General features: G+C 38.5%; 3 protein-coding genes and 1 pseudogene across 6 annotated transcripts; all 4 read left to right on the top strand.

Moving 5' to 3' along the window:
* Positions 1–6433: 6433 nt before the first annotated feature.
* gpsm1b (G protein signaling modulator 1b) lies at positions 6434–32563 on the top strand. 2 transcript variants are annotated; one of them, XM_006788990.2, is made up of 14 exons: positions 6434–6659; positions 16739–16960; positions 18433–18568; positions 18680–18822; positions 19987–20110; positions 22124–22239; positions 22465–22620; positions 22709–22817; positions 22909–23023; positions 24886–24956; positions 25050–25220; positions 29960–30122; positions 30293–30498; positions 30622–32563. In XM_006788990.2, the coding sequence occupies exons 1-14, from the start codon at positions 6598–6600 to the stop codon at positions 30820–30822; spliced, it is 1995 nt and encodes a 664-aa protein (XP_006789053.2). In that variant the 5' UTR covers positions 6434–6597; the 3' UTR covers positions 30823–32563. The 2 variants fall into 2 exon arrangements, with proteins under 2 accessions (XP_006789053.2, XP_006789052.2); XM_006788989.3 differs by lacking the exon at positions 6434–6659 and adding an exon at positions 15266–15576.
* A 637-nt stretch (positions 32564–33200) lies between these two features.
* ak1 (adenylate kinase 1) lies at positions 33201–39970 on the top strand. Of its 2 annotated transcripts, XM_006788988.3 has the most exons (7): positions 33201–33336; positions 37538–37572; positions 38192–38227; positions 38336–38499; positions 38689–38805; positions 38891–39082; positions 39183–39970. In XM_006788988.3, the coding sequence occupies exons 2-7, from the start codon at positions 37566–37568 to the stop codon at positions 39246–39248; spliced, it is 582 nt and encodes a 193-aa protein (XP_006789051.1). In that variant the 5' UTR covers positions 33201–33336; positions 37538–37565; the 3' UTR covers positions 39249–39970. The 2 variants fall into 2 exon arrangements, with proteins under 2 accessions (XP_006789051.1, XP_006789050.1); XM_006788987.3 differs by lacking the exons at positions 33201–33336; positions 37538–37572 and adding an exon at positions 37976–38090.
* A 7736-nt stretch (positions 39971–47706) lies between these two features.
* eng (endoglin) lies at positions 47707–89977 on the top strand. 2 transcript variants are annotated; one of them, XM_006788986.3, is made up of 14 exons: positions 47707–47816; positions 48823–48974; positions 64765–64907; positions 72247–72360; positions 77260–77449; positions 79633–79801; positions 79882–79987; positions 80150–80351; positions 80753–80904; positions 81204–81434; positions 81584–81650; positions 86392–86499; positions 86596–86643; positions 86719–89977. In XM_006788986.3, the coding sequence occupies exons 2-14, from the start codon at positions 48914–48916 to the stop codon at positions 86838–86840; spliced, it is 1713 nt and encodes a 570-aa protein (XP_006789049.1). In that variant the 5' UTR covers positions 47707–47816; positions 48823–48913; the 3' UTR covers positions 86841–89977. The 2 variants fall into 2 exon arrangements, with proteins under 2 accessions (XP_006789049.1, XP_006789048.1); XM_006788985.3 differs by having other exon boundaries at positions 47720–47816; positions 48801–48974.
* A 15381-nt stretch (positions 89978–105358) lies between these two features.
* On the top strand, positions 105359–114045 carry LOC148102201 (uncharacterized; annotated as a pseudogene).
* Positions 114046–121896: the final 7851 nt, after the last annotated feature.

The following is a 121896-nucleotide window of genomic DNA, read 5'->3' as shown; positions in this document are numbered from 1 at the left end:
ACCGATGGAGACTTATGCACAAAAGCCTGATTATTGTTTTAACATATCATGACCACAGTTTAATGTGGCTTGCAGTTTCTACCATAATAACTGAGTAAACTCAGACCTGAGAGGAATGAACAACGCTGCCACCCCTTGGCTCTTTGGAGTAAATTTACTCAGATGTGTTCGAAATCTAAGCAGTGGTATTGGCCGTGTGTGCATGCCTTATACCAGTTGACCATATGCTGCGACTTCAAATAAAGCAAATGAGTAAATATCAAAATATGTAAATAGCAGTTGCCGCCCTTCATGCATACATTATCTATAAACTGTATTGTCAAGATACAGTTGATGATTTCATGATTTTATAGAAATCATGTATGAAATAAGAGAGACTTACCGGTGTATTCTTCAATATCAGGCTCGGTGGAGACTAAAGCATTGTCTTGGTGTTCAAAGAGGTTTAAGAATGGAGCTAAGAGACAAGACGAGCTTGATTTTGAGTATTATTTAAAGGCTTATCCATCACTTTTCCCATTTCTTACATCCTTCCCCCCTCCTTTACTTCATCTTCTTTAAGTTCCCAGGCTGATTTCAAGAGATTATGTCAGATTTTCCCATTATGTAAATTGTTTTATCCTTCTCACTTATCCTTCCTCACACAGTTTTATTAAAATAATGCTTTATCACTAGAACCAAACTTAGTAGAAAATAGGCAATTTACTGTAATGTACTAAGCGAATGCATTGTGTTTGGGCAAGACACTAACTCCAAGTTGCACCTGCATTGGATGGCACTGAAAATTTGCCCACTTTTCTTTCCATCATGGTAGCTGAGATGGCTCACAGAAATGCAGACAACCTAGAATAAGTATCTGTATTAGTGAATATGAACAGAAGCTCCTTCTTGGTGGCAGCATTTTTTGCCCCTTGAAGGGAGGGATTACATAATCATTTCTGTTTGTTTGTTTGTCTGTCTGTCTGTTTGTTAGCAGTTTAGAATCCACAGTTGTGAAGATATTATTTTTTAAATTTTGTGTGATGGTAGATGCCAATAACAGCTGTTAATTTCAGTGAAAATTGAGTCAAGGTCAAGGTTACACTAAATGTTTTTAAAAAACCCTCAATTATGGACAGTCTTAAAACCTCACAACTATTTAGTATGCCTTGCGGGACACGAGTACCTAGGTTGGCTAAGCATTTGACCTTGACAATCATTGTTAGCACCCAAGATCAAAGGTGACCTTGAACAAAATTTCAAGAAACCATATTGAGTAAAGTATCATATGAAAGGGTACAGGGAGAGCTGTATATCACACTTTTTTTTCTCGATATGACACACAGCACAAAATCACACACTGCATGAATATATCTTCAAATCTCACATTTTTACATCTTGTTCTTTCTTGTTTATCCAGAGCCCTACTACTGTGAGCAATGGCATGCTCCCTGCATATTCCTGTGACAGCACTGCTCCTATGTCTGGACCACTAGCATGTGTACCTATAGGGACTTGTATCTAGCATTTGTATCTGTTAGAGGGTGATATTAAATTCTAGACCACTTACTTTTCTCCTTTAATTGATGGACGGATGAAAAAAGCTTTTCACAATGGCTATCCCACCAAAGGTACCTCATTCTGGATCTTTGGCACTGCCATAAAGTGACTCAAAGGATGAACCAATGCTGTGTCTACACATAAAATACAGCAAACTAATTTTAAATTGTATTGTTACACAAAAAACATGTCATTTGCTGCCATTTCTTCAGTAGAATCTATGAAAAAATGTAAAAGATAACATAGTGTGACAGGCATGAAATAGCATTTTTGCACAAACAAGACCATTCCCAAAGAGCTATTAGTGGAAAACTTGGCATTTCTCTGTATTGTGTGCAGTGGGAAATGAACACGTACATGACAAAAGATAACAAGGAAGAAGTAGCAGACCTAAAAAAAATATCTATAGCTGAGCTGAAAATATGAAAGCGGTATCTGAAAATCATGCCCCCAAAAGAAATAGGAAAACATCCAGCAAAAATCAGGTGATTCATCTACTGTTCCCTGGAGCCTCATCAGGAATGGTCTCAGTGAAAAGATGGCTGTCAAGAAGCCATTCTTAAGCAGGGAAAACAGGGAGGAAAAGGTTGAGGTGTGCCCAAATTACACAACATCTGGACTAATAGCAGGTCCAATACTGTGTAAATTTTGGTTTGGTTATTTGGTTCAAATAGTCATCGATATGCATGGAGGTCAGGAGAGAGATACAACAGTGAGAGTCTAAAGTCATCTGCAAAACACAGTAGAGCCAGTGATGTTCAGGATCTTGTTAAAATTGACAGAATTATGAACACAGAACACATGAAACATCAGATTTTGATCCACCATGCAATATCATCTGGAAATCATAGCAACTTCATGTCCCTTTGGTACAGATTCACAACCTGATCCTGCAACAATGGAAAAGGAGCAGTACAGAGATAACCTAATATGTACAGGCATACGGTTTGGTTTGTTATTTGTTTGGCTGCCTTACTAAAGAGAAACAAATTTAAGTTGCTCCCTTTAAATCTAAAAATCAGCTTACCTCAATCTCATTGTGATTCTGTTGCTCCTTTTTGTCTGTAATGAGCTATTGCATGGGTGGCCCATGGATGAGATCCAACTGAGGATTAAAGCAAAAACACACCAAAAATGTAAAACAAGTGAGAACAGAAGAAAACATGTTTTTTGAGTGGTGAGAAAATGGAAATTAAAATAGCTGCCTTGGGGAGCTTATTATTATCTGAACATTCAAATGGCAATTCATTAAAATAAGTGGTTCCCACCGCCATAATATCAAACACAAACATATAAAGCACACTCTGAAGATTAGTGGCTTTTCCTTTGTTCCCCAGAATGATTTTATCGCTCTTAGTTTGGCAAAGCAGAAATTTAGAATAATAAAATATTTTGATCTAAAACTGAGATGACACTGGGCAAAATGTGTGAATTTATTCATAGAAAGTCATAATATTAATTGTATGATGACACCGCATCACCATATGATCCCAAAAAAAGTATTAAAACAATTTTCATCAAACGAGTAAAATGAAATAAAACAGAAATAATCAAATAGCAGATTAATCATTTAAAACAATATAATATAGTTTATATAAAAAAATGTAGGATTTGTCAGTGTATTCTTTATTTTTTTTACACTTGCTTTATAGATTCAACAAAAAATCTGTAATCTCTGATGACTGAAATTATTTAAGATATCTGACATCTTAATATTTATTCTGGTTGTCACGGCTGGCGGGGTGAGCCGTGTGGTGTGGAGGAAAAGGAGGACCCAAAATGCAGACAGCGACTGGTGATTCGAGTGAGGTTTATTTACAAGTGGTGGAGTGGCAAAAACAGGCAGTGAGGGAAGAGAATTTACAGAACAAAACCAAAACTGGGATAGCTAAATAACAAACCGGAGATCATACGAATGGGGTGGGAGGCAGAGAGACGCAGACGAGGAACAGGACACCATGAAACACAGACGAGCCGACAACGAACACAGACCGACACCCACTATATATACACACACACGGTAATCGGGTAATGGCAGACAGGCGGGGACACAGCTGGAACCAATGGACATAACGAGACACAACCCTACAAAGTAAAACAGGAAACACACAGACTGTTTACATAACAACACGGGGACATGAACAAAGCACCGAGGACAGACACAGGTAGGGCTGAATATACACCAAACTCCAGGAAACACAAAACGCTGGGTCAAAATGACCCAGGATCATGACACTGGTGGTCAGAAATGCTTTTCTTTTCATGATGGATGAAGAGGACTGGATGTGCACGGATGTCTACACTCTGTATGCTGCTGTTATTTTCACATAGAGTTTCTAAATCTTCCTATAATTAGTTTAATATTGAAAAAAAAAAAAAACCCCACATCACAGACTGACTGCTGAATATCCGTCTGTGTTATTGTGCCAGCAGTATATTTATTATATAGAGTAACTGTCTAACTATGCTGAAATATCTTCAGCCACGTTAAAGATCATTGTTTTTTTGTTGTTGTTTAATTGCATGCATTCTTAGTTTTCCTTGGGATATAAATCCAGCTTTATTCCTGCTTGTCTTTCACCAGTACAATGCTGCCCTCCTATGGTAAGGTTTAGGGTTTTGCAGGGATCTTTGAATATTTGATACGAATCAAATTCATAACAAAAGCTTGCAGTGTTGAGGGATTTGTTTTAAAAATTCAAAATACATTAGACAAGACTAAACTAATATTTTACTGTTCTAAGCTGCTTAACACAACACCTTATGCAACACCAGTGTACAAGTGTATTATTAGCACTTTAAAGATTGGCAAGAAAACCATACGACGCTTACCTGCACAGTCACATATAAAAAGAGAAAAACAATCATATTTTATATCTGTGACATTGACAGCAAAGTAATTTAACAGATGTATGTACGCTGCTATTGTTAGTTCCCATCAAGCACAGAAAAACAACCTCCCGGTCTTCTGCACGAGTATTGTGTGGATCAGTTTAATTTAATCGAATACCTTTTGTTTCCTGTAAAAAAGGACTTTCCCCCCCCCATATTCAAAACACATATTTTGTGGAACATGAGGGTATTTGCAGAATTAGCAGGTATTATTTGCGTTGTATTTATTATTCTGTGTTTTCTGAAAAAAAGGGCATCATACCAGCAATACATTTAATGGTTTCCTCAGTCATATTTAGTGATACAGATGAAGGAGAACAAAATACATCCAGTCATCCATCCACTCTTCCACCCACTTTCTTATCCTGGTATCAGTAGTGGGTTCAGGGATGAACTCGCTGGCCATTGTCCTCAGGTTTCCCAAGATGCTCTAAGTCTCCTGCTCCATTTTTCACCCAGTCATGAACAACACTCCAAATTACTGAAAACCCTCCATGTGATGTGGCACCTCATCCATAACATAGTGTGGGCACTCCACCCTTTTCAGGCTAAAATCTGTGGATTCAGATATGGAGGAACTAATTCTCATCCCATTTGCTTTTATTTTTACTACAAAGATCACAGGGTGGGCTGTAGATCATGGCTTGTGGATCCCCACAGGATAAAAAAAATCACTGGAAATGGACACCCTCTGGCCCTTTGTTACACATAAATTGTGCTCATAAAAGTTGTGGTAGTGTCCACAGGAAACAAGTCTGACTTGTGGAACAATCCTTGAACGGGTAAAGATCCTCCTAGTTGAAACCTCCTGGCTTTAATGATATTTTTAACTGAAAATCAACTGTTTTAAACAAGTGCAAGACACCACTAAATTCCTGCTTAAAAAAATCTCGAAAGTATAGTTGGTGACAGAAAAACAACAGTGTGTCAAAACTTTACTTACAGTTTGGAGCACTTTCCACAACCATTGCCATTGGTGATTTTCTTCAAATTGCTGGGATTCTGGGATACCTAGCTGTTCCAGGTTTATACACACCAATTCAACTGACTGTGACACTGCATCAGTCCATTATCTGGGATTAAATTGTCTTGACTTGCTGTGTGCAAGGTAACAAATGAGATGTTTGGGTCTGTTAATGAGATGCAGTGACAGTTAAAATATTTCATGATGCGCTGCAGCACAGGAACCATGAAATCAAATAGTAAAAATAATCAAAATTGTTTTTGAATGAAATTAATTTATACTTTATTAAGTAAATGGTACGTGTACCTATTTAATTACGTATTTTGTAAATTATTAATTATTTATTTCCTACTGTAATTAAATGAGGACACATGTTAGTTTTATTTAATGATACATTGGCACTTTTGGCGTTTAATACGTTTGTTAGGCGACTTCTGCCTTTCTCACTGCAAAGACTGATTTAAAGCAAAGAGCAACACAAACATTGTGAGCCGGCTGACACTGCCCCCTGCTGACAGTACACATTTAAAACACGTAGACGCCGATCTGCAAATCTCTGGGAGACATTAGGACACGCCCATATTTACGCGTCATCCCCAAGACACCGCTTGACCGCGATGAACTGTGCATGCATGCCTGCTTTCAGGGTACTTGGAAAAACGTATAACTGTATAAAAGGGATGACTACTCATCCGTGGTGGGCATATGTGTCTGCGAACTTGAGAGTGTGCGGCTTATTTTTGTACTTACATTCTTTTTTTTGTAATTAACTGTCGTACAGGAATTGAGGAAAGACTATTTACTTTCCGCTGCCCTAACAGCCTAGAGAAGATTTGGTACATTTAGGTCTTTTTATGGGTGGGGAAATAATTTAACAAAAGTACTGTTAATATAATATTTATCATTTAATTATTTATTTTTTTAAATGTGAAATTAGCACTTTGTCCTTTCTCACCGGCGACACCACGAGCAGCTACGTGACGTCATTTCGGGGGCGGGGCTTGGATTTTTTTCTGGTGTATTTGCAGAATACCTCACTTCCTCGGCTGCAGCCATTATTGTGGTGAATGAGGAAAGAAGAGTGGGAGATACGGGGACAGTGGGGGAAGAACGAGAGGGAGGGTGGTCTCAAGAAACAAGAGCTAGCTGCCTCTGGAGCATACAGGGAAGGGCCCTCATAACGGGCGCGAGCAAGCCAGGTTATGGCTCATTCGGCTACTAACGGTGTGGACCAGGATCTGGCCAGCAAGAGGCTGCACTCAAGGTAGGAAGCCTTATATCATAAGGGGGGTCAGCTCCGTAGCACGTCCTTGAATGCCGAAAAAGAGACAAGTAAGACGATTGAGAGAGAGAATAGCAAGGGCTGCCAGCTCACAGCTTTGCTTACTAAGGAGGAACTGGGCAGGGGGAGCTTGACCAGCCAGCTTTCACAGATTTAAAGAGCTCAAGACCCAGCCACAGCTGCAGCCAGAGCCCAGCTCCAAGCCTCATTCCTGGCTCGGGTCACTGAGCGGCTGTGGCTGGAATGTACAGACTGAGAGGAGCCTCATAAGATGCAGACGCGGTGTAACAAGGGGAGTCTGGCTAAAGGGTGGACAAGCTGACAGTGCGCATGGTTTTTAAGGTGCGATGTGGGTGCTGAACTTCACCTTGAAGGGTGATGGACCTAAACCCAAATGCACATAGACTGGCTCTCAGAGCGTTACTAGTTAAAACCCAGTGTTTACATACAAATATCACAGGCTCGTTCAGTTTCATTTGTAGTTTCTTTTAATCATCTTTGATGATCATCAGAAATATGTATACTTGCACCATTTGCCTCTTAATTAGCACAACATTTGACTGTGTCCTCCATGGCCAGGCAGTGAGAGTATTTATTAGTTTTTTGCATTATGAAGAACTCAATAATGACAGTGTTACCGAACTTTAGTTAATTTTGACAAAACTTGAGCATATGTTATGTTGTTTGTGATTTATGATTAATCATCTCTATTTCATCTCAGATGATCCATTTGCTTATGAGAAATGGGATGTCTCATCATCCGGTCAGCTAGCTGACGGTGTGATTCAGCACCACTTATCACATAATTTTGACATTTTGTCCAGTGTCATGCATTGGACAAAACTATCATTAATCACTGTGAATATCAGAAGAATCCTGCATTAAACACATTTATGGTAACATTTCCCAGAGAGCTGGGGTGAGGGAGCAGGCATGTTTATATATAAAGTCAAATCATGCTTGTATGCTTTAAGTTGATACCTTATTCCATTGGCTTTAAGGGATATGTAATATATATCTTAAGTGATTATGTTAGATACTTTAAGAAAACAACAATTAAACTTACTTACTATTGTCAAGCTGCGTGAGTGACATTCACAAACCCTGCAAGGTTATCATATGCTCTGCCAACATAAACACAAGATTCATAGACACACACATGGGGTGGGTAGGACTGCTATTAGAGCTGTGATAGGTTTTCCTCTATTTAACTCAACACATGACCTTTGTACATGACGGTTTGGTGTGTGTGTGTGTGTGTGTGTGTGTGTATTATCTTTAAACTCCAAAAAGCATAGGCAAGCACAAAGGGGGCGTTATGTTTAGGATTTATTTGTCAACTGACCTATCCTGTAAAATCCTTTTGTTTTCTTCCTAAAATGAGAATGTGTCCGGCTATGGAGATTAGTATTTTAAAGCCCATTTGTCCACCTGTGTTTGTGTGTGTGTGATGATTGAGGAGAACAAAACAATCTTTATTTCTTTTAAAAAAAAAAAGAAGAAAGAAACAACAACAAAAAAAGCCACAAAACATAATTAGTATTAATTCAATAAATAAATCTAAAAAAAAAAATAAGACAAGACTTACACAAGCTCTTTTTATTAGTACCAAAGCACTTTGAATTAAACCCTCAAAAACAACTCTTTGCTGCGATTTTGTAAGCTTTGGAAATAACTGAATAGTACTGTTGTTTTTCCATAAACTTCATGTAATGGTATTTTCCCTGAACCTATACTAGATTTTTGCGACTGAAAACTGAAACGTTTACTAATACTTAAATTACAAATGTCTGACTCAGCACCTGTTGCCGTGTAACAAATGATTTGACTATAAAATTGTGACTTTGTGTCATAAAAAAGCAAGCTAGAGAAAGGGATTTACTCTGAAATCTTTAAATCTAGCCTGTCTTTCTGTCAGTAATGACAGTAGTTACTAACTGAAGTTCATCTTAGATTGACTAACATCATTGCCGTGTTCATTGCTTTGTTTTCATGGCCCCTGCAGCACTTGGTTCCGTGTGTGTGTGTGTGTGTGTGTGTGTGTGTGTGTGTGTGTGTGTGTGTGTGTGTGTGTGTGTGTGTGTGTGTGTGTGTGTGTGTGTGTGTGTGTGTGTGTGTGTGTGTGTGTGTGTGTGTGTGTGTGTGTGTGTGTGTGTGTGTGTGTGTGTGTGTGTGTGTGTGTGTGTCACTATTCAACCTGGCTCTAGAAAACAGAACATGCAGAGAGTAAAAATGCAGCTTCACAAGAGACTTAGACAAAGGAGAGGAGGAGAGAGCCTAGCTTTAACTGAAAGTGACATGCACTGAGGAAGGAAAGCATTCCTAGAGAGTTTCTCTTTGGTTTCCCTGACAACTAGCCATGGCACTCTGTAATTATGGCTGGATTACTGAGTGCACAGTTTCTTAGCTTAACCAAGATTCACAGTGTTGGAAGTATAGGCCTTTAAAAATGAAATAAGAATCAATGAATTGAATTAAATCAGCTAAAACAAAAGTATAACTGATTTTAATGATGAAATAAAATCCAAGTTACAAAGCTACTCCGAAGCTGATGAAGTCAGACACAGCTTGGAGGTGGGCATGCTTTGAATGTACAGAAGTGAATCAGCTGCGCTATCAGCTGTGAGCAGACACTGAGGTCAGCTGATCTGCTGAGGGATTACCTGAAGTAACATTACACTCGATTTGCCCACTGAGGTTTTTTTTTTTATGTGGTCATGAAACAGTGGTGTCTGAAAGTGAGGGTGACCTTGTTGGATTTAGAGCTAGTAGTAAATGTTCAACGCCTGCTTTTACTGAATATTGTGCAACGAGGAAAAGGAAGAAGATGTCAGAACCAGGCGAGTCTATGCAAAGGTTGGTAGAGCTTATTTGCAGCATAACAGCTATTGTGAATGCAAGCTAGGTACAATCACAGTCTGCTATGTATTACATTTTGTTGCACAGAGGCGGTATCTTTGCACAAATCAATATGCTCTGTTTAAATTGTAAATTCCAAATGGACCAGTAATAGTTGTTACAGTACTGTGATAGTTGTGTATACTTACATTTCCGAGGGAGCTGCACATAAAGCTACAGCTCAGGCTATGGCGTAAGGCGTGCTGCTCCAGTGCACCTACAGTGTACATTTAGTCTAGACTTACAACTCAAGCTAAACATCTGAGCTACTGCGCATTGTCCCCGTCTTTGTAGGCATTGTGTAGCCATGGCCAGTTTATGTGTTGAAGGTCACCTTGCCATAAACTTCCACCGAAGTAAACATTTGGATGTCTCATCTTTACTCCCCGTCTTTGTCTTCTGAACTTTTTTAAACTTGCATTTACACTTTAGCCTTACTATAATGATGAAGCATTATTTTACATTTATATAGGTTATAATTAATTATTTGACAAATATTTATTATTGGCATTATACTGTTTTCCACTGACATTGTTGCACTCTAACCTCACTTCTGCCTCTCTTACTTACTCTTGAAACCTGCCCAGTGTGCTACATGTACTCCTTGATGCCATGGTAACAGCGCTGGGAGTTTGTCTCTGTTAGACCACAAGCAGGCTATTATGAGATGAGTGTCTCCCAAACAGAACAATTAGAGGGGGTAATAAGAGGAGAGAATGGCCGACTGTTCGGCACAAATTCTTCTTACTCCGACCGCAACGATGGCAAGAATGAATGTCACTTTGTGGAAATCCTGCCATGAAATTTTGCTCTTTGTTTGCTTCAACTTTTCCCCCCTCTATTCTTTCTTTTTTGTGTGTGAGTCAGCCCGCAAGCTGCCTCTTGAAGTTTAGTTTGCAGACTTTGATTAAAGTGAGTGAGGATGTGTTGACTTCCAACTTTACAACAGTTTGGATTTTTCTCAAGCTTTTAAAAATATTGCGAGGCATTATTAAGGCAACACCCTTTTCCACAGCCACAGTTTTACAATGCAAGCCTTTATTGTTCGGCTGTGTTTTAACAAACTGAGGCCCCCGTCACCGTCTCTGACCAGATTGCTGTCTTTTTGTTTTTCTTCTCATATTCTTGCACATCTGTGACTTCCAGCCATAAATTGAATTCTCATCCAACCACAATAGCACTGACGATTGGGTAGATCAACATTTTGGCTGGTACCTCCCACCTACTCTTAGCATTATTTACAAACACTCTGTATGCACAAATCCCTGCATAAGCAGTCCATTCAAACATTTAATGCACAAATCTGTGCTACATCAATATCTTCTTACATGAATTTGTCAACACTCTGTGATTAAATGTTCACATATTTGTCTCATTACAAAGTTATTAACAAATGTTCACCAGAACTTCCTCAGACCATGCACACCAGTAGAGCAGGGCAATATGGCCAAAAAAATTTATCGCGATATATATTTAAAAATTTGCGATAATGATATAACTGAGATATAATTGACTCGAGACCATAACTCCGCAACTTTATTAGTGCAAAAAACCCTCAATGTATTTTCACTGAAGCAAGCAGCTGTTTTTTAATGCAAATTCCTTGCTGACAGTTTAACCAAAATACATTTCTAGTGGAAATAGGCTGAGATATCCTGAGCATAACATGTATAATATCCACAAAACTTAAAAAGAGGTTATACACACACAATACGGTAATATTATGTTGAAGCACAGTACATATCACTGTAGCCGTAATGCTCCGACAATCCATCAAGTGGTACTCCTTCGTAGCTTGTCAAAGTCGTACTAAAACATCTTTTGACAGATTTTCGAGCGCCGTGTACCACATAAAATCGGTTTAAGGTCAGTAAGCACAACCAGAATTTATACACAAGGCACACCGGATTATAAGGGGCACTGTCGATTTTTCAGAAAATAAAAAGATTGATTTTAAGTGTGCCTTATTTTCTGAAAAACACGGTAATAGCGACGGCCCGCTCCCATGCTTTACCAAAAATTGTGCTTTTGTGTGTATCTGACAGACGAAAGCCAAACTAGTTCCACACCACTGAAGTTGCAGCATTTTTACGAACCAATTCTGGTTCATCTGTTTCATTCAACGATCCGCTTTCGCCCTTGTCATTGTCCGTTGCCGCCGTGCTTTTTCCACAATGTCCATATAAAAACAAAGGCACTGCGCATGCGCGTTTTACCCATATTCTATCACGATATTTCATTTTCTTATCATTGCCTAACAGTATACCAGTATTACCGTGAATGGTGTGATATGGCGCAGCCCTACTTTCACCTGTATTTTCATTATCTCTACAGATCCTATCTACTATAGAAATGTTGACGGGAGGGTGGGTGTTCACAGTGAGTCAAAGTGAGTTTGACATGCCGCTAATATAACTGATCAGCTTTAAATAAATTGCCTCTGTATTCTTTTGTATATGCACCAACCTTATGCCTATCATCCCTCTGGCTATGGCTGTTAGGCTCTGCTAAACCTTCCTGTTTGCACTGAAGGGTAGCCTTGGCACATTCTGATGCCGGTCTGTCTTTAACCCTTTAAGACCTACCATAGAACCAAGTCCGCCATATTATATTTCTACATGCTGTGGAGCCATTTTTGGGAGCATTTCAAGTTGCTATACATCAATACAACCATTACAGCCTAGATTTTAATAATATGTATGAATTAAGTGCATAGTGATTTCATAAATTGCAAAAAAGTGCAATAAACTACAAAAAAAAATTGAAAATCGTTTTTGTTTTTTAAACATATATTTCTAGTTAGAGAAATTTAAGAGGCTTATCCCTCAAAACTGTAAATACAAAAAAGTTGCACAAAATAGTTTCCCACCACAGGAAATTTATTTTGAGTGCCTTCATAGTTTTATTTTTGAAATACACCAGTTTTTATATACTGCAGGAAAAACGAAAATAAATATTATAGTGCAAATTTGCAAAAAAGCAGCATATGCATCAAAATAAACTATTTCCAGCAGTGCAATATGAGTCCTAAGCATCCCAGAAACGACACAGAAAGTCATAAAGTCAAAGATAACTTTTAAAAACACCAGTATAGGCTCATTGAGGCCGGGACGATAAAAAACTACATTTCCGCGAAAATGACGTCACTTCCGGTTTCGGGCAGGTCATGGCGGACATGCGATAGTTCGCGCTGACGTCTATTCCAATGTAGGAAGTGTTATGAACAGCTGATCGGATCGGCAAAGCGTGTTTCTGGAATATTATGTTTTTGTTGCTGCAAGCGCTTTTTATGCAGTTTTTGCAAAGCTATATGTGGAAGGAAACGGTGACCGAGGACAAGCTGATGGCATAAGATGTAAGTACAACTCCTCAGGTTTCATATGCAAAAAAAATTATTGCGCTAGCTCACGTGGTTGCAGAGTTACCGGGATTTAAAAATAGTTAAGCAAAACAGAGCGTGCCCGCTCCGACCGGTTTTAAAGGGTTAAGCAAGTTGTTTAGCTATGGCTAGTGCAAAAATCATTTTAGGGTGCAAGGACTACAGAGCTGGCAAGTTTTCCTCCACTGTTGAAGAAGTAGCTGTTGCTGTTTTATGTATACCAAGAAGATAACGTTCACTTTCAAGGACTGTTATCTATGGTGGGAACTAGATTATCCACATTCCAGAGACTGAACTTTGTTTGTTATTGCCAGCTATACAAAAAGATGATGAGAGTCCCGCTTTTGCTCTAGCAGCATGTTTTTCTGCAACAACAGCAAAAATTGTTAATGTTAGCTGAAAGACAACCAACAATACTTCACAATTTAATTGTTAGTAGTTTGCTAATTTAATGCATTTTTGATTTTTCGATGTCATCCAGGTTTTCACACAAAACCTAAATTTCTAAACAAGACTGGGTAATAGAAATGGACTGGTGACAGTGCTAACCACTGCATCATTGTGCCACCCTGTTAGTATTTGTATTTTTAGACCGCTGATTACTTTGTTGCAATTCAGTATTGCATGTTCCAAGACTCTTTGATGGTTGGCTTTGCATGTTTCTCCTGTTTGTAAAGTAGTATCTAATTTCACAATGGGTACTTTCTAGTGAGCCACCTCTTAGCAGGCACGAGCAAAATACACAGTTTACCTTAAGAGAAAAAGACTTATGGTTGCAAACTATATATATATCCGACAATCCTTAAATTCCAATCCCTTGTAGTGGGTTGAGTTCTATAAGGATCTTGTAAAAATAATGCCACCAGCTTTTGAATGATCTTCAGCCGCAGAGCTCCACTGAATAAACACTCTTTTGGTGTAAATTCATGCTTTAGTTTTGGTTTCTACTCATTCTTCTCTTCATCTTCCTTTTTCCTAATACAGTTTATACAGTTATAGTGGTTGTTCCACTGCCCTCCACTTCAGCTATGAAAAATTAAATAATAATTTTCTTCCTGTTTACATTTTCCAATGAAAGTTTGTATCCAGTTGCTGGAGGAATTGCATACTGAAAGCAAGATTTCTGGGAAACTAATCAAAATCATTGAATTCTCTTTATTACATTGTGCACTGAGAATTAACCTTAACAAGTAATTTATTTGCGTTCAATTTATCATGTTATTTTGCCATAAAAGGCAAAAATAGCATTTATTGTATACATGTAGATGGCAAAAATAAACTTTTAGGAAAAAAACCCCACTTAAATGTAAATTCCTATGTATATTTCCTTGTTACTGTATAGACTGATATTTAATAAAAGGGGAAAACAACGCTGTAGTGAAGAGATCTCTTGTAAATTCCTTGTTTAGCTTGTATTTTGCTTGCTGCCCCTGTGACATTGTCTTGGTTAAGTAGGGCACTTGTTAACGTAGTTGTGCTTTCTGTGCTTTGAAAGCAGTTGGACATGTGTGTCAGAGTGGCAAGATTTTCATGCAGGAAGTGTTTTTTTATAGCTTTAAAATAAAATTAATCTAAAGATTAAAAACAGAAAAACAACATGTGTTTCCTTTTTAGTGAAAATAAGTTTACTTAATACGTCCCTTAGGTCTTATTTACTCACAGTGTCATCTGTCTCGGTTGGTGACCTAATAATGTTTATGCTAGTGTCAGCATGTAGTTGGATTTGTTTAGGCCACTCACTGTGCTGTATTGTCTCTACTGAGGAGGTGCAGGGCATTGGATTAGCCATCCCTGTCTCTCTCATCCTTTCTCTCTGCCTCTCATTGGGGCAATGGTCAAGCTTAGATATAAGGTATTCACTTTGTAATCATTGACTGTTCCTCTACTATTGCTCAGAATGGTCTGTCATCATGCTCCCCTGTTCTTTTAAAACCTGATAGAACAACTGGTCTCCGGGTCAGACTTGAGGAGAAGTTGAAGAGGATTAGAGATGAGCACAATTTTCTGTTGGGAGTAGCGGGAACTGAATTACATAACAACAATGGATATCTTAACTTGATTAAAATCATCTGGATTAATAAAACATAAACTTGTAAACTTGTGACGTCTTAGAAATTCACTTGTTTTGGAGCTCAACGTTCGTGTGGAATGATCTCAAATTCCCTCTGGACTGTTTTGTCTGCAGGTTGCTTCACTGTGTAGTTTTGGAGCGATCTTGAGGACTTGAAAAGCACACACGTTTCTCGGCTTGCTTTGGACTGTGGTTAGAATTTACAATTGGAGTGTGTCCAGGTTTGTTGTAATGTTGCTGATATAATGGTTTTTATTGAAGCTGGGAAATATAAACTTTATAAGACCGCAGTTTGTTAAAGTGTGAGAGGAATTTTTAGTTGTAAGCATAGTACTTAAATGAACTCTACAGAGTTCATTTAAGAGTTTTCTGATAAAGTTAGTTTTACTTAACAATACCATCATGGCATCTGAGCCTTGTCCTCTGACTGGAGCAGAGAGAGCCGTGTGTAGACTTGTCCACTGTGGACCCCGACCTCAAGCTATGCTAAAGCCTTTATCTTTGGAGCTCCAGGGGTATGTGGACAAAACAAGGACCAAGCAAAAACACAGGTACTGTAAAAAAAACCCAAAACAAAACTCAAAAGTAACCCGTCAAGGTTTTACAAACTAAAATGACCTTGGTGAACACATACATTCCATATTAGGGCAATGTTATGAAATCTGACTAGAACATAGTGCAATTTCAGCTGCTTTAAATTACTGTTCACGTCACAGTAAATCCTTTTTGCCTCAAAAATGACGATTCATTCGCATCTTCGATTTGACAATAAATAAGCTGTAATGCAGAAAACTGCAAATGGTACAACTCTTTACCTTTTGAATCGAGCCTTTTGCAAAGCCTTTTGATTAGATGCAAGGATAATCCTTGCTTATCTCTACATTCTAGTACTTTATCTGGAATTTAGTGTTACTACTAAACTGTCTGGTCTTGTTTATCCTGGATTATGCAATGCATGTAGGGTGTATACTTCTGGATATAGCTCACTCATGAAGCCTTGTTGTATGCTTACAGTGAGTTCTGACTGGACACCATAGATGATTTGGTGTATTTTAGCTCAGCAGCTAACTTCAATCTCTGAAACATAGTTTTGTTAACTTCAAGGCGTGCGACATAGGGCAAAATACTAACCCCTTTAGCTGTCCAGAAATACCAGATCTTCATAGACTTCATGCATGAACCCTGCAGTGGTCTGGCATCTTATCCAGAGCGTACCCCTGCTCTCATCAGAGACAGCTGGGGTAGGCTTTAAGCTGCCGCAGCCTTGAAATGGATAAGCAGTTAAGGAAGTGGATGGATGACATTGTCTCAGATTGCAGTCAGTAGAGAACCATATTGTTTTTCAAATGTTTTCTCTCTGGTGTGGGTGGGACACTCTGTCTCTGTCTTATTTTGTTTCATATCCTCATGAAAATCTCAGAACATGCAAGAGAACGGCATGTCTTCGAACATCAGGCTGTTAACTGATTTAAGCAGTTAAAAGTGTATCACCTTTTCAAGGTGTTCGTCTTCGAGCTCAAACTCAGTTACTAAGGCAACAGTCCACATAATTTATTACAGACCTTGTTGTCATGGTGATACTTCCTCTCTTGGAAAGTATATTTCACTGCGACTGTAATGGTATCCATGTTTACTGTATGTCCTAATCTGTGATAGGGCTAATGTTTTTATTTCATTAGTTTCATGACTTTATTGTATGCGTGTATCTTGCAGGATGGAGGCCTCGTGCTTAGAATTGGCCTTGGAAGGAGAGCGGCTATGCAAGGCTGGGGACTTCAAAGGGGGAACAGCGTTTTTCGAAGCAGCCGTAAAGGTCGGCACAGAAGACCTGAAGACCCTCAGTGCCATCTACAGCCAGCTGGGCAATGCATACTTCTACCTTAAGGAGTATGGCAAAGCCCTGGAATACCACAGACATGACCTTACCTTAGCAAGGTGAGCAATGTGCACAAGCTATGAGTAAAACATTCACCTCAGCTTTGTGCTGCTTGTTTTGAGCTGCTTGGGAGTCTTATTCAACAATCTGTTTGCTGCACAGTAAACAGTTAATAAATTTTACATTTGAAATCTTTAGCTGAGAAGAGCTGCATCTTTACGATAAGGGAACTTATACACAGATCAATAAACCCTGCATGCATACTGCATCCATCACACGGACATATAAGAGGACTGTGCACCAGTATGCAGGAATCATATGCTACGTTCTGTTATTTGATGTACACACAGTTCAAAAGGAAAACAGTCTTTTCCACCCTTTTTTCTTTAGATGATTTGATGCATGGAGACCTTCATGAATTTCAGACAAAGAAATTTAAAAAAAAAAAGTGAGGAGACTTTTACGTAGTAACAGTTGACAAATACCAACTGGATATTTAGCTTGTGAGTAATCTGGTCTCCTGCAGTTAGTGCAGCTGGTACTCCTGCAGGGAACTGATTAAGAACCCTAGGGAGATTTACCTTGTTACATTACAGTCTCACCAGGGCCACTGGGGCTTGGTCCTCGGAAGTAGGCAACTGTTGTTGCAGTATTTTAATGGTTATTCATTAGCTAAATGGATAACTCGTGGCTTCCTGTGGGTCATCTGGGCTGCCTGCTAGAGGACAATAACATAATGAAACAATGTGGTAGTAGCAGGTTCATAAGAGCATATAGTAACTGCAAGCACTTAGTGCATACCATCTTTTAGTTGCTCAGTTTCAAAGTGTGAAAGTGAAAAAAGGAGAACGACACAATGGGGAAATTATTTCTCACTTCCAGCATGAAGAGAAAGTAGGCCATAGCAACCAGAGAGGAACTAATCGTGTTGACAAGTTCCAATTCAGCGATGCATGATTAAGCCTAAAGTAATTAGTGGACATGGTGCTCAATTTAGTGCTTGTTATGCTTTATAATGCATTGTCAGTGACTCTCTAGGGTTGTGCATAACTTTACATGTATAACAAATAAAGAAAATCAGTTATGTTCAATAGCCCGTTGTTGAATAAATGTAATATAGCAGCAATATGACTGAATATCTTACAAATTCCTTGATGTGGATAGTCATTTTAGGTCCAGAAAAAACAGTCTTGGAAAACAGAAACAGTGAACAAAACCACAACCTTAAAGTGACATTTGATTTCCTTGATTCACTTTACTGTCATCTGGTGAAGAAAACGATCAGATACGGTCTGTTGTAGATATTAATTGCAGTGATATTTAGTTTGTGGGACACCAAGCTTATTGTGTATTTTTTATTTTATTTATTTATTTTTAAAATAAAAGCTGTGTAGATCACTGATTGATCTAAATGTTTAACTAGAGGGGTCTCAAAAAAGCAGTGATATTGATTCTAATGGTGCAAGATGTCCGAGCAATAACTCGGTCTTTAACTCTGCCACTAATCGCCAAAGATGTCTTTCCTCCACAGAACAATAGGAGACCGAATTGGAGAAGGAAAGGCCAGCGGCAACCTCGGTAACACTTTAAAAGTATTAGGGCGTTTCGATGAGGCCGCTGTCTGCTGCCAAAGACACCTGGACATTTCTCAAGAGCAGGGCGATAAGGTAAGGTTACGTACATATATTTGGATATCCAAACAAACCAACACAAACACAAGCATGAAAACCTTCTAGGAAAAAGATAGTGGCAGCCTGTGTTTCTTCACTGTCCTGAAGGTTGGAGAGGCCAGAGCACTGTATAACATGGGGAACGTGTTTCACGCAAAGGGCAAACAGCAGTTATGGGGCTGCACCCAGGAACCAGGGGACCTGCCTCCTGATGTCAGAGACACACTGCAAAGGGCTACTGGATTTTATGAGTATGTATGTTTTATGCCTGTAGAGCAAATGAATGTATAGATCAGCTACCAGAGTCACAGTAGTCAGTAGCTCTGACATACGAATGTTGCTGCGTTTTGTGGTGCTATTGATGATTTTTGAATATTGTCAATTCCCTTTTTTGTCAAGTAGTGGCCGAGAGTTGGTTTGGCTGCTTACTCATTTTAAACAGAATAAAAGTGTACATGTGTGTAACAGTGAATTTACTTTTGAGTCCCTGATGATTAAAAGCAACCGTCACCGCCCTCACTGTGCTACCGTCTTTATGACTGGGGTGAGGGTGACTTTGAAAATATTTTTTAAATCTGTTTTAATACAGTCTTGGTACCACCACTGTGATAATGAAAGTTTCATTTTATTTTCACCATACTATCAAATATTTTAATTTCTACTCTCCTGCTGTTATTTTAACAAGATCTTTGTCATTAATATGCCAAGATAAGAGCAAATAACCACTCACAACGTATGCAAACAGTTTGGAAGGTTTAAGACGTCTGTAAATGTTTCATATTTGCCAGATAATGTGTGCCAATCAGGTAAACACAATGAGGTTCTTGACCAGGTTTCTCCTCCACATGTTGAGAGGGTTGAATTGGGGCTAAACTGGCCTAAACTTATTGTAATGCAGGTTTTACAGCATAAAGTCTTCAGTTGAACTTTGATAAAGGAAGTGTTGTCTTTCAACACAAGAAGTACAACACACTGAGTATATTGCAACACATCATCTTATTTCTTTATAAATTATGGGCTGAAATGTTCATGGGCAGGCTGTAAATGACATTAAAAAGAAACCAAATGCAGTTAGTGCCAATTTGGTGTTTCTGAAAATATGGCTAATACATAAGAAAAAGGGTACACTGGAAAAACACTATTTTACAGATAGAAGTGTGTGCAACATAGCTCATCTTCCTGGGTAACTTAAAGAGCCCATTTAAAAAAAAAAGAATTAATATTTTACTTTTTTGGTTTCTTTCTAACTATAATGAATGTAGTAATTGCTTTATATCAACATCAATTAATTAGCTGTTGTCTCATGTCATACCTCACATAGTAGACTCAATTCTGTTGATTACACATAAAAATGGGAATGCAAAAAAAAAGTTCAACAACCAATAACAACTAAATGTGTGTGCCTGGATGTGTAGGATGAACCTGTGTTTGGTCAAAGAGCTTGGCGACCGAGCTGCTCAGGGGAGAGCCTACGGGAACTTGGGCAACACCCACTACCTGCTGGGTAACTTTGTGGAGGCTATAAAGTTCCACCGTCAGGTAAGAAATCCACATTTCATCCACAAGTATCAAGATCGCACTGCTGTAATGCAGAGGTGGGAGGTATCAGCCATAATGATTTCATATGAGCAGTTTTCCAGCTTGGACCATTCACTGTGCAGCTGTTCAGCAGCGGTGGCCTCCCATCATATAATACATGTATGATACATAAATATTATGTTTGGGTGAAGGATGTTGAAGTTCTTAGGTGTATTAATAGAAGAATATTAATAGAAGTAAGGAACCTCAATAAAACATATTTCAATAAAAATGTTTACAAGAATTGCGTTAATACACCAAGTCAAAGAATTTATAAATCCCATTTCTTTTTAGATAATGTGCTGCTCACTCGTTGTTCCATACTTGACCTACAAAGAGGAATGGAATACAGTACTGTGCAAAACCTTTGGCAGGTGAGAAAAATGCTGTAAACAAAGAATGCTTTCAAAAATGGAAGTGTTAATCATTTATTTTCATCAATCAACAAAATGAAGTGAATGAACAAAAGAGAAATCTAAATCAAATCAATACTTGGTGTGGCCACACTTTGCCTTCAAAACAGCATCAATTCTTCTAGGTACACTTGCACACAGTTTTTGAAAGATCTCGGCTGGTAGGTTATTCCAAACATCTTGGAGAACTAACCATAGATCTTCTGTGAATGTAGGTTTCCTCACCTCCTTCTGTAATCATGTAATCCCAGACACACTCGATGATGTTGAGGTCAGGGCGCTGTGGGAGCCATACCATCACTTCCAGTACTTCTTGTTCTTTACGCTGAAGATAGTTCTTAATGACTTTGGCTGTGTGTTTGGGGTTGTTGTCCTGCTGCAGAGTACATTTGGGGCCAATAAACAATTATTTATATTTCTGAAAGCATTCTTTGTTTATAGCATTTTTTCACCCCTGCCTAAAACTTTTGCACAGTACTGTAAATAGATAAATAATAATTCTAAAAGGAATAAAGCGTAGTTGCATATGTTTGTTTATATTATGTGCCCTTTTTGCAGAGATAAAGTTGTTCTTTTCTTGTTTCCCTTTGCTTTTGAAAAATATTGCTTGTTTTGCAGTATTTTTGCAGTATTTTCAGACAGAAATAAAATTAATTAATAAACAAATGTTATTTGCATCTGGCTGAGCAAAAAACAACCCAAAGATTTGAATGAAGCTTTTTCATTTTCCAAATTTGTTTCACAACATCATGTAAAAGATGAACCTAATGTTTTACATATGTTTTACCTTGTCTGGTGTGGTTTTGGTGGCTTGTGTCCTTTCTGTTGTGGCCTTGACATCCTGGATGTTTGAACTGCAGCACAGAGTGAAACTACATTTTCTTTATTTTAGCCTCCTTTATCTGTTAAATGCACCTGAGAAGCAAAAAGGTGCCCCGCACCGAATTTGCTCTGGTGTTGAGATAAGATCAGAAACATTTGCATGACTTGAGCGTTTAGCTTCTAAGTTCAGTCAGAGTAGAGTACAGTTCATTTAATTTCAGTCAGTGAAGCAGGTGGTGTTCCTGAGAAATGTTTTTGCTGGTCTTACCAAGGTAAAAGTGTGTGTTTCAATGCTTTGGTATCCATCTAAAGCTGCCCTAGTGGACAGTTTGCAGAGATTGATGGCTACTCATACAGAAAAAGGACAAAATTGGTTTCTTGGTGAATCAGCAGGAAGCATGGCTTCAGGCTTCCGCCCTCCGTGTTTCTATTGAAAACCAAGTTTTTCCTCAAGTGGGAAACTGATTTATCCCCTTCCTTCCCTGTTACAAATCTATCAGTATGCTGCAGAGGAGAGGTTTCCCTGTAGAGAGTCAGAGGAGCTGATTTGATGCACCGGTGCTGCAGCATCACCTCTGCTTATAAAATAAGGTTTTCTACAGAGCTTTCAATATGAACTTGTGAAAAATCTCTCTGCCTGAGTACCAAGTAAAACAAATGCACCTAAGTAAAGCAAAGTGAAAGTTAACAATTGAAATTAAGTCTTGATTTGTGAACTTGTTGCTGTCATCATTTACAGCGATTATCCATTGCCAAAGAATTCGGGGACAAAGCAGCTGAACGGCGAGCTTACAGTAACTTAGGCAATGCCCTGATATTCCTGGGACAGTTCAACACAGCCACAGAGTACTACAGGTGAGGAAAGAGTGCAGTCTGACATCTAGTGGATTGAAGGAGAAATGAAACAATTTTAACCACTTAGAATATCTCATGAATGCTTAAATACGTGTAGTGAAATAGCTATGTAGCTATTAATCATCATTCTTATTCATGTGCCCTGTTTCTCGCATTCCTTTGTTAGCCTCTATTTTCTTCATTTTTTACCTACCCTTATTTATCCCATTATTTTCCTTCCTATAGGAAAACTCTGCAACTGTCCAGGCAGCTGAGGGATCAGGTGATGGAGGCTCAAGCGTGTTACAGCCTGGGCAACACTTACACTCTTTTACAGCAGTATGAGAGGGCCATAGACTATCACCTCAAGCACCTGTACATAGCGCAGGAGCTTACAGATAGGTATTGTTTAAAAAACAATTGAAAGAAAACCAAACAAATCACCACAGGAACAGTTTTTTTTTAATGTTGTGCGTTCACTTTTTCATAGGGTTGGAGAGGGCCGTGCATGTTGGAGTCTGGGAAATGCATATGTGTCTTTAGGGAACCACAAACAAGCGCTTTACTATGCCAGAAAGCACCTGGAAATCTCTAAAGAAGTGAGAAATCTTTACAAGCACAATAATATAAAAAGGCCACTTGCATTTCATGTAATTTTTTTTGTCTCTTTGTCCCTGATTTCATCCGCAGATTGGAGACAGAAATGGTGAACTGACAGCCAGGATGAATGTGGATCAGCTGATGGAGGCCCTGGGGGTCACGGAGAGTGACCTTTCACCCTCAAGTTCAGAGTTTGAGATGCAAGGTAGCACTGAAATATTTTTTTTTCTTTTCTTTTTTACATGAAATGTAATGTGGTCATGCTGGACTTTGTGTTTAGGATATACTCTATTGATGTCGAAAGTTGGGAAATTATCGTCACAGTAGATAAAACATGAAAAAAACAACCTGCCTTAGTAACATGAATACAAGATCCCAAAACAGCAATAGCTCAGAAATATAAAAAAATATACTTGTTGATTAGTTTGGTCAGGTACTTTCAGGCAAAGGTCCCACAGAGATGATCTCTTTCAACAAAGTGTGTGTCTGGAATATGTCAGAGCACAAACTGTATCATGTAGCTTGCTAGCATACTGTTGTTTACGCTCAGTATTAACTTCCTTGTTTTGCTCAATTGTGTGAAGACGGTGCTTCTTCTTTTCAAAGTATGTGCATATACTAACTTCTCTCACAGATAAATGCACCAATCCAGAACACAGGACCTTTCTTCTGCATTTACTCTATCGCTTCTCCCCAAATAAAACTGCTTATCGCTGATATGTAGTGTGAACGTCCTCATGTGGTTTGCAATGTCTTCTTCTTCAGCTGACAGAAAAAAGGCGAACCAAGGCTGAGAGGAAACGCTTCTTACACATATGCATGCATAAACAATAAATGGAAGAGCAGTGGAAAGTGCTTATTATCACTAAGACACACATATACATATACATATACATACATATATACACACATCTGCATTAAATGAATACATTTTTATGTTTCTTTAGTGGTTAATCTGCTAGTATGTGCAGACTGTGTAATCAAAATTATGTTTTTAATGCTAAAATGTAATAATAACCATCATCATTGTTATTATTATTACTATTATCCACAAATGTTTACAAAAAACTGGAAAAAATATTTGCTTAAGATGCCAAATCACACCTGTTTAACTTGCATTCTTAAACAAAAAATTTTAGTGATGAAATAATTTGGTTACTTGTTACTTAAATACACATAAATACTCTTCAGTAAATTTGTATTTAATTTTTTTTTTTTTACAGATTTCTAAAATGTTTCTGTTTTGCGGTTATTATGACAGGTCATGGTTAAGCACTACATATATAATCAAAAGCATTCTTGTAAAAACAAGAATCATTCTGAACTTTGTTGAAGTAGTTAGTAAATGTGCAGTTAAATGCTCTTCTCATCCGATTAGGCCCACACATACTGCACAAGTTCTGTGTGTTATGTGTGTGCCTGAGCAAGCTAACTACAATGTTTTATGTGTGCACAATATTATAAATGCAAAACAAACTCCAGGTGGGACGGTGTGTTAAATCTGCACTGAGGCTAAATGTGACAGAAAACAAGTGGTGTGTGCATATTTATGAGGTAGGATAAAGATACTTGTTTCACTCTCAGTGGTCCAGGAGGATGGGTTGTCCGTAAGCCATATCAGGCCTCGAGTAACAACAATGTTTTATTGAGTCCCCTCAAATGGTCCACCAGCTCACATAGAGCCTTGTATAATAAAGTGAGTAGAAACTGTAATATCTGAACAGTTTGCCTGGCTTCTCTGTGATATTTGCTTTCATAAACTATCCTCCAGGCAGAAATTCACACCCATGTCCTACATTTCCCTCTTTGGAGCAGAGCTGGCAAACAGACTCTTATTCACTTTGCTTGCCTAGTGGTCGGCCTAAGCCTCATATCCACACCGAACATCATGGGACCACAGCCGAGATTACAGCCTACTGCGAAAATAAAAGATAAACAAAGGGCAGCTTGCAAGCTTAAATCGGCTCATAAATGGGATTCAAGACTGTCTAAGTGATCAAAACCCAAAATTGCAATGTAATGTAATGTAATGCTTTATTAAATATTTGGTTGTTTTTTTCCCTCTAGGAGCAAGACCCAAATTCACCAAGAGAAACAGCATGGACAGTGTAGAACTTTGGAAATACTCTTCAGATAAGGTGATTTCCATTATTTGAACATGTCTCTAAACCACTGTAGGAAAATGTGCCTACATTGTGATCCACCTCTAACAGCAAGCTCTGTTCATGCAGAATGGTGAGAACCAAGACTTGGAAAGTATACCGAGGAGATCTAAGAGTCACCTGTCACAGCCTAGCAAAAGAAAAGGCTGTTCTGACAGCCAGTCATCAGAGGAAAGGCTGTGGTTTGACTCACCCGTGGACACTGATGACATCACTGTGCAAGTTCCACCTCCAGTGCCAGTAAGTGGCCTCAATGTTGCTGTTTTTATTAAATACTTATCAACTCTCGACCTCACATCATATCCTTATCCTTATTGCCTCGTCACTGCACTCGTAACCTGATCTTCAACAAGTATCAAAAATTAAACAGGTAACACATTGTGGACAATTTTCACATTGTATTCCATTTCCATTTCCTGTTTAGTTTTTTTGTTTTTACTTTTCTCCCCCTTTTTTGCTGATAACAAAAACTGTACACAAAAGCTTTATAAACATAGTAGACCTTTTTGTTTATGGACTCATTTGAAATAACAAGAAAATGTAGATATTTCTGTTACAGTATAACACAGACACTCATTTACTGTTCATGGACTGATGAGTGTTCATTTCACCAGCTTCATATTTCTAAGATACACCTGAGCCTCAGTGCAATCTCTTACAGTGCATCTGAGAAAAGGTGGAGATAATTTTGTAGAAAGCGCGAGATGACTGTGAGATAGTGAATGTTTCACTTAACTTCGCTTTCTTATCTTTTCTGTTCATTGTAGCTTCCGCTTTAAAGTGAAAATGAGGGAGAAAATACATTAATTTCCAATAACTCTGGTAAAAGATGTCTTCTGCAGTGTAAAAGTGACTTCTCTGTTAATAATATAAACTAGATTCTTAATGGATATGTTTTCCCCCCCACAGCTGTTCTGCCTGACTCACCACAGCACCTAATCATGCCTTGTTTCTGTGGCACTGCTAATTGTTGTTATTAGTAATGTGACATGCGGGGAAAAAAAGAGTGAAAATTACAGGGCTTTGAGAATAACAGTTTATCACAGCGAAGTAGAAATAGAAGTACAGAAGTAAATGTGGGTGATCTTGAGTCATACCTATTTTCAAATCTGGCATTAAGACCGTTTAAGACCATTTGTGTATCTGTGAGCTGCAGATGTTACGACTTTTCTTTGTTTTTGCTACAAGTTAATGGATGGCTAATTTTTGATGAAACCATAGTTGATAAAGTCCTTGGCTTCGGTTGCTAAGCATTTCGTGTTTCTGCTTTTTTTTTCATGCTACATCTGCAGCATGCAGTTTGACATTTGATTTTGCCATAGCGAGTGTATCTAGGCAGATAAGCTAACTTTAGCTCTCGAGTCGGTTGAAAAAGCTGCATCGTGCTTAGTTTTTAATATTACCAGATGACTCGTTGCTTGTGTCAACTGTGCCTGCTTGATAGGGTCAGGATTACCCAAAAAGTACCGGCCAAGTTTTAATGACACTTGAATGGAAACTGTTTCACAAATTTAGCCTCACCAGTAGCTTGTGAACAGGCATGCCAAGCTCCGTGCTTGGAGGCTCGGGTTGTTAATGGGCCACTGAGGACTGACAAACTTTATTCCCTCCCTGTTAAGTAACCAGCAGATGGTTTGCAATGACATATCAGTAGAAAAACTCCTGAGAAAGGGGCCCTAGGTAGAGGGTGAATGCAATGCACACCAGCAGTTTAGACAATGAGAGAGTGTTGGGTCTAATTGGGATTTCAGTGATGTTTAGTGTTACTCCTTTGTGGTTGAAGTACATGGTGTGTATGTTAATTGGTGTTACGCTTTGTTCATGAATAAATCATTATGATGTTTGATCTGAGTGCTCGCTGTGGGGGATGTCTGCAGTGTCTGTGTCCTTCTAGTTTTTAAAAATCAGAAACATGCAAAAAGTAGATAAATGCACTGACAGGCGGTTAAGGCTGTATGTACCAAGGAAAAAGTTATGTAGAAGACACAGAACTCAATAAGCAGTGCTTTTCTTACATTGGTTGAAATCTGGCAAAGGCCTCCCTCTTCATACTCTATAGACAGGGGAAGGTTAACCCTGAAAGAAACCTCTCCCATCAAGATTAAGAAATTTCATCATAGAATAAAGTTAATCACTTCTTTCTAAGGGGGGGAAGTAGACCTAAACCATCAAGCAAAAGGCCCTCCAAAGCATATCAAAGTCACCAGATCCCCCTCACTTTGGGGGTCAGTGATTCAGGTCCTTCTTTAATTTTGTCACCTATCTATACTTTAGGAAGAACTTCCTTTTATCATTCACTGTCCCGGTCTGACAGTACTCCCAGTCTCTCTCTGCAAGCACACACATATCTTTACCTCTCCCACCCTCCTACTGTCTATTCTCTTCCTCTCTCACCATCATCACGTGTTGCTTTCTCTCTTGTTCTTTCCATATGGCCTACTTGATTAGTTGGCCTATACAGAGAAGCAAATGACAGCATCCACATAGAGACAGAGCAGAAACTGCTTTAAGTCACATTGGGTGTGTGTTTATAAAGCCCAGTCATGTGAGTTTGTAAGAAGTAAGTGAAGATATTGGTGTTTTTTGCCATTTGAGAGTAGTTGACTTCTGATGGAAATGGGTGCTCGCATGCAGTTCACTCATAATTGTACTCCTCCACCCATCTTTCTACCCCTGCTGCCTCCCCCTCCTCCCCTTTGTCCATACCAGCCCTCCCTCATAGCTGATAATGTGACCTTGATCAGAGAAGCGCTACTGTCCCCATAGGGTCAACCCCCCCCCCCAGCTCTCCATAATGAGTTGTTTTCCCACAGTGAGTGAACAGGACAAAAATGGCCTGCTGGAGAGCTGCACAGAGAGAGTAAGATAGACACAGAGGGAGAGAGAGAGAGAGAGAGAGGAGGCGGCAGTGGTTGGTAGGGATTACCAATGATTAAAAAACGTCTGGAAGAGGAGAATGCAAGGAAATTAGAGGTAGGTAGTTGTGTAGGAACAGCAGGGAGAAAGCAGAGAGTGATGTAAAGGGGTGGGTGAAAGTAGGGGAGAAGGAGGTGTGAGCCAGACGTGTGGACAGCGCTAGACAGAAAGAGAGCTCATAAAGACATGAGACAGAAGGGTAGATAGAGGACAAAGAAGTGCTGCTGGTAAGTTGTCTCACTTTTTGTTTTGTAACTTGGAAAAACGGCTTCCTGCAAAGGTTTAGCGGGGAGTATTCACTTTCTTTTCACGTTTGATACCGAAGCGTGCCTTTATTTGCAGTTAGTGTGTTTGTCTTGCACTGCATGTAAAGATATTTTACTGTTTTCACTGAGCAAATACCGCAGAGTTGGAAAAAATATGTTTCTTTATGATCTATAGTACAACTTTTTGTGTATTTTAAACAACAGTTTGACTTTTTCAATGCAGAAGTTAAAAAACACGTGATTCTTAGAATAGAGATGCATGAAATCTGGTGTCTGCTGACCTACTTCACATATTGCTGTAAGGCAAAGTGATTTGAGTCGGTGTTGAAGGTGTTCAAAACAGATTATTTGGAACAAGTCTATTATATTTGCTGCGCGTGGGAGAGGAATGCAACCAGAAAGCTTTTATAAGGAAGACCCCATCAGCTTGTGTTGATTTTAGTGCCATTGACCCAAGTTTCCGTTAACCTGCTCTGGCACTTTTGTGTCAAAAATATAATGCAGCGGATGTTGTCGATTGTTCAATGTTGAGATATGAAAAGCCAAACTTTTAAAAAAGAAAAAAAGAATTAATATTAGGCTTTAATTTATAAACTTAAATAGATTAAATTCAAAATTACTGGCCGGTAACAAGTTTTTCAAAATTATTCTGACAAATGTACAGTATTATATAGCACATATTTTCCCAGCTCTAGAGGGTCTAGAGAGTTAATGCAGCAAGTGTGATCATTTATGCACAAATGCTTATTTCGAAGTGCAGCCCACCACCCTTTTGCACGATTGTAGTTTAATATTTTGTGAAATATGCAGCTGAAAGTTGTTTCTCTTTTCAGTCTAGCACTTTCTGATGTGTTGCGTGAAAGTTGGTTTGTTAGCAGTTTTCCATCAGATGATCGCTGGATCAGCAGCTTAATTTTAATTTGAGACGGTGTTAGCATCTCATTTCATCTGCTGCCATCCGGTCTGGCAGATTAGCTTTTGTTTCAGAGGTATGATATTGTAGCCCAAGTGCCACAATATTTAGCAGCATTGTTCAAACATAATAAATTCCACATCTGCTTTGCTAGCGCAGGGTATTTGTTTCACACATAAATTATCCACTTCACTTGCAAACTTGTGTGTATTATCAAGACTCTGGTTGTGTTTAATTAAAAGGAAAAAAAGCATCATTCAGCAGGATATGAGCGAGAGAACCTCTTGGTGTTATCTCAGAATAAACAGCAGAAAGCTGTTGCTGGAGGACTGATTCCAGGGAAGTCAGTGTAACACAAAAATGGCATTCAGTCGATGTGACTGACCCATTGACTAGATCTGATACACAAAATGATGTTTAACAGTTCAATAATTCTGTGGCAGCTGCTACATTTCTTTTTAAAGATTTCCATCTGATTTTACTAGTTGATGGTCATTGGGCCACATGACTTGCTGCAGCTGATACTCATTTTATGTGCTTGTATCACATTCCGTATGTAGGTCAAGGTAGTCTCTTCAGAAGTGCCATCCCTTGTGAGTTAATCAGATTATTTTTCACCTCCGCGAGCTGGCTATCTTGAAAATCCTCATTATGCAACTCCTAATGGCATTGAGCTTAATTAAGTCACCTGCACATAATGGTTTTTTAATGTACGAGCAGTTCATCATAATCAAGTGCACTTGAAATACTTTAGTTGCCTCACTTTCAGGAAGTATCTTTTCAGACAGAGCAGCAAAAAATAAGAAAATGAGAAAACAGGCACTCGGCAGATAAGACAGACGCTCTTTGTGCTTAAAGTGAGAGATTTGTTGTTTTCGTTGCAGAAGCTGGGCCGTGACCCCTCTGATGAAGACTGCTTCTTTGACCTCCTCAGCAAATTCCAGAGCAGCCGCATGGATGACCAGCGCTGCCACCTCGATGAGCCACAGAATGGAGACAACAGAGAAGGCGCCGCAACCTCCATGTCATCCCTGAGTGAGATGATAGGTTTGTTGACAACAGCATATGCCTTTTATGTCTTTTGTGTCCTATGTTAGGATTAAGTGCTTTCTTTATGGCATCTCTGTTCTTGCTGAAAGCTAATCCCTGCAAATGTTTGGGATCTACCAGATCATTTGCACTCACTGGGATATCTCCACCCCCCCCTTTTTCTTTAGATCCTGCAATTACCACTTCCCCCCAGACAGAGGAGCTGTTTGATTTGATCGCCAGCTCTCAGAGTCGACGTCTTGATGACCAACGTGTTAATGTTGGTAACCTCCCAGGCCTGAGGATTACTCATAACAACCTGGGTCACCTGGTGGGAGAGGGAGATCATCAAGAGCCCAGTGATGACTTCTTCAACATGCTTATCAAGTGCCAGGTAATGACACATTAGCACACACATAATTTTGAAATGTGGTTGTTGTATTGTTTATGTAGGTTGCCTCTTTAGCAAATGCGAATCCTATATTAAATAATCTGTATGCGCTCTTTCTGATTCTAGTCATCTAGAATTGACGATCAGCGGTGCTCCCCACCAGAAGCGGGCCCCCATGCCCCCACGGTGCCTGATGAAGATTTCTTCAGTCTGATCCAGAGGGTGCAGGCCAAGCGTATGGACGAGCAGCGCGTCCAGCTGCCCACAGACGACCAGGAAAGCCCTCCGTCCCCAAGTCCCGAGCCAGCTAGCGGATTTTCCAGCTAGGATTTGGTGAATAAAGCTTCATGTCAAAGAAAATGGAAGCAGGAAAAAAGGAAAGGATGAGCCAACATTTAAGGACAGTACTAAAGGGTGAACTAACAAGCTTTTTAATAACAAGACAAATTCAATGTGCAATAGATGTTGCCCTGTTAAATGTTGCTCAGTGTATTATGTTAAATGTGTGTAAATATAATGGCAAACAGGCAGAATTTAACCTCGGTGATGCAGAGAAGAGGAAAATGAAAGTGTGGGGGTGACATGATTACAAACATTAAATATATGTTTAATCTAATGCCTTAATCAGCATTAAAAAAAAAGAATCTGACTCAAGATTGTATTCACGGGTGTCAGATGTGTTTCTTCTCGAAGCACATTGTATAATATGGACATTTAATATAGATCGCTACAGTGGAAGTCACAAAGACTTATTTATAGAAACAGTGTTGACATTAGAGAATCTTAGAATCTTAAAAAAATACCTGATAATGAAAATTTCAGACAGATATATCTGAAGTGCTCAAGGCTGCTTTTATTATTCAATTTTCGTGGTCCCCACTGCTCATAGAAATGTGCTGTTATTTACAGTATTACAACCCCCCCCCAGTGTTATGACAAAAAATGCTTTGGTCAATTTGAACTTCTCCATTATTGGTAACTGCACTCCATCCACACGAAGCGATTATATTTGGTTAAATTAAAACACTGATTTAAGTCTGGTTTCCCACAAAAATGTAATTTATGCGAATCTATGCCTTTAAAAAGTGCATCTCACATGCTGTGCTAATGTTACTGAGCAAAAAAACAAAACAAAATCTGCAACATTTCACAGGCTCAAAAGTACGATGGTGTGATATTTAATCAACAGTTTGTTTCTGCTTGGCTTTAAAGTGGTGCTATCTGCTGCCCTTTGTGTTCAAAAATTCTGATAATGGACTACTGCTACTTACTGCCTTTATTGTTACTTAAATAGACTTAGAAGCAAATATATTAAATAAGAAATGAGACACGTGTGTCATATTTTGGAAATTCTAACACAATGAGCAATGCTAACTCTGTGTTGCTACTATATGTTGCCTCTCGGTGGCCAAAATCTAGTATTACCTCTGTGAAATGAAGAGTGCAGTCTGTCGGGGAAAACAGGCTTCCTCTCTTCTAGAATATTTGAAGGCTTATATTATACCTACATTCTGTTCTGCACAAATTCTGCAAACAAAGTTATGCTAACCTGTACCCTAATTGTTACCATGATATATTGTTTGGTAAACTTCAAATTGCACCATTAAATCCAGGTACGGCCTGGTGCACTTTCCTGTTTCTTACAAACTTTTCTTTTTGGTTTTTTCGCTAAAGGCTTGAAAATATTTATTGTACAAAGTGACTGCATCATGGCACCGAAAATATTTGACCTTACCCAGTGGCTTGCTTTATTTTTAATTTTTTAATCAAAAGTAGTACCTCAATGCTTACAGGAACTTTAAACATGCTGAATTGTGAATCAGGATGGATCATGTACCACAGTGCTTTATGTTTGGTCCATCTCTCTTTGATAAACAACACATTGGGAGCTAAGGTTAAAAAATTCTCTTCATGTTTTTTGTGAATTAACATTTTTTTAGACACTACACGGTACGCTTCGATTTGTCTTTGCCATAATTTGTATATATAAAGATATTTTGTATTTATGTTCCTTTTAAGGGCGTGAATATGTCCCCTCATGCTTTTAATAAAATGTTTGAGATGTTTAGTTTGGACTTGTTTTTTAAAAAAGCTTGCATGCATTAGTTCCTCTTTGCTTACACGTACACCTCTGTGCTGTATGAACCTTGCAATCATTTGGATGGATTGGATTTCTCAAGCTGTAATCTTTTGTGGAACATTTCACAAAAAGCTAATCGGACTCTGTTGGCCCACTCAAATATGGTTGCTCAACTAAGACTGGGTAGGAATGTGAAGAATTAAATATAACAAACATAAAGTTTCTTATTTGCATTTACACTACTCCCTGCATCACATCGGATAAACCTGCGGTGTAATTACAAAGCACCGCAATTCTATTATATAATAATTATAGATTCAATATTAGGTTAAAAAGCACCATTATAATGCATCTATGTGTTTTTTTAATGGTTACATATCACTTAATCAAACTTCCTCAAACATTGAGCATTTTTGCATGTCACATGTCCTCTTCTCATCAGATATCCCCCAAACTTGCAAAGACACACTGACCACAAGATTGTAATTTACTAAGGGACACCCCCTTAGTAAATTACTGATGTGCAGCTGTCAGACCATGCCACTCCGCTTTCCCCACTTCCTCCTGTCCATCATCCCTTCTTTCCTCCCTCCTACCCAGAATGCAATGCAAACTTGAGCAGGCTCAGGCGAGCTATAAAAAGGCATAGAAGCGGAGAGGGAGGGCTGGCGTGCAGCAGGAACTGTGCAGTAACACGCACACGGGGATCCAGGGACAGCAGCCCCTTGCGCTGAGATCTAAAGCCACAACGCGAAGGAGAGGTCAGTACAGAGGACAAAGGCTCTATAGAGGAAAAACAGGCAGGAAACGCCTCTGAACAGGGCTGGGTTTGTCAGAGAGGGAGACAAATAGAGAAATATCGGAGAGACAAAGTGGGCAGGGCTGTTTGACGGGATGGAGAGTGGGAATGACAGAGGCAGAGGTTCTTATGGGAACTGTCATGAGACCGTTTAGTCACACTTTAAAATGGTTGACATTTATTTTTTTCTTTATGTGCCAAAGGAGCCAATCATGGATTTCTTTGCAGTGTAAAGGCATGCAGGGCTCGTCTGTCATTCACAGTGACGTTACTTAAGGCATTGCATCATAATTATCCCCAAAACTATAATTAGCACTGATTGTATTTGCTTGTTTTGCTTTGACTTTTCCTTCTCTGGTTTTCTTCTACTTTGATACCGTGTCAACATTCTCCTGAACCTGCAGCCATTTAAAAGGGCATTTTCATGCAATCCCGCGTAGCCATTAAAGTCTGCTGCAAAGCTTTTAGAGCCCGCGAGGATCATTAGCAGCTGATGAGGGCTGAGTGCTATTGATTCCTGTTTTTACGTGCAATTTGGAGCACAGACACATTAATAACACCCACAGCAAACAATTGAATGTCTCATGCTCCATCCTTTCACAAACAACACGGAATATCTCCCACCGCACTGACGTCAAAGGGTCCCCTGATTTCCCTTAAAGGGACAGCGCTCTCAATGAAAACCGCAGAGCACCCTGGTAACCAAACGATTTACAGGGAGAATGTACTGTTAGATCATCGGTTTCTGTGTTTTGCTTTCAGGGGCGGTCAGTCAGAGCTTCATCTCCATGGGCTTTTTAGGAATGCTTGGCAGAAAACCTTTAACAGCTGCACATCGGCTTGAGTCTTTTTTTAGCAGGGCCGCATGTTTAAAAACGGTAATTAGACATGAGGGTGGTGCAGGCGAGATGGACTGTCCCATCTTCCTTAGGATGGATGTAATGGTGATTGTAGGATCTGTACAGATAGAATTAAAAAATTCAAAACTGCATATATGGATAGACCACCACTACTATATCAGGTTCTCTAAATAATATCAGCACTTGATTGGACTGAATTGAATTTTCATATTGCAGGATTATATAAGGGACAATTTGGACACCACGTCTCTGTTAAGACTCTCCCGAGGAAATGTAGTATGTTTCCCTTCCATAATTGAAGACAGTGTTAAATGCCATGCCCACACCTTGGAGTTGTGCAATCAGGAGTTAGAACACATATGACATGTCAGGACACAGAAGGTGGCACCATAATAGGCCACACCGAGACTCCCAAAACAGGCTCTGTGCTGACTCAGATGTCAGCCTCCGAGTGACATTTACCCAGACCACAGGGTTAATGGCTGCTGACATAAAACTGGATACCTGAGAAGCAACAGCAGGGAGCACTGAGGTGTGGTACAAGTGAGAATCAGAGAACAAGCTGACAAACTTTTAACGCAAACCAAAAAGCACACACTAGGTTTAGGAATGTACAAGTTTCCTTCAGATTAAGTATACTTTAATGTATATCTTACTTTTTCTGTCCGGCAGTTTAGCCATAAAATTACTCACATCGCACTGTTCTGCAAGCGTATTTTTGCAACCTGGCACTATGCAAACTGTACTATTTGAATTGCGAGGGCTAGATAAAATGCAAACTGCTGCAATGTCACCAGGTCAGGTTTGTTTCAATTAATTTAATGCTACTCCTCGAGGTGTGGTTCTTTTAATGCATTCTAATAAAATCGTGCCACAGTAAAACAGTTCCTGGAGATCCTTGAGGAATATTTAACTCCTATTAAATAATAAATCCTAAAATACTGTTTTTTAGTTGTTCATTCAAATACACATTCCTCGATTACACTCAAAATGTCCAACACTGCACCTATGAAGATATTTGTCACCATATAATGTTTTTTTTTCTGGTGTACAGTGTGTCCTTTCCTTTTTAGTGCCCATGCCAAGGCACTTGGAGGCACCAAGTAACCTGAGAAGTACTCCCTTGCCTTTTGACACACATTTAATTTGACATACAAGCAGCTTCTTAGGTTACTTTAAGACTATAGCTAGCCAGTTTGTTTCATGTGCGTAACATAGTAATAAGCACAATAGCCAAAAAGTGCTGTATGCATAACTCCAAAGGCACACAAGTAGGGCTGCCACAAACGATTATTTTGATAGTCAACTAGTCACCGATTAATCAGATTATCATCCATTGGACGTAAAACATACAGCTTTTTGTACCAGCAGCATCTGCTCTTATATAACTATCATTAGCTTACAGCTTTAAGTGTGTAAGGTATGTGCTAACTAAAAATAAAGACAAGATGAGAGTTTATTACATTTTAATGAAATGCAGATTGTTTTGGTGAAGTTTAATAAACTCCTTGCTATCTAAAATATAACAGGACACCGGAGTATACTCTCGAGCATCTCACACTTCTGATAATCAGTTGTCTGCTTGACATTTATTCAGCTGTGTAAAAACTATAACTTTAATCTCAGCCAAACCGATTTACTCAAGAACAAATAAAATACTAAAAAAAAAAGCCAAACAGTAACATTTTTAAGTTATCTAGGTGACTTATATATATTTAACCTGAGTAGCGAAAGACAGCGGTGGGTTTGAAAACGATTTGCCGGGAGTCCGGTGTTCTCACGGGCTCTAGTGAGCCTTGCCCCCGGCTAGCTATCGAGTTAGTGGGTAACAGACGTCTCTGAAAACGTCGGAGCGCTTTTGAAAATATGTGGTGTCTTGATAAACTGAGCAGATATTTGAGGTTTACACAGCTACATTCTCGCCTGAAAATATGTTAAACGTTTATTTTGTGACCCAGAAAGAATAATAAGAGTAATATTAAAATGAACTAGCTGCCGCCATTGTTGGAAACTGAGCTGGGCTGCGCTATGAATTCTGGGACAGAGCTACTTCTTCTTCGGGTTTAACGGCAGCTGGCATCCTTGTACATGCAGTGCTGCCATCTTCTGTTTCAGTCCGTTATTACACTCTTAAATCCTACTACTTATTCCTGGTCTTTTGTGATCTTACAAAGCTTCAAACGACACGTCGACTATTAAAGCAGTCGTCGACGATTTTGATAGTCGACGTAACCGTGACTAGTCGACTAATCGTGGCAGCCCTACACACAAGTAGTGCAAAAACTTATCTCAGTGCACAACAGCTGTTTGAGAGCAATCCATTTAATTTAGGAAACAATACATGACAACTTGACAGAGTGTGTGGGCATATTTTTGACTGGCCCTGCTTTAAAGTATTTTGTTTTTCAACTGTACGTTCAGACGGACATGCAGCTACTTGAACATGCTTATTTATGCCAGCAACCCAGCCTTCTTCCTCATTCTTCAGACTTCTGTCTTTGAGTCATCTAAAACGGACGTGTAAACAGGAAACAAACTGGCTATTGTCTTTTTTAGATATGCCCAGGTCTATTAATACAACACTAAAAGGTATTTTATTACGCCAAAGGTTTTGTTAATCAAAATATGCTCATAACAGCTTTTACACTATAGGAAAGAAAAGCAGGGTTGCCATTAACAGCATGCTGCGTGCTGTTGTGTCTGCTCAATCGTGCTCAGTACACTGTACGCTCAATGACACACCAGAAAACTGGCTTTTCCTACATTATACTATACAAAACACACACACAAACAAACTGTAGTGACTTTACCAGGAATAGTAATATTGCCACCTTTACTAAAACCAATTTCCCCCCAAAAGTTGGAATATTGTGTAAAATATAAAATTGTTATGATATCTACTCCAAAATTTTCTCTGCTTTTATGTCAATTTCTTAAAGATTTCATATGAATTCTGTTAAACTTTTAATTATAAATACTGAAATCTCCAAATTATTTTCAATTTTATGTTGGGAATTATTCTAAAATTAAATTAAATTAAACAAAAAACTATTTTAAATAGAGCAATTTGATCTTCTGAGCACACAAAACTGTCCTGTATTGCTTAAAGAATATGTAGAGGTGAAAATGGTGATTATAGCCTAAATCTGGCACAGTAATTAGGGTGATCATGCATACATAATCCAAAGTTATTGATTTATACATTAAAGGGCCACCTATAAATCTATGCCTTGCTTGACCTTGCTTGCTGTATGTATCGTCTGTAAATATATTTACTTTTCTGTGTCCTTTTCTCTCTTTTAGTTGACCGAAAACACTCAGACGTAACACAATGGCAGGTAATTAATACACCTGTTCAAGTATTATTATAAATGTCTCGTTACTGATGATTAATGAGGTGGAACGTGTTCATTTGTGTGTTTATTATTAATCTAATGGAGTAAAGGAAAGCAGGCAGACTGTTGCGTTTCCATGAACTCTACTGCCCTCTTTTGGACAGTTTGGAGAACACAGGGAAGGTTTTAATATGTACATTTTAAAAATATTGCGCTCGGATTCTTTGTCGTGATATTGCATTTAATGAAAAACCCAGACACGATCGCAGAATATGATTAAGAGCAAATGGAAATGGCCTTATTGGTTAGATTTGCAATTCAGACTTTGTTATAAGTGCCTGGGAACACTTGGCAACAAAACAAGGGGTAACAACAGTTGCCATGCCAACACTATTTAAGCAATAGCACTAACCTAGACATAAACAAGCTCAGTCTAAACAGCCTGTTGCAGCAGTTAAAAATGGACGTGTTTTCTTCTTCATCATGTGCGCGTCTTTCTTCCACATCCGACTATCAATACGGTTTGTTACAAAAACGTTTTCCTTGTGATTTGAACTTTTGCTGTCAAGAAAAACCTCCCAATTCACGCATGTATAACTTTGTCTGTGCCTGCTAATTTCAGACAAGCTCAAAGATGCCAAGATCATCTTTGTTGTGGGTAAGTACCCTGAGCCGCTCTTAGCACTTTAGCAGTAGCGCATTTAGCTTTTATTTGCCTTCATGCCACATGACTGTTGTTTTTTTTTTTTTAAATCTTCTTTTAAAGGTGGGCCTGGCTCTGGAAAGGGCACCCAGTGTGAGAAGATAGTGGCAAAGTACGGCTACACTCACCTGTCATCTGGGGATCTGCTCCGTGCCGAGGTGGCTTCCGGCTCTGAGAGGGGCAAGCATCTCCAGGCCATCATGCAGAAGGGAGAGCTGGTACCTTTGGTAAGAGAGGGCACTACTGAAATAATTGCGAGTGTGCATAATTTAAAAGAAAATAAAAGGCTTCATGTTTTTTTTGTCCAATACTAAATGAAAAGACAAAATACAAGTGTCAGCTCTTCTAAGACAGCTTTTTTTGTCAGTGCCATATCTTAGTGAAGATTGATCATAATGTTTTGGGGCTACCTGCAGGACACAGTCTTAGACATGATTAAGGAAGCCATGATTGCCAAGGCTGATGTCTCCAAGGGTTTCCTTATTGATGGCTATCCCCGTGAGGTGAAGCAGGGGGAGGAGTTTGAGAAGAAGGTATGGGCTTAATTCATCTTTGCAGCAATGATTTAAAAAGAAAGAAAGAAGGAAGCTTAAATGAACAAACTGTCTTTGATCACAGATCGGCAAACCCTGCTTGCTGCTGTACGTTGACGCAAAAGCAGAGACTATGGTCAAGAGGCTTCTGAAACGCGGTGAGACCAGCGGCCGCTCTGATGACAACGAGGAGACCATCAAGAAGCGCCTAGACCTGTATTACAAAGCAACCGAGCCAGTGATTGCCTTTTATGAGAGCCGTGGTATTGTCAGGAAGGTGTGTGCGACTGCTGCGACAGCGGAAAAACAACATTTGAATCTCATGTGAAACGTCAACATATATTCTAACGCATCCATTGTCATCTTATTCTGCCCAGGTTGACTCAGAGCTGCCAGTGGATGATGTCTTCGGCCAAGTCGCCAAGGCTATTGATGCTCTGTAGTAAAGCAGCATAACTAGATGGGCCTGTGTCTGGTTGTTATTTTATTTTCAAATTTCAAAAAACTAAAAAAAAAAAGCCAAAACAAAAGAGAAACAATACACTTTCAACTCATTTGGCCATCAGTCTCAAAGATGTCTTAACTTTAATCCTAATCCAGCAATAAGAACCTAAAGTTTTAAAGTTACACAGAAATGATTCTGTGTGAAGCAACTTTAAAAAATATCTCTATATGTACAACGTATAAGTCTTGTTTCCATTCTATACTTAACATTTACAGATATGGATGCAGGCCTGTCTACAACTCAGAGGTACTGTATACAAGAAATGTTAACCACCTTCTAACCTTTAAGGCCTACACTTGGTCAAACACGCACTTTACACTCCCCCTTTTTTCCCCTCTTAAGTGCTGCCGTATTAGAACCAAGAGTTAACGACTTCTTTGTACATTGTGCCATTAAATAACTGCAGAGATCACTGTGGACACACTGGTGGAACTACATTTTCATGTTCGTTGATGGAGCTTTTAAATTACAGTTGCTGACCGCTTTTAACTTCACACGGTCATTTCTGTTAATCTATTTACAGTTACATTTAAAGCACAAAAATGTTCAATTTCTTTTCTATTTTTTCATTAAGATATACACATGTTACATGTATTTCTATAATGTGGTATATGTAAAAATGAAAGAAAAATAGCCTATAATAAAAAACAATTTGAGTTATTACTGGTGATTGTGTTACCATTGCCCTGCAGTCTGTAGTAATACTTAAAAAACATACTGTCTTCTTTACAGTGCATAAAACAATATACAAAGTCATATTGTGAGGAATCCTGGACAACAACAAGCACACCTAAAAAGGGGACTTTGACAAGGCTTACGAGTTCAAAAGGGGAAATGGTGGTGTTGCTGAAGCTTGTAGACACAACAGGATGCAGAAAGCTGTGAGCCAGTCTTCTCCTGTTATAAAGTTTTCCCTTAAGACCTTGGTGACCACCTGGTCTTCACTTGCCTCTCATCTTCCTCTCTCTCGCACACACAAACACACATTTCCAGCTGGCCAAGCAAACACTGCGGCAGGTATCCGGACTACTCTCAAAGGAGAGCTCTGATCATGACCGTGTGCTGCAGGGACAAGGAAGAGGAAAACGACCTCTGAAAGGTGCACAGGATGTGTCCATTGGAAAGTCAATCAGGAGACGGCGTCTCTATGCGCTTTCATGAAGCCATTGAGGATGCGGCTTGAATGCTAGGAATGCTGGTCTTACTTAATAAAGGTAGAAAACAAAGGGAATGACCAGAGGTTGCAGTGGAATTTATCACGTACAGCAGAGAAAGAAAGACAGAGGCGCATGTCTCTGAATGGGGGAGAGAGGTGAGAGGGAGACGGGGGTGATAGCAACCCTAAGTGTGTGCGCGTGTCTACTTACCTACAGCCCTGCAAGTTTGGGATCTCCAACCAAGCTAACCTATTCTGATTTACTAAAAAAGATATACAATACAGAGCAAATGTTTTGAGTCCCCCTTTATTTCTTGCTCTGTTACTAGGTGCTTTTGGTTTATTTAAGTAGTCTGGGCTTCTTGAAGGGCATTTAAAGCTCTTCTTTGGATGTTGGCTTACTTTTGTTGATCCCACACTGCTTCAATAATGTTAAAGTCTGAGCTATTTCTGAGTGTTTGCTATCCTTGGTATGATGAAAATTGAAATTTTTGACAATCAGATTGTATTACATGGGGCCTCAAAATCTGATGGCCCTTTTATGCGTTCATATTTCCATCAATTTTAACAAGATCAACTAAACTACTGGCTGGAATGCAACCACAAACCCACGATAAAGCCTCCACCGCGTTCTGCACAGGGTTGTTGACACTCACCGTATCTCTCTCCTGACCTTTAATTTATCGATGATGATTTGAGGCTTTGGTAAACAGTAGATGGATCAGCTAAAGGCCCAGGCCCTTAAGGGCATGACTTTTGGATGTTGATCATCAGTGTCCTTTTTTTTTAAGATTTTTTAAGGACTACTGCACAGCAGATATGCCAAATCTTAAGTTTATAGGATTTGGGGAATCATCTTGATACACTTCAAGAATTATACATCTAGCTCTTTGAAAGCAAGAATATAACAAAATAAAGATTGGCTCCAGACTTTTTTTTTACACAACGCCGTGTGATGTTTTGTAAAAAATTGATGTATAAAAGAAGAGACCCACTTCATTACATTTTTCATTTGCTATTGTGGCAAATATTTTAAAAAGGTGGCAGGCCTGCATTGCAGACGGGCCACATTTGCACCTAGACTCTTTTGCTATGGAGGAATTCTGATGAGTGTACAGATTATAGTTTAGTATTCTCTGCACATGATTCTTCAAAAATATTCATATATAAAAATTTCATTTCTTGCCCACTGATGCCTTCTTGTTCCAGTAGCCCACTTCTCATCAGGGCATCCTGATTCCTCAACATCTGGACCTTGTTAATCCGGGTGACATCCAAGCTGACATGACTTCATATTTTTTTTTAAAAACCTCATGTCTGCGGCAGGCTGCCTTAGCATGGGGAATCTACACACACACACACACACACACACACACACACACACACACACACATATAAATATATATATATATTTAATGTGGGTGTAGGTTCAGCTCTTAACAAGCTGGAAATTCTCTTGCCTCCTCAAACCACAGGCTTGGTGTACATTACTTGGATTGGTTGGACCAAGAGACAGTTCTTCACTTTGACTGAGACCATCTTTAATGAGCTCGCGCTCAGTGAAAGTCGTGGCATTTCTGTATATTTTTTTTCATTGCATGAGCTGCATGTGCTGTACTGATGATGTATGTTCACTGTCAGTGGTTTTTAGTGTTGTGATGTGCATTTTCTTTTTCTGGTGTTGCCCCTTGCAGTTAAAGGCTGCTTTAGATTCTCTGGATTATTTAATGATATGTGTTATTTACAGTATGAAGATACATCACCTACTATGCAGTATGAATAAAAAATAACCCCCAAATTCTTTGCATTTTTATGTTGAAAAGCATCATTTTTAAATTGTTCAAGTATTTGCTCACATAGCCTGTCACTGAGTGGTAAACTCTTTCTGTAATTATGAGTGAAAGACAGGTTTTCCAGTGTTTTACTGCCCATATTGCAGCTTTATCAAAGCAGCATAGGGAGTGTTGTTAATATAAAATTCAAAGTAACATATTACAGATGATACATTTGCAAGTTTGATCAGTAGATGTTTAATTGATTTAGTCTTGTTTTGGCTTCCTTTTAGGGGTCATCTCGCCTCTGTCAGTGCGCCCCAGGGCAGCTGTGGCTGCAATGTAGCTTTCCATCACCAGTGTGTGAATGTGTGTGTGGATGCCTGAATGTAGTGTAAAGCGCTTTGGGGTCCTTAGGGACTAAGTAAAGCGCTATACAAATACAGGCCATTTAACATTTACCATTTTCATCTAAAGTTTCACCAACTGTCCTCCTTCTGTCCTCTTCTCTCCCTTTTCTTTTCATTCTTTAGCTCCTTAAATGACTCCATCCACCTTCTCATCACGCTCTCTTCACACATTAGTACATTTGCGTCTCTGTCCTTAATTGCCCTAACTTGCTGCACATCCTTTCCAGCACACACTCTCTGCCTAGCCAATTGATGCAAGTCCTATAAGGCTTTGCCACCGCTCTCTTTAATATACAACTAGACTTTAAGTACTCCTTTACTACTTCTTCCACTTTTTCTTTGCCAGCCTCTTCCTTCAAATACTTGCCTGTACTCCCTCTTTCCACCACCATGTGTCATTGCTTTCTTTCTTCTGTCCAGAGGATACACCAAATACCTTCTTTGTAGTTTTACTTAGTTCTTCACTACCTCACCTTCCATCGCTTGGAAGTCTAATTCACTACTAAGTCAAAATGATTTGCACATCTTTACACTCTTTTTTCACTAATAGATTTTATACAATGTTCCAAGTCCAACACCTGCACAATGAACAACAAGCAGGGAAGATCTGAGCACTTATTTCTTCATAGCCTGTGTAGGATTAGATTTTTTTCTTCAGTGCCCCCCTGTGGAGGTTTTTTAAAGAGTAAGTGAATGGACAAATTTATTTGCTTTAAAACCTGGTTAAAAGGCAAGTTTCAAATGAAACAGTCCATGTGTAAGATTTCAGCCAAGGCAGAAAGGATGGTCTGAAAAAAAAATGTGTACATGATGTATAACTGCGTTCACTTATTTGCACAGCAGAATCTAACGTCAGCTAGAAATTCTAAGCAAAGGCTTGTTGGGCTTTGTTTATTCCAGACATCAGGTATCTCATGGGAGTCATTCCAGCTACCAGTAACTTATGTATACAGAGTTTTTTGGGGGGGTTTTTTTGAGGAGGGGGGAGGGGGGGGGGGTCAACTTGCTTAGAAAATAACCTGCCTGCTTTCAGACTGTCACTGCTTTCAGTCTGCTTTCAGACTGTCACAGACAGGGCCTCTCATTTAACTCAAAGATAAACGCACTCTAACAAAAGCCTTGGATTACTTTTAAAGGTGAGATATGATTTTGCAAATGGGACTTTTCTATAATGAAGGTCTTGCCAATTAAACACCATAGGGGATTGTGGGTGTAGGTTCAATTGCTTTGTAAAACGGACAGACTTCTGTTCATCTGGTATCAGTCTGTGAAATTACCAGTGGAAGGCCATGTGTCAGATCCCCCCTCGGAGTACGATAAGGAAATAAGTAAGCTGGCTCATAGTCCTCATTCTCCTTCTACTGTGCTGTGGACTGCATAGCACGGGCTGGCTGGCACCACCACAGAGACCCAGTGGCACCGTGCGGGAACCAACGTCAACTTGTGATGAAAGACGACGGCCGATTGTTTCCTGTTATTGAAAAAGGACGCATGGGTGGGGGTGGAGAGTTGGGGGCTGGCTCCAATAAAAAAGGAATGCCATTGAAGCAGAGGGCTACTGTACTTTAGCTTCAGAGGGACTTAAATACCTGAAGCAAATGCAAAGTGTGATATACGCCTCAGTACGAGAGCACTGCAGTTGTTTGAGCATCAATGGACACAAGTAGCATGCAGTCGTCTCTGTTTAGTGTCACATCCCATGTGCACTTCTTTGTTCATTCCGCCTGAAGGAATGTGGTCATTTTACAGAGTCCATATACAGAATACTAACCAGACTTAGAGACATGTGCTGCCTTCATTAAACGTGTCCACTAAACTGTGCACACAAAGGTGAGTTCAGAGTGACTTAGGCAGTTAAGTATTTCTTTTACATTCCTATATTGCACATGTAAATCATTAGGGAGAGAGAAAATGAAAGAAAGCCACAAAACTGCAGAGTTGCTGTTTGTGCAAGTGTTTGCTACTGGACTTTTGTGATTACTGTGAACGCTTTTGTTGCATTGTTGATTTGATACGATGATGACTCCTCCGAGTCTGTTCAGTGCAAAAAGGATGTTGTGTCTACTCTTTAGAACTCTCACTCTTTCTTTGTGAAGCTGATGTAGCCAAACATAAACACAGTTCAAAGATAAATCAAACTTTTTTTTTTCAGTTTTGGTTTTTAAAGTAAGCAGCTCGTAATAATGTCACACTATTTTTTTTTTATTAAAGAAAATTACAAGGCGTTCCTACAAATAATTACAAATAACAAAATATTTTTGAAATGTTAAATAAGTAATTAATTTATGTATGTACAATTAAAAAAATGAACATTTTTTAAATGTTTCCTTGAGTTTTTGAGCCGTATTTTTTAGTCTCAATTCTGCATTGCTCAATCTTCATATTTGCAGGTTATGAATGTAAGAATAACTTTAATTATGTCTCATATCCACTTTGCTGGCATTGAAAAGCCAGCCATCAAAAAAAATTGCATATTAGTTAAAGTAAAATGTGACAAACTGTGGTGTGGGAACAAATTTAGTGAATAAATCATGATTTAAATGAGATTATAAGTATCACTTAAGTCTCTGCTTTGCTGAAGGGAGCAGAGGGAAGCTGGTGTGGCCCAGTGATGAACTTCAAATTGATACATAAATACCATTTTTCTGTTAAATTGTGAATATGGTTTCTCTCCTTTTTAAAATGTTTTGGTCTTTTACTTCTGTCTCCTTGTGCCATCCACCTCTGTAGCACTTCACTTGTGAATTTGCTCCTAACTGTTAGATATAAACAGCACTCAACTGACAACAGATTGCATTTTCCCCTCATTGGTGAAAATGTATTCTGCCTTTTAACTGAAACTTGACAACTGTCTTGTTGTAACTGCTTGCAGGTGACACTGACCTTGCTTACTATGTAGCTGTCAAACTTAGTGTCTGACTTCTTGGATCCTAGTCCAAAACAATCCCATCTTAATACACTTTAAATAATCTATAGTGTCCATGTGCTACTTTGCACCATCACCACCACAAACGTCATAAAATGCACAACCTTTGTGCGATATGGTAATTATTGGCATTTACTGCATTGTGGGGATATTAGTAGAAAATGGTGTACATAGGAAAAGCACCTTCAGTGACACCTGGTAAATAATTTTAACTAAAATGGACCTGCTAATATCTTTAAATTATGCATCGGTTTCCTGAGTATAGACCATTAAACACAGCACTGACCTTTACCTGATAATAGGTGTGTAATTTCCATAATAGCACTGTAATGACACCGATTATGCTTCCCCGAGGCATACAAAAACTTACTTCCATATTACACAATTCTGTGTCGTTCTGGGGACAATACTGTACACGAATAGGTGTGTGACTGGAAATAGAAATGAACGTGCATAACTCAAAATGAGCAACAATTTAGTGTGCCGTCAGCTCTGGGCAGCTTGGACTTTGTATATATGTGCAAAAGACGAGCAGACATCTGGAACTTCTTGTCTCACTGAAAGATGAGAAACCAAATGTGACAGTAATTGTTGAAACACCTTCTTGTTGATATATATTTGGTAACAACTGTGCTCTGTTGTGTGGCATATGTGCCATTTGGTCTTCTCCAAACACATCACATTTCCTTCGGGATTAATAAACTATTCTGATTCTGATTTGGACAAGTGTGGAACAGAAACTTGGATATCTAGCCGTATCTCTGGGAATACTGCTTTAATCTGTTTCACCACTGACTGCAGGCACTAGTATTCTGCTTAAGTCACAGCTCAGTAAATTTGCTCGCAGCAGCAGTTTTGTAATTACGGTAAATGCTTTTGTTGCACTGGTTTTCATGACACCGCTGAGCCTGATGAATCTTGCTTTTCATCACAACAAACCTCATATATTAAGAAAAGGTCTAACAACGCACTGGTGACCAGAATGAGTGGATGCTTCTAATATACACTCACCAGACACTCCATTAGGTACAGTTTGCTAATATTGGGCTGGGCCCACTTTTACATTAAGAACTGTCTTAATTCTCTGTACTAATGATTCTGCAAAGTGTTGGAATGATTACTCTGAGATTTTGCTCTATATTTACGTGACAACATCACAGAGTTGCTGCAGATTTAATGGCTGCACATCCATAATGTGAATCTCCCACAGTAATCCAAAAATGCTGTATTAGATTTTGTTTTTCATCAGACCAGGCAATGACTCTACACAGTTCTGTTTTGTTGGGCCCATATGAGCCTTGGAATCATGTTCTTCTGTTGCTGTTGCCCATCTGCTTCAAGGTTTGACGTACTGTATTGACTAAGAGACACTCTTCTACATACTTTAGTTGTAGTGAGTGCTTATTTAAGGTGTTATTGCCTTCCTATCAGCTTGACGAAGGCTAGCTTCTCTCCTTTGACCTCTGGCAAAAGCAAGGGATTTTTGTCCAGGCAACTAGATATTTTCTCTTCATCAGACATTTCTCTGTAAAGCTGAGATGGTTGTACATCTAAAGTTCTCAGACCTATATTGCCATATTCACAGTCTCTTAAATCCTCTTTCTTCCACAGTCTGACACTCCAGCTGGTTAACTTGACCACACTGGGCACACTTAACTGGGCTGCGTTGTTGCCATGTGTTTGTTAGACTAGATATTTGCTTTAACTGGCAGGTGAGTGTAGATGATCGGTGTTTGTGCCAGATAAAACAGCTAAGGCTTGTGGAGCTGATTCCAGAAGGTTCGACCTTTGCTATAAAACTTGGCCTATGTTATTCATCCTTCTCCTGAAAGTCCAAGCCCATTTTGGAAAGTACAGCAACTATGTGTCATAGGAGTTTTTCTTTTCTTTCAACAATATGATCATCATTCATCAACACATGTATAAGGCATGTTTTCCTTTCTTATCTAAGCATGCCGTGCACTAGATACGTTTTAAATACAATAATTTCGCCCCGTGCGTTGTCACAGTTGGTTTCAATAGTAAAGTGTTATTACTCAAAAGCTCCACGGAATGACAATAGCATGACGGTGGGAGTGCTTATTAGACTGGGAGGGAGAAAGGGCTGCTGAAGTAAATTCGCACCGCCCAGACAGCACAAAAAAGTTTGGAAAGTCCAGGCATCGTTACATTGCTCAAAGCACCACATCCCCGCCCGTGGATTATAAACCTACTTTATTCGAGATAGACACCTACATAAAAGGTAAGTTTTGCTGTTTATAACTTTCTCTACTTCATCTTTGTAACTCTCTGTGATTCATTTCCTGAAAGTTTGTTGGGAAATGTCTGTGTCTAGATTCTAAAGCAATCCGGCTTCATGTCCGTTTAAAAACTATTTAATGCTCATGTTTTGGTCAAATAACGCTGTAAAGATGCCAAATGTTAGAATTGCGAAAACACGGAATTATGGGAGGCAGAAAGGCGCGTGCGTGTGTTAAAGTCAAACTACTTTCTGTATTAACGCAGTGCCTGATAAAATCCGCGCTTATTACTTTACTAATATGCACATCTGTGGATTTCAAAAAGCACGTTAGTCCATGGGTAAGTCATTTTCTCTCTTACGGCAAGATGTTGCGGGAAATAACGAATTAACGAGACATTTTGTTTTCCATTTGGAACTCCATAAACAGTTTACACAGGCTCTTCCTTTTACTCTATATGAATCATATAACAGGAGCAGTCTCCTTCTTATCTGATGCTGGCATTGTGGTATTATTTAAAGAAAACGGTGCCGTGGTGCTTCCTGAAACCGTCGGCCAGAAGCATAGTGACCACCAGATAACCTCTAGGTTCAGACCCTCATTGTGTGCCAGGAAGACGGGCAGAAACATGATGGGATTGTCTCATAAGGAAATTCCAGTCGTCATATGAGGAAGAAATGTAAGCAGCTGTCTCCACCAATAATATCATTACAATAATCATGTTAATAATAAATAATAATCACTATAATCGTGGTTGCTCAAGAGCAGAGACAAAACTCATGGCATAAGCTGTCCATCACACACATGTGGACACTTGGTTTGACATCGCACGCTGACTCTCAGAGGGACATGCTGGAAATTGGCAGTTAGTCAGAGCCTTATCAGCCATCACGTCTCCTCCTCTCCTCACCATTTCCCCAGCTTCCTACTTTCTGACCTTTCCACCTTTTTAAGACTGGAATTGTTCTGCTCTTCCTCTGTCACAGTCTTTTGCTGCTCTGCCACCAGACAAGCACACTTCAACCTCCGCCCGAGTGTCTTCACACCCCAGAGACTGAGATTCAGCTTTCTCCCAACACCTTAAACTTCAGCAGCAGAGATGGAGGATTGCGTGACACGGTTTGCCCTTCTTCTGTGCATCATCGCAACTACAGCCTTTGGTAAGTCTGCCTGCTGTTATAGAGCATTTTAGCAGTTCAGATCTGAAGTTAGTTTCCGTTCTTTCTTTTTTTCTTTCTTTCTGCAGCTTGATTTTATTAAATTGGGAAAAAGGAAAACATTATCATCCTAGTCAGCAGACACTAGCTTTAGAAAAAACCTCCAGGGACTGTTTCTGGCCTAAAGTTCAAGTGCAGATATTGATCGTCTCCTGTCTTGTGCTCTGACAATAATGTATTTTTTTTAGATGGAAATAAGTCTGAAGACAAAAAAAATACATGCAAAAAAGAACAAAACTCTTGAATTATGGTTGAATTTTACAAATCAAATGAAGAATTATACTGGTAACAAGGGAGCAAGTGTTGTTCCAAGTCAGCCAAAGCATTTGTTTGTCTAGTTTTTCATTTTTTTTTTTTAGTGCTAAAAAATATTTTCTTTAAATATTGTCCAGATTCAGGTAACAAGACGGCATGTGGATGCTAGATGGATTTTATGTGATCTTCCTCTGTTGTCCGCTCTGCCATTCCCTGCCTTGGCTGCATGTGGCTGCTCATATCGAATTCAAACCTGTAATCCCTGCAAGGTGGCAAAAGGATCAGAAACCCTCCCTATTTCCATAGGCCGTAATCCAGCTTCGCTCTCTTACCTCCAGTGATGCTTCAGGGTGTTTGCGTCACACTTCCCCACAGCAGCGTGGCATTTGAGGTGGTCACAGTTTAGGTGTTATTTTAATAAGGTTAAAAAATGTTATATATTTCACATTAAAACATTAGCAGGTAAAAGTGGATTAAAGTGCACATTTTTTTGTTACAGTCATCTTTCCCCCCCTCCAAATAAAAGATATGCTAATCTGAATATGAAAATGTTTCACTTTTAAAAACAAGAAATTATCAGTCTTTTATTATTAGCTTTAGGGAAACCTTTTATCCCAATCTGGCTGTTCTGAATTGTCAAGTGTTAAAAGCTACGAGCCTCAATTTAATAGCTGACTGTAAATGTAAAACACACATTTCCTCACTCGAAATGTCATAAAAGAACGCATAACACGCCCTGGTGTTATTTAATACAGCTTTAAAATTAACTGTCAGTTAAATGAGCTCGGGTGCTTGCATTTTTCAGTGCCATATACTTACATATGGAAAAAAACAAAACAAAAACGAAAACCTAACAAAACACTTAAGTGCCAAATAACCTTTTCCACACTCCAGCCCCATAAACATACAGCAGAAAAAATAAAGTGACATTTTCAGCTTGCTCTTTAAATAAAGCAAAGTAGCCGAGGCAAGCATACATCACTGTTAAAGCTATGCGCCAGAAAAACAAACCTATTCACTGAATTTGGCTTCAGTGCTGACCTGCTGTATGACAAATCACAATATTGCCACAAGTGCTAAACACCCTCTCAGCAGGGGTGCTGGTGGCAGAAATACAGAGGTATCTTTTGGCCAACTGGCAGACCTATGGAGAGCTGACCTTATGTAGCATCCACCGCAGGGGATCAGTCTCGCTGTCTGCTGGTGTAGTCTGTGAGGAGCTGTTTTGCTCAGTCCTAATTGCCTCTGTGACACATAGTTCTGTATTTGCTATTATTTTTTTCTTTCTTGAATGAGGCTCTGCAAATTTTCCTTTTTTTCCCTCCTTTCTTTTGCATCTGCTGCAGCAGCTTTAGAAGAAGACCCAGAGGGAGCTGTGCCACTATTTTCAGGCGACAAAGCGCTCTGATTCTCTGTACATCGTTTCTGCTTTAAGTTTATTTCTTTATTATGCAGCCAAGTACTGTCATATTATTTAACCCTTTTCTCTTATATAGTCTTCTGGGATTAATAATGCGTTCTTAAGTAAATCAAGCACAATCCTCAGCTGTGACATGCTGTACCCAGCGCCATAAAATCATATTTCCAGACAGATGATAGATACATAAATACATATACGAGTATATATTCCGTACACATTTGGAAACATCCACTGTGATTCGATGTCTGCGTGTTTAATCGAATCCAAGTAAACTTCAAGTCACTGTTGGAGAAGACACGATGCGAAGGCAACTGAAAAGAAGAGGTAAACAGAAAAAAGTAAATCAAAAATAGCCCGCAGCCTGCCACAAATCCCATGAAGCCCTTACCCAACTGCAAGAAATGGCATATTGTGTTTTGCTTCAGGTCAGTCTTGCTTTAGCTTTATTTAAGCTTTCCATATGTTTGACCCCCTGTCAGCTCCTTGAAATCAGACTCATGAAATCCTCGTGTGACGTTTAAAGCAGGGTTTTAATTTCAAACAGTTGTTAAGCTCAAAGTTAAAGCAAGCCTTATACTTCATGTATAGATCTTATTGGTATATTACACACTCTGAGCTACTACAGATGCACAATCTTGCAAAATGACCCAGTAAAACCCAGAGGATTATGTTTGTACCCTTAATTCTAAGAGTCATATACTTAACGTGTGCACCTAATTTCCTGAAATTGGAAACTTAATTGCTCCTTGGAGCTTCCCTTGGTCTTCTGTCATGTGTTCATTTACCTTTGGACAGATTATTAGCGTTAAAGCGTTAGCAGTAAAAAAAACTTGGAGGCTAGAGCTTTTTCCTTAATGTTCCTGCACGCTTATCAATTCACTGTTGGGCTGTCTGAGACCAAAGGACTGAAATATTCTTCCTATTACAATAGTACAGACAGTGTCTTTCATTAAAATGACACTATCTAACTAATCCGGCCAAATTTAGAGACTCTATAGATGATAATAAGGTGGATGCCTCGCAGCAGTCCCTGGGTAAATCAGTAAAACTGCAGTCATCTTGTTAAGCCCACCAGACTCCAGTTCTTTAGCTCTTACGCTGACTTGCTGGCTTCCTTTCTTAAAAACCCAGACATGACTTTTGTACTTACCCTGCAATTTGACAAACACGGATGAATTTGGTTCAGAGGACGTGTTTTCTTTAGCTCTGGATTATCTGAAAAGTCACCCTCTGCCTATGTCTTCCAGTGAAACGATCATCCGTTCTTTCATGTTACAGCATGATTATTAAAATTCTCTCTGTGTTGGGATCAGTCAGGCCTCTCTCTTTCTTGTTTGCAGCTCATCCATATTCTCTGGACGAGCTTCTGTCAGGCTCCAGTGAAACAGACAACATCACGCTGGTCTTAGTTTCACTACACTGTCTCCCTGTGAGGTCAATTGTGTTCAAAATGTTGCTGTTTGTTTTGAAGGTCTTACATGGTCCAAGCTACAGGTTTATCTCTGAGCGCCTCTGAAGCCGTGATGTGTCTGAATCCGTTTTAACTGTGGTATTTGCTTGTGTCAAGCTCATATAGACACTGTGATAGGTCTAATAAACATGCAGTTTCCCCTCAGTTTTCTAACTCTCTTTAAGTTTTCCTTTTGACTCTTTTTTGTGTAGTTTGTGACTCTTTCGAGTGTGAAGTGCAGCTACTGTGTCAGGTTTTCTTGCAATTGCATTGTTTTGAGGCATTATGTGAAGCTAACGTGGCACCTTCTCCGTGTGGATGTGATAACATTTGTCTCGCTTACTGCTCGGCCTGTAAGTAGGATGACTTTTACTGATGTAAGCCAGTGCTTATGTTGTGTCACGTTAAATTTGCACTGGCTCACTGTTCAAAAATAGTGTGACAGAGAGTTGAAACACTGAAGACCAAAGACGCCTTTGTTTCCCTGGCACCACAACTGGTGCCTCCCTGTCTTGTTAAGAAGTCTACTTTTGTAAACGCCCCCACTTTCTCTTATAACTCTCTCATTAATCTTAACTTTCTAAGCACAAACTGCGATAACCCTCATGATGTCATCAGGGTTAATTTGCCTGACTTGAAAAAAGCCCCTCCAGGATACAGAGGACATTATGCAACTAGCTTTCAGGCTGTTACAAATGAACGGATCTTTGTGTATACAATCAGCGGAGTGCCCCTGCTGGCCTTTTAGATCTAGACATTTTAGCATGTATGTAGTTTTGCTATCCAAGCGTCGCTGCAGATTGCGTCTGGCTAGCCACTTATTATATGGGAGGTAGCTGCATGCCACCTCCTTTGAAGACAATTTTCAGATTATTATTTCCAGACTGAGCACAATAAGCGTTACCACTTAAGCCGACCGTGGCAGTCAGACGCATAAACAGTTATCTTTGCGTCTGACTGAAGTCTTTGTATTTAGTGATTTTTATCCACTGTGAGTCCGGCATTTCCTGGCAGGAAAATCGTGTTGAATATGCCCCCTGCTGCAACAGCTTTCCCAGTGGGAGACAGACATCGTGATGTTAACTGCCAGACCTCCTGCTGCACTTTTGCTTACCCCCGACCCTCCCGCCACGGGCTAAAGGAAAAGTACAAAAGTGATTAGCGAACCACTGGAGAAGGACGACAAGCTGTCTGAAAATTAATCTTAAAGAGGGAAAGAGAGAGACGGGCGGACAGACAGAAACACAAACAGAGATAACAGAATTCATAAAGGCTGATTCATGGAGACAGTGAGGGAGTGGGGATCAAATTTATGTGACTGTCAAAGAGAAGATAAGTGGTTCAGAAGAAAGATTTTGGGGGGGAGAAGTAAATAGTGGATTAAAAAAAAGAAAGATAAGAAAAATGCAAAACGGATAAACATTAAGAGATATAGAGGAGGGAAATTTCAAGTAGTGATAAGTGAAAATGCAAAACTATTAATTACACAAAATAATGACACCAAAGAGAAAGACGAGGGAAGAAAACTTCTGAAACCAAAAGAGGAATGTGTTCGTTTACAGAAAGGGGATGTCAGGGACTTAAAAAGATTATAAGAAATTGAAAGAGATGACTGAGGCTTCTCAGAAAGCATGCTGAAGTAGAAAAAAAAAACAAAAAAAACCCTCACGTCATGTTAAAAATGGCTTTGAGAGTCAAAACAGTCAACTTCCCCTGTTTTACTGCAGTGAGCCAGCTCTGCCTGCAGTCAGACTGGGTGGCAGGGAGACGCGACCGCTTGTCGCTGCCTGAGACTGATTTCAATCTCCTTCAGTGTTATGCCCCTCCCAAATAACAATCCATTTCTGACTGCCTCGCTTTTCCTCTGTTTGAATACAGAAAGCATTGTGGGGAAGCCTCACTAACACCATGTCCCGGCACTTGACTGGACGGCTTTGGCGTGCAGTGTGGCGTACACGCGATGGTATCTGTGCGATCAAGGGAGAACAAGGGAGTCCACAGTTTTTTGCATTATCTCCCCATTCTTACTTTGTCTTTGAGAAAACTAGTGTTAATTTCATCAAAGAAAAAGCAGGATGAAAAATATTGACAAGTAATTTTTTTCATGATCAAAGCGCAACGGCTGCGTGTGAGGAAGCTGGATAAACTCAGTATGTCGAGATTAAAACTATAAAGATATGTTTTAGAGGGTTTTTTTTTCTTCAAATAAAAATGATTTAAGAAATAAAAACGTAATTAAAGTATTCACGATGAACCAAAGAACACTTTACGGTTTGGAGTCTTTGGAATTAAATAGTGCAACTTTTCATTAGCAAACATATTCACTGACCCCCCCAAAAAATCTCTTTTATTATTGTTTCTGTCGATAAAAGATAAAAGCTATATGAGGTCTCGGTTTAAATTCTGCTCAGTGTTTCCCAGTGTATGGTTGAATGTGGGTGTTTAGAAGGCAGGATACAAACACGGACACATTTCCAGGTGGAATCGGATTTATAAAAGGAACATGCGATCCAGGTGTGTGTTCACGTGTTTTATAAATCTCACTTTTTTTGTGTGCGGCCATTATTGGCTTTCGTGCTCATGTACTTGTAGTATTGATCTTTAGCGCTCTTTTATAGATGAGACCTCTAATATGGACTGAACACACCTGTGATTGGCTAAGGCCTTTTTACTTCCATCTCAGACCACCTGAATTACAATATGTTGCCCCCAAGGTTATTATGGATTTTCTTTTTCATCAAATGATGCCCAAAACATGTTTCCTGTGCCAGGTTTAATCTGACACAGTTTATGAAACACAGGTGATGCAGTGTTAATGTTAATTTCAGAGAGGTATTGTCTGTGCTTTCAAAAGATTTGGCTCTCTTTACCAGGCAAAGCCAGAAAGAGCTTTTTTTAAAGTAAAGAAGTGAATCAATGATCTTCTGAATAGCAGCAGCTCATCATTAAAGAGAACAAGTAGCTGCGGCAATAATGCTACAGCAGGATGAGCAGGATGGACAGAGAAGAGCAGCTCTGCTTAAACAGAATTTGTAAATGATAATGTTAACTGAGAAAAGTCTTTTTGGAACACTGCAGAGGAGATGGACATGGAATCTCAGCCTCCTGCATTAACCTAGCCACAGATGAGAATGACTCTTGTAGCCATGGTAACCTTACACAAAGATCCTTAGGAGATATAAAAATGAAAAATCGAGAAATTAGATAAAAAAGAAATCAATAAGGTCTTCAATTTTTATTGACAGAAATTATACAAAAACCTAATGAAAATCCATCCGCCTTTTTCTGTTGATCCAATTTATGGTTGCAGCAGGGGTGGGGCCTGGAGCCTGCACCAGCTGTCATAGGGTGAGAGGCAGGGTACATCCTGGACAGGTTGCCAGCCTGTTGCAAGGCTAACACATAAAGACAACCGTTTAGATCCATGGCCAAACCACTGCACCCATGTGCTGACCTCTAATAACAAAAATTAGTTGTCAAAAAATTTGAATGACGTTATTTGAAATTCATATCAGGGCTAAATGTGTCACTGGACAAGAAAAAACTGCACACTGTTTCAAAACACAAACAAACCAAAAATGTGAAACACGGTTCATGCTGCAGCTGTGCTGTATCTCGCCCTTATATTATATAAATGAAACCATCTTCTTCTTAATGGCTCAGCAAGTTTCCTTCACTACTGAAACCTGACTGCAGCATCATCATATAAATTTAAGATACCGGCACTTAGCCGTGTCCTGAACATCATTATTATGTGACTGCAAGGTCTCATGCCCTCTGGTCCAGTGTTTTTCATTATGGAGCTGTATGAGCACTGAATGCCTCATTAGTGCTGGGCGAGATAAATGCCCAGTCAGCATGGCGACCACTTGTACCCATGTCAACATGCCTGCTGTCTGTGAAGATAAGGCATGGTGTTATGTATTCTTATCTTGTGGTCTGTCTGCCACAGTCACCCTTGGTCTGCACAAATGCAGGAAATGTACCTGCACAGTATTACTGGATTTAGTGGATGAACTACTGGCAGGTCATCTGACTCACCCTATGACTTCAAGTCAGAGGTGCCAACTCACAGTAGGGTTATGTGGTCTGTCCTTGCTTAGCAAAATCTTAGACGGGTATCTTTAATTAATGCTTTTGCAGGTCAGAGTTCAAAATTTCTTGACAGAACAGCTTGACAAAAACATGCTCAGTTGAAAAGCTTTCAAATATTTTGTGTCACGTTATAGCGCGAGTATAGAGCTGTTGCTCGGAAATTTCCTTTTAGTTTAAATTAACTTTCAGCAAACATAAACTGTGGAATCTTTAGCTCACATGTATTTTAGATGTAAGCGTACAATTTACTTGTACACGGTGCTTTCCTAAACAGGAAATATGGGCTTTCTCAGTACACGATATACTGATTTCTAATGGTGCACAATGTGCAGTCGAGTGCTTTAAAATGGCAGGGCCTCTTGATTCAAGCACTGGGTGGGTAGTTTTCCTGTTGATTCAGGTGCCAAACCGGTCAATCTGTATTTAAAGAGCTGAAATTTCTCTGTGATGTCTGGCTGTGCGTGTGTTTTTTCCTAGCGTGTGTGTGTTTGATGTGATGAGAGAGCCCTCGCTGGATTTGGACGCTCGATATTTCATTTGCTTGCATTTCTGTGATATGTCAGAAAGCAGAATATGTGACTCGAAGAGAAAGCTTTGAGACATCTGACAGATTATTTTAATCTGCTCATACAGTGTTACTACAACAAATCCAACAGTCAAACTTGGGGTACTTAATAATCTTTTCCCTGCTGCAGGGAATAAAGTTACACTTGTCAAATAACAAGTGCCGGAGTCCAGACACTTCCATTAGTTAAACAGTGAAATGAAATCACAAAACTTGAAGCTGTCTCATAGATCTCTTTTTGAGATGATTCAAAACCCTTTGAGGCCCACTGAAGTCGTTTGTGTGACCACATATATTTAAATATCTCTTCATGGAAATAAAAAGACACTATTCATTTTGTGTTTGCAGAATATCACTTCCAGTTTGAGAGCCTCTCCAGTCCCGTATAGTGCACTATGGTGGCTCTCAGTCCATAGATCATGAATCGCACCCTTGACCCTCCCTCACTTAGAATATCTTAAGAAAAGATCAGAGCCTTCATTAATATGCAGTCTTCATGTTGGAAAGTATTAATATTTACTGGCAAAACTCAGTCAAGAAAAACAGGCTAATCTCTATTGGTTCTACACGAAGCATATGTTGTGCAAAGCTACATCAATCTTAAATGATTAGGAGCAGCTACTGTGCAATGAATCTCTCAACGCTTCAGCCTGTTTTGGTTGCACGCAGTTAGCATGAAACTTGCTAAATTAGTCTGTCTATCCACCAATTAACACTTAGATGATTAATTGTGTTTTGCCAGTGCTCTTTTGGTGTAGAGGAGAGAAATCTAACGAAACAAGCGGATAGAAAAGAAACACTTTAGCCGTTAACCATCTGCAGTATAATACATCACCGAGAGAAAATGCGAGCATGGACATTAAAATTATGCTTTTCACGTGTGTCACTGAGCTAATCAGCAGCAGTGGCTAAATACTAGCAACAGACAGGGTATGGGGTTGCGTGTGTGTGTGTGGTGAACATCGCCACTGGTTTACGACAATGATGAGACGACGGACGAATGGCTCCCAGAGGTGTAAACAGAGCTAGTGTGAAGACAGGCTGTCTCCAGACCTGCTATCACATCCGTAATTCCTGCCCCAGCAAATAGTGGAAGCAGGACATCTAGGACTTGCTATCAAGCTAACAAGACTAATCAGCATTTTTTTTCTTTTTTGGATAAAATATCAGACTTAGAAGAGGGAGGTGAGATGGTCAGGAAGCTTGTGTGTTGCATGGAGTGTGTACTGTGTAGTATGCAGGGGTGAGAGGCCAGGGGACAGTGCAGGCCCCTGCAGAGCACTGATAAGAGCTTGTTTACCTTCCTGTGGATGGTCAGGCCTCAATCTGCAGTCGCGGAAGCGCCAGGACAATAGGTGTGTGTGTGTGTGTGTGTGGAATCAAGAGAGAAACTTGAGCTAGCCTTGAAGCTCCCCTTTCCCTCTCTGACTAACTAGGGTAGGACTGCTGACCCTCCCTCCACATTCCCCGTCACGACTCTGTCGCCCGACCCTGGACACAAACAGTTTACTTGACCCCAAGGGACCATGGGAGACAGCTGGTCTTGATGTTGTTTGCTGTCAGGGTTTCCCCCTCCTGTTTTTTTTTTTTATCCCTTTCCTCTCTCCTCCCTTTCTCTCTCTTTCTCTTTCTCTCTCGCTTTTAAACCATCCTACTGCAAGTTTTGCAAGCCTTCGTTTTGCATACACTCCAGGCAAGTAGCTCCATTTTTCCACAGAGACTCACAATGAGGGTGTGCGTGAAAGATCGGGCATGAAATCAAGCCTGCCTGCTTGCTTTCCTGAGGTGAATGAAAAGGCAGCAAGTTATTGAACAGCAAGTACTCAGTGCTTTGAATCAAAATCAGCATTTAGTTAGGGTGTGATGGAACTTTTTAAATTCAAGGACTCGCTGGTGGCTGTCAGCATTCTGCACGGTGGGGTTGCTTCAAGTTAACGAAACGCACAAACAGTCCTGGGCTTTTGAGATCTTTAAGAACGCCGTAAAACATCATGTAAAACTACCTAAATTGCGCATGTTTGTGGCAAATAATGCAACTAAATAATTATTTGTGTGTGCTGACTATGTGCAACATCAGTCTCTGCAAAACCAAAACTGTTTGAATATACCAAGCACAATTTATCTGGGGTTCATTACATCAAGGGTGCTTTCCCATAAAAGAGATGTTGTATTTGCTGTTCACAGTCTTCTTTAATGTTATTGCTCCCATTACCGGAGTCAGCTTTAGTCCTTTTTATTTTTGCTGACCAATGACATGCTGACACCCTAGAATATATTCAAAATGAGAAGCTGACTGAAAAGTGAACTTTACTTTTTGCATATATGTGCTTCTCCTTTTCCTGGCAGTTATAGACAGTCTGGAGCCATAGTGAATAATTTCTAGGATTTGTGATGTGAGCAAGAGAGTTATACTGAAATGCACTGTGTGCACATAAGTAATGATTAGCTAACATATTCTTTAAAAAAGGTCAAATACGTTATGTTATAGTACTTGTAGCACTGAAAGCAAAGAGTTCCACATATCCCCATTCAGCCTATCAAATGCTAGCGCCAGTGCACAGGTGCCCGTATTATACTATTTCCTAGCATTTGTAATAACTTGATAACCTTGGGAACATTCAGCTTGTTCTTTTGTGGATTCACAAACACTTACTTGACGCTGGTAGCATATTGTGTGATGACTAGACAGTATATGTTTTCAATTTTTGTAGAGAAGATTTGCTTCCCATGAACGTGTTACAATAATTTTGCACAAATGTAAAAGGAACAGATTTGAGTTTGAACACGTATCAAGTTAGGATATCAGCAATGTGTAGGGTACCTTTGATCTTAATAATGATAAATCACCCCAAGTCTCCAAGCACAGCCTCTGGCCTCAGTTCAGCTACACTGCACTCTTCATAATTATGTGGCTCCCTCCTGGACAGTGATACTTCATTTGAGAGGTTCAGGTTGGCATCCCGAATTAATTACATTTTTCCAAAGTGTTTTAATTTAAATCTAAAAAACAATGTGGAAGAACACTTTGGTGCACACGTGGATAATGTGTTTAGTGGGGTGTTGCTGGTCAGTCAAGCTGCAGTCTAAAAATATTAAAATTAGCATAATGTAATTAATACATAAAAAAATAAGATGTCACACATTTCTCATCCTGAGGTCTAGACCAGACAAATCTGCGCTCTGTTTTGTGAGGCTTACTTTCTGACTCAGTCAGGTGATACTTTCGTAAAATGCTAGCGTTAGCATGATAACATTTTTACATAAAGAACCCAACCTGACCTCACTGCTAACTGAAACTAAGTGTAAAACAAGCGTGACAAAATAAAATGTAGCTTGCTGAGCTAAGCATAATAAAGTATGGCCATTTATTGAATGAGCACTTGAGTACCAGTGTTGTTCACATTAATCAGATATTTTTATCCCTGTATTATCTTGTCTTGATATCTATGCAGTGTTTTACACTGCAGGGGTAGCCTGGGGATGGAATAGGGAACTATATGTATTTGTGTTTTATGGTGTGTATGTGTTTGGGGTGAGATGAGAAGGCGGGTTTTGTCAAAACATGTGCATTTGATATTGTTACCTGCTTAGGGATTACCGATGGAAATTAGCTAGTTGCTACAGCGCTGTGCAACGGTCTTGAGCCACACTTCATTACTTTATATTTTTGCAGGAACATGGGAAATAGGTGCAGCAATGTATTGAAACTTGTGCAGACTTACATGGGAATACAATATATAAGGCAAAAACATAGTTTGTACAATCCTAATAAGCTTGGAAATCTATATTTTCTAAGACAGCTTTTATTTCTCAAGAAAATCTGAACTGAATAAAGTCAAGCTTTATTGCCATTTCTTCTGTCTTCAGGGGTACTTCTGCAGGCCTCTTGAAGGACACTCAGAGGTCTTCTTTGAATGTTGGCTGCCTTTTATTCTGTTCTCCGTCAAGATGATCCCACACTGCTTAAATAATGTTGAGGTCAGGGCTCTGGGGAGATCAGTGCATGACTGATACTGTTCCATTGTGTGCTGTTCTATTCAGGTATCATTTTGCTTCATTGCTAGTGTGTTTTTCAGGCCATTCTCATGATGAAAAATGCATACATTGTCAGTCGTGTGGTTTCCAGCTGGTATTGCATGGTCAATCTAGTGTAATTTTTCTGTGTTTGTAATTCAATCAGTTTTAACAAGATGCCCAACACCACTGGCAGAATGAAGCCCCAAACAATGACAGCACCTTCACTGTGTTTCAGATGGTTGTAGACACTCACTGTTGTACCTCTTTCCTGACCTCCTCCATACATATTGATGATGATTTGAACCAGAATTTTAAAATATTAATTCATCACTCTATAAGAACTGTTGCCACTGATTTTCAGTCCAGTTATTGTGTAATTTGGCATACATCAGCCTTTTCTGACCATTTCACTTCTTTAAGAATGGCTGCTTGACAGTCAGCCTTCCACTGACACCATTTCTGATGAGGCTCCAGTGAACAGTAAATGGATCAACTGAAGGCCCAGATGCAGGTCCTGTGTAAAATTGTGTTGTCTCTGTCAATTTTTGTAACTAAAGAAGTGTTTTTGCAACACGCTGCTACTAACAAAGGGCCTAAAAATACAATTTAAAGTTGGTTCTTTGATAAATTGTCTGTTGTGTGACCACAACGCTGGTTCATCCCTCAAGATTGTCCCTTTTTGAAGTTTGAACAATTCATAGATGGGTGTTAAGTAGCTTAACAAAAAAATTATTTAAAAAACCAAAATAATCATTCCTATTAAAATGGTAAAGTACAAGGATGAAAGAGAGTTTAAAGCAGCCAATGTCCAAAAGGAAAATAAAGTTTGAAAGGCCTACAAAAAAACCTTGAGAACTACTGCCGAAGACCACAAATCTGTCTCCTTGGAATACAAACTTTTACACAGTACTGCAAATCTGATAGACTGCATCTCTACTCATTGAGATCAATATGTGTATGCATAATTGCTAACAAATAAATAAATAAAGTAGAGCTATGAAGCAGAACATAGTTGATGTCAAGCTGATCCTCAGATTTCCTAAAATGGGCACAGTGTTGATGCTGGATTAATGGTCCCATGCACAATTGAACATGTGGAAAACGGATGTCTGTCATTTTCTGAGTCCGTCTCCCATCCTCTGGTAGAATGCCCTGAAGGTTAAGAAAGCAGGAGCAGATAGAACCTGGACACGCAAAGGGACCAGATGGATTCCCCCCCTCAGACAAGTGTGTCATGCAGTATGGTTTTCATCAGTCACAGATATCGGCTTAATCCGCAAATATGAACCTTGTCCAAAGTCTCTTTTACAAACAGCAAATTGACAATTATTGATTTTGACTACAGACTTGGTTTTATTTTATAAGCTTTCGATCGGTTTGCTACGATTGGGTTTCATCGGTCTCCCGTTGAATAAAACTGTCTTCACGTCTGTTTTCATAAGAGATGGATTTCTAAGTAGCCTGTTTAGGTCTATAAAATAACAGACATGACATATACAACTACTGAAAAGGAAAGGAATAAAGATTAAAGAAGGCTTTAAGATCAAATCTTATTTCATGAATCGGGGGTATTTTCTGTCTTCAATTATGTTTTCTATTTATATCTACCCCTGATACCTAACATCTAAATAGAAAATCAGCAGCATCCATAAACACGTCTTCTCATGGAATGGAAAATGGAGGCGACTGATATAAGTAGATAAAGAGGACAGCGAATGAAATAGTTCTTCTATACCTCATTTACCAGCAGACCGCTTAGCGAGGCCATTGGCATTTCCGGGGGCAAGAGGGCAAAATGAATGTTCTTCATATCCGATGGTGACTCGTAAAAAAAGGAGGCTGGTGACACAAGCACGCACAAGCACGCAAACATACACGCACATTCTTGTGTGGTCAGAGTGATTTATACCCAGAGCTCTTGGGCAACAGTCATGGGCCGTTGACTCTATGACAGCAGAACAAGAGAGAAATAACTTTATGGTTGTGGTTATTGAGCAACAAACATTAACACAGAGGAGCAGAATAACAGGAAGCCAGCCTTGACCTCTGGGGTGAAAGGCAGAGGGAAAAAAAGAGAAAGCAAAGTATGGATGGCTCCCCATCTGGATTTTCAGGAAAACTTTTAGTTTGACGCTGAGCAGACTGAGAAACAGTGAAGATGACGATTTACAAATAATACAGGCCTCCCAAGTCCCTCAATTTGTGCCAAATATGTTCCTAACTTCATGGAATAATGAGACGACTTGTTCCACAATCTAGGAGGGAAAAAAACACCATGTGGAACATAAAAAGATGCATCACTTCTACAGTGCACAAAAGTGATGTGATAACAATGATATAACTGAGTTTAAATTAAAAGCAGCCTATTTTCATCAGGGATATCTTAGGTCACAGGTAATGTGAGGAGAAAAAAAAACATGTGAATTTACCAATTGAATACCCCCCCCCCCCCCCCAAAAAAAAAAACAAACAAAACAAAGCACAAAAAACCAGCCCATTAAAGGAGACAAAGAGCTGATTATGTAACATGCTCTTGCTCCCACTATCTTGCCGTTGTTTGTTGCATTTATCCATCTTTGTCCCATTTTTATCACAATCTCTGGCCACTCTCGCCCACCAGCAGTGATGATGGCCTCAAACAAGGCCGCTGATTAGTGCCACTTCTAAATAAGGCACATCCGGTTAGCTTTCCAATCCTCGTAATGTATCCATTAACCCCTTCCACCCTATTCTCCTGTCTCTGTCTCGCTTGCCTCACTCCAGATCTCCTCTGTGATGAATTGTGGCCTGCTAGGTAAACAGACCAAATGCATCATAAAAGCCAGTGGAGCGCAGTGTTATGCAGCATTTGCTTAGTAAATTCGTCGCTTCTGTCATGATACCACGCTCGCTCACTTATGTGCTTCGGTGCCAGCTGCTTTGAGGGTGATTGAGGCATGAATAGTGGATGTTTCGGCATATGTTGCGTATATTCATCACACAATGGATATGCTTATCTTATTTTTGAGTGTAGATCAGTTCTGACTGATTTAATGAAAGCTCATTCCATGTGCAGGTGGGCTAAGGAAGACTCTGTAAGGAGTAAATCCAAACTAGTGACTGTGTCAGCCGTGATGTGGCTATGACTAGTGCCTGAAAACTTCTAGAATAACCCACTTAAACTCTGTCATCTATAGTCAGCGAACGGTGAGCGATGGGCAAGGAAAGCGATCTCTAATTGAGCTGGAAAAAGCCTCTGACCTTTTTTCTTGAGGAAAGACGAAGTTTGTTGAAGAATATTTTGTCCCTGGCAACTTTATACAGGTTAGAATAAGCATGCGTGCACACATATTCATTCTAGTCTAGCACAATAGATCTCTGGCACACAGACGCGCATACACAGTCCAGGTCAAAAAGCAGGCATTTATACCCACCCTCACCAGTGATCATACACCCTTGGCTGGATTAATTCAGCCTCCCAAGACTTGGATCCTCAGGTTAAACAGCAGTCTTCTAGCAGGGAGCAGAGTGAGCACGGTGATGAATGACCGCAGCCCCGTGTCCTGACACGTCTGATAAACGTGAACCAGCGGATCTGTTTTTAAACAATGTAGTCCTACCCACACATTTAACATCCATTCTCTGCGACCAGGGGAAAGCTTTCAAAATGATTAATAACAAATTTAGCCCTGTTCTGACAAGAAATCTGTAACATTGCTGGGTTTATCTTTCTTTTAAATAATAGCGTTTTGACTTTCACACGTGAAGGTTTTCTTTTGGTTTTTCTCCTGTTATGTCAAAATATGACAGGATTGTTACAGATGGATTCAAATTCTTGCAATACAAGCTATTTAAGATATGAGACGAGAGAATACAGGGAGTTTCATTATTTACTGCAACTTAAAAACATGCTGCTGTTCATATTTAACTATTTTTACTTCATTTCTTTCAGCCACAAGTCAGACATGCACCCCGGTGACTTCTAAAGGGGAGAAAGGCAGTCCGTGGATCGTGAATGAGATTGGCTGCTGGACCAGTTTTGTCAGAGAGGACAAGGCAGAGGTCCACATCTTTAAACTGAACTTTAATAACCCGGTAAGCATGTCAAAGTTATTTGAGTTTAATGCTGACTATCTAAGTTAGATATAATAATCTGTAAAAATTGTATCAAGTTGTCAACTTGTCATCAAGTTAAAAAAAAGTCCAGTTTGACTGAGAGTAAAGTGTCGAGCTCGTCTGAACTAAATAATTTTTATGGAAAGAAGTAATAACCTGAAAAGTAGTGGTAAAATTCAAATAAAACTTTAGGTAAACATCACAATGTAGAAAGTTCAAATGTTTCACAATCAAACTGCTGCCATCTGTCAAGCACGGCTTAGTTGTCATTTAATCCCAAATTCCCCTGTGCGACAGGGATACGTTATCGTCTGCTCATTCATCTTACTTTTTAGCTGATGGAATAGTATGTCAGGTGCTGTCATGCTGAAAAGGAGAAAGCTCTGCACCTATGTTCACCTCACAGTTCACAGCATTCCTAAAATGAAATGTTTCATTCCACTGAACTATCATTACACTGAGTTTAATGATGCTCATTTACTTATTTATAGAGTTATCAGATGTTATGCAAAGTGGGACAGTATTAAAGCTGAGTCAGTTTTAAAAACTGACCATACCCAGTAAAAAGAAGCATGCAATGTGTAATTATGCATATTTAACTTTAAATATATTTAAACATATATAATATATATTTCTTTTGCATGATATTTTCTATGACATATGATTTTAGCAGTATTAGAGCTAACAGCTAAATTCAATCGTAGATAGAACCAAAACACCACAAGAACTTTTGCAATCAACAGTCCAAAATTCAAAATAAATACTTGAACTAAAACTTGCACAAAATCAAAATCCCTTTTATACAGTATGTGAGTAATCACCAGTTCAACCAATTTTCACAATATGCAGAACTACACTCATCAAAAGCACCAGCAAACACCCTCCTTTCCCTTTCTTGCTCCATCTCTAAACCTTGGTGTAACTGGCAAAATATCAGACAGCTTGTTGCAATTTTTGGCCTTGAAGTAAATGGAAGATTGTGTAACGGCAGAGCTTGTTTTAGGGACAAAGCCCTCATTGTTAGCAGTTGACCTTTAGTTTCTAATCAATAGGCTTGAGCAAGATTTACAAAGCTTATAATGATGGCAGTGCAGTTATTTCTCAGTACCTTGACAAAAATTAATTCTCAGAGTTCAGCACTTTACTGATTATCTCACAGTAATTATGCAGTTTTTACTTCTTGTCTATAACTTTCTGGGCTTTTCGATGTTGTGACGGGGGCTTTCAGAGACCAGCGCGAACGATGAATGTTCCTTATTTATTTCTAAAAATATCAATGCTACATTTGAGCATGTTCTTCTAACCAAGTGAAGCATCCAAAAAAACACCTCAGTGTTCAAATACATCGTTTGACACCATCCCACACAGAGTGAGGTCATTAATTTCGCAAGAAATAAAACTGGCATAGGATAGAGCATATAATTTACACACTTGATATAGTTTGTCAGATATGATTTTATTCGGTTTAATGTGTTCAAATTAATGAATAACAGTGTTAAAAGCACTGCATAGACCATTAAACACTCCTCTTCTTTATGTAAATTGATGACCTGTGAATAAAAAGAAAAATACATAATGACTTATTTATGAAGGAAATATGTTAAAGTATTCCTTTTTAAAAAAAATGTAAAACAGTCTGTGTGCTTTCCTGTATCAGACATTATGCTGTGGTAAGGTAAATAAGTGCAGCTTCAAAAGAGTGTTATTCCTTTTAAAGGCACATTTTCAGCTGGATGGGAAAGGATGAAGGATATATTTTAGTATTCAAATTAGAAAAAGAACAGGTATAATTGTATGAATTAATGATGGCTGAGCTCCTTTAGAACTTGGGTAATGTGCGTACGTGTTCACAGTACCTTGCCTGAAAATGGATGGATGTTATTGTTTAGTTGTCAAACCTGCGGCTTTTCTTCTGTGACAACTCAAAATGTCGTTGTAACGCAGAGATGTAAAGACCTTGAGTTAGCAAAGATGCACTGCTACCTGTCTTATGTAAAGACTGAGTCTTGATATCCTTATCAAGACTCAGTCTTTACATAAGACAGGTTTTCCAACCTACAGCTTTTGTAGGTTGGAAAATCTGTCATGTGATCTGGGATCTTACTGCTGATGTGTGTCGGGCATGAAAACAAAACTGTAGGCTAAAAAAGTCCTATGGGGGATCAATGTGTGTAACCTGGCATTTTATGAGAGAAACTTAAGGCTAAAGATAGTAGTGTGTCTGGTATGTTTTTTTAAAAAAATGCACAATTTACTGTATTTGGTCAACATTGTGTGCAGACTTTCTTCCCACATTACAAAACATAAACACACTCCTTTCCCAACTTTATCAGCCTGATAACTAGCTAACCATTAACAGATGCCAGATGTGACAGAAACGCAGCTTTTTTCAGCCCCTTTTAAAAGCCACATTGTTCAATTTTGGTCTGTGTTTAAAGAATTCATTTTCCAGCTAAACAAACATATGCAGTAATTGCTGATAGGGTATTGGGATGTTTTGATTTTCAAACTTTTTGCTTCAGGGAATGTCAGTGAAAAGTAATTCCAGAAAAGTTCTAATCTATATGTTGTTATTGTTCGGCCAGACTCCATTTTTCACTGTCCAACATTGTCGGTCAGCTCGCATTAGTCATTTCTTTATCAGTGTCCGTTGTTTGTTTGCTTGCTTCTGCTGTTTGTTTTCACTTAGACTATGTAGTATTTTTGCACAACTTCTGTTAAGCAAATGCTATTTATTGATCATCCCGTATTATTTTTCACTGTATTGGTTTTTCGCCGTCATCTGGCAGAGATTATGAGAAGGGAAAAGCAGATGTGTGCAGCCTTGCTAAGACATTGTCACAGGATGGTGAAATACAATCCCTGCCTGCCCATCCATCAGCTCCAGAATTAATAAAAGCCTCAAGGTCCTTTCCTTTAACCTCTCCCAGGAAAGCCATTGAGAATCCTGTCATCCTTTAGCAGAAACGTTTACCAGCAGGCTAAACTGATTCAATTTGATTTCCACTGGAAAATGTTATGATATACAAAGAATCATTAACACAAGCGTCCTTAAGAATGAAGCTTGGTTACCTCACATATGGTTTTGTGCCTTTCTTTGCTTCGAGTAATGCTGCTAACATTGTGCAAGCACATCATTGTCTTTGTCTCAAAGACACAGTTACTGCTGCAAATGTCGTCAGGTCTTTAGTCTCATTTAATGGACTGTAAATCAGAAGAAAATGCAGTTTGATGACAAAACAGATTTAAAGCATATTAGAAAGGAAATGGTTCTCGGCCTTTTTATTAGGCCCAAAGAGTAAAATTAGGCACATTATGTTCTGTGGGAGAGGAAGAAAATTTAATTGCGAAAAGTTCTAAGTGTAGTTTGTGGAAAGAATGGCGCAAGCTCTCTGATTTAAAAAAAAGGTGAACTCTGTTTGAGACTGGTGAGAGTTCACAAAAGGAATTTGGTCTGCGATCTGTGTGATCCACTCAACACTGTGCATAATTGGCATATCCTGGTCTCTTGATGGGACCACGAGTGGATGTTTTATCATATCAAAAAGCAAGAAAAAAGTGGACATGTGACCTCTTAACACATACCCCTTATCTGCTTTTGGCTGTCTGTTTAAATAAAAAAAACTGTTCTTGTAAACAAAAAGAAAGGGGAACATATTTATCTTATGCCAGACTGTCCAGTCAAAAGGGAGGTTTGCTCTTGCATCCTCTTTTCTTTGTCCTCCAAATTGTCTTATCACCTTCTTCCCCATTCCTTTATTTTCATACTGATTTACAACCTGCCAGGAACAGTTGACTGTCACAGTTTGACCCCACAGAGAATTATAGAGGGAGCATCAAGGGGGTACACAGTCAGAGAGAATTCACTGGGAGGAGCCGCTTGTACAGGACTCATTGATGTCACACAGAGGCTTGGATAGTCAGGCTCTTGGCACAAGGCCGAGACGAGACCAAGAGAGCCAATTCAAGCCAAGGGAGAGAGTCAAAAGAATAACTGGAAACTGCATCAGCAAAGGCCCTTCAAAAAATGCTCTGAAGAAAAGAAAAAAAAAAAACTGAAAAGGAAAACAATTGTATCTTGAAAGCACAGGAACAAAAGCAGCAAAGGTGAGTGATCAGGGTCAGAGTTCAGAAGGAAAGAAAGAAAGTCACAAAAGGATGAAGGGAAGTTAGACAGAAAGCTCATTAGAAAGGGGTATTTAAGGAAAACACCGCCGAGAGTTATCTCTGTATGAAGCACAATGAAGTCAGGAGGAAATGCCGTTCATTCATTTGCTCTACGCACATGCAACACAACAAGTGAGGCACAAACTAAATGTTACAAAAGAACCTCAGACCTCTCCAAGGTTAGTATGTCTTCAGGGCAATCTAGCTGTATTCTTTTTCTTTTTTTTAAATTTAATAATATATAGCGCGCACAGAAGATGGAATCAAAAACGTGATTTCCTGTGGCTCACCTTGCCACATTAACACAGTATTGCACATGTTATGCATTTATAGAGACTGACACATGGAAATCATATACAGCAGTAGCTCATATTTTATGGCCACCTTCTGCACTGTTGCAGACAACTAGCATTATACGGTATGCTAATATGTTAGCCAATTATTTTTCAACACCCTTTGCAGGGTTTTTTTTTCGGCCTGTGATATGATCTTATAGCCCCTGTCTTATTCACTGATATCTGATTTTCCTGTGGGCTATCACAGGAATTTTAAATTCCCAGACTTGTAGAACTGGGTCTATCTTTGCATTCAAAGTGAGTGTGATGCTATTATGATGGGCAGAGCAGCATTTGAGTACTTGGATATCTAACAGCTTTAGACACTGTGTTCCAGGTTCTTGTGGTAAGTTATTATTTTCATGCCAAACCCTCCGCCTGTAGCGAACATGTTTCTTTTATAAGTAGTCCTAACCACTCATCTATTCAGATAAATTCCACTGTATCTTCACCTGGGACTGCAGTCACCCCTTTTAGACATTTTTCCTTTCAAACTGGGGACTGAACCCATTTATAAGATGCAGAAGTCATTAAGCACAAGCCTGCATGTACTAGACACCGGTTAAAGCATGTGTCTCACCGTGTGTGTATATCAGTGATCCTTCTGTCCATAGCACTCAGCGTGCAAGGCTGTCTTTGAAATTCATCTGTGTTTGGTTTATAGGCAATTTGTCCATGGTCTCCTTAGACTTAATTTGCTCTGCTCTGTATGCGCCTGAAAATTTCCATAGCTTCAACCTGAGCTCATCACAATTCTCTTGGATCACACTCTGGCAACATCAGGTATCAAGTAAATGAATTTGATATGAGGGCTTCTTACTGTTTCCCCAGCAAGCTCATTGTCTCACTAACAGGTTCTGTCTGAAAACAATCTGCCTTCAAATACACACAATACAACACAATAAAGCATTTGGTGTCAAAAAAAAGTTGTGAATGTTAACCTCCCATAAAAGCCTCACATTGGAGGAATATTTCCAAGTTTATTTTCCTTCTTCTTCTTCTTTTTTAAAGCTGTTGTTCATTTCTAATGCACTGAGTCATAAAATTGAGCTGATTACAAATCCATGACTCTTTCACTTTTCTAAACCCAATTATCTTTGGGCTCTTGCGGAAGTAAAAAGACCTGGGATTCATTGGAATTAAGTCTGTCGAAAAAATAAAAAGTCTTTAAACCCAGACTTATTATTCCACATTCAAAAGGTTTACTCACCACCACTTAAATCCATAAATCTCTGCAGCACCAGCTTTGCCAAATGCATATGCGAAGCATAGTAATTAAGGCTGATTCATAGTGTGACTGGGGTGGTGATTAGCAAATCACATCACCATTATGTTACTGTGGTTAAAATATAGTTAATTGGATATTACATTATGTGTTGAATTATGTTAATGGAGTTTTATATGTAATATGCCTCATAACAACCACCAAGGTTAGCCATTGTTAAGGCAGCAGGTTGTGAATGAAACGAAGTAGATAAATTAATAATAAGACTGTACATAAGTAATTCTGACTACACCTTTAGGGATAGTTTTAATGCAACCAAGACACAGAGTATACATTACACAAATGCATCTAATTGCACATCTGGTAAATAATTAATTTTATAGCTTTGCATGTTTTTTATGTCTCCTCCCTTGCATTGCATAGAAATGTAATAATACAACCAAGCTACATTACCTCATAAATATGAGCGTCAGCTCAAAAGCAGGCATTTGAAGACTGTTTTCTTCTTGCCTGTTTTTGACTCTCTTCAAATGAGTGGTTGCACGTGTGTCTGGTGCGATCCACGTGTTGCCATCTCAATGTTGTATAAGGAATAAATAAGGAATAGTCACGTCCCCCCTGCTGAGATTTCCTCCAGCATGGAAATGAAATCAAAGTTGTGCGGTATTAAATTGGGGTTGGAACTATTTTTGCGTTCTGCAAGTAAAATATCTCCCTCCTCTGTCAACTTGAGGCCTATTAATTTAATGACAGATAGGGAAGGTTGCAAATTGGTGAGCAGCTCTACCCAAGACCTTCAAAGTTTGAGCACTGTCAAATTGTGATTCAGTGCAAAATGACCATAATAATGTTGGTCTTTCTATTTTCTCTCTTAAGTTTCAGAACTTTTCATTCTTCATGTCACAGGTTAGAAAATTCTTAAATCGCATTTGTGACATTTTTCATCTTAAGCCAGTGTAATAATGTTTGAATTTCAGGGAAATATTACGTTTCAATTTTGCCTGTGCTAAAGGTTAATTCTTGTCATTTCATTACAGGATATTTTTCATTTTCTACATTAATTCCTCCCCCCAAAAATGATTTAGCATAGCTGCTATGTATTCTGTTTTCCTTTCTTTTTCCATTCTTCTTTATGATAACACAATCAAAAATTATACAATGGGAGCCAGAAGCATTGCTTGAAGTGCTTTTCAAACATTTTAATGTTTTGATTTTATTTCTGTATTACATACACAACGTGGAAGGCTTTCCAGAAAACTTCTAATAGACAGTGCAGTAGCTCCCATATGGCTAAACAGTGTGACTGAATATTTATAACACTTGATTGCTTTGTCTTTCGTATCAGTCCCAATTTTCCACCTGGAGATGTATACCACCTTCAGACATCATTTGCCTGCAACACTTTCTGAACCTGCAAACTATTTGGAAAGTTGTTAGCTTTCATATTTAAAGCAGACTTTCCACTGTAAAAATAGATGCTGCGTTTAAAACTTCAGTCTGAACTTATATGAATAGATATTTAAAATAACAGCTGCATTGTTTGATTTTCTATTTTTATTCTTGTAATAATTTGTGTTTTTTTTCCTTTCAGGAAAATTCCATATTTGAAATTGACTTGACCGATGCAAAGCCAATGCACCTTATCCTCACATCTGCAGAAACAGCTTATGGTTTATCCTATCTCAACAGCGAGGTTCACTTGTATGTAAGTAATGCATCTTTGTTTTTCTGTACTACTGTGTGCACATGCAGTTTTTTGCTTTTCTTTTGAATGCACATTTGGGACTGAAACTGGAAATAAAATGCCACCTTTGGCCCACTTTTATTTAACCCCGATTACACATACTGCCTCAGCTGTAACATAAGGTTGCTAAAGAGTCACTAACTAATCATAAAAAAAGATCAGGTTGTGGGGATGCCACTACAAGTAGTTAGTTTTATCCGTAATGCATGATTTTCACATGTCTCCAGATGTGCTTGTCTATCGCCAGCTGTTTTCACACACAGTCAAGCTGACACAGCTGTGCAGCTCTGTGAGTCTGTTTGGAGAGACAGTAAACTATGTTGATTTTGCAGTGTTGATTCCCCAGTGGCCCCTCTGTAGCAAAATGTTACAAAAGAGCAAGCAGTTTTGTATTTTGTGTCTTTTACTCTCCACACTATAAAATCGTAAGAGAAGTTTTAGAGAGTATCGAGGAAGGCCAATGCTGATGGCACTGGCCATAAAATTAATGTTCCAATGAAACCGGAGATTCTGACTTTTATACACTGTTCTTATATTATGTTTGTGGACTGAACCCAGGAAGAACTTGAAACTTTTATTCTATTGTGTGCTTAAGTGATAATGTCAGGGCAAAATGCTACAGTGGCAATTAAAAACATAAACCAGGATTTAAATAGCACTGAGATGGGCAAATAAATGAGATTGCCTCTAACTAGGCTATTATTTCTAAATATGTTATTGATGAAGCTCCTCGTTGCTAAATGAAAAATGTTGCAGTATCTGTACATAAGGACTCTTATCCTCATGAGAAATTGTAATAACTGTGATTAAATCAATATTAAAACCATTAGGCATCTCCTGCTGTTGAGGGCTATAGAAAGTATTTGGTTTTTAAAGTCACAGTGCAGCACTGTACAACTACACAATGACTGTAACACTTTGCGCTCCCAAAGGAAGGATGGAGGTGTTTTTCCTACCTTAGAGTAAACTGAATTTAGATTTGAAACATCCTCGGGAGGTAGAATCACAGTGAACATTTAATCGTCTTTAGTTCTTTCCACAAACTTTGCCAATCTAGTTTAAAACATTTTTTCGCCTGGATTGTGTCACTGTTTTTGTCTTGAGAACAATTAACATTGGATTTTAAAAACAAACAAAAAAAAGGAAGAAAGAAAAAAGCTAAATCTCACTGTCCTTTTCGTGAAGTTAGTGTTTCGTATTTGTCGGTTTTAAGAAGCCATGATACGCTTGAAAAACAATGAAATGTTTGGAGGAATGTCACCAATTACTGATATGCTGACAGCAGTGTGATAGCACATCCTGTATCATGTCCTGTCGAGAGCCTAGACAACATTGCCTGTGACTGCAGGATGTTTTTGTGGGATGAGCCATATCACTGGGGGATAATAGCACTTTACTGCAGATTGCATTGTAAGAGAATCAGCATCTGGTCAGCATCTGAGAAAGTACGTCACCAGCTTGACAGCTTGGCTCAGTGTCACAGCTCTTGTTGACCTCCCATAGCTGACCCGAATACATGTGACGACAGCAGCGTTTTATCTGTAACGTCTTGCAGCATTTTTTTTAACGATCTTACGTGACAGCTTGTTAGTTGAAAAAGCTTTTTTTTCTCTCCGCCAGATTTCAAACAATTTGTTACAAACTTAACACAATTAAAATACTTATACAAACTGATAACATTTTATGGAGGAATGCCTAGCTTCTGACATGACACTATACAATTATTGCATGGAGTAACTGATGGGTAGTAGAAGAAGAAATTCCTGTAATCCTCAGCAAACAGAAAGGCTCATTTATTTCAAAAGGAAGGTTCCTTGATCATTACTGGAAGAATTCGCAATAACAAACTGATATTACTGATACTAATGTGAGTTAAATTCCACTGTAGTCATTAAAATGATTGCCATTGTTATTTCCTTTTTTCTTTCCATCCTGCCTTTGAGGCCTTCCCTGTCTGTCGTGACTAACTTGCCTTCTTTTATTTCTGTCGTTTCCCTTCACACTATTTTTGATCGCACGTCAATCAAATATTTATGTAGAAAGACTGATGACTCCCTCAGGCTTCCTCGGCTTTCACCCCCCCCTTCCTTGTGACGCAAAAGCTTATTTTGGTCAGATGCTATGGTATGCCAAACATCTGTTGAATGTGTTCACCTCTAGTTGAAGGACCAATCAGCGTGGTAGTTGTAGTAATGTGCTGAACAGTGAAAAAAACACTGATGACCCCCCAAAACGCATAAGAGCTGTTAATTTTAGAGTGTTCATTTAAAACTTCAATTGTAAAACTTCAGATACAGCTAACTGAGGTATTCAAAGCAAGGCAAAAAGTTAATGTGAAATTAAAATTAGGGGTGGGCGGTATAAACGGTGTACGGTAGAAACGATATAAATTTGGCCAAAGGTAGAGATTTTGACTATACCGCTCTACCGCGATAACGCATATTGATGGTGTCATCAAGCTGTGCATGTTTTGGTCGAAAGCATTGCATCGGCTGCAAACAACATCATCTGCAAATTATGCCGTGCCACAGTAATAGCAGAGATTAAGCACTTTTGAAATATGGGGAAAGCCAAAAACTGTGCTTCCTCTGCTTCTGTACCATTGATTCATTAATGTTAAACTCTCTCACAGCTGCTTTATTACCATGTTGTTGCAGTATATTAATGACTAACCTCGTATTGTGGATGGATTATCTCAGTTGTTCTCCTGACTGAAGTTTGGCCTGTTTACAACACCCTTCCATGCAATTGCATTTGTCCCTAACCACCAGAAACCCTCACCTTAACGTTTATCGAGTGGAAAAAAGTTAGCGTTCGTCCTTCAGCTTCACTGTGCTAATGTTATGCTAACATAACTGTGCAATCACGTAGGACATCATTATATACCACCTAGTCCAACTGCAGTATCCCTACAAACATCACTGCTGTTTAGTTTTCTGTCTTCATTTATGTTGGAAGTGATAGCAGAGCTGTACGTTTTAATTTTTTCAGAAATCTCTCAGTCAGAACATGCTATACCATGTTTAGGTAGAAACTAGCGAGCTAATTTCCTGCTAACTTTTAACTCCGTTGAATTTAATAAATTCTGTTTTCATGGATGCCTGGATGTTAAACTTAATTGTTACACCTGGTAAAGCAGCAACACTGGTTATTTTATTAAAGGTGAAAGAATTTAGACAGATTTTAACTCTCAGTGATGCCACAGTGTTCGTTTGACTTTGGGACCTGAAGCTGACGTTTTGGACCCAGATTACTCTGCGAGGCTCCTGACTACGGTAGCCGTAATGCTCCAACAATCCATCAAGCAGTGCGCCTTCATAGCTTACCAAAGTCGTACTAAAACATTTTTTGACAGATTACTGCGCGCTGTGTGCTACGTAAAATTGGTTCGAGGTCAATAAGCACAACCAGAATTCATAGATAAGGCACACTGTCGATTTTTGAGAAAATTAAAGAATTTTAAGTGTGCCTTATATTGTGTAAAATACGTTTTACAGAAGAAAATAATATATCGTGATATATATCGTTACTGCACATGTATGGCGTTATTTTTGTGCCACTATTCTGAGCGCATGTAAAAAAAAGTTTTATAACCTTGATATGTAAAAATGTGCTCAATAAATAACAATTAAAAAAAGAAACCATGGCTCCAGGTTTATTTTGGGCTCAATCTTTAATGAATTTCTATCTAGGCTGAGTTGTTCTTCTCTACTTGAGTGCTCCAAGAGCTGAGGAAGAAAAAGTACTGCACCTCTTCAGTGCATTCAGTGCCACACAATGAATGGAGAACAGTTAATTGAATGACTTTTGTTCACTCAAATTTAGCTTTTCTTTGCTCAAAATAAATTTCTCCTCAAAATGCAACAATTGCACCTGCAAACTTTTTTACGTGCGCTCAATTTTTTTTCTTGCGCTCAGAATAGTGGCACAAAAATAACGCCATACACATGCTTCACATTATACCGTGATAAGGATTCTAGGCCATATCGCCCAGCCCTAATTAAAATAATATTTTCTTTTATTTGGCTAGTGATGTCATTGGATTGGTATAACCTATTTCCTCAAAATTAGCTGTTCTCCATTCATTGTGTGGCACTGAATGCACTGAAGAGGTGCAGCACTTTTTTTCTTCTTCAGCTCTTGGAGCACTCAAGTAGAGAAGAACAACTCAGCCTAGATAGAAATTCATTCAAGATTGAGCCCAAAATAAACCTGGAGCCCATGGTTTCTTTTTTTAATTGTTATTTATTGAGCACATTTTTACATATCAAGGTTATAAAAGCCTACTCTTAACAATCTTAGCAATCCCTATTCCTAAAGCCTTCCCCTGCTTTCTTATTCACGCAAAACATAATATAAACTCCATTATTTCCCATTGGCCCAGACGAGGAAACAGCAGTGTCTAGTCGTTGGGATGGATGTATATATTTATACCTTGTATGGAGCCAGATTCCAGCCGACCGTGGTGACGCACAAAGCTAAAAAAGGTCCCATTTCCTGGCCCCACACAGGAAGCAAAGGAAAGACCTTGGCTCCAACAGGGTTGTGCAACTGGGCTCGTGGACACTTAACCATAATAAACATTTCTTTTTAACAGGGCCCTGCTAGGAGAATAGGGGGAAAGTTGGGTGTGGAGGGTAAGAAAAAGTATAATGAGATTGATGGCCAAATATGTTTGATCTAACCAATTCTAAGCCGACAAGAGGTAAATAAAAATACATGCAAAGCTGACTCATACAGTTCTGTGTAATCATAGCAACGGGTAGTGGACATGCCTTTTAGGTCCTGATTTGGCTCTGTGCTTTCTGAAAATTGCATTAAATGAAGGTAATGAATTTGTTTTTTGTCTTTTCTCTCCAGACAAACCAAAACTCCACAATTACACTACACAATGCCAAGGAACCAAGTTTTCAGAGAAATATCCATTTGATACAAGGTTTACCCTCCGAAGAGGAGGAGCTGATCAAATGGGCAACAGAGACGTTTGGGGGTGTGACTTCATTCACTACTCTTAGTAATGTGGGTCATATCACATCAACAGGAACACAAGGTGAGAGACATTTGTGTAAAGGTGATTTTGGGTTAATTTTACTACAATCATCTTCTAAACCATCCATTTACTTGTAAGGCATGGAAATGTGCCATACACACATTATGAAATAAAGATGAAGATCTCTCTCTCTCTCCCATATAGATGTAGATATATAGATATATATATAGATACCTCAGATCACAGAAGAACAGCAAAAAGGTTTCTTATCTGTCTCTAAAACAGTGTTTTAAATGAACTTTGAAACTGTGTGGGTTTTTTTGTATTTAGGATATGCTATCTGCATCTGTGTTTGGTCTAAAACAGCATGTTTTGGATGCTGAAGAGAACAAAGTAATTACAGTCAGCACATCATGCAGCTCCAGCTTACATAACTCAGGAGAGAGTCTGCATTATAGTAATCAAGGCTGGATGCGGTGCTGTTTCTGGTGCTCTATAGAGAGCATTCATCTCTAACCTTCTTTTATCTGAAGTATGCATAAAAACACTTTCTGATGAAATAACTGCAAAAAGCAATGTGTGCACCAAAAAGCCGTTTTGAGTCGAACATTTTCATAGGCAAGATTTCTATTACTGATTGTCATCTGTGCACATATTTCCAATGCTTTTCATACACATTTGTAGGTGGACAAGCCAGAGGAATTAAAAGCAAAACAAACAGCTGCGACAGATTTTTCAAAACATTTTATTTTGTTTTTTCTATAAAGCTGTATGCAACAAGCACAACATGTTAAAATCTTAAGTAGTCTGAGAAAATCTTGAGCTTGGCTAAAGTGTTGAGGACTAATCAACATATTTTTTTTAGTGCTGACAAGATGTCATTACATATGGCAGAACATTTGGAAAGAGAAGCAATTGAGAAGTGACCATTGATGCTGAAGATGGAAGCACAAAACAACACAGATTCAAAGTGAACATTCACGGATGACTAAAAGCTGGACATTAGGAATATTATGGGATGTTACTGCCATCAGCAGTAGCAGCAGGATGCTCAGTGCAAGCACAATTATTTCCTAGCAAAGCCTCCTTAAGGCAGTCTGAGCCAACACAGAGCTCTTAGCTGGATTTAAAAAGAAGTGAACAGTGGTGGGGCTGAAATAGCGACGGCTGCTTGTGCTCCATTCCTATTATATTTTGAGTATTTTTAAGGATTTATGTTTGAATCTGTCTTCATCATTCCCTGTCCTTCTCTGTGATTTCCAACATGTAATGTGTTACAGTACGAGGGAGCTCAGCTTCCCTTTCGAGCAGTGCTTTCTCTCATTGAAAATGCCGTATTTAAATTGTAAGCAAAAGGATGTTTTCAGCCTGCTTAGTTTTAGCTAATGTTGTAACTGAGTCATGCTCCACAAGGGCATGATAATTACTCAAGCAGTGGAACATTTTACATTTCTATTTTGTTGTATCATTTGGCCTTGCCTGGATTGGGGTGTTAGGTGCATTTGCGTAGGCCTTGTTGTAGGTGTTTGAAAAGTCTGTGCAATGACACACAACAATATGTTGCTGAGACGCGGGCTCGCCGAGCAGCAAGAGTAGAAAATGTGTGCATGTCCTTCGGGATTCGTCAATGTCAAATTTGAAATGTGATTTCAAATTCATGTCATGCTATTGCTTTTGCAGAAGACAAGTGTTAAGCAATGATAATGAAGCTACTTTTGAATTATAGTTAGAAGAGCTACAGACAAGATTTTAAGCAATTAGAAGAAGACTGCTCCAATCCTCTGTGCAAATGGAGCAATGGCAGCCAGCTTGAATTTGACTTGGTCACAGATTGCAATAATTTGTAGCATTTAATAAAAGTGTGGGGAAAAGCAACCCTGTCCTATAGCATGAGCCATTTCTCCCCATGTGTTTTGGTTCCAAACACACATTAAGTATTCTTGGCACACACCGCTTGCCCATTAGTGTGATGATGCGGTGTCAGGAGCTGTGGGAAACGTATATCAACCCACAATTCAGCCATAGTGTTCTAAAACTTTTGGAGCACTGTAGCAAGTTACACCTTTGAACCACCTGTGTGTATCTTCAAAGCTGCTGCTGGAGTATGTTTAACAGCAGTAAATGATAGGTGTTAATGTTCTTCCCAAAGCAGGTTAGTCCTTGGTTAGAGATTAGCTCATCAGTGTCTTTCTTGAACCATTGGACGACCGATGATAGAAAGTAATTGTTTTATGGTTTTACAGGAACCAAGCCAGGCTCTCCAATCTGTACACTTGAAATTGAAGATCTGCTGGAGAAGAATTTCATGAAGATTCAATCAAATCCAAGCAAATTTTGCTTCCCACAGCAGCAGGCCTCAAGTCCTGAAACTGAGCTTCATATTATAAACATCGCAGAGAATTCCAGCATTCGGTAAACCTTAATATAAAATGCTTTTTTTAGCTATATTTACTGGCAAAATCTTTCTTGTGACATTTAATTTTTTATTGCAGCAATGTATCCCTGCACGTGCATGCAAAGAAGCAGACCCGCGTGTTCATGAGGGGTCCTCAGGGCACCATGTGGACCTTCATCAATCCACAACACACTTCATTTGCTGTAAGCATACATATTAATGTCTCATACTTCAAGAAGTATTTATGGAATGCACCATGTGTGAGATATTATTTATTAAGATGAAAAAGACTTCAGGTATTTAAGTTATCATGTCTACCTCCACATTGTTACTGATTTATCTTAACCTGTCCTTATTTTCTTCAGTCTAACAATGAAATAACGCTGAATCATGCCTCAGCCTCGCACAAAATACCCCCTGCATTGACACTGACTAGTGATACTGCATCAGATGTGCAAAGGATGGCTTTGGACCATTTTAAAATCCCTACTTTTGCCAGCTATACTGAATTGGAATTAAAAGAATCGAGGATTTCACTGGTTCTTAAGAAAAACGAGAGCCCAACAGGTAAGACAATAAAATGAAAGCATTCTTCTTGCTTTATGTTGGAAGCTTTAGCAAAAATAGAGTAGACTGAGTATTGCAAAATACAATAACCTCCCCAAAAAATACATGTTACCAAACCCAGAGACTGTACTGTATCAGTAGGATAATGACAGCAATAACAAATTAAATATTAACATTCTTGCATTTGGTGTGTATATATATATATATATATATATATATATATATATATATATATATATATACATGTTTTTTTTACTATGTTGTAATTTGAATGGTCATTTAAGTTCTCAGTAACAGAGCTACTCTTGTTTTTCAGAAAGAATCCAAGAACATCAACAGTGATACAGTTGTTTCATGCAAAATATTTTTGTTGACCTATTTTAATTTAATTTCTCGCTCAGTTGTACCAAGCGTTCCGGCACCAGGCAATCCTGTTGCGACAAATTCCCCCACTCAAATCCCCATGGTGATAATGCTGTACACCTCTGCAGACTATCAGACGCCCATAGACTTTAACACCAAAATCCAGACCGACAAGAGAATTTTTGCAGAGGTAAAACTCCCTTTACCTTTTTAACTGCATTTATTCACTGCTTAAATAAGTGATGGGCAATGTTTTTGTCTTTGTGGTCTTTTTTTAAATTGTTACAGGGATGACACCCATCACACAGTTACTGCTTTTAGTTAACTGCAGTCCGCAAACTGAATTAAATAGAAATTTTTCTATCTAAATATAAATATTTTACAATAGCAACAAAAAGGCTTACTGTTTAACATATGAGTTTGTCCTTCATCAGCTAGTGCCCATTGAACTTATTATCTTTGTTTTGAATTCTTTTCTGTTCTCTGCAGATTTCTGGAAAGACTTTAGGGAGTCTAGTCTTGACTTGGAAGGTGACCAAATGTATTTTGCGATCCAAAGGCTCGTGCCTTGCAGAGAAAAACCTGCCCTTCTTTCCAGTGGACTGCCCCTCAAATTCTTGTCCTAACAGAGCTCGATTCACCTTCTCCATAGAGCAGCTTCAGGAGCTTTCATCCACCACATGGGACATGGAATGTGATGTCAGCTTTTGTTATACTGAGGTAAGGATTTATCAGCCACTTTTAATGTTTCACATCAATACAACACAGTTTTAATGTGTTTAACTCAGTCACTCTGAATTCAGAAAATCTGCCTGTATGACAAACCTATGGACACTTTTGGGTGAGCTGTGTTTTTGCTTCTTCCCTAGCAATGTGCATATGGAGGAAAAGCCAGCAGGAATTTAGAATTTACTCAACCATGCCCAGAAGCCCCAAGTGAGTTCAGTTTAAACTCCAACATGTGAATGAGGTTTTTTTTTATTTTGTTAAATTAAAAAAAAAAAAGTTGCAAAAATAAAGTCCCAATGTCCCCTTGAGTTTAAAATTAATTTTTGACAGATGAATGTTTTATATTTAACTCTCTAAGAATAAACTCTCCAAACTCTCAGCAGAAATACCAAAACTTTTAAATTACCTTTTATGCCTTCAGGACTTAATTGCTAGTCTGGTGCTTGGTCAGAGTGTTGTTGCTTGCTGCAATAATTTTCATTCCTATTATTGCTTTCAGTGCAAAACAAATGCTGCACAGGCTGTTGTCATAACAGTGGATATGCAGTGAGGCACATAAGGGGTTGTGGGGCAGGCCCTCGTCCTTTAGGAAGGTCTGCAGACTGACCTTGTGGCCACAATCAAAAATAATGACCCTCCGGGGAGGGGGGGTGAAGTCCTTTGTGTTTCCAAGGGGTTTGACTGCGCTGCTGTCCTAACATAGGCACTGAGCTTTGTGCTATTGTCAGACCAATCAACACAGTTGACTCAAACAAGAAAAGATGTCTTTCTTGAAAGAAAGTACCGTCGCCACACGTTATGATTAATTTCTAGGAAATTTCAGATGAATCAATTTCTAAACAAGAAGACACAAGGAAGCAGAAGCTGAATAAATGGAAGGACACATGAAGTGTCTTTGTAAAACTTGTAATTTGTTTGTTTATGCCTTAAGTTGCCTTTATGCTTCCTGTCCTTTTAGAGAAGAAAGATAAAGGTTTTTATGTCAGTATTGCAGGGGAAGCTGCCTAAACTACTCATCCATGCTTCCCTGTGTCCTGGTTGTCCTCTTCCTTGATTTTCTCTGCATTTCTTTGACTTATATGGTTTAAAGAAATGTGTATTTTTTTTGGAGACCAGGGTAAATTGAGAGTAAGTAACACACGTGTTTGGTACTTCTGTTCACTTCATTAGCCAGTGTCAGACATACAAGGGTTATTGTATACCAGCAGCACTAGCAGACTGCAGTCTGCTGCAAGCCTTCACTGGGCAGGACTATGAACTCCATTCAGCAATCTTTCCTGTTTGGTAGTTTTCATACAGAGGGCTACAGGGAGTCTGAGCGCAGGCATGCTGTTTCTCTCCTCCTCTCCACCTGCACTGAAGCTTCTGCTTCCTCCTCTTGTTTATTCAGCTTCGCTGTCAAAGTCTCACTTATACAAACTAGCACACCAATTGATAATAGAAAAAACGTCTCTAGGGAAAACCGACTTAGGTTGCTGTGATGTTTCTCACTCATTTAGGAATGTCCTTTGCTGTGAAATCAACAAACTGGGTTGACTGCCTGGAATGCAGTCAGCCTAAATGCCCACAAGATGTCACTGTGTCAGTGCTCTGGTTCACGTTATATGTGAAATGACACACATAAACACACACACTCACTGAGAATTTCGGCGTTAATTTAGAGTTAAATGTGTCTTGGCCTTATGACGACTTTATGCAGACACGATTCAGCTTCAAACAGATATTAGTCAAATGACCATATTGTGTTAAGTAGGATTACGTTTTTGCAAAGCAAGCTCCTGCTTTCTGGTTGTTATGTCCTGATGAGGTTTTATGTTTTGTGCATTAGTGCTTAGCATGTTCAACCCAGAGGCAGAAGGCAGCAGAAGGCAGGTGAGAAACTCATGGAAAGGTGATGATTAGTTTCCTCCTACTGCTCTGGATACTTGTGGGAAAATCTCTACAGGCAGCAGTAGAGGGGAAGGAGGGAAAGCCGGTATTTACGCAGTGGTTTTCTTGATAGATAACACATAACATACTGCCTCTGCTCTTGTGGGGACTTCTAACAGCTCACATGGTTTGGGACAAGGTTGTTTATTTGCAGCCTTGAAAAGCTTCACTACATTCCCAGATATTGATTTTGGTGCAAATTCAGATGGATACTGAACAAATCAAAGTTTAGATCTAAGCAATAAGTTTTTAACATTGTTTGTCATTGGAAATTTTAATACATTTAAGAACATCTGTTTAATTTCTTCAAATGAGGGTTAGAGTTTACTGTGATGTTTGAGAGAAGGGAAAAACTGTCAGTGATCTGCTGTGCAGTCTTTTTGAAAAGATGTCTTTCTCAAGGTTGTTAATTTCTAGCTTTGCCAGCCCACTAAAACTAGAGAAAATTGCTAGGCTGTTACAATATGTACAGTCTGGTTGATGCAGTTTGTGGGTAATGATATTTTTTGTCATTTTGCCTCTATGAACTACCACAGTGGATTTTAAATCAAACACTCAAGATATTTCCACCCTTGAGATGATCCATTAGGCTTTACTGCAGCCACCTTCAGTTGCTCCGTGTTTGTCGGTCTGCCTTCAGTTTAGTATTTAATAACTAAAGACCACGCTCTGCTGGGTTGAAGAATATTCCGTTTCTTTGCTCGGAGAAACTCTTGCTTTCACTTTGTGTTTTAGGTCATCATCCATTTGCACTGTGAAGTGCCATCTGATCAGTTTTGCGGGGCTTGAGGGAATCTGAGTACAGCACGGCACAATTCAGAATTTAGAACTGCTGCTGCTATCAGCAGACCCAGTTCCACTGACGGCTGTAGATGCAATAGCACGGCCTCCACAGTTTTTGACAGATGATGCGGTTCAGATCATGAGCTCTCGCTCTCTCCTTCTCCATAAATTTCTCTTCCCATCAGTTTTGTACAAGTTAATCTTAGCTTCATCTGTCCAATGAATATCCCCCCCCCCCAGAACTCTGCAGGGTCTTTTTTATGTTTTCTGGCAAACCTTTTCTAACCTTGAGTGCAACCAGTGGTTTGCACCTTATTGTAAACCGTCTGTATTTTAATTCAACCATTTTTGATTCATTGGACAATTAACTGACAAGCAGGCCAGGTGAGACCAGAGAGTGAGCAAAAATGTACAAAATGGCTTTAATACGAGGTTAGCACTTTTTGCCTCACCACAAGAATGTCCCGAGCTGGACTTCACCATCTGGCTGGGGCCTTTCTGTGTGCCTCTCGCCTTCTGGTTGCAGGGATAGGCTTGTGCGACCCTGATAAGCATAAGAGAATGGATGGATTCACACAGTCAATGCAATACTTTTGTTAAACTCCTTTGAATTAAAGCAGAAAATCTTCTCTTCAATCACATTTAAATTTAATTAATTTATTTTTTTTAAGTTTAAAAATCCATTGTGGTAGTGTACAGAAAAAATTTCATTTTCCAAGTATGCTGGACGTCTGTATGTGCCCCAGTACATATTCATTCAGAGCTGCTTTGAGGGAAAGTATTTTATTTTTATAACTACTGGTTCAAGGTTATAGGTTATCTAATATATTTTGTTAGCCAAAAAGTCTCTTGTGTAGCGGAAGCCAGCTTATGGCATGCTCAGAAAACTTAAGAAATTGCAAAGTTGGTTATTAATCAAAATTTGTATGGCTACATTGGAACAGGACAAATTCAATTTTCTTTAAAAAAAAATCTGACTCACCCAAAACAGCTGTAGTTTTGGGAGGTGATAAATAGCACTATATGTAAGCTCTATGGCTGGCTCTCTGCCAGCTTCAGGAGTGGATGGAAACAATTATGGCGATTATCATTAAGTCCTATGTGGAGCGACTCTGGCGTGCATTAAGGTTAAGTAGCACTTAATTGTGAAACACAGAGGCTGTTTTGGATATAGATGGCACGATTATTATTGTTAATATAGTACTTTATGTTGAGGCATGAACTATTGGCAAGTCATGGAAAAATGTCCAGTGTATTGAATGTCTGTCAGATTATGGGTTTGAAATTTGGTGTCTTCATAGAGATGTAAATTCTAACTGTGTACATTGCAGAACTAGCCTTTCATTTCAGGGAGTTCATAAACTTTAACTAGTTTTTTTCTATTACAGAGGATATGGAATAGTAACTTTTAAGCATCACACATAAATGTACGAACAGCAGCTCACTGGAACATTTAATAGAGATGCTCTCTAAGGACACACATGGGTTAGTTGGGGTGAATTCTTTATTGAACTAAGAAGATTACATTGTAGTCATCGTGATTCACAGTGCAGATTTAGGACAAACCCAAATTAAGAACATATTTTCAGATGGAAAATCAGTTAAAGTGGTCAAAAAATCTCTGTGTGCAGAGTTAAGTTCAGTTACATAAAAAATACCAAGTACATTGGTCTTCCTGAAAAGAAAACACTTGCTATGTGGCTATGTGATTTTGTTTTTGGTTAGAGTGAATAGATAGAATCTGTGTTTGTGTTGTAATAGAGATAATCTAATCTACATATTCTACTTGTGTGGATTATATAATGAACCTATTGCATGACTGATTTTATTTGGTATAGAGGAAACAATTCTGTCTGTATACAACCAAACCTTTACAATGTGAAAATGCAATGTTATTAAAAGGACACACCATAGCTTGTAAGAAGAACATGTATTTTATGCCACCATATAAATTGTTGTATATCACATGCTTTTGATTGATTGTCCGGTGTAGTCCTGCTGGAGCACAACAAATAGGACTTTTCAGTGGTTCTTTGGAGAAATTATTATATTATATTATCATATATTATATTCAAGCTGCATTACAACATAAAAGGAGGATTTTGGGTCTCCAAAGATTTTTTAAATCGTGTTTGATTGAACGTAATTGTAGTTGTAGCAGTTGTAGTAAATCTTTTTCTTTCTTTTTTTTTAAATTTAAGCTTGCATACATTGTTTTTGCATGTCTGCTTTTCAGCCCAAACATGCATTAATGACCTGTCTGGAGTTCTGGGTATTGCCTTTGGAGGGTTCCTGATTGGGGTATTGCTTGTTGGAGCGCTGTGGTTTATCAAAATCAAAACAGGTAAATTTATGAGTGAGGACAGAATGTTTGGACTCCAGAATAGATCTGAATTGATGTATGTCTGAATTTGAAATTGTCCAATTCTCCTTAATTCAGGGTACCCAACTGGACTGGAGATGAATTCAACTGTAGTCAATATTCCTGGTAAGGACTCTTATTTTTTAATAATTCTTTTTTATTTTTAGCAGGTTCTTATTGGCTTGTTTTTCCTTTCCACAGGATGTCCTTGCTCAGGAGCAAAGCGACAACCTGTTTCTACCAACCCATCCCCCTCTGAGAACAGCAGTGCCAATGCTAGCATTGGAAGCACCCAGAGCACACCTACCAGCAGCATGGCTTGAGAATGTGGTATTTTCACCCAGCAGGGCCACCATCCTCCTTCAAATTTACCTATACGGGTTTTGTGCTTCTTCTTCTTTTTTTCTTTTTTTTTAAATCGGTGCCTGAAAAGCATTTGTTACATTCCTACTTCTTTCTCCTTTAAAAAGCACAACACATATCTTTGGCATAACACCTCTGAAACGGATGTGATCTGGGAGCTTGTAATTGGCGGTGGGGAGGGCTAAGCGATGGTAACCAAAGTTTAATCAATAGCTTCTGACGTTCACCTCTGCTACTTCTCTGTAAAGTCAAGCTCTAAGACAGGAAGTTAAAGAGGGCAAAAGAAAAAAAAATAAATTGGCTTGCAGCAACAGGAAAAACAAACCATATCCCCACAAGAGCTAACAGGAAATTCACTGCATTCCTTCCAATGAATTGTGCTTGTGTGATGGCAGCACAATAATAGTCAGACAGGAGACAAAACCAGTCAAAAGACATACTTTGAAAAACAGATGAAAAGCTGTTGTGCGCTCACATCAAGCTACAAAAATATGAGGGGCTGTTTGCTAGGTCAGTCTAGTCAGCAGCATTTTGCGGACTGAAAAGATCAACGTGTTTGGATCTCAGACAAGTCAACAAAATGCTTATTTCAGTGGCTGTTTTTCTTAAATAAAGTTTAAGGTTAATGGTTAACAGCTACCTCTTATTATTTAGTCTAGACCTAAGTTTAAACTTAGATATCTGTAGTGAATTTCATTTTCTTTCTTTCTTTTTTTATAAATTCTGTGTCACTTTAGGTGAATCTTAAAATGACTGTTTCGGTTATATGTAGCCTATGAAACAAAGTTATGGTGCCATTTTCATGCTATTAATAGATGAATCAAAGCTGCTGTACTAATGTGTTTTGGAAGATATATTTACTAATTGCTCAAGAAGTACAATCAAAGCTATCATTTATGGCTCACAGGTTGCAATTAATACTGAATCATTAAGACGTCAGTACCTTTAGTTGTCCAAAGTGTCACATGTAGAGACGTATGGCTGTATTCAGAACTGAATAGTATGGCTGTAATTAGGCATTAGTTCTAAAACACTACAATATCCATTCTAATGAGAGTCATCAATCACCACGTCTATCACCACGGCCTGACAATTTGCTGTACTTTTTTCACAACAGACTATTTTAAATTACATTTTGGTGTTTTCATGGTGGTGTAATCATCACCCGGTAGAATTAAGCGCACTGTTTATAGCGTTAACAGTATATTGTACTTACATTTGAATACTTGACATGAAGACCAGCTGACCTTCTTAAGTGTCATTTTATTCAAAATGTAGGCAGTAATTTTCTGCTCTATTTTTTGATTGGAGATGAGTGCACAGGGTGTGAAAGGGCTTTTGTCATTAAACTGATGGTGTGGACCACAAATGCATCACAGATTTTGCATTAAAGAAAAAAAACAGCTATTGTTACAAGGGATGCACCGATACCGGTATCGGGTATCGGCCTCGATACCACATTTTCTAAAGTACTCGTACTCGTTGAAAGTCCCCCGATACCGAGGACCGATACCACGGTCTGACCCCTGTCTATGTTTGAGCGGCATGTAAGGGGTTAATCACAGGCGCAGAGTGCCCACCCCCAGGCCCTGAGTGCCCGCCCCCAGGCCCCGGCTGCAGCTCAGAGCAGGGAGAAGGCGAGGCGAGACATATCAGCCATGTGGAATTATTTCAAAGTGAACGAAGACGCGAAAACAAAGGCCGACTGCAAATTGTGCTCAGCAAAATTGTCCAGAGGAGGCTCTAAAGGTAGTGCATTTAACACAAGCAATTTAATCAAGCACCTAAAATCCCAACACGACAACGAGTACAAAGAGTTTACCCACGCTTATTTACCCATGCTTATTAGCACAGAGGAGCATAGCTGATGCTATAGCAGTGGGACGGAAAATAGTTGGGCATTTTAAACATTCCGCCTTAGCCTACTCCCGCCTCGAGGACATTCAGGGACAGCTCAACCAGCCAATGAAGAGACTGCAGCAGGACGTACAGACGCGCTGGTACAGCACGTATTACATGCTCCAGTCCCTCATTGAGCAAAAGCGAGTGCTGGGGGTGTCCGAACACGAACTCCCTGACTATCTCACCGCTCACCAATGGGCTCTTATGGAGACGACTGTTGCCATCCTCGCCCCCTTTGAGGAACTAACTAAAAAAGTGAGCAGCTACGACGCACTAGCCTCTGATGTCATCCCAGCTGTGACTGTGCTAGTGAGACTTCTAAACAGAGAAACAGACGAACAAATTTAAAATTAAATTTTGTTTTTTTATAATTATTTATTCTGTAATATGTTGCATACAACATGCTTTTCATTTTAAATAAATGTTCTTAATTCCAAACTAGTCCCTTGTTTGTTTGTTTTTTGTTAAATTATAGGACTAAAGCTGTTACCTGCAAATTTAAATCATGTTTTTATTAAGTACTCGGTATTGGTATCGGCGAGTACTGAAATGCAAGTACTCGTACTCGTACTCGTTTCCAAAAAAGTGGTATCGGTGCATCCCTAATTGTTACCCATGCCATGACCTTGCTTTAGGTGGGAAGTACAGGCTCAATGAAAAGGTGATCATTTTTTAAAATGATAAATATAAGTGCTAATGTAACACATTAAATGTTTTGTTTTTTAACGTGAAAAAAAAAATGAATCCAGTCTAAGCCAAATGTTTGCTTTAAATGAGATGGCTGTGCTCGAATGTGCCCACGTGTATGTAAATTTACCCCTGAAAACAGCTCCCCCCCACTTATCCTTTGACCTTTAACTTTTTAACTTTAACTGCCTACTTAAATCAGCTCTGAACACAGCCCATTGTGACTCTGCAGTATCAATTGCAACTGTACTGTAAGACCATATTCTGAATGTATGTGTATGTATTAAAATTTGAATTCAGCTCCATGCATACTATTATAAAAATTCAAATCTTTTTTTTTTTTTTCATTTATCACATGACCTGTGTAAAGATATGGAAGCTGTCATTTGCAAGAAATTAGTTTGTGGTTATCAATATTATCTTCCGCTTTCCACATTTAATAGGCTGCATCAGCCACTGCCTGGCTAATGTTAGACTTATGCTGCATATTTGCATGATGAGGATGTTGGGGGGGTCTACAACTGTAAAGTGACGGTTGATCCGTGAACCCACTTTTTTATTTTAATGTACAAATGTAAATGAGTTTAGTATTTTATTGCCACTCTTTTACCTCTAAAATATTGCCATCGCACATCAACTCTGGGGTAGGTAAGCAGAAAAAATAAATAATTTTGCATTTACAGTACATTGCATCAACACAAGTAGTAAAACTGTGATATGTTAAACTTTATGATGACAAACACTCTCTCACACACACATATATATGATGTATATATAAAAAGTACACCCTTACTGTTTACTCAGTAATTAAGAGCGGAAGTAGCAGCCAGATTGCTGCTAGTCAAGTGCACTTGATTAACTGACCATCAGTAAGTGTGATCACCTCTGTAAAAGCAGTAGTTCTGGCGATTTGGTCAGCAATCAGCTCTGTTTTAAAATGCCACTGTTTTCCAGTAAATTCACAGCAAAGTGAGAGAGATCGCACAAAAACTAAACATCTGTAACTCTTCAGGCCTCACTTAGCATGTTACAATTCATGAAGATACAACTAGAAGAAGACTGAACAAAAATAGCATGTCACGAGAAAGCCTCTTTTCTAAAAAGAACTGGGCGGGAGGTATAACGTTTGCTTTTCTTACATCTGAGCAAACCACAAGACTTTGGAAAAACTAAACTCAGCATATCAGCAGAAACACCTCCAACCAACTGTCAAGCATGGCGGTGGAGGGGTTATGATTTGGGCTTGTTTTTTAATCACAGGACCTGTGCACCTTGCAGTCATTAGATCAAGCATGATCTCCTCTTTTTACCAAAGCATTTTATTTAGTTTAGAAGTTGGGTTATGCAGCAGTACAAGCTCATTAGCAAATCTACAGCAGTGCAGCTGAAAAGGGAAGATTACTACATGTTATAGTGCTAAGGGTGGTTCTTCAAGCTTTGAAACATGAAGTGTGCCTAGTTTTTCAAAGGATATATATATATATATATATATATATATATATATATATATATATATATATATATATATATATATATATCTGTGTGTGTGTGTGTGTGTGTGTGTGTGTAGACCTAGGAATTATTTAAATTCAAATGAGAAATGCTTATCCTCCTCCTTCTGGTTTGCTATAAGAATTTGTTCACCTTTAATTATGATCTTAAAAATGTTCCAAACCACCAACATTGTAAAATGTCTTTTCTTTGTATGTGAGCAATGTAGCAGAACCACATTTTCTCTCTTACTCAGTGTGTCTGCATGTACATTTTCCAGTGCATGCCTGATTTTCTTTGTATATTTTTTGTAGACAAAGAGGGCCAGTACAAGCTGTCACTTGAGTATTTGTGCAATATAATGAGGTAAACCTGTATGTAATGTCTATATGTCATTTTTAACCTTTTTTTTTGTAAGTTTTGTATGATAATCTTACATTGAATGATTTTTTAACCTGACTTGTTCTTTTATGTATTTAATTTACTGGGACAATTCATAATCATGGCACGTATAAAATGCACATTGATTCTGTATAGCAATTGTTTTTGAATCTCATATAGGTTTTTATTCTGTAATCACAGACAGTGCGTGCCACATCACGTCACAGTACATATGGTTTATTGATTTTAGCCCTGTTACACTTTTGCCCTCACCCTAAGGGTCCCGTGCTGTCCAAAAACATGAGATATCTCTGCAAACTGACATCCTGACATTGTGTTGTATTCATTGTACTATCTTCACTGGGTGTGAGGGGGAAGTGCATTCTGGATTCTGAAGACAGGATGTCTCACTAAACAGTAGCATCACAGTTAAATATTCAGCACTGACAGTTACCAGGATACATTCGCACCAAAAATAGTCAAAACGCAGCTATTATTACAAACTTTTTTGTCATTAGATTCGTGGAAACGTTTGCAGCATGAGACTTTTTTTCTATAATAACTATCCTGCACCTGTGTTAAACCAGCCCCAGTAACTGTCTAAGCACTGACAGTAGAATCAGACAGGTTGTCAGTTAATTCAGTGTTAACCCTGCAGATCCCTTCGTTACCTCTCACAAAAGCTCTCACTTCCACAGATGCTCTACACAGTTAATGAAATATGTGCGCATATACACAGTATGTGTGCTCTGTGTGTGTGCGCGGGTGTGTCGTTACAATAGGAACTACAGCTACATTTATTCTACAGGATTCTTACCTGTATTCCTACCAAACAGTCGGAAATTGTAACAATGTGTCAAAACGTCTGCTTTTATTTTATCAAGTATAAGATGCAGTGTCATTTTTGTTCTGGAGTTGGCAGCCTTTTACTCTTTAAAATGAGTCCATTTGTTGAGACAGTATTCAACTGATGCCGTGTACTTCTGTGTTGTCTCAGAGAAATATATGTTTTGTCAAAATTATCTTAATAAACTCCATTTGAAAAAAATTCCCTGTGTTTTCTGCTGTGTTTCTTAGGCCTTTATGTTACGCTAGCTGGTAGACCTTGGAAACAGCAAACTCCCAGGACACAACAGATCTCCCACGATAAGCAATATCAGAGAGCAGTAATATAGCACACTTTGTAGAGCGCTGATGTGGAATAAAGAACCAGATTTACCGCACCGTCTCAAATGTATTCATAGCACAAATGAAAAATGCAAAGGAACAACAAAGAGTACAGTGTTTTTAAGCCATATTTGCCCACCAATTTGATGAAATCATTGCTGAACATACAGGGGGCTATAAAAATGAAGATTTATTTGATTTTTTTTTTTTCTGTGACAACTACTTTGGCATTCTCTTGCTTGCGGTCAAGTGAGAGCTTCTCTTGACTGCTGTGTTTTTGATTAGACAGCAAATCCATATGACTATGGTGCAGAGAGTTTATGCTAATAGATACATTAGATACACACTTGCGGTTACTTATCAACCCATATGGACATACTCTATATGGTTTTGGTATATTACAGAAACATTAAACCTTGTATCATATTAGTTTTTCACTTAACTTACAAACGTCTCCATTACTTGAAATGAATACATCCGCCAAGGAGGTTGTCTTTTTGGTAGCGTTTGTGTGAGTGTTTGTAAACACGATGCTTCCACCAAGGCCTTAAAGGTGAACTTAATGATTTATTGGTTGAAATTTTTTTAAAAAGCCATATAACTGTGATTGCTACAAGTTTAGTGTGTATTGTCAACATATAGAAAGTACTGTGTAAAGATATAAGATATCATCGTACATTTGAAATGTAACCTTTCGTTCAAGGTCAATAGATTGATCTGAAGTGATAATAATGAAGCTATTTATTAAAACTATGTTTACTGCCATTGCATGTATTGACATGAAAGATATTTAGGGCATGTAGGGAAAGCTATATAGGGATTCTAAATATCACGCCACTTTAAACCGCTGACATCTTCTTCAACATGTCAGCTGTTCAAGGTCAAATAAGGTCAAACTTTCATGTGTTTTATCTTTAAAACTATGATTGAAATTCTACTGCCTCTGTTTGTACTGGCAACACATAGGAAATGATACTGATACATGGGAATATTAAATATTACATTGTAGTTTGCATCCAAATGTCATGTCATATTTGACCTTGGATCTCACTTTTACATTTTACATCTGCATTTATTGTAAGTTGACCCCAAAATATGTATTGCCACATTTATTCACCTGTACTGTCAAGGGACAGCAAATGAATCCACATTTAAAAACAAAATTGTAGTCAAAATTTTGTCAAGTATATCAAAATGGATTTCAACTGGGCAAATAATAAAAACCTGGACTTTGCACTTGTTTTTACTGCACTACAAACTTCATAAAGTATGCTTAAAAACAAAGAAAATAAAATGAATTTATGCAGAATACAATAGTATTCCATTAAAAGTAGATACTGGCCAGAGATTAAGGTTTGCACTCTCCGAGTCGTCTTGTTTCGTATGTATTCAATAGTATCTCTGTTAGAATTTAGCTTTATGGCTAAACAAAAAAAGTGTAGTAGTACAGCTAAGTTTGTCACTTACAAAGTATTTTCAGCTGTAACATACTGTAAATAAAAGTTTAATGTTTAGCTCTAAAGTGCAATGAGATTCATTAATAAAGTTGTGTAAGACGTGCCTGGGTTAATGCATTTCCACCACCATTATCGAGTTGTCACTTTTTCAGATTTTATTTTCTGACAGTTTCTGACTGAAAGTTTGACTCATGAATGACTGAATTCAAAACACACTCTAATGACCTTGTGAGTCATATATAACCCTTTTTGTTAAGGGATACAAATGAAAAAAATGTTTTTCTGCTGTAGTCATTCTTTAGGCTCCAACTCTTCCTTTTAATACACAAGTTCAATCAGTGTTTTCAGGACTGCAGCCAAGGCACACAATCCATGTTTATGGACAGCATTCATCTCCAAATGTGACCATGAAACCATTTGGCCTTGCACAGGATACATTTCGTGATGTATCCGTCTGTGTGCGTGCCTGTTCTTTTCTGCAAAACTGTGCCTGGTGAAATGTGTTATCCATGCATAAAGCTCGCAACAATAGCCTCGGGGTAAAAACAGTTGTCAGCTCTTTTCTATAGAATTAAGGTGTGAATGTGTAAGAGAGAAAGATTTTTCTTTTCTCTTGACAACATCATGCACTCCGTGTGCTTATATGTAAATAAAGAAACAGATGTCAGTGTTGTATGCAGCTATAGGCTCTGAGGATATATTTCAAGAAGTAGAAGGAAAGAAAAGCCATTGTTGCCAAGGAGTTGCTTCCCAACGATATACATCATAACGTGTTGCTAGGCTCTCAAGGGCAGCAGAGTCGGTAACACATTAGTGTTCAGCAATAGACCATTAGAAAAACAATTTCTTGTTCAGTCAGCTCAGATGAGTATAATAAGTAATGTACTGCAGACAGTAGTTGTTAAATATATTGGTTTTAGCCTTAACTTTTAGCCTTTCCTATTGTTAAAAAAAAAAGTTAATTAAGATCACCGTGCAAGCTGAAATATAGAAAATTAGCACACAGTATGGGAGCACATTACTTTTAGGATTATTAACTAGCATATTGTGTTTAGACCAAATTCTCTGTATATTAATAGAACCTTTACATTTATATTTAAAAAAAGTAAAATATATTAATGACACAAATGTGCTAAGCAGTAGACAAACAGAAAACATTACCTCGGATCCGCTGCCATCTGTTTTGTAAGAACTGCATAGAGTGCATTTAATAGATGGTAAAAGCACAGGGAGAGAAAGGAAAAGACTGGAAATAGAAAGGTAATCATGGGAGCTGTGCCTGTGTGTATTTGCTGTGAGGAAAACGGGCGCAAAGGAATGGTATCATTAAATTAGAAAACAAAATCAACCTCATACACAGAAGAAAGAAGAAAACAACATTAATAATAAATATGTAATATTTATAATAGGGCATAATGAATAATAATCCATAATAATGTGTTATTATTGTAATGTAAATGTATGTTTGGATCTCCATTATGTTTTTGGGCTTCATTTACATTTACATTATTAATATATAAAGCATTTAATAAGCTGAAAAATGTAACATTCACAAACTACTCAAAAAAGTAAGTAAGAATGGGAGAAAACTGGTGCAGTAGGAGTTTACCGGTGACTCTAATTTTGTGGTCTTGTTCAGTCGTATGTCCCCGAGCACCACCTTAGTACTCAATAAACCCAATTGTGTAGAGGTGACCATCGACTATGATGAAATTAAAAAGATAAACTATCCCGGTATAGATGTCATTATACTGTTAAATATTCCTTTAACATTGCATAATGAGTGGCTGCGGGGAAACATACCATTCCATTTAATTACCCTGATGAATGGATTACTGCTGGCCACCACCAGATGGTGCAACAATTTGTATTTTTCTCTGAATGCACAGATTGCGTGGCCTGTCAACAGAAGAAGACAATGAGCCTTCACTGGAAGCCAAGTACCAAACAAATTTGCAGAGAAACACTTAAATGAAATCAATAACAAAGCAAAAAAGAAATTCAGTGTAAAAGCCTGACATGAAGCCTTATAGCCATGTTGAATTCAGGAAGCTACAACAGAGCACAACTGGAGCTACCCGGAGTAAGGCGGCTCTCCGTCAGACTTTCACACCCTGAGGCGCTGTGCTGCACACAAGGTTGTTTACACTTTTCAAGCCTGTGTACAGGCTCAGCCTCTCACCTCATCTCTCACCCACACATCACTCTCTCGTAGGCGCCCGTGTAGCTTGCCCACACCTCACTGAGTATCTACCGCCTGGTCCGGAGTAATCCTCTAACTTAAAGGCAGTACAGTCTGCTAGAAGCAAATTGTATTCCTTAAAAATGCAGACACCTCTGAGCTGATGTTTGGATAAAACACCTCAGAGGTGTACAGCAACACTTTCCCTTCCTTCAGTCTTTGCTCATCTTGCTCACCTACATGCAAACAGTTATTGGAAATGTGACATCTAATACAAATATCCCAGCTAGTATCATATTACTCCTGTAATTTTTTTCAAGGCATACATTCTCTTAAAACATAGCATTTAACAGGTGAGCTGCTTCTAACAATGAGCAGCTTAACTTACATTTGTAATTTGTTGCTTTTACACACAAACAGGTCTACATATAAGAAAAGTGAATGTTGTGAGCATTATTATTTTCTTCTAACAGTGCTCGGATTGAAATAGTGCAAAATAAAAGCCAATATAGATGCAGACCCTGTAAGCTCATACATTTCTCTAAATTTTAAAATACATACAGTTCTACTTCCTAACATACAGCACATCTCAGTCCAGTTGCCGCTAGTGTGTGAATATATTTTCCTGATAGGTGAAGGGAAACGTAGTCTGCAGATGGTAGGTCATGTCAATCCAGCCATTCATCCAACTTGTTATTTTGCAGACTTGCAAGGAGAAGTAACCCACAGCCTCTCCATACCAGTGTGTCCTCAAAGTTCCACAGTTGTATCCTCAGATGTGCTAAGAACAGCTGCAAAGTGCTGCCCCGGGAGATCATCAAGGTTCAACAGTTTTAACAGGATGGTCCACAACAGTTCCCTCTGCTGGAGAAAACTTTTACCCCGACAAACCCTTAGTGGTCTCCTCATCTAAAATTGCCAGGTTGTCGCCAGCTGAATTCTTCTTGAAATTACATACCCAGAAGTAGTGCCTGGAGCAATGCATTTTAAACTGCTGCAAAAGTAGCTCTGACAGACATCCTCATGTGACAGAGCAAAGCCAGGACTGTTGCGTTTACTTATTGATTGAACACTGAGTCTTGAAACATATGTGTATTTTCTTCATTATTACACATATTCAGCCACAGTTAACCTGTAGCCTAATGTAATGTTACTTTTACTAGAAACCAATCTTTCCTTTTGCAACAGCTCTTTGAAAAGGAATAAAGAACAGAATGGTGTCTTTTCTGTCGACTCTACCTTTGTTTTCCATGATTCACTTTTTTAAAAAAAAAAGGCTCTCGCAGTAACATTTTAGGTGCTGAACATTTTCTGCTCTTGCCTGGTGATCCAGCTGATGTGTAATTGGTTTCGCCTAAATCCTCTACAGGTATCGGGTTTTGTTTCTCTTTTAGTTTGTCTCTCTGCTGACTGCCACAACAGATTAAAATTTTCATCAGGTTGCTCGCTTCTGCTAATGCTGGTCTATCACAGAACATTTTGTTTACCACTTTCAAATGGGCTGAACTAGGTAAGCATTACAGAGTTCACAGTTACAGGTTTGTTTTATATATCTAGTGGATCTCGATATAACCAAACATGCCTGAGTTGTTTTGACTCGGGAATGATGGACGAGTGTTTGCACATAAAACGGTAAAGACACAAAGCCAAAATATAAAAAAAATAAGCATCTAAATATATAGCGGTACAAGAACACATTACATAGTATAGTCTAGTGAGTCATGCAGATGGCTCGCCATGAGTGGTTCTGATGGAGCATGCAGTGGTTGAGACCTTTCTGTGTGGAATTTGGATGTTCAGTCCAAACAGATCAATGTTAGAGATCAATGTTAATTAGTGGGTGATTATAAATGATCTATAATGCAGGTGTGAAACTGGATAGGTAGCTGTCAGTAACAAGACGATTGGTTAGACTCTGCTTTACAAAACCTTGCTTATTAATGCTAATTAAAGATGTTCAGTGGGATGTATGGCAAAACATCTTCCATGCTTCTTACATGAAGGTCCCTGATGTTTCTTACATGTCTGCAAATTTGTGATCATAGAGCATGTGTGTTAATGTCCTTGTAGCTCATATGTTGGTGCTGTACCAGGCACTTGCCTAATTGGTTATGTAGCCCTAAAGATAGCTAGATCAATAGATACATAGATAGAAAGATAGACATATATGTATATAGATAGATCGATAGATAGATTTGACTGACAGGTGCAGTTGAGCTTTGGCAAAATTGAACTCTTAAGGTTTCTCACATTAAATTCGGAGATACAATTAGATAAAATAAGATTTTGAACGCTGAAATATTCTATGTTTTCACAATCCATAAGCATCCTTCTACTTGATTAAAGTGGTGTGCATTTCCATGGTTTTGGGTATTTTACCCTTCATCAGCTATTTAAGGTCCTCGAGGATATTTTCAGGATGTTTTCTTTGAAGTTGTTAGATGCTTTTCTTTTTCTTTCACCCACAATGTTGTTTTGCTTATTTTTTTAAGACCAAAATTATTATTTGACCTCATCCAGCATTGCTGTTTTCCTTGATGGTGATGATGTTATTGCATCACCATTCAATTTCTTAAAAGAAACTGAGTGTAAGCTCATGTTTTTGTAGTGCTGAAGCAGCCTGTGTTAGTTATAGCTTAAATGTGACTGATAAATTTCCTCTGTGAAGGCAACCTAGCCCCACCGTGGCAGATATGGAAATAAGTGGAAAGGAAAACACAAATGTAAATTAGTGTAAGCAGTAAGTGTAGCTCTAGATAAACCTCTGGCTGGCTGTAAAGACAAGTGCCTCCGTGCACAGAATGCTGAGTGCAGCTATCCCCTTGTAAACAAAGCTTCTGCTATTTAGTTTCAGTTGGCTTAATTAGAATGAATGAGGGGGCCTTGTGCAAAAAAAAAAAAAAAAAAAAAAGACAGTTTTTGTGGGTGGGGGGGAGAGAGAACTTGGCTACAGTGGATGGAAAGCTGGACTGAGAGATAAAGTTAGTAGCGGGTGGCACGGACCAATTGGACAATGACTAACAGTGCCCTGAGCCAAAATCACAGCCGTAATGAATTTTGGGGAACAACATACATGTTAATGTGGTTTCAAATCGAATTATTATGATTATATCTGCACACCAAGGAGAGATGAAGTGTGTGTGTTTATGTGTGTGCTACACAGGAGTGAAAGAGAACATAGTTTTATGTGTAACTGCTCGAGTGCATTTCCGTTCTTCTTTTTACAGACTGATATTTAGCATTTAAGTCCTGCAGAGGCCCTTCACCATATGTTGCTTGGAACAAATTGTAATGCCAGTGTTATGGAGATTACATTATAAAATGAAAATGACCTCTCACAGTGAAGGCTCCATGCAATGAACAAAAGCCAGGAGGATAAAAATCTGTGAAATGGCCATGTGCTTACTAAAGTCAACATTTTCAAGTAATCTTGCAGTGATATCATCGATACAATTTTTCTTTTCTTTTCTTTGTTTTTTAATTGAAAGATACTGGCTGACCTTGTTATGGTACCAATTTATTTATTTTTTGCTGTAATGTAACCATGAATGCAATACAGAAATATAGCATTCAGTGTATGCTATTGACTCCTGTTGTCAGTGTTTTCTTTTCTTTCTTTTTATTTTTGATCAATCCTTCTATTTGGTGACGTCTCACTATCCGTTAAAGCTGGAAAAAACCTTTAGGACTATCATGACCTTCATCTACTGATGGTAATCAGTGTTTTGGCTCTATTGTAGCCCCAAGAGCAGACTACCCATATTGTCTTTCCTTATCTGGAGAGTTTATCTAGGATGGTCTATATGACTCTATGTAAGATTTTAACTTCAGAATTGGATAACCATGCCAGCTATAATATTGTTCACCAGTTCTCCTTGATATCAAGTGATAATTCTTAGTAAATATGTCTATATTTTATATAACATACTTTGTATTATACTTATACTATACTATTTTTTTTTTACCATCCCTCTGTGTCTCCTGACAATTATTTATGCACAAGGGCAAACCTAAAAGCCATCATATGCATGAATATGCTACATCCCACTCTCTGTCCGCTATATGGTTGTGTAATGAACTCAGTCAAACAATTTTTTCTTTTCTCTTTTCTTTTTTCTTTTTTGCATAAGACTACAAGATATAATCAGCACAGCTTCAAATCTGTGAAGCTCCACTAAGATTTAAACCAACTGAATGGAAGCATTTCGTATTAATTTTAAAACAAAGCGGGCATATGTTTTTGAACACTGAATTAATCCTGGAAGTACTCTGTGTTCTGATTCAGCTTACTTCTCTGTGCCACAGGGCTAATATAAACTATTAAAAAGGCATTATTGAGCCACACCGCCGAAGTGACATCTTTCTTCATTCTAAAAAGCTAGACGGTGCATTTTATTTAGTTTATTATTTTATTTATACAAAAATACATCAAAATGTGTGATTGAAGAAACCATCAAATCCATGTTCATGCACAGTCTTGACATATTGAAGGTGAGCTGTCACACCCACATGAAGAAGGTGATAATAAGGATGGTGATAATGATTGGAGCAAAGCAGGAAACGAATTCGGTATATATTTCAATAATAGCACACTGGATTATAAAACAATAATGTTGCATGATATCCATCCAACCAAGAATTAAATAACTAATTTAAATTTTTAGTAGAAGAAAGTGATAAATAAAACATTTACAATGCAGACATTAATTAATGTAGTTAATCTATATTTTTTGGTGGAAACACATAAGGCTCTGAACAGTGGTGATTAATCAACATCAATCTTCTAAGTTTGCATTCTTCACCCTGTAAGTTTTATAAAGAAACAAGAAAACCCAGAGGATATTCTGTGACGTGTTCAAACATCAACAAGTCTCCCATATTGACTTTGTGTCACCCTACCACTTGGCCTTTTGTTTTGGTGGGGATGGCCTGTCACTGTGATGGCCGTAGAAGGAGGGACGATTTCTCTGAGGAAAGATGTTGAGCGAAAGGTCACGGTGAATAAAAGGCTTTTAATCTGAGTACCTTGTGTCGTGTGCCCAGGGAATATCAAAGTCATCCCATTACTAGTGAGGTCAGACCAGGGCAGCCTCCCTGTTTGCCCACTGCACTATTCTGTGTTTGTGATGCCTAAATACCCAGGGTAGGGTAGTTTTAAGAAAGGTGAGAAACAGCATGATGTTTGGCCTCATTGTCTATGGCTGTATTTGTTTCTCTCTGTGTGTCCATGTGGTTTTGTGGACTTGTGTGAAGCACACTGCGCTGAGACGAGCTATAGAATGAGGCGGTGTTGCTGATGCGACACAGAGCGAACACCAGAAAAGGTCAGAAGTATTTTAAGCATTTTTAAATACATCAAGAGTTGAACGTTGTGATGCGTGATCATAAAAATGAGTAGCTATGGGAACATTCAATAATTCTTTTAGTGCTGTTTTGCTTGCAACTCTTCAGATTTATTCAGATTTCAGCATTTTATTCAAACAGTATGCAGTATATAGGGGTATTTGTCTTATTGTACTGGTGGAGCTAGATCATAAAGTTTTAATTAGATGGAAGGACTGTTGTCAGCTTTACAAAATGACTGGGCTTTTATTTTGGATTCACTAGCAGTGTAGGGGATGGGCTGCCAGTCCATTAGGTGTGAAGTGGAATCACTTTTTCCACAACGCTGGGCACAAGCATCCATCATGCCACACTTTCACAACTCTTAAACTCCACAGTGCTCGCTGGCTGCTTTTAAAGTTGCACCTTCCAAACACACACAGAGGTGTTAAGGAAGAAAACACTACAATGCAAACAAACAAACAAACAAACAAACAAACAAACAAACAAACAAACAAACAAACAAACAAACAAACAAACAAACAAACCCACCCAACCACCCCCAAAAAATTGCCCTAAACCAAAAAAAATCGCCATTTTCTTTTTCATAAATATTGCTACACTTTGTGAATTCTTTTGTAGCGCAATTATCCACAAGTACTTTCCTTACTTAAATGACATCTACTCTTAGTGGCTTCATTTTTTTCTGTGCACAAAATATGTGCACATCAAATATTTTTAAAATTACAGGAAGACTCATGAAAAACATTTATTTTCCTGAACATTGAGTCAGAATTAGTTGGTCTAAAAAATTGTGTCCAAAGAGGAGAAAAGGTGCATATTACTAAAATATTTCTTGAGAAGTGGAAAAAAAGCAACTGAAATAACTGCAGGTGGTGAATGCTATGACGAATGCTAAATCCCCTGATACAAACACCTGATCAGGACAAAGCAGGTGAAAGTAATTGACACACAAGGATATTGCAAACACTGCTGGGGTGATTTCTTAAAAAAAGTAATGTATTAGACATTTCTTTTGAAAAGCAGAGCCATATGTTACTTAATTAGTTGTTTGCATTATATTACATGACCTTAGACAAAAATTGACACAGTAACTGTTCCCACACAGTCACACACATTGACTGAAACCTATATCCTAATGAGGACATAGCCAATAGCAAAACTGAAACCATCACTGCAATTCTACTGTAGAGGTAGGTGTAGACTGACTAAGACTTACTGCTTTTCTTACCTGTTGATCAGCCTCTGGGTTCTGGGGTCATGTCCGCTGACACTCACCTTTTAACATTCCCTACTGGATTAGTACTAGCATGCTGATTTTGCAGATACTTGCAAAGAAATGCTGTCCTGTTAGCCGCATTGGATAGTTGTTTCTGTTTCTGGACACAGTGTGCGCTTTAACAGCATGTTCAATGCTCCTTTTGTTCTGTGAAAATAAAAGTAATGCCCATATCTCCACTCCTTAAAATTTAAAGACTGGCCTAGCTGACTGTAGCACTGAAGGAGATTGTTATTTATCTGTCCATTGCACCTTTGTAACACAAGTAATGATGTAATTATAAATTTAACGTGATTACTTAATTTAGTATAAAGTGCTGCATTACAAAACTACCAAAAAATGTCATATGATCGCATTAACACATAACTGTTGTGTTATTGCCAGCGTAGACTGCAATTGTAAACTACTGGATATCATGGCAAAATGTGTAATATGCACCGGTCCATTTTATGCTTTGCCTCTCTGAAATGTGACATGGACACACATGGAGAAATTGCATTACTGCATGCAGAAGTTGCCTTACCAGCAAGGAGAGATAATATATTTATTTAAAGCCACAAAGTCAGTACTTAGCAAAGAAACGTATGAAGTACATTCCAGGGTCCTTAATAGCCAGAAATGATTAAGCTAATATGTATATACATGCAAATGCGTTAATAATGTGTGTTTTATATGTTTTCCCGTGATAGTTTTAATGTTGGCTTGATATAAAATATCTCCCTCTGTTGTTACTGCAGCTTACTGCACCTTCTGTCCATTTCACGTTTCGAAGTGTCAAGGTGATAAATGGACACAGCAGAACGGCGTGTCTATTACACGTTTTGCCGTGATATTGGGTTGCTCACATTATTGTAGAGAAATTTAGAGACACTCTATTTCATTGATATTTGCAGGCATTTTAATTATGCATTAAGGTCTTGGACCCTATTCTTTTCTTTTTCACCCACTCTGGTTGAATTTCTGGTGTGCTTACCCTGTTGCGTGACTCATTTTGGGCAAAACTTTAGCTGACGACACATAGCCTCACATTTGACTCTAGAATAATTTGGTATGCAGTTTGACTCAGTTACTACAATGTGCCCAGCTTCTGTGGCTTCGAAATAAGCCCAACTCATAACTCCTCCACGGGCTGACAGTTGGTTTTGGTGTTTGTGTTGATTTGCTATGTTTTTGATTTCTGGCACATGTGACCCTGTGCTTAATGGCCAAACATCATTTTGGTCTTATATGTCCTAAGTGCATCGTTCCAGATGTTTTGTAGTTTGATTTGTAAACCTAAGCCATGGTGCCAGAATTGCATAAAACATAAGAACACAACATTCAATTTTTACCCAGTTGGTTGATGTTCATTGTTCAGTGTTGCGGTGACTTGAAGGATGTGTTAGTCTAGTCATTTATATGAACTACAACACCCTGATTGAGAGACATTTAAACAGCTTAGTATCCTACTGAGTTAGACTAAATGAGAAAAGTCAGGAATGGCACGCAGGTCATGAGTCAATGTCTGACTGACTGTTCCATGACTATTCATTTTGACAGTGTGCCTCCCCCCTCATGGACTTCTTAAGTGCAGTTTAGTTTGGCTTTGTTGAAAACAAGAGAATAAAAGCACTTTAAGACAGTAGTGAAATCCCACAAACAACAACAACGAAAAAGTGACGGGCTCCTGGCAACTCAGCATAAGTGTTACATGTCCCACATGTTTTATGAAATTATATGGACAGCCAGCATCTGTTGCAGCAGCTTCCCTGTCACGAGTACCTCACATCAGGTTTTCTTCTTTTATAATGCTTAAGTCTTTTGCATTGCTTGTGACTCAGGTCTTTCCTCTTAAATCAGGTGAGTTTGCAGAGAAGTGATTGGTGATGGGGCTGTGCGGTATCCAATCACTTCCACTAACTACACCTACATGATTTAATGCAATGTATCAAACAGATGCAAATCAAATGCAACACTTAATTAATTATTTGATGCCGATGATAAAAAAAAGTTTTTCTACACCCACACACGGCACATATAGCTCAGACGCTTAAGATAGCTTGCTGTCTTTACCAAAGTTCTCCAGCCGGATTAATTTTGGAGGAGACTGTCAGTAGCAACCAGCTTCACTACTCTACTGTTAATTGTTCCTCCTTGGGGCTAAAAAATAATCACCCTTTTCTGCATCAGATTTGAGGACACTGATTTGGAAAATTTATCATATATCTCCAGTCTGCCACTGGCTTCATAACGGCACCATAAAAGAGTTGAGCGAGGGACCAAATAGAAAATGATTACCCCCAACCCCAACATGATAGCATTATACAGCAACTAGTCTGCATATTAAAAAAACAAAACAACTAAACTGTTGTGTCATTAATGACTGGAAACAGAATTATCCAACACTCTCTGTTGTCCAACTGTCCCTGATCATCCATGTCACTGAAATAGTTTTTCACACACAAAATATATTAATGACACGTCTCATGTCCCACAGCTAAGAATCTTACAACAGAGAAAGAAAAATGAAATATTTCATAGTTATATAAGAGAAGAATAAGGTTCCTTAATGAGATGGGAGTGAGATACCACTATATTGAGGTCGACAAGATGTTAAAGAGAGCTGTGGCAACAGAGATGTTGCTGTTCAGAGTCCACTCTGATGTTATGTACTGTAGTGCAATACTGTAACAACTGCCACAAAAGACAAAAACTTTTGTACTGTTTAGTTTGTACTGCTGCTCATTCCTGTGCAATATCCCATCTGCCCCCCCCCCCCCCCCCCCATTCCTATTTAAGATTTTCTTTATTTAATCACTAGTGTGTACATATATATATATATATATATATATATATATATATATATATATATATATATATATATATATATAATGGAATGCCATTTAGGAAAATATTATATATATATTACAATCAAAGTCTGAATATATAGAATGAAACTTGAATATATAGAATGAAACTTGACGTCACGGAGGCGCTTGCGCCATCTAGTGTTTTCCTTGTTTGTATCTGCGAGGAATGGCACTATGAGCCAGTCCGCACGGAATCTTGTGGCTCAAATTCTAAGTAATGAGGAGCTAATTAACACCCTGGCAAATGCATGTTCTGGCCAACCTAATATTTGTACTAGTGTACCGCATCGTACTACTGATGAAGTTCATCGTGGAAGACCAAATGCAGTGAACCTCTCCGGTCAGATAACCCCTGGTTATCCAGCTAACGTTCTGGAGAACGTGCCTTCCACATCACAGGAGTGCCCCACAACAGGTCCCGTCTACAATCTTAGACCTTTCACTCGAAAGGGCACAAGGCAGAAGAGGTAAGAACAGAACTAAATGCACTGAAATTGCTAGTGGAAGGTTAGTAATAGCCCGTAGGTTTCAATTGCTCGACGAAGCTAAGTAAACAAAAATATCACAAAAAAACAAAACAAAAAAACTGTGCGATAGACTGACAGCGTGTGGACGTGGAGACTAAACTGTTCACAACAGTTAATTTGTTTAATTGTGGAAACATGCGACTTCTATAATATTTCACGTCCCGTAAGCTTAATCTGCAAACATTGTGTAAAAGCAAAGCACATCAGTTGTTACAATACATAGTTTTTGGCAGTATATAATTTAATGCAACTTTTTTTAAAGCAACAAAAAGTACTCCGTGAATTTAAGAATTTTTTTATGTGATTAAGTTAAGTTTCTCCACCCACCCATCCCACTATCTTCCATCATCTATCCATCCATTCATCCATCCATCCTCTTCCACTTATCCAATTCAGGATTCCAAGAGCCTATCCTAGCTACCATGGGGCTAGAGGGTGTTTATTAATGCAGATTAGACATGTGTACAGCATGGTGTATTTTTTTAATTAAATGTACTTCATTGATCAGAGAAGTGTGAGTATATTACATGCAGAAATGTTTACTTTGCCTTTATCCTCCATTAGGTTTCCAGCACAGCTAAGCAGGTCACATTCTGTGGCTCATTCTTTCACCAAAGAAGTGATTCTCTTGCCAGACCATCTAACTACACATGTGCCAAGGCGTAACAAAAAAGCTTGGCTTTTTGAAAATGAACATATAAAATCTGCACTGGAGTTTAGCTGTGACTGGGACAAAGTAATGCAGGCAATAAGGACTGCCTTCCAGCCAGTTGTTGAAGGATGCAGGTACGCATTAGATCCTTTTTTATAAAAAATATTTGTTTTTGTTACTTAGATTATTATACTATTAAAGGTCAGCTTTGGGTATTTCCAAAAAGGATCTGGGAGCACCGATCAGATGACTGGATTGATATCTTTTAGAGTTAACAAAAAGCCTTTTAATGTATTGTATTGTATTGTAGTCTGTTAGCCTTAACAAAAATTTCATATACACTATGTTTTCTTCCTCCCCTAGGCTACAGATTTTGCTGGCATGCCACACCAAACTAGTTGAGCCATCACTCTCTTCCAAACAGACTTTGAATGGAGACCTTGTGAAAAACTGTTTCATCAGAAGTGAATTTATGTCAGACCTGACAAGGTCATCTTATGTGAGGACAATGAATCAGTAAGTAATCCTGAGCATTTCAGCAAATGTATGTATGTTCATAAAATGAGAGTGAAAAAGGCAAAGATGGATTTTAAACTCCCTTAAACATTGTCACTTGTATTATGTTTTAATACATAATACATAAACATATTACTAATATTTATTATGACATTTTGTTGTCAGTATAATGAAATGTATTATGTGTTTTAATTTACAGACATATTATGATGGAGAGAGTAGCCATACAAGCAGGCAGGATTTCACAGAAACGTTGAATTCTGACAAATGCGGTAAATATTCCTATCTAAAAGTCGCTCCAAATAATCTGGAAATTAAGTTGGTTCAGTGTCTGTTACTTAGTCATCTTAGGCATTGTGTCTTTAGTTAAGTGTCAAGTCTTTGTTAAAATCATATTTAAATTTAGTTTAATATTTTGAGCAGGAAGAAATGTACCCCTAAATACATGAAAAGCAAAAGCTATATATGTGATTAGATGTTATTCAAAAGTTAAACTCCTGTTCTTTGTGTTCTCACAGTTGAAATTTCTAAAGAAGTTCCCTCAGCCATTCCCATTGTTAACACACAGTCCATGTCTGTTAATGATGAGGTAATCTGGTGCGTTGCTACCCAAGATGTTTGTACTGTTGAATCTTCCATCTCTGCTGACACCCTCACAATGTCCACCAATCCTTCTGTCGTTGCTACTGATGAGGATGAGCCTTACTCCAGTGGAACATCTGCCTCTGCCAGTTACAACACACCTGCCTTATCAGTGGGTTCTTCTGCCAGTGTTACTGGTGACACACGTGTCTTCTCTAGTAACACCTCCAGTGTGTCCAATGGACCTACCCAGCCAAGTTTATGCAGCACATCCTACAGGTATGTGTTTTGTACATGTTTGTATCTTTTAATCTTTTGAGCTACATTGTGCAAAAGTCATGAGCCACCCCTGCTTTCTTTGTATTTTGCTGGAAAAATAGGAAAGAAGCGCAGTGATTTACTGAAGTCTACAAAATTCTGTCTACAAACAGACATGGAAGCGCAGTATATTAGAGTAGAACAAAACTTGTAGAATTTTAATGAGCTTAAAATTCAAAATGTGATATGAGCCACTTTAGTCTTCAACATAGCTTGAACTCTCTTAACCAAGCTTTCTTGATGGCGATGTCTTCTTTTTCTTGAATTTCTTTAAGCATGGTTCAGGAATAGTTTTCCATGCTTTTTGTTCTGTTCTCTGTCAAGATGATCCTACACAACTTTAATAATGCTGAGGCCAATCTATGTATTGTGATAATGTAATTATGTCAACATCATTTATATGTAATTTAACTAAATAATTTACAAAACATTCTGGCTTTGCAGTACATATCTTGGCCTGTTTGAGGAAGAATACCTGTCAGATGACCCCGACCTCCAAGAAGCCATTTCAAGGTCTTTAGACTCAAGTGCATGTGAAAGGTCAGTACAACACAAACTTTTACTTGTCATGTTGAAAGGTCAACATATTAACCATTATTTTATGTTTGTTGCGGAAAAGGAGTCACCTGCTGTCTAGTTTTGGATCAGTTTGAATAAGCAAACTACAAACTGCAACCTACGATTTCTGTTGTCATTTGAAGATTACCAAGGCTATCAGATTAATTATATTTTACTTGATATATGTTTTGGTTTATTTTTACTTTTTTGAATGGAGGTTGGTTGTCAGTGTTGGATCTTGTTGTTTTTCTTGTTCTGCTTGTATTTATATAGTGTATTTATACTATTTACAAATACTAGTGTATTTATGACAAGCTAAAAAATTTTAATTTAATTTAACTTAAACTTAATCTTTTTTCCATTATCACAAACATTCTTGATTTGTATCTCTTTTTTGTTAAATATCAATTACAGTCTTAAGGATGGTACATCATTATTCTGTTGGTGGGTTATTGCCATTGAGACTAGTATATTTCTTTACTGTTTTTTTTTTGTGTGTGTGTGTATATTTCAGTGACGTCCAGAGCTTAGAGAGAATCTTGGAGCAGATTGTTACTAGAGTAAATAATGACAGCACTGTACGCTTCAACATCATAAGGCGAAATGTGTGGGATGGAGCATCCAGAGCCAATTTTTCACCAGAGAAAAAAACTAGATGTGAAGTTTACTGATGACTATGGAATATCTGAGGGTGCTGTTGACAATGAAGGACCTACTCGGGAGTTCTTCCGACTTTGCCTCTGTGAAGTCAAGGACAAACTTGGCGTCTTTGAAGGTCCACCCAATGCTAAAGTTCTTACGTGCAATTCTAAAGGTACTTATGATTTAATTAATTGTTGCCATTTGATTTATTTTACATCAATACATTATACATCAATTGGTTTGTGATTACATGTACGAGTTTAGTATCTCATACAGTTAACTAAACACAATTTTTTGGCAATGACAGAATATTTGTACCACATGTACCATTTTACAAAATTAAACCTAGATTGACTGAAGGGCAGATTCTCTGCTTTAGTTGAAAGGTTTGAAACAGTACTGGATATTTAGGAATTCTGGCCATTTTTATACATGCTCTCTCATTTCTCAAAAGTAATTATTCAAATGACTGATATGGTGTAATTCAACAATCAAGAGATGCACTTATGAATGGAAACACAGATGTTTTACAACAAGGTGCAATAGTAAATAACTGGAAGGACTTTGCCAGAAAACATCTAAAAGAACTATGCTATACTACTATAAAGATATGGACAGATGACACCAAGATTAACCAAAATGATGGAAGGAGAAAAGTATAGTAAAGAAAAGAATAGCTCAAGTCACACATAGTGGAAGCAGCGTTATGACACGGGCATGAGTAGCTGCCATAGAACCAAGCCACTACTGTTGTCAATGATATCACTGGTGATTTGTGAAGTGTAAAGGGCAATCTGTTCAGATTCTGTCACGGTTTGCCAGGGCAAGCCGTGGGGGATGTTGGAGAAAGGACCCAAACGCTGGACTTAGTGCAATGAACAGTGCATTTATTTACAGTGGGGGTAAATGTACACCACACAATAAGTCTCCAGAGTGCTCCCTCAACTCCTGTGTTGTGCCTTCTCCCAAGTTCTGGTATTCCGTGCTCTCTGCTGCCTCCGCACACCCCGTGCGTCCTGCAGTCCCGTGTTCCGCTCTCCTGAGGAAAAAACAACAGACGCAGCCGTTATGGCACCTACTCCAGCAGGCATACACTTAACAGTACTTGAGACACTGACATGGAGTCTAACTCAACGATCCTGCGCCGGAGGAAGCTCCATCGCTCTTTTAAGTAGTTCCCCCGACGAGCCTGATCAGAAGCAGGTGTGTGAGAACCTAGGCGTGACCAGCAGCTGGCAGGGCCACACCCATCAGGCCTGCAGGTGGCTGTCCTTCATCCTCCAGCCACACCCGCAGACACACACACACGTACACACACCAGCATGGAACACAAGAGCACAGTGCAGCAAACATACATCCAATAATAATAATAATAATAATAATAATAATAATAAAGGTCCACACTGTTCACGGACCCCGAGTCCCCGGAACCGGGTCCGTGACAGATTCAGCCAAATGCAAATGCTAAATTGATTGGACAGTGTAAATTGATAATAACCCAACGCATAACAAGCCAGCTCAGTTACCTGATCTGACTGTAAGGCTGTAAAGAATTGTAAAGAATTTTAATCCTTGTATTAAAAATAATACATAAAATGGTGTTAGCTTTCAATCACTTGTCTAAAACGACCATCTTTAAAGATGGTGGATAGCGTATAAAATTGACTGTAATTCCTAATCAGCTGGTGCCATTTTTTAATAAAATACCTCGAAGGAATTGCACTTCAGTATCATCTTGATTGTTTGGTTTTAAAATCCAAGGTGGTGGTGCACAGCAAAATTAAGATGATTTTTGTCATTATCCAAACTCTTATGGGTGCAACTGTATGGGCAATATTTTTTTCAGAAATAACATTTGATAACTTGTACTATAAAAAATGCCACAGTAACACAAATAATGATGCAAGCTTTTGAGATGATGTTTTATTTTATTTGTTAACAGCAATGAAAGATAATGGATACTACTATGCTGGCCAGATCATGGCAATGTCAATTGCCCATGGGGGACAGAGTCCATGTTTCTTGTCTGAACTCTTGTATGAGTGTCTTCAAAAGGGTCCAGACAATGTAAAAGTCAGCACTGATCATATTACTGATGAGGAAACAAGGTCACAAGTGCAGTCGGTGAGCATAATTTCCTTTGGTTCTTTCAATTTCATTGTAGGTCTTTTTTTGCTTGTCCAACATTTTTACTAACACTTTCCTAATTTTTCTTGCCCGAGTCCTGCACCTTTCTAGTAAAAGATCAAACATTTTAATGGCTACAAGAAGGAAGAACTAAAAATGTGTGTGGCAGGTTATGGTTCTGTTGGTTACTGCCCAAGAAACTCCAAGTTTCAGTTTTCAGAATTTAATGATTGGACTTGTTTTCCAGCTTAATAACTTATACCTCAGCCTCCTGATCGGTTATGAGGTTTCATAGGGTTAATGTACTAATTAAACACTGAAGCTATTAGTTTTGTATGTTCTACTAAATAGTAGAGTCAAATAATTCATTTTTTAATTTCCTCATATTGTTTTTAGATCGTACAGGCCGAGAATGATCTACAGCTGCAAGATGCAGTTGCACAGGCAGCCAGCTTGATCAGTCTTGCTGGTCACAATGTTTGCATAACACTTCAAAACAAACAAGAAACTGCTTTGGATCTGGCTCACTGGTATGTCCTTCAACGGACCCGTGCACCTTTTGAAAGGTATGTCTAAACACATACTGTAATGGTAAAAAATTAAGCCTGTCAAACTAAAGTCATTGTGTTGTGAAACAATGGTATTACCCTATTTGGGTGGTACAGGTCTGTAGCGCTCCATTCTAGTACAGTTCATAACAAAACAGATATCTTTCATTCATGAAATTAAAATTCACATAAAACGTTGTATCTGTGCTAATGTAGGCATGTGTTTAAATATGTAAATAAAAATAGATTCAAATTGAGTAGCATTTGGGTTGACTGTAGACTGACAGAAAAGTTATGCCAATGGAACAAGAGACCAGATGTATTTGAAAGCAATTTGTCACTTTTACTCCAATTCATGACAGGTCCCTGTGTATCATATTTCAGCTCAGTTGTTCCATGTATAGGCATTCTTTATCTGTATCTAAGACAGTCTGGCCCTGTAAGGGGAAAAAAAATGTTCTTCACCTCTGATACAGCAGTCCACAGGAAAGTAAAATGTAATTAGTTCAGAAATGTCTCTTAATAAAACCTCAAAATTTCAAATTACAACTTAAATACCAGTTCATGCAGTGTACACTACTTTCAAATCAGACATGGATTTGATAAGCCGAGGAGAATGGATGGAATAATTTTGTTTCAGTTTATACATGTGAGGCATTTTTTGTTTTTTGATTGTAGTTAATTTGTTTTCCTGCTTATATGGCATGTTTTGTCTCTGATATGACCCATAGTAACATTACATTATTTAGCACCCCTGCAGTGAGCAAAATAATATGCCACGATCTCATTCTTATATAGAATTAAGTTTTCTCAAATGCTTCCTGTGTTCAACTATTCCACATAATGTGAATTTTCAAATGAGATGAGTTAAGCTTTATTTCAGTGTCCCATTTGAACATTTATGCTTTACACAGAACTTTGTATTAATATCATTTAACTTTTAGCTTAACTCACAGGTTTAAAAAATGTTTTTGTTAGTTTTTGGTAAAGTTTTGAAAAGTATTACAGTAACCCTACATACTAAAAGGTAGAAAGACAGTATCTCCAACACTGGCAGCAAAGTTGTCTATAAATGTGACAGACATTGGTTTGGTCAAACCTGGTTATGTTACAGGTTGAAATATGAACATTATATCACACTATATGACATTACAATATCATCAAATTATTATATGTTATCAAAGTATTATAAACAACAACAACAATAATAATAATAATAATAATGATAATAAACATAACCTGGTTTGCAGGGAGTGTTTTAAGGATTTTGTTTGTATATTTTACTATACTACTTGATAACACAGGCTCATTGTAGATTGTTTGGTTTTTTTTTTCCTCTTTCATTTGTGTTTTTTTAAGACCAGCCCTATTACTGCAGAATATTATTTCCTTCCTCTGGGTACTGGAAATACACAAATAAAGTGTTCTGTGTTCCTACTTTTTATGTAATTTGTGTCTTTAAAAAAGAGTTTAAAGAGTTTAAAATGTATAACAATTTTAATTAAATAAATGAATCATAATTCCTGTTAATTAACAGATACATTAGTACATCATACAATCATATGTAACATATACTGTAACATTTTGTACTGTGACAGTATGGTTTGTCATGAAAGAAAAGTGTAGTCTAAACACTTTGTCTACTTTTATGATTTAAATGGCACAAGTGAATATGAAGATAAAACCAGTCTTTTTACCTTACCTTACTTTTACCTAAATAATAGTCTTGGACCCTTTTCAGTATCATGATATTTCACAATTTTTAGTGTCTGGCACTCAAATACATTTTTTAATTAACACAAACAAATTTACTAATAACTTAACTGAAGCATGCGGCATGCTGTCAAAAAAACTTCTATCCCATAATTTCCATTGTCACTCAAGGGGTCGATCTGCCTCAAGTCAGCCGTCAACTGCTGGTGATGGTAAGAACGATGTCTGGAGTGCACTTGACTGAGCGGTCTGTGATGCTGAGGAAGTTGCAACATTCCAACAGTCCACAGCTGCAGCGGGGAGTTATTTTCCATTGTCCTTAAGCTGTTATGGTTCCACTAATTTACAAATTCATCCACAGATCTGTTAATTCTTGGAAGATATACATGGTGAAGAGCCCTAATATGAAATGGGTCAGTGCTATCTAAAATCCCAACATTTTCCATAAAGAGGAAAAGGTCTTTAAAGTATGCTGACACAACTCTGTTTAGTTCACCCCACAATCTTTCAATTCTTTGATTATGCACACTTCGTCCAACCATAAAGCGTCCTCTGTTTGGCCCTCGATGTTCAATCATAAACCGTGCAATATCAATATTCTTACTGCCAGCATCACCCCTGACACATTGTAGGAGGCCAAAGAGATCAACGACACTCTGGAAAAGTTGCACAGCAGTTGATGCTCTGTTATCTGTGCAGCATCTCATGTGAGTAATGCAGCGACTATAGCCGTCAACTCCTCCATGAAACACAAACCCCCAAGGATTTAACTTATGGTTTGTGTCAATATGCCTGGAATAAGATGAAATATATTATTATTATGACACTAGATGTACATTAAAATAAAGGTCTATGACTTTGACATTGTACTTCTGTCATGTAACCTATTTCTGGAGATAAACAATATTTTAAACCCAGACATTATACAACATTGTTTATTAAAACACAAACAAAATATTATATTACTACAATGCAGGAAGTAATAATTAACATTAATCAAATTTAAAACGTGAAAAAAGGCATACCACACTTGATTTGAAATATGTTAACTTCTTTCTTATTTCTTGCATTCATTATCTTGTTTGCCATCTCTTGACTCTCTCAAGTGCCATAGACATTATGAATAAATTTGTTTCCATTTTTATCACTTACCTTGGCCTTCCTCTTTGAGATGTAGAATGATATAATGAGCCCATAACATGTGCTTCAGCTTTTGCTCGAAGTGTTAGCTCAGTTGACATCTCCATCAGTGATTGTTAAATTCCCTCAAGAAGTGTGCATAATCTTCTCCCAGAAACGTTTTGTTGAACATTATTCATGAGCACTAGAAATGTTGCAATAATGAAAACGTGTTCTTCAAGGTGACGTAGTATAAATTCCAAATTATTTCTGCCATTTGCACAGCTACCGTTTGAACAGCTGTCGCAAAACAATTGTCAAGCTCTAAAAAGTACTGAAATAGTTCAGCTGATGCCATTTTGTAAAGGCAGAGAATTCAGAAACACATCATCTCTAGAAATGAGGTTCATACAATCTATATATTCAAGCTTCATTCTATATATTCCAACTTTGATTATATATACAGACTATATATATATATATATATATATATATATATATATATTTAGTCAGTTAACTGAAAATCTATTTTTTCTTTTACTACATCTTATTAATATTTTGCTCTTACTATTTTTCTATTTATTTTTTATTATTTTATTTTTTTTAATTTTTTTTACTGTACCATTCTGCTGAGTAACTGTCTCCTGCTCATCAAATACATTTCATTGCGATGTTGACCCTATGCTAACTTGCATATGAAAAATAAAACTGAAAACTGAAACATGGGGACAATGGGAGAAAAAAAGGGGAAAGAAATACTGCTTTTGGTCATAAATGTCAATCACATTTATAAGAATGATCATTTGATCAATGAAGGGTGGTGCTTGTATGTTAAAAAAAAGGTGTTTTGCATGGGATGTAAGATGGCCATACTTCACTGGGAAAATGTGCATCTTAGACAGGTTGACCTTTCTGGCTGGGTTCCGGTGAGGCAATGACAACACATTCAGAGAAATTCCATTCTGCTTTTATGCCTTCCTTCCCTTTAGAAAAAGAAAGCATTCATCTTTAGAATACTGAAGTATAGAAGGATGTCTTTTCAAATAATAACGTCTTCTATTATGCTGAACAGAATTGTGGGACTTTCAGTTGTGCAGTTAAATGGCTTTCAAGAGAAGTAAGGAAAATAAAAAGAAAAATTGCTTGTTGATGTGCCAAGGCATTGATTACCATGCTTAGCTTTGCTGCCTCTCATAGTAATATATTCACTTGTGAAGTAATTTAATGTAGAAATTATTTTGCATTTTTGCAGTGCAAAGTGGAGATTGGTGTTTCTAAGAGATAGAAGATGAAGCTGAGAATGAGCCCATGCTTAAAAGGATATGTCTGCCATGCGGTGTTTGATTAATGGCACCACAGGCCTGCTCATCAAGAGGTAATAAAATATGAGGGCATAAGTCGGGCTGCATCCTATGGTTCTGGCAGGTGTGCAGGTCTTCAAGCACAAGCAACTCCGAGGTAGCCGAAATAAAACATCTATCTCTATCCTCTCTATGTAGTTTATTTCTAATGCTTTTACTAAAATTGATCTTTCACAAAAAGAATTAATATATTTTAGGACTGTGAAAATGTACATGTTTACTACCTACACTGCAATACATATGCACAGAAAAATACATGAATACTATTTCTGACACGCCTAAGTGTAATGCGAAAACTTCAGCAGCCATGGGAAAAAAGCATGCTTTGCAGGCTTCTTCTCTTTAAAAATTGAGGCTTTAAACCCCGTGCTTTGTCTACAATCCCAGACTTCTTCACCACAGACATAGTCTGGCCAAGAAAAGAGGCTGTCACAGAACGTCATGTTGGAAGATGGCAAAACACTGAATACTGTCTTAAAAATCCAGTCATAGGAAATCTCTGTGGCCCCCAAACCGGCTGCCTCCAAGAACTTGATAGGCGAGTGTGTGAGTGCATATGACTGAAAATTACAGTGAAGAATATCAAAACTCAAAGCCAATATTCAGCTGTATCCCCAGTTCATTTCAAGACATGACACGTTTTCCTCTTCCAAATTTATGTATATGTTATTTGTTTCTATGAATCTTTGCTATTATGTTACTTGTCTTAGGTGCAAGTAATTAAGAAATTGTATTTATATTTAATGCACACCCAGATAATGATCTTTACACAAATATGCAACAGTCAAACACAGAGACCAGACATTGGAGAATGTGCTAATGAGACAGTAGTTGCTTTATAACAGTGAAAACCACTGACATGCCTTCTAAGCAAACCGTGAGCACGGTCACGGTTTAACTGTTGTGGTTTGTTGTTTAGTGTTGCAAATGTGCTCGTCTTCTGCTCCTAATGAATCTCCACACCGCCTAGATCCTGTAGGCCACATTTCCAGCAGTCAGTATAGGATTTTACTCCAGCTGAAAGATGATCTAAACTCGTCCGAATCCACAAAATAACACCGCCAAACAAGCAAAGAGACAGATACTTGAAAAGCAAAAATAAGTTTTGTGCCCTTTATTTTGAGATAATTTGCTGAAATCCATTTTCTCCTTTCAAAAGCCCGTCCCTGAAAGAGCCACGCTGCAACAGTTCATTCCACTCTTATTGAGCTGTGATTCATATTAACCCACAGGCCATGACTGTTGTTCCTTAACATGCTGCAGCAACATATTCTAGCTGATATTATCTCTGTATAGTTCAAGTATCCTGTGGATAGCAAAAGTTTAAGCAAACTTTTTAAGCAACCCTGATTAAAATGTGTTATTTCCAAAATAAAATGAAACACAAATCATTTATTTACAGATTATGTTTTATTTAAGTTTTTTACAGTTCCAAACTAATGAAAAAGGAAAAAGGCCTGAAGCAAAAGTCAAGGCATTCTTTATGTATGGTCAGTGCTTCTTTTTTCTTTTTTTTAGATTTGAACTCCATTCTATTTAGCTAAAGGCTTCGAATTTTGTAATACACTTGGGCTGTCTTTAATGCCATTTTCCTTTGAGGTCTAACAACACATTAAAAAAAAAAAAAAGATTTTTAAGGTTGGGTGTCTCTGCAGGGCCTTGGTGAAACCTTTAACTTGCCTCTCTTGAAGCTGTCCATCGCAGAAGTTGAATGTCTCATGACATTTAGGTGTTCTTTCTTATTGCATATAACAAAAAGATCGGATGCTAAATTATCTGGTTAAACTGGAAAAGCATTTTTTGGGATTTTTTTTTCTTTCAACTTCATAATGTTGATCTCTGGTTCGAACATAGGAGGAGAGTCACATCCCTTTGGGGTGGAGCTGCTGCAGATACTGGAGCAACCCCTTCTCAATAAGGGCGCAGCTAAAAGTAGCTTTTTAGGGTTGTTCGTGCACGTGTCGCTGCAAAGCAGAAAAGTGAAACTCTCATTTTCTACGTTCATAATGACAGCACAAGCTGATGAAACTGCTTCACTTCTATTGCCTGATGACCTTGTGTCAATTATTTTAGCTTTTGTTTTGCCTAGGTAGATGCTGATTGTTTTAAAAAAGCACAGCACGTGCAGAATATTATTTAGGCAAATCTGATATAACCTGGCTTTTCCCATCAGTGTTGGAGTAAGCAATCCTGGAGAGCTAGCTGCAATCTCAGGCAAATAGTTAACCGAGAGTTCAGATCTGCTGGAATATGCACAGTCCTCATTTCCTTTTTTCAATATAATTAACTAATCTCATTTCCTTTTAACTTTATGCCATTTGGAGACCAATTAATTTTCTACTCTGTTAAATGTTATAATAACAATAATAACTTTATTTGTACAGAACTTCACAAACTCTTTGCAGTAGCAGCAATTTTAACCATGGGTTTCTTAACCTTTTGCGTACAATTGTGCCCCTGAGATATTAGAGTGCAGTTTTGCATACTGTTAAAATAATTTCTCTCTTGTCCTTTGAACAGTGCCTAATGCCTGACATTTTTTGTTGCCAGTAATAACACACAGCTGCATCTGCAAGTAATAAAATGTTACTAGAAATGCCACAATGAATCATGTTTTAAATGTCCTGTTTGCTGAGAGCTTATGATAGTAATAGTTGATAGAGTCCTACTGAGAGATAATTCTATAAGATATTAGTGAAACTGAGTCTCCCGTATAGTTGGGCTTCATAGTGTTTGCCAAAAGAAAAATACCTTTTTTTCATTGAATACTTGGTTGTATATCATTAAATATACATATCCAGTTCATTTCTTGGACATTTCTTGAGTTGTAGCTTACAAAAGTGTCAGTAATTGCAAGTATTTTTCCGACAGACTGGTCAGAAACACACAAATATATATTGCAGCTCTATTTATGTGTATGAGAACAGACCAACCTTCCCCCCATCTTACAGTTCTAAAGAAATTTGTACCACTGTATTCAAATATTTTCTGTTCTTTAATGTGTTATCTTGCAGATAATAGTGCAAATACTAGTAACTGCAATTAAAAAACATCTTGTTTTACCAGATTGCTTGAACTGTTTGGAAATAGTTCCCCCCATTTGAAACCCCTCACATTTTAAAACCGACAAAGGAAACAGAAACATAAGACTGTTTTAATGTAAGAGGTCAGTAGAATAAAGGGTTTGGGGTTTCAAATGGGGGATGTTTCTGAGTGTTTTCATTGGGTTCTTTTTAGATGAAGGCAACATTGCAATGTCTTCAAAAGTTCTTAGAATATAAAATTATGACAGAGGAAGAGATTGATATGGTGTCTTTTATCCAATACACTATAATGAGATGCTGTCAAAATAATTTCATGTCAGACTGTCACTTCGAGCTCCACTCAGTTAAACCAGCTCATCCCGTTCCCAAAGCATCAAATACGACCGTTTTGTCCAAGCTGCTGGCATCTCAGAGATATACAGACGGTGGCTTCTGCCATTGCCAACTGCAAACACTCATGTTTGCAAAAATGTCCACATGTCCACAGGTCTGGGGAGCAGTGGCATCAGAATACTCTCAGCCATTTTAATTTTGACTTCATGTGACTTACATGCACATTGTAACTGAAACATCTTATAGAAACTTGCATATGTGTGAGAAAAGGTATGTGCTGAAGTAGGTCCTCTATCTCCCGGGCATGCCAGAAGGCAAATACAGCTGTAACTGTGCTATTATAGGCTAATCTTTAATGTATTAATTGTGAAATAATGTCACCCATACAAGGCAGTCAAATGAATTTCTATAACATTTTTGTTTCTGAGCACTGGCCCCATTGTTTTTGTTGCTTACATGCACATTTTTCATAACCAAACCTCAATGCATCTCTGAAACTTCCAGCTCAGACTGAGCAACTAAAATATCAAATACTGTAGGCATTTAATTAGTATTTTCTATTTACATCCTGTTGCTTGGGCAGCGGAGATGATGAGCTGCTGCAGAGCTGAGATGTCTGAGTAGTATTATTATAAGTATTATTCCCACCAGACACTGAGCAATTAAGAAAATTAACTTAGCTCCATATTTGATGGTCCTTTTATTCTTCTGCAACAGACAGACAGACCACAATGCATGATGGTGTTGGCTGATGAAGGCAGTGTTTTCTCTACACTTTTTTTGGGAGTGTAACATTGCCATGTTGTAGTGTGTTAATAGTTGATGTTTGCTTTGCCAGGTTTGAACTATAGAGAAGGTCAGAAGGAGTGTCTTTGTGGATCTAGAGAAAGGACGTGGTAAGGTGTCAAGATACGAACTGTAGTTCTGTATGAGAGGTGTGTGAAGGTAGTGCAAGAGATGTATGAAGACAGCGAGACAGTCACAGATGGGTTCAAGGTGGGGTTGGGATTACAGTAGAGATCGCCTTGGAATTTGCAGTGGTGAACTCTGGTAATTGGTGATTCTGTTCTCAGACATGTGAAGCTAGAGACACCGGCAACCATAGTCAATTGTCTTCCAGGGGCCAGAGCAGGCGACATTGAAGGAAATTTAAAATTGCTGGCTAAGGGTAAACGTAAATTTAGTAAAATCATAATTCACGTCGGCAGTAATGACACCCGATTACGCCAATCGGAGGTCACTAAAATCAATATTGAATCGGTGTGCAACTTTGCCAAAACAATGTCGGACTCTGTAGTTTTCTCTGGTCCCCTCCCCAATCAGACCAGGAGTGACATGTTTAGCCGCATGTTCTCCTTAAATTGCTGGCTGTCTGAGTGGTGTCCCAGAAACGATGTGGGCTTCATAGATAATTGGCAAACCTTCTGGAGAAAACCTGGTCTTGTTAGGAGAGATGGCATCCATCCCACTTTGGATGGAGCAGCTCTCATTTCTAGAAATATCGACAAACCCCTCAAAATATGACTATCCAGAGTTGGGACCAGGAAGCAGAGTTGCAGTCTTACACGCCTCTCTGCAGCTTCTCTCCTCCTGCTACCCCCCCCAAAAACCCATCTCCATAGAGACTGTGTCTGCTTCCAAAAAGACAAAAAACAAACTAAAAACCAGCAACAAACAACTTAAACATTTACAAAGAAAGAATAATACAGTATCCACATCTGAACCAAAGAGTAAAACAGTGAAGTGTGGATTATTAAATATTAGGTCTCTCTCCTCCAAGTCTCTGTTAGTACATGACTTAATAATTGATCAACAAATTGATTTACTCTGCCTTACAGAAACCTGGTTGCAGCAGGATGATTATGTTAGTTTAAATGAATCAACACCCCCGAGTCATTCTAACTACCAGAAATCTCGAAGCACAGGTCGAGGGGGCGGTGTGGCAGCAATTTTTCACACCAGTCTATTAATTAATGAAAGACCAAGACAGACTTTTAATTCATTTGAAAGCCTGATGCTTAACATTGTCCACCCCAGCAGTGGAACTCAGAAACCAGTCTTACTTGTTATCATCTATCGTCCACCTGGGCCTTACACAGAGTTTCTGTCTGATTTCTCAGACTTTATATCTGATTTAGTTCTGAGCTCAGATAAAATAATTATTGTGGGTGATTTTAACATCCATGTTGATTCTAAAAATGACAGCCTCAACATGGCATTTAATCTGTTGTTAGACTC

This window comes from Neolamprologus brichardi, chromosome 7 (assembly GCF_056152115.1).
Source record: "Neolamprologus brichardi isolate AB-2024 chromosome 7, ASM5615211v1, whole genome shotgun sequence".
In the NCBI taxonomy this organism is placed as follows: domain Eukaryota; kingdom Metazoa; phylum Chordata; class Actinopteri; order Cichliformes; family Cichlidae; genus Neolamprologus; species Neolamprologus brichardi.
Note: the sequence above shows the minus strand (reverse complement) of the source record. Positions and strands in the feature narration are given on the sequence as shown.

Bases quoted from the DNA above. Each gene is read 5' to 3' on its own strand.
- eng (XM_006788986.3), top strand. From the start codon at position 48,914: ATGGAGGATTGCGTGACACGGTTTGCCCTTCTTCTGTGCATCATCGCA. The intron at 48,975-64,764 runs GTAAGTCTGCCT...CATTTCTTTCAG, and splicing joins CATCGCAACTACAGCCTTTG to CCACAAGTCAGACATGCACC. The intron at 79,802-79,881 runs GTAAACCTTAAT...TTTTTATTGCAG, and splicing joins GCAGAGAATTCCAGCATTCG to CAATGTATCCCTGCACGTGC.
- gpsm1b (XM_006788989.3), top strand. From the start codon at position 15,428: ATGGCATCTGAGCCTTGTCCTCTGACTGGAGCAGAGAGAGCCGTGTGT. The intron at 15,577-16,738 runs GTACTGTAAAAA...TGTATCTTGCAG, and splicing joins AGGACCAAGCAAAAACACAG to GATGGAGGCCTCGTGCTTAG. The intron at 24,957-25,049 runs GTGATTTCCATT...CTGTTCATGCAG, and splicing joins GGAAATACTCTTCAGATAAG to AATGGTGAGAACCAAGACTT.
- ak1 (XM_006788987.3), top strand. From the start codon at position 38,030: ATGGACGTGTTTTCTTCTTCATCATGTGCGCGTCTTTCTTCCACATCC. The intron at 38,806-38,890 runs GTATGGGCTTAA...CTTTGATCACAG, and splicing joins GGGAGGAGTTTGAGAAGAAG to ATCGGCAAACCCTGCTTGCT. The intron at 39,083-39,182 runs GTGTGTGCGACT...TATTCTGCCCAG, and splicing joins GCCGTGGTATTGTCAGGAAG to GTTGACTCAGAGCTGCCAGT.